The sequence below is a fragment of the Neoarius graeffei genome, chromosome 4 (genome assembly GCF_027579695.1).
Source record: "Neoarius graeffei isolate fNeoGra1 chromosome 4, fNeoGra1.pri, whole genome shotgun sequence".
Lineage (NCBI taxonomy): Eukaryota > Metazoa > Chordata > Actinopteri > Siluriformes > Ariidae > Neoarius > Neoarius graeffei.
Window position 1 is genome coordinate 116,434 of NC_083572.1, and position 115,963 is coordinate 232,396.

General features: G+C 45.0%; 3 protein-coding genes across 13 annotated transcripts; all 3 read right to left on the reverse strand.

The window, feature by feature from the left end:
* Window positions 1-33,662: 33,662 nt before the first annotated feature.
* Window positions 33,663-53,519, reverse strand: acp5a (acid phosphatase 5a, tartrate resistant). Of its 3 annotated transcripts, none has more exons than XM_060918051.1 (6): window positions 53,418-53,516; window positions 53,055-53,133; window positions 37,387-37,586; window positions 36,880-37,004; window positions 35,613-35,958; window positions 33,663-34,226 (listed from the first exon to the last, which is right to left on the reverse strand). In XM_060918051.1, exons 1-6 carry the CDS (start codon window positions 53,418-53,420, stop codon window positions 33,990-33,992), a joined length of 990 nt encoding a protein of 329 aa, XP_060774034.1. In that variant the 5' UTR covers window positions 53,421-53,516; the 3' UTR covers window positions 33,663-33,989. The 3 variants fall into 3 exon arrangements, with proteins under 3 accessions (XP_060774034.1, XP_060774033.1, XP_060774032.1); XM_060918050.1 differs by lacking the exon at window positions 53,418-53,516 and adding an exon at window positions 53,326-53,390 and having other exon boundaries at window positions 33,664-34,226; window positions 53,055-53,145; XM_060918049.1 differs by having other exon boundaries at window positions 33,666-34,226; window positions 53,055-53,145; window positions 53,418-53,519.
* A 1,282-nt stretch (window positions 53,520-54,801) lies between these two features.
* ilf3a (interleukin enhancer binding factor 3a) lies at window positions 54,802-88,084 on the reverse strand. 3 transcript variants are annotated; one of them, XM_060918511.1, is made up of 19 exons: window positions 88,018-88,084; window positions 87,379-87,496; window positions 87,148-87,265; window positions 86,811-86,983; window positions 86,462-86,621; window positions 86,140-86,287; window positions 82,921-82,997; window positions 81,729-81,824; window positions 81,009-81,120; window positions 77,853-77,950; window positions 76,055-76,154; window positions 75,762-75,851; window positions 70,351-70,541; window positions 69,287-69,415; window positions 57,787-57,924; window positions 56,545-56,685; window positions 56,340-56,436; window positions 55,799-56,068; window positions 54,802-55,597 (listed from the first exon to the last, which is right to left on the reverse strand). In XM_060918511.1, exons 2-19 carry the CDS (start codon window positions 87,477-87,479, stop codon window positions 55,503-55,505), a joined length of 2,334 nt encoding a protein of 777 aa, XP_060774494.1. In that variant the 5' UTR covers window positions 87,480-87,496; window positions 88,018-88,084; the 3' UTR covers window positions 54,802-55,502. The 3 variants fall into 3 exon arrangements, with proteins under 3 accessions (XP_060774494.1, XP_060774495.1, XP_060774493.1); XM_060918512.1 differs by having other exon boundaries at window positions 55,799-56,065; window positions 87,379-87,506; window positions 88,018-88,077; XM_060918510.1 differs by having other exon boundaries at window positions 87,379-87,506; window positions 88,018-88,077.
* A 3,326-nt stretch (window positions 88,085-91,410) lies between these two features.
* Window positions 91,411-112,937, reverse strand: wiza (WIZ zinc finger a). 7 transcript variants are annotated; one of them, XM_060918518.1, is made up of 11 exons: window positions 112,837-112,937; window positions 108,625-108,905; window positions 107,975-108,442; window positions 107,284-107,589; window positions 106,637-107,206; window positions 106,222-106,479; window positions 97,962-98,057; window positions 92,960-93,174; window positions 92,707-92,881; window positions 92,033-92,180; window positions 91,411-91,941 (listed from the first exon to the last, which is right to left on the reverse strand). In XM_060918518.1, exons 2-11 carry the CDS (start codon window positions 108,851-108,853, stop codon window positions 91,782-91,784), a joined length of 2,625 nt encoding a protein of 874 aa, XP_060774501.1. In that variant the 5' UTR covers window positions 108,854-108,905; window positions 112,837-112,937; the 3' UTR covers window positions 91,411-91,781. The 7 variants fall into 7 exon arrangements, with proteins under 7 accessions (XP_060774501.1, XP_060774500.1, XP_060774499.1 ...); XM_060918517.1 differs by having other exon boundaries at window positions 107,975-108,445; XM_060918516.1 differs by having other exon boundaries at window positions 108,607-108,905.
* Window positions 112,938-115,963: the final 3,026 nt, after the last annotated feature.

A 115,963-nucleotide genomic window follows, 5' to 3' on the forward strand; every position in this document is an offset into this window, starting at 1 on the left:
TGGGGGCTGCCCGGGCCTTCCCGTGCTGGTTCCCTGGGTGGAGGTCCCAGGCATCAGCCTGCCAAGCCTGGGGCTCCTGGGACCTCCCCTGGCCGAGCTATGGGCCTCCAAGTTGGGGCTCGGGCCTTGTATCGAACCTCCGACTGAGTGGGGCCCCACGGGGGATAGCGTCCCCTGGCTGGGGGCTTCCCCTGCTGGTTCCCTGGGTGGAGGTCGGGGGCATCTGCCTGTAAAGTCTGGGGGTCCTGGGAGGTCCCCTGGCCGAGCTAGGGGCCTCCAAAATCGGACTGGATATCTGGAATCCTGGTGGAATCTGCAGTCTGGGGCTGCTCAGTTATACCATGGGCAGATATAATATGGGCAGTTATACCATAGACAGTTATACCATGGGATTCAGGCTAGGGCAAAAACTTAGACAGGGTGGATGGACCAGGGACTCTTCCCCCTGTCCATGCCCGATTAGGAGAGCTCTCTGCTGGGAGGAGTTAGACTGCATCCCCCCCTGGAAGTGCTGCTGCGCACCTGGTGCTGCTGAGAGGTGCCATCGGGATACAGGGAATGAGTGGGCCTGGGAACCCATTGAGACTTGATTCATGGAATCCTGGGTCTACCGTCCCCCTGGCTGGGGGCTGCCCGGGCCTTCCCGTGCTGGTTCCCTGGGTGGAGGTCAGGGGCATCTGCCTATGAGGTCTGGGGGTCCTGGGAGGTCCCCTGGCCGAGCTAGGGGCCTCCAAATCGGACTTGATATCTGGAATCCTGGGGGAACCTGCAGTCAGGGGCACCTGGGAGCTCCCCTGGCCGAGCTATGGGCCTCCGAGGGCGGGCTGCTCAGTTATACCATGGGCAGTTATACCATGGAATTCAGACATGGCCAAAATCTTAGACATGGTGGATGGACCAGGGCACTCTTCCCCCTGGCCGTGCCCGAGGAGGAGAGCTCTCTCCTGGGAGGAGGGCGACTGCATCCCCCCCCTGGAAGTGCTGTTGCGCACCTGGTGGTGCTGAGAGGTGCCATCAGGATACAGGTGATGAGTGGGCTTGGGGAACCCACTGAGGCTTAATATCTGGTATCCTGGGGCTGACGTCCCCTGGCTGGGGGCTGCCCGGGCCTTCCCATGCTGGTTCCCTGGGGAGAGGTGAGAGGCATCTGCCTGTAAAGTCTGGGGGTCCTGGGAGGTCCCCTGGCCGAGCTATGGGCCTCCAAAGTCGGACTTGATATCTGGAATCCTGGGGCTGGCATCCCCTGGCTGGGGGCTGCCCGGGCCTTCCTGTGCTGGTTCCCTGGGTGGAGGTCAGGGGCATCTGCCTGCCAAGTCTGGGGGTCCTGGGAGGTCCCCTGGCCGAGCTATGGGCCTCCAAAGTCGGACTTGATATCTGGAATCCTGGGGCTGGCATCCCCTGGCTGGGGGCTGCCCGGGCCTTCCTGTGCTGGTTCCCTGGGTGGAGGTCAGGGGCATCTGCCTGCCAAGTCTGGGGGTCCTGGGAGGTCCCCTGGCCGAGCTATGGGCCTCCAAAGTCGGACTTGATATCTGGAATCCTGGGGCTGGCGTCCCCTGGCTGGGGGCTGCCCGGGCCTTCCTGTGCTGGTTCCCTGGGTGGAGGTCAGGGGCATCTGCCTGCCAAGTCTGGGGGTCCTGGGAGGTCCCCTGGCCGAGCTATGGGCCTCCAAAGTCGGACTCGATATCTGGAATCCTGGGGCTGGCGTCCCCTGGCTGGGGGCTGCCCGGGCCTTCCCGTGCTGGTTCCCTGGGTGGAGGTCAGGGGCATCTGCCTGCCAAGTCTGGGGGTCCTGGGAGGTCCCCTGGCCGAGCTATGGGCCTCCAATGTCGGACTTGATATCTGGAATCCTGGGGCTGGCGTCCCCTGGCTGGGGGCTGCCCGGGCCTTCCTGTGCTGGTTCCCTGGGTGGAGGTCAGGGGCATCTGCCTGCCAAGTCTGGGGGTCCTGGGAGGTCCCCTGGCCGAGCTATGGGCCTCCAAAGTCGGACTCGATATCTGGAATCCTGGGGCTGACGTCCCCTGGCTGGGGGCTGCCCGGGCCTTCCCGTGCTGGTTCCCTGGGGAGAGGTGAGAGGCATCTGCCTGTAAAGTCTGGGGGTCCTGGGAGGTCCCCTGGCCGAGCTATGGGCCTCCAAAGTCGGACTTGATATCTGGAATCCTGGGGCTGGCGTCCCCTGGCTGGGGGCTGCCCGGGCCTTCCTGTGCTGGTTCCCTGGGTGGAGGTCAGGGGCATCTGCCTGCCAAGTCTGGGGGTCCTGGGAGGTCCCCTGGCCGAGCTATGGGCCTCCAATGTCGGACTTGATATCTGGAATCCTGGGGCTGGCGTCCCCTGGCTGGGGGCTGCCCGGGCCTTCCTGTGCTGGTTCCCTGGGTGGAGGTCAGGGGCATCTGCCTGCCAAGTCTGGGGGTCCTGGGAGGTCCCCTGGCCGAGCTATGGGCCTCCAAAGTCGGACTCGATATCTGGAATCCTGGGGCTGACGTCCCCTGGCTGGGGGCTGCCCGGGCCTTCCCATGCTGGTTCCCTGGGGAGAGGTGAGAGGCATCTGCCTGTAAAGTCTGGGGGTCCTGGGAGGTCCCCTGGCCGAGCTATGGGCCTCCAAAGTCGGACTCGATATCTGGAATCCTGGGGCTGACGTCCCCTGGCTGGGGGCTGCCCGGGCCTTCCCGTGCTGGTTCCCTGGGGAGAGGTGAGAGGCATCTGCCTGCCAAGTCTGGGGGTCCTGGGAGGTCCCCTGGCCGAGCTATGGGCCTCCAAAGTCGGACTTGATATCTGGAATCCTGGGGCTGGCGTCCCCTGGCTGGGGGCTGCCCGGGCCTTCCTGTGCTGGTTCCCTGGGTGGAGGTCAGGGGCATCTGCCTGCCAAGTCTGGGGGTCCTGGGAGGTCCCCTGGCCGAGCTATGGGCCTCCAAAGTCGGACTCGATATCTGGAATCCTGGGGCTGACGTCCCCTGGCTGGGGGCTGCCCGGGCCTTCCCATGCTGGTTCCCTGGGGAGAGGTGAGAGGCATCTGCCTGTAAAGTCTGGGGGTCCTGGGAGGTCCCCTGGCCGAGCTATGGGCCTCCAAAGTCGGACTTGATATCTGGAATCCTGGGGCTGGCGTCCCCTGGCTGGGGGCTGCCCGGGCCTTCCCATGCTGGTTCCCTGGGGAGAGGTGAGAGGCATCTGCCTGTAAAGTCTGGGGGTCCTGGGAGGTCCCCTGGCCGAGCTATGGGCCTCCAAAGTCGGACTCGATATCTGGAATCCTGGGGCTGACGTCCCCTGGCTGGGGGCTGCCCGGGCCTTCCCATGCTGGTTCCCTGGGGAGAGGTGAGAGGCATCTGCCTGTAAAGTCTGGGGGTCCTGGGAGGTCCCCTGGCCGAGCTATGGGCCTCCAAAGTCGGACTCGATATCTGGAATCCTGGGGCTGGCGTCCCCTGGCTGGGGGCTGCCCGGGCCTTCCCATGCTGGTTCCCTGGGGAGAGGTGAGAGGCATCTGCCTGTAAAGTCTGGGGGTCCTGGGAGGTCCCCTGGCCGAGCTATGGGCCTCCAAAGTCGGACTTGATATCTGGAATCCTGGGGCTGGCGTCCCCTGGCTGGGGGCTGCCCGGGCCTTCCCATGCTGGTTCCCTGGGGAGAGGTGAGAGGCATCTGCCTGTAAAGTCTGGGGGTCCTGGGAGGTCCCCTGGCCGAGCTATGGGCCTCCAAAGTCGGACTCGATATCTGGAATCCTGGGGCTGACGTCCCCTGGCTGGGGGCTGCCCGGGCCTTCCCATGCTGGTTCCCTGGGGAGAGGTGAGAGGCATCTGCCTGTAAAGTCTGGGGGTCCTGGGAGGTCCCCTGGCCGAGCTATGGGCCTCCAAAGTCGGACTCGATATCTGGAATCCTGGGGCTGGCGTCCCCTGGCTGGGGGCTGCCCGGGCCTTCCCGTGCTGGTTCCCTGGGGAGAGGTGAGAGGCATCTGCCTGTAAAGTCTGGGGGTCCTGGGAGGTCCCCTGGCCGAGCTATGGGCCTCCAAAGTCGGACTTGATATCTGGAATCCTGGGGCTGGCGTCCCCTGGCTGGGGGCTGCCCGGGCCTTCCTGTGCTGGTTCCCTGGGTGGAGGTCCCAGGCATCAGCCTGCCAAGCCTGGGGCTCCTCGGACCTACCCTGGCCGAGCTATGGGCCTCCAGGGGCGGGCTGCTCGGTTATACCATGGGCCAGTGCTACTGCTGAGGTTTACCATGGGCCAGCTCGACTGGCCAGCGGGGCTGAAGGTCCTTAATGCAGGATGAGGAGGGCTTAAGTGTGGGTGCCCAGGACCGCCTGGTGCACTAGGCGTGGTGGACGGACCAGGGCGCCTCCAAAGTCGGGCTGCTCGGTTATACCATGGGCCAGTGCTACTGCTGAGGTTTACCATGGGCCAGCTCGACTGGCCAGCGGGGCTGAAGGACCTTAATGCAGGGTGAGGAGGGCTTAAGTGTGGGTGCCCAGGACCGCCTGGTGCACTAGGCATGGTGGACGGACCAGGGCGCCTCCAAAGTCGGGCTGCTCGGTTATACCATGGGCCAGTGCTACTGCTGAGGTTTACCATGGGCCAGCTCGACTGGCCAGCGGGGCTGAAGGTCCTTAATGCACGGTGAGGAGGGCTTAAGAGTGGGTGCCCAGGACCGCCTGGTGCGCCAGGTTAGGGTTAGCTGCCCGGGACTTCCAGGGGAGCCTGCCCCAGCCCTAAGTGGAGCTCCCCCGCCCTGGGAGTAGGGTTAGCTGCCCGGGACTTCCAGGGGAGCCTGCCCCAGCCCTAAGTGGAGCTCCCCAGCCCTGGGAGTAGGGTTAGCTGCCCGGGACTTCCAGGGGAGCCTGCCCCAGCCCTAAGTGGAGCTCCCCAGCCCTGGGAGTAGGGTTAGCTGCCCGGGACTTCCAGGGGAGCCTGCCCCAGCCCTAAGTGGAGCTCCCCCGCCCTGGGAGTAGGGTTAGCTGCCCGGGACTTCCAGGGGAGCCTGCCCCAGCCCTAAGTGGAGCTCCCCAGCCCTGGGAGTAGGGTTAGCTGCCCGGGACTTCCAGGGGAGCCTGCCCCAGCCCTAAGTGGAGCTCCCCAGCCCTGGGAGTAGGGTTAGCTGCCCGGGACTTCCAGGGGAGCCTGCCCCAGCCCTAAGTGGAGCTCCCCAGCCCTGGGAGTAGGGTTAGCTGCCCGGGACTTCCAGGGGAGCCTGCCCCAGCCCTAAGTGGAGCTCCCCAGCCCTGGGAGTAGGGTTAGCTGCCCGGGACTTCCAGGGGAGCCTGCCCCAGCCCTAAGTGGAGCTCCCCAGCCCTGGGAGTAGGGTTAGCTGCCCGGGACTTCCAGGGGAGCCTGCCCCAGCCCTAAGTGGAGCTCCCCCGCCCTGGGAGTAGGGTTACCTGCCCGGGACTTCCAGGGGAGGCTGCCCCAGCCCCGAGTGGAGCTCCCCCAGCCTGGGACTTCCAGGGAGGCTGCCCCAGCCCCGAGTGGAGCTCCCCCAGCCTGGGACTTCCAGGGGAGGCTGCCCCAGCCCCGAGTGGAGCTCCCCCAGCCTGGGACTTCCAGGGAGGCTGCCCCAGCCCCGAGTGGAGCTCCCCCAGCCTGGGACTTCCAGGGGAGGCTGCCCCAGCCCTAAGTGGAGCTCCCCAGCCCTGGGAGTAGGGTTAGCTGCCCGGGACTTCCATGGGAGGCTGCCCCAGCCCCGAGTGCTGCTCCCCCAGCCTGGGACTTCCAGGGGAGGCTGCCCCAGCCCCGAGTGGAGCTCCCCCAGCCTGGGACTTCCAGGGGAGGCTGCCCCAGCCCCGAGTGGAGCTCCCCCAGCCTGGGGCTTCCAGGGGAGGCTGGCCCAGGGCTCCAGCGGTCTTCCCCAGCCCATCAGAGTCACTTTTGGGGCAATTTCCCAAAAAGTGGTCCCAGTCCAAAAACCAAGTCCCTGGGGCCTGGCCCAGGGCTCCAGGGGCCTTCCCCAGCCCATCAGGGTCACTTTCTGGGCAAGTTCCAAAAATCAAGTCTGGGTTCCAAAAATCAAGTCCCTGGGGCCTGGCCCAGGGCTCCAGGGGCCTTCCCCAGCCCATCAGAGTCACTTTCTGGGCAAGTTCCAAGAATCAAGTCTGGGTTCCAAAAATCAAGTCCCTGGGGCTCCAGGGGCCTTCCCCAGCCCCTCAGAGTCACTTTTGGGGCAAGTTCCAAAAATCAAGTCTGGGTTCCAAAAGTCAAGTCCCTGGGGCCTGGCCCAGGGCTCCAGGGGCCTTCCCCGGCCCATCAGAGTCACTTTCTGGGCAAATTCCAAAAATCGAGTCTGGATTCCAAGAATCGAGTCCCTGGGGAAAAAGGCAATTCTGGGTTCCAGAAGTCATGTCTCCTGTCCCAGCCTACCCCCTAGAGTCCAACAGACCCAGATCCTAGCCGATTATGCTAAGCTAGCCAAATTCCCAGGACTAGATTCTTGGATTCCAACTTGCCATTACGGATGAACGGTTGCAATCCGTTGTGACCGCTCACATCGGTTTGCGTCCAAATCTGCAGTCCCGTCAATGGGGAGCGTTCCACAAATCGAGTCCATTCGCCTAACCCTAACCCTAACCCTAACCCCTAACCCTAACCCTAACCCTAACCCCTAACCCTAACCCTAACCCTAACCCTAACCTAACCCTAACCCTAACCCTAACCCTGGGTGGAGGTCAGGGGCATCTGCCTGCCAAGTCTGGGGGTCCTGGGAGGTCCCCTGGCCGAGCTATGGGCCTCCAAAGTCGGACTCGATATCTGGAATCCTGGGGCTGACGTCCCCTGGCTGGGGGCTGCCCGGGCCTTCCCGTGCTGGTTCCCTGGGGAGAGGTGAGAGGCATCTGCCTGTAAAGTCTGGGGGTCCTGGGAGGTCCCCTGGCCGAGCTATGGGCCTCCAAAGTCGGACTTGATATCTGGAATCCTGGGGCTGGCGTCCCCTGGCTGGGGGCTGCCCGGGCCTTCCTGTGCTGGTTCCCTGGGTGGAGGTCAGGGGCATCTGCCTGCCAAGTCTGGGGGTCCTGGGAGGTCCCCTGGCCGAGCTATGGGCCTCCAATGTCGGACTTGATATCTGGAATCCTGGGGCTGGCGTCCCCTGGCTGGGGGCTGCCCGGGCCTTCCTGTGCTGGTTCCCTGGGTGGAGGTCAGGGGCATCTGCCTGCCAAGTCTGGGGGTCCTGGGAGGTCCCCTGGCCGAGCTATGGGCCTCCAAAGTCGGACTCGATATCTGGAATCCTGGGGCTGACGTCCCCTGGCTGGGGGCTGCCCGGGCCTTCCCGTGCTGGTTCCCTGGGGAGAGGTGAGAGGCATCTGCCTGTAAAGTCTGGGGGTCCTGGGAGGTCCCCTGGCCGAGCTATGGGCCTCCAAAGTCGGACTTGATATCTGGAATCCTGGGGCTGGCGTCCCCTGGCTGGGGGCTGCCCGGGCCTTCCTGTGCTGGTTCCCTGGGTGGAGGTCAGGGGCATCTGCCTGCCAAGTCTGGGGGTCCTGGGAGGTCCCCTGGCCGAGCTATGGGCCTCCAATGTCGGACTTGATATCTGGAATCCTGGGGCTGGCGTCCCCTGGCTGGGGGCTGCCCGGGCCTTCCTGTGCTGGTTCCCTGGGTGGAGGTCAGGGGCATCTGCCTGCCAAGTCTGGGGGTCCTGGGAGGTCCCCTGGCCGAGCTATGGGCCTCCAAAGTCGGACTCGATATCTGGAATCCTGGGGCTGACGTCCCCTGGCTGGGGACTGCCCGGGCCTTCCCGTGCTGGTTCCCTGGGGAGAGGTGAGAGGCATCTGCCTGTAAAGTCTGGGGGTCCTGGGAGGTCCCCTGGCCGAGCTATGGGCCTCCAAAGTCGGACTTGATATCTGGAATCCTGGGGCTGGCGTCCCCTGGCTGGGGGCTGCCCGGGCCTTCCTGTGCTGGTTCCCTGGGTGGAGGTCAGGGGCATCTGCCTGCCAAGTCTGGGGGTCCTGGGAGGTCCCCTGGCCGAGCTATGGGCCTCCAAAGTCGGACTCGATATCTGGAATCCTGGGGCTGACGTCCCCTGGCTGGGGGCTGCCCGGGCCTTCCCATGCTGGTTCCCTGGGGAGAGGTGAGAGGCATCTGCCTGTAAAGTCTGGGGGTCCTGGGAGGTCCCCTGGCCGAGCTATGGGCCTCCAAAGTCGGACTTGATATCTGGAATCCTGGGGCTGGCGTCCCCTGGCTGGGGGCTGCCCGGGCCTTCCTGTGCTGGTTCCCTGGGTGGAGGTCAGGGGCATCTGCCTGCCAAGTCTGGGGGTCCTGGGAGGTCCCCTGGCCGAGCTATGGGCCTCCAAAGTCGGACTCGATATCTGGAATCCTGGGGCTGACGTCCCCTGGCTGGGGGCTGCCCGGGCCTTCCCATGCTGGTTCCCTGGGGAGAGGTGAGAGGCATCTGCCTGTAAAGTCTGGGGGTCCTGGGAGGTCCCCTGGCCGAGCTATGGACCTCCAAAGTCGGACTTGATATCTGGAATCCTGGGGCTGGCGTCCCCTGGCTGGGGGCTGCCCGGGCCTTCCCATGCTGGTTCCCTGGGGAGAGGTGAGAGGCATCTGCCTGTCAAGTCTGGGGGTCCTGGGAGGTCCCCTGGCCGAGCTATGGGCCTCCAAAGTCGGACTTGATATCTGGAATCCTGGGGCTGGCGTCCCCTGGCTGGGGGCTGCCCGGGCCTTCCCGTGCTGGTTCCCTGGGTGGAGGTCAGGGGCATCTGCCTGCCAAGTCTGGGGGTCCTGGGAGGTCCCCTGGCCGAGCTAGGGGCCTCCAAAGTCGGACTCGATATCTGGAATCCTGGGGCTGGCGTCCCCTGGCTGGGGGCTGCCCGGGCCTTCGTGTGCTGGTTCCCTGGGGAGAGGTGAGAGGCATCTGCCTGCCATGTCTGGGGCTCCTGGGAGCTCCCCTGGCCGAGCTATGGGCCTCCAAATTCGGGCTCGATATCTGGAATCCTGGGGCTAACGTCCCCTGGCTGGGGGCTGCCCCCCGTGCTGGTTCCCTGGGTGGAGGTCCCAGGCATCAGCCTGCCAAGCCTGGGGCTCCTCGGACCTTCCCTGGCCGAGCTATGGGCCTCCAGGGGCGGGCTGCTCGGTTATACCATGGGCCAGTGCTACTGCTGAGGTTTACCATGGGCCAGCTCGACTGGCCAGCGGGGCTGAAGGTCCTTAATGCAGGGTGAGGAGGGCTTAAGTGTGGGTGCCCAGGACCGCCTGGTGCACTAGGCGTGGTGGACGGACCAGGGCGCCTCCAAAGTCGGGCTGCTCGGTTATACCATGGGCCAGTGCTACTGCTGAGGTTTACCATGGGCCAGCTCGACTGGCCAGCGGGGCTGAAGGTCCTTAATGCAGGGTGAGGAGGGCTTAAGTGTGGGTGCCCAGGACCGCCTGGTGCACTAGGCGTGGTGGACGGACCAGGGCGCCTCCAAAGTCGGGCTGCTCGGTTATACCATGGGCCAGTGCTACTGCTGAGGTTTACCATGGGCCAGCTCGACTGGCCAGCGGGGCTGAAGGTCCTTAATGCACGGTGAGGAGGGCTTAAGAGTGGGTGCCCAGGACCGCCTGGTGCGCCAGGTTAGGGTTAGCTGCCCGGGACTTCCAGGGGAGCCTGCCCCAGCCCTAAGTGGAGCTCCCCCGCCCTGGGAGTAGGGTTAGCTGCCCGGGACTTCCAGGGGAGCCTGCCCCAGCCCTAAGTGGAGCTCCCCAGCCCTGGGAGTAGGGTTAGCTGCCCGGGACTTCCAGGGGAGCCTGCCCCAGCCCTAAGTGGAGCTCCCCAGCCCTGGGAGTAGGGTTAGCTGCCCGGGACTTCCAGGGGAGCCTGCCCCAGCCCTAAGTGGAGCTCCCCAGCCCTGGGAGTAGGGTTAGCTGCCCGGGACTTCCAGGGGAGCCTGCCCCAGCCCTAAGTGGAGCTCCCCAGCCCTGGGAGTAGGGTTAGCTGCCCGGGACTTCCAGGGGAGCCTGCCCCAGCCCTAAGTGGAGCTCCCCAGCCCTGGGAGTAGGGTTAGCTGCCCGGGACTTCCAGGGGAGCCTGCCCCAGCCCTAAGTGGAGCTCCCCCGCCCTGGGAGTAGGGTTAGCTGCCCGGGACTTCCAGGGGAGCCTGCCCCAGCCCTAAGTGGAGCTCCCCAGCCCTGGGAGTAGGGTTAGCTGCCCGGGACTTCCAGGGGAGCCTGCCCCAGCCCTAAGTGGAGCTCCCCAGCCCTGGGAGTAGGGTTAGCTGCCCGGGACTTCCAGGGGAGCCTGCCCCAGCCCTAAGTGGAGCTCCCCAGCCCTGGGAGTAGGGTTAGCTGCCCGGGACTTCCAGGGGAGCCTGCCCCAGCCCTAAGTGGAGCTCCCCAGCCCTGGGAGTAGGGTTAGCTGCCCGGGACTTCCAGGGGAGCCTGCCCCAGCCCTAAGTGGAGCTCCCCAGCCCTGGGAGTAGGGTTAGCTGCCCGGGACTTCCAGGGGAGCCTGCCCCAGCCCTAAGTGGAGCTCCCCAGCCCTGGGAGTAGGGTTAGCTGCCCGGGACTTCCAGGGGAGCCTGCCCCAGCCCTAAGTGGAGCTCCCCAGCCCTGGGAGTAGGGTTAGCTGCCCGGGACTTCCAGGGGAGCCTGCCCCAGCCCTAAGTGGAGCTCCCCCGCCCTGGGAGTAGGATTACCTGCCCGGGACTTCCAGGGGAGGCTGCCCCAGCCCCGAGTGGAGCTCCCCCAGCCTGGGACTTCCAGGGAGGCTGCCCCAGCCCCGAGTGGAGCTCCCCCAGCCTGGGACTTCCAGGGGAGGCTGCCCCAGCCCCGAGTGGAGCTCCCCCAGCCTGGGACTTCCAGGGAGGCTGCCCCAGCCCCGAGTGGAGCTCCCCCAGCCTGGGACTTCCAGGGGAGGCTGCCCCAGCCCTAAGTGGAGCTCCCCAGCCCTGGGAGTAGGGTTAGCTGCCCGGGACTTCCAGGGGAGGCTGCCCCAGCCCCGAGTGCTGCTCCCCCAGCCTGGGACTTCCAGGGGAGGCTGCCCCAGCCCCGAGTGGAGCTCCCCCAGCCTGGGACTTCCAGGGGAGGCTGCCCCAGCCCCAAGTGGAGCTCCCCCAGCCTGGGACTTCCAGGGGAGGCTGGCCCAGGGCTCCAGCGGTCTTCCCCAGCCCATCAGAGTCACTTTTGGGGCAATTTCCCAAAAAGTGGTCCCAGTCCAAAAACCAAGTCCCTGGGGCCTGGCCCAGGGCTCCAGGGGCCTTCCCCAGCCCTTCAGGGTCACTTTCTGGGCAAGTTCCAAAAATCAAGTCTGGGTTCCAAAAATCAAGTCCCTGGGGCCTGGCCCAGGGCTCCAGGGGCCTTCCCCAGCCCATCAGAGTCACTTTCTGGGCAAGTTCCAAGAATCAAGTCTGGGTTCCAAAAATCAAGTCCCTGGGGCTCCAGGGGCCTTCCCCAGCCCATCAGAGTCACTTTTGGGGCAAGTTCCAAAAATCAAGTCTGGGTTCCAAAAGTCAAGTCCCTGGGGCCTGGCCCAGGGCTCCAGGGGCCTTCCCCGGCCCATCAGAGTCACTTTCTGGGCAAATTCCAAAAATCGAGTCTGGATTCCAAGAATCGAGTCCCTGGGGAAAAAGGCAATTCTGGGTTCCAGAAGTCATGTCTCCTGTCCCAGCCTACCCCCTAGAGTCCAACAGACCCAGATCCTAGCCGATTATGCTAAGCTAGCCAAATTCCCAGGACTAGATTCTTGGATTCCAACTTGCCATTACGGATGAACGGTTGCAATCCGTTGTGACCGCTCACATCGGTTTGCGTCCAAATCTGCAGTCCCGTCAATGGGGAGCGTTCCACAAATCGAGTCCATTCGCCTAACCCTAACCCTAACCCTAACCCTAACCTAACCCTAACCCCAAATCCTAACCCTAACCCCAACCATAACCCTAACCTTAACCCTAACCCCAACCACAAGGAACCCCAACGGGGTCTCGCAATAATAATTCAAATACACATGGTGGTACTTACCTGGCATCTGTGGGACATCGGGGATGGGACTCGGGAAGGACAGTGCACAACACGTCCCTGGCCTAGGCTAGGACGTGGATCTTTGTGGAAACCCTAACCCTAACCCTAACCCTAACCTAACCCTAACCCTAACCCTAACCCTAATCCCAACCCCAAATCCTAACCCCAACCATAACCCTAACCTTAACCCTAACCCCAACCACAAGGAACCCCAACGGGGTCTCACAATAATAATTCAAATACACATGGTGGTACTTACCTGGCATCTGTGGGACATCGGGGATGGGACTCGGGAAGGACAGTGCACAACACGTCCCTGGCCTAGGCTAGGACGTGGATCTTTGTGGAAATCCTAACCCTAACCCTAACCCCAATAAACCCCAACTGGGGCTCGGGATAATAACCCAAATACACATGGGGGTACTTACCTGGCATCTGTGAGGCATCGGGGATGGGACTCGGGAAGGACAGTGCACAACATGGCCTTGGCCTAGGCTAGGACGTGGATCTTTGTGAAAATCCTAACCAGCCAGTGCCTCCCGGGTCCTGTCTGGATGTTAAGCGGTGCCAGCACGTATCCCCTGTCCATGTTTCTCCTGATGGGCATGTGAAATTGGCCGAGAAAATCACTGGTATGCCTAAAAGGTGAAAGAAAATTTAAAAGGAAAACAATAAACACTCAAAAAAGGAAAATAAAGGGAAAATGGTTATTACCTATGCATAAGAAAGTTCTGATTGGGGTTAAAAACCATAAATGTCCAGTGGAATTATTTAAATATTTGGTACAATTCTAAAGATTAACTGCAACCCATTCACTCCAATACAAAAAGAAAAAGGAAAAAACTGTAAGGGTACATATGGAAAATTGAAAATAGATTCGATAGAAAATTCCTAATGGCATTTAAGAAACATGTAAAAGTATTCAAATGTTTAAATTTAATAATTTTAGTTAGTTTTTATAACCAATTTTAGCCCATTCAAACTCAATGGAAAATGGAATTTACTTAGTCATTCTCTAACAAGGAAGGGGAGGGGCCTTCCTCAGAGTATAAATAGAACACAGGCTCAAACACAGGCACACATGCATCGATTCTCCTGCTATCCAGCGTTTATCTCCCAAAAGTCTATTTCTAGACTGAAGAAAGCTCTGTCCAGCGTTTATCTCCCAAAAGTCTATTTCTAGACTGAAGGAAGCTCTAATTTTTTTTGGTTTTGTTTTAAGCAAAATCCAGCATTTATCTTCCAAAAGTCTATTTCTAGACTGAAGAAGGCTCTGATTTTTTGTTTTCAACACAAATCCAGCATTTATCTTCCAAAAGTCTATTTCTAGACTGAAGGAAGCTATGGTTTTGTTTTGTTTTTGATTAAACAAAATCCAGCATTTATCTTCCAAAAGTCTATTTCTAGACTAAACAGAACACTACCTATTCAAAAGTTTTTTGTGGTCTTTCACTGACATCTTGTGGCCAAACCGTATAATTGCATCGAAATATTATCATGAAGATCTGTAAATTGATGTAAGTTTTTGCTGGTAATAATTTACAGACCCTTTCTTTAAAAACGGAATATTGGCCACCCAAATACATTTAAAACATACTGTTTGTTTATTTATTTATTTATTTCTATTTTTGTCTCTAGCAAGCCAACGCCTGAAGAAGGTACATACTGTACCGAAATGTCAATCATGACCCTAACCTTAACCCTAATCCCAACCCCAAATCCTAACCCTATTCGACGTTTTGACATCAAAATGGTAAGTTAACTCATACTTTTTTGGATAATGTGTTAAGGATGTTAGGCTAGGCTAGGCTGAGCTAGGATAGGCTAAGCTAGGCTAGGCTAAACTAAGCCAGGCTAGGCTAGGATAGGCTAGGCTATGCTAAACTAGGCTAGGCTAAGCTAGGCTAGGCATGAAATATATGTTCAGATTTAAAAATTCAAAAAAACATGTCTGTAATATAGGTACCAATAGACTCCAAATAACCTGACACGTGCTCCTAACAATGTCCACCAGGAAGTTTTTTGGCTGTGGGACTTAGTGAAATTTTCGTCCCATTCATTCCTATGGCAAAACGGTTTGTCGCGAATAACTCCGGAATGGAAGGTCGTAGAGACTCGGGAGTGGGTGGCGTCCCACATAACTCGAGGTCTCTGAACACGCCAAAAGTGGTCCCGTGTCTCTACGACCTTCCGTTCCGGAGATATCGTCAAAATAAAATAAAATAAACCATTTTTTCGGCTCTGGCTCCGCCCCCGATGTCGCAGCGTAACGGGTTTGGTATCAGCGGATAGCCCTGGGCCAACTGAATCCAGGGAGGGGTCGCACATCATTCTAGGACCTTCCGGACGGACGCTAGAGCCAAAAAACCAAATGGTCTGATATCGTCTGGGCAGACATTTACCTTATTTACCCTAACCCTAACCCTAACCCTAACCCTAATCCCAACCCCAAATCCTAACCCCAACCATAACCCTAACCTTAACCCTAACCCCAACCACAAGGAACCCCAACGGGGTCTCACAATAATAATTCAAATACACATGGTGGTACTTACCTGGCATCTGTGGGACATCGGGGATGGGACTCGGGAAGGACAGTGCACAACACGTCCCTGGCCTAGGCTAGGACGTGGATCTTTGTGGAAATCCTAACCCTAACCCTAACCCCAATAAACCCCAACTGGGGCTCGGGATAATAACCCAAATACACATGGGGGTACTTACCTGGCATCTGTGAGGCATCGGGGATGGGACTCGGGAAGGACAGTGCACAACATGGCCTTGGCCTAGGCTAGGACGTGGATCTTTGTGAAAATCCTAACCAGCCAGTGCCTCCCGGGTCCTGTCTGGATGTTAAGCGGTGCCAGCACGTATCCCCTGTCCATGTTTCTCCTGATGGGCATGTGAAATTGGCCGAGAAAATCACTGGTATGCCTAAAAGGTGAAAGAAAATTTAAAAGGAAAACAATAAACACTCAAAAAAGGAAAATAAAGGGAAAATGGTTATTACCTATGCATAAGAAAGTTCTGATTGGGGTTAAAAACCATAAATGTCCAGTGGAATTATTTAAATATTTGGTACAATTCTAAAGATTAACTGCAACCCATTCACTCCAATACAAAAAGAAAAAGGAAAAAACTGTAAGGGTACATATGGAAAATTGAAAATAGATTCGATAGAAAATTCCTAATGGCATTTAAGAAACATGTAAAAGTATTCAAATGTTTAAATTTAATAATTTTAGTTAGTTTTTATAACCAATTTTAGCCCATTCAAACTCAATGGAAAATGGAATTTACTTAGTCATTCTCTAACAAGGAAGGGGAGGGGCCTTCCTCAGAGTATAAATAGAACACAGGCTCAAACACAGGCACACATGCATCGATTCTCCTGCTATCCAGCGTTTATCTCCCAAAAGTCTATTTCTAGACTGAAGAAAGCTCTGTCCAGCGTTTATCTCCCAAAAGTCTATTTCTAGACTGAAGGAAGCTCTAATTTTTTTTGGTTTTGTTTTAAGCAAAATCCAGCATTTATCTTCCAAAAGTCTATTTCTAGACTGAAGAAGGCTCTGATTTTTTGTTTTCAACACAAATCCAGCATTTATCTTCCAAAAGTCTATTTCTAGACTGAAGGAAGCTATGGTTTTGTTTTGTTTTTGATTAAACAAAATCCAGCATTTATCTTCCAAAAGTCTATTTCTAGACTAAACAGAACACTACCTATTCAAAAGTTTTTTGTGGTCTTTCACTGACATCTTGTGGCCAAACCGTATAATTGCATCGAAATATTATCATGAAGATCTGTAAATTGATGTAAGTTTTTGCTGGTAATAATTTACAGACCCTTTCTTTAAAAACGGAATATTGGCCACCCAAATACATTTAAAACATACTGTTTGTTTATTTATTTATTTATTTCTATTTTTGTCTCTAGCAAGCCAACGCCTGAAGAAGGTACATACTGTACCGAAATGTCAATCATGACCCTAACCTTAACCCTAATCCCAACCCCAAATCCTAACCCTATTCGACGTTTTGACATCAAAATGGTAAGTTAACTCATACTTTTTTGGATAATGTGTTAAGGATGTTAGGCTAGGCTAGGCTGAGCTAGGATAGGCTAAGCTAGGCTAGGCTAAACTAAGCCAGGCTAGGCTAGGATAGGCTAGGCTATGCTAAACTAGGCTAGGCTAAGCTAGGCTAGGCATGAAATATATGTTCAGATTTAAAAATTCAAAAAAACATGTCTGTAATATAGGTACCAATAGACTCCAAATAACCTGACACGTGCTCCTAACAATGTCCACCAGGAAGTTTTTTGGCTGTGGGACTTAGTGAAATTTTCGTCCCATTCATTCCTATGGCAAAACGGTTTGTCGCGAATAACTCCGGAATGGAAGGTCGTAGAGACTCGGGAGTGGGTGGCGTCCCACATAACTCGAGGTCTCTGAACACGCCAAAAGTGGTCCCGTGTCTCTACGACCTTCCGTTCCGGAGATATCGTCAAAATAAAATAAAATAAACCATTTTTTCGGCTCTGGCTCCGCCCCCGATGTCGCAGCGTAACGGGTTTGGTATCAGCGGATAGCCCTGGGCCAACTGAATCCAGGGAGGGGTCGCACATCATTCTAGGACCTTCCGGACGGACGCTAGAGCCAAAAAACCAAATGGTCTGATATCGTCTGGGCAGACATTTACCTTATTTACCCTATAACCTAACCCTAACCCTAACCCTAACCCTAACCTAACCCTAACCCCTAACCCCAATAAACCCCAACTGGGGCTCGGAATAATAATCCAAATACACATGGGAGTACTTACCTGGCATCTGTGGGGCATCGGGGATGGGGCTCGGGAAGGACAGTGCACAACACGGCCTTGGCCTAGGCTAGGATGTGGATCTTTGTGGAAATCCTAACCAGCCAGTGCCTCCCGGGTCCTGTCTGGATGTTAAGCAGTGCCAGCACGTATCCCCTGTCCATGTTTCTCCTGATGGGCATGTGAAATTGGCCAAGAAAATCACTGGTATGCCTAAACGGTGAAAGAAAATTTAAAAGGAAAACAATAAACACTCAAAAAAGGAAAATAAAGGGAAAATGGTTATTACCTATTCATAAGAAAGTCCTAATTGGGGTTAAAAACCATAAATATCCAATGGAATTATTTAAATATTTGGTACAATTCTAAAGATTAACTGCAACCCATTCACTCCAATACAAAAAGGAAAAAAACTGTAAGGTTACATATGGAAAACTGAAAATAGATTCGATAGGAAATTCCCAATGGCATTTAAGAAACATGTAAAAGTATTCAAATGATTAAATTTAATAATTTTAGTTTTTATAACCAATTTTAGCCCATTCAAACTCAATGGAAAATGGAATTTGCTTAGTCATTCTCTAACAAGGAAGGGGAGGGACCTTCCTAATAGTATAAATAGAACACAGGCTCAAACACAGGCACACATGCATTGATTCTCCTGCTATCCAGCGTTTATCTCCCAAAAGTCTATTTCTAGACTGAAGAAAGCTCTGTCCAGCGTTTATCTCCCAAAAGTCTATTTCTAGACTGAAGGAAGCTCTATTTTTTTTTGGTTTTGTTTCAAGCAAAATCCAGCATTTATCTTCCAAAAGTCTATTTCTAGACTAAAGAAGGCTCAAATTTTTTGTGTGTTCAACAAAATCCAGCATTTATCCTCCAAAAGTCTATTTCTAGACTAAACAGAACACTACCTATTCAAAAGTTTTTTGTGGTCTTTCACTGACATCTTGTGACCAAACCATATAATTGCATCTAAATATTATCATCAAGATCTGTAAATTGATGCAAGTTTTTGCTGGTAATAATTTACAGACCCTTTCTTTAAAAACGGAATATTGGCCACCCAAATACATTTAAAACATACTGTTTGTTTATTTATTTATTTACATTTTTGTCTCTAGCAAGCCAATGCCTGAAGAAGGTACATACTGCACCGAAACGTCGCGACTGGCTTGCCCCCCCCCCCTTTTTTCCCCCTTGTTTTAAACAAAGTTTATTTTCTTCTATTTCCTCCTTCTTCTGTCTTTTCCATAATATGAGTGAGTGGACGGTGGTACAACGGGGCAGGTCCCGTCGAGGCCTTATGCATATAGCACAATGGTACCATAACCCATGTTATATTGAATATAGACCCCCATTCAACAAAAAGGAACAGAAAAAGAGTCGTAACCCTTATTATTCAGATAATAGGTTTGCGGTCTTAGCTGATAAAGGGAACCACTCACGGAGTGTCTTTAGGGGCAGAACTCAAACTTGAGACACCTCTAATCAAAGGACTAAGGTGAGATGGGCAGCAACAACTCCTACTAAAAACAACACACAAAACAATACATCAATCACTGACCGGGACAGGCAGAACATCAAATCGATGTATAGCCTCATCAGTTCGATTCATCACTTAAGCAAGGTTTCAACCGCTTTGAGCCCCACACGCCAACCGCCATCTTTACAACGGCTCACTGAAACCTTGTGCACGATCATAAAGCTGGCCTCTCCTTCAGAGTGCACTCAATTACTGTTAGAGGGTAATGCGAGGAACTGGCTCTATAACACCAATTTGATTTTGGAAGAACATTATAAACAAAATATAGACTCTCTCTTGGAGAAATTAAAGAGTGAGATCAGGGGCAATTGGCACCCTCTGTTTGATACAGCCACTAGGTGGGCTACTCGCAATTATGGCAAAAAGCTTCAAAGAGCCACCCTTGACCAGGCCCAAGCAGAACTGGCCTCCGTGCTGGACGATCGTGCAAATGAGGGCAAGACGTCCAGTCGACCTAGAGGGGCTGAACGGGGCGCGTGCAAAACAATATCTGTCACGGAAGTGACATTGAGCCAGTTCTCTGAGGAGGACTTTCCTGGCTGTGGGACTTAATAAAATTTTCACTCCATGTAAGTCTATGGGAAAATGGTTTTTGTTGAATATCTCTGGAACGGAAGGTCATAGAGATTCGGGGGTGGGTGGCATCCCACATAACCCGAGGTCTCTGAACACGCCAGAAGTGGTCCCGTGTCTCTACGACCTTCCGTTCCGGAGATATCGTCAAAATAAAATAACCCATTTTTTCGGCTCTGGCTCCGCCCCCGATGTCGCAGCATAACGGGTTTGGTATCAGCGGATAGCCCTGGGCCAGCTGAATCCAGGGAGGGGTCGCAAATCACTCTAGGGCCTTCCAAACGGACGCTAGAGCCAAAAAACCAAATGGTCTGATATGGTCTGGGCAGACATTTACCTTATTTACCCTATAACCCTAACCCTAACCCATTTACCTTATTTACCCTATAACCTAACCCTAACTCATTTTTTCAGCTCTGGCTCCACCCCCCAATGTCGCAGCGTAATGGGTTTGGTATCAGCGGATAGCCCTGGGCCAGCTGAATCCAGGGAGGGGTCGCACATCACTCTAGGACCTTCCGAACGGACGCTAGAGCCAAAAAACCAAATGGTCTAATATGGTCTGGGCAGACATTTACCTTATTTACCTTATAACCCTAACCCTAACAGATAAGGGAAGTACTGTGGTTATATTGAATAAAAGTCAATATGTTTGGGAGGCTAAGAGACAATTGACTAATCCGGAGCACTATGTTAAACTCAGTAAACCTATTTATCTGGAGACTGTACTCATGATCAAGGACATAACTGACCGGCTCCGTGAAGGTAAATATATAAATAGGAAGCAGTACCAATATCTTTTAGGATAGGACAACCCCAGACAGAGAAGGTTCTATTTGTTACCCAAAATCCATAAGGACCCAAAAACATGGAGCATCACTTTTGAAATTCCCCCTGGACGTCCCATCGTCTCGGACTGCGGAATACATTGAATACTTTCTACATCCCGTATCAATCAAACACCCTAGCTATATTAATGTAGATTTATTAGCACTTACGATTTCTTTGATAAAATAAGAAAAGCCCTAATCCCCAAAGAAGCCTTTTTGTTTATAATGGATATTGACAGCTTATATACCAATATTGAAACTGAGTTAGGCCTCAGAGCTGTACAGCTGTTTAATCGTTACCCTGACAGCAAAAGACCAGATGATTTAATTTTACAACTATTGGAAACTAACCTCACACGTAATGATTTTGAATTTGATTTGGAATACTATTTGCAAATTAAGGGAACAGCAATGAGTAAGCAATTTGCACCATCCTATGCCAATATTTACATGGTGGCATGGGAGGAAACAGCCTTGGCTGTTAACCCTATGAAGCCCAAATACTACTTCAGATTTTTGGATGACATATGGGATCTCTTCAAAGACACAGAGGAGAGCTTTGAAATTTTCGCTCAAGGTCTCCATCACCCCTCCATTAAAATCAAACACCAACTTGATAAAGATTCAGTTAATTTCCTTGATACAATAACATTTAAGGGGCCTGATTTCTACAATACAGATATACTGGATACAAAGGTTTATTTTAAAGAAACTGACACCCATGCATTGCTACACAAAAGAAGTTTTCATCCAAAACATACATTCAGGGGTAAAGTCCAAATTACTTCAATTCCAGAGAATTTGTTCCAGGCAAGAGGATTTCTGGGAAGTCACCGAGACCTTATTCAGAGCACTAAGATTTAGGGTATTTTTCACCCTAATACGCCAGTGCCGTCTGAGTCTAGTCTGCCTTGTCTTACATGCAGTCCGGTATATCACAGATTCTGATATTCTAATCAAAATTTAAAATCCCATTTCTAGTCCATTTCATTTTTTTTTTTTTTTGGGGGGGGAAGAGACCCACAACATTGAGACACATAACTTGGTGGAATAATCATTCTCTGGACTCACAGGACGAAAAATAAAATTTAAAAAATGAACAAACATTTCCTTATCGTGACAGATCGTGGTCACGAACCCAGAATCCAAGACCTTTTTCTCTTTTTTTTTTTTAATTTATCTGGGAAAAAGTATGGTGTTATTTTTGCCTCATTAATATTTGTAAATGCACAGAAAGTGATCTACAGATAGTCAGGGGTTTGTACATGTGTTTTGATATCCACAAATGTAAATTTAATATTTGTAACTTGTATTTTGGTCTTTGCAAATAAATGTGTACTTGTAAATATACTGTTTTTCATTTGCAAATCAAAAATACATTTGTAATACTGACAATTCTGTTTGTGAAATGTGAGTCGCATTTGTGGATCAGCAATGACACGCATTCACCGCTTTTCTTCTGTGGCGTATTTTTGAGACACTCGGCAAAATCCACAAATGCAGACAAAATCCACAAATGCAGACAAGATCCACAAATAGCCTCACATGCACATTCACGTCCACTAGATGGCAATGCGGTAAGACAACGGATCTGACAAGTGCTAAGACAAAGGAAAACGTTGAAATTGCTGAAATTGAAGAGTGCTGAAATGGAAACGTCTGATGGATGGGTCAACACGATGCATTGAAGCTCTCACACGGTACCACTGCAGTCGATGACCAGCACCTTCCAGCATTCCCTTAACAGATCTATAGCCTGCATGTGGAGATATGTTTTTTATTTCACTGACAAGTCCATCAAGCTCTGCATCAGTACAAGTACTGTACTGTCCCCTGACAGAGATGTTATTTGCAGCCATTCTTCGGTAGACAGTGGCACGGGAAACCCCCAAAAAGTTGACGACTGTTGCCATTGGGATTCCAAATTCCACCAGGTGTTGCAGATATTCAATACAAATTGAAATGGTTGGTCGTCCTCTGCCATGTGTTCTTTCTAATTGAATGGGTGGAGGAGGGTTTTGTTGTTGATGTTGGCGTGTATCCTGAAGAGCACGGCTCAGCTGCAACAATATGTCAGTAACTTCCTGGGATACATGCACATGTTCAGAAACAATGCCCAGGAAAACAATTTCCTGCGCACATACAAATTCTAGGTAGTCTAGATCAAGTGGGGCTTGCTGGAGAGCATGCGAGACCCTGTCATGCAGTCTTCCCATGATGTGCTGTTTTAATGTTTCCTACAAAGGAAAAACATTAAGAAAGAGTTGAAAGTGAGGTTGATGAGTGTTGATCTCTTCAACATCAAGCAAAAAAAAAAGAACACTTCAATTCAATTGAACTGACAGGCTACAAAGTGTTGTTCTATGAAGTTATAGCGAAATGTCTGTAAAATATGTCAGGGGTGTTGGTCTACTAAATTTTGTGAGCCACTGTAGCCTAAATCTATAATTCTAGCCTAAAACTAGCTTTAAACTACACAGACAAGCAGTAAAAAAGCAAATGTTGGATATTTTATGCCAATGTAGCATTAAGCTGACGAGACTATTGTTAAGGGTAAACTTTAGCCTACCTTACATTACCTGACGTTACATTAGCAAGAGACTATGAGGTATGCTAACATAATTTCGTAACAACACATAGTAACAACACCTTATTGACAATTCATCAATGTAACATACCCATCCATCAGACGTTTCCATTTCAGCACTCTTCAATTTCAGCAATTTCAACGTTTTCCTTTGTCTTCGCACTTCTCAGATCCGTTGTCTTACCACACTGCCATCTAGTGGACGTGAATGTGCATGTGAGGCTATTTGTGGATCTTGTCTGCATTTGTGGATTTTGTCTGCATTTGTGGATTTTGCAGAGTGTCTCAAAAATACGCCACAGAGGAAAAGCGGTGAATGCGTGTCACTGCTGATCCACAAATGCGACTCACATTTCACAAACAGAATTGTCAGTTTTACAAATGTATTTGATTTGCAAATGAAAAACAGTATATTTACAAGTACACATTTATTTGCAAAGACCAAAATACAAGTTACAAATATTAAATTTACATTTGTGGATATCAAAACACATGTACAAACCCCTGACTATTTGTAGATCACTTTCTGTGCATTTACAAATATTAATGAGGCAAAAATAACACCATAAAAAAGCATCCATCACTCCAAAAGCCGTGGGATGTACGAAATAATCCCCCCCCCCCTTTATTTTCTTGGATGAATGAAGAAACTCGAGCACATTTAGGCTGCAGTTTTATTCCCAACCAGGAGAGGGAAGCAGATGCCAATGTTTCACAGCCTGAGGAAACAAAGAAGAGAGACAGTGATTCTGCATAATTTCTATTTTAATTTTTATTTTAAATGGGGACGTGTAAGTTCATCAAACCAAACGCATTCATGACGCAGGCGAGGCGATAGCAAATGACACCGATCTCGACAACGGTCAGGCAAATGCAGAGGTGAACAAAGTACCCAACTTCATTACTTAAGTCAATGTACAGATCCCACTGGTCAAATGTTCCTCCAATACAAGTCAAAGTTGTACAATCAAATTTTTACTTAAGTTAAAAGTACTGAAGTACTTGCTGAAGTACTTATTAAAAGTACATTTTCTGTCAACACATTGTTGTATTATTGCCACAGCGCTTACAAAACCTAATGCCTCTGAAGCAACCGACTGGGTTCACTGACTAGCTTGTAGAACCTGTAGAATAAACACCTGGGAGAATGTTACAAAACGAAAAACACAACTGAACTGAAAAAGAGCAATTGTTATTTTCTTTTTTTGTCACACCTTAACCGCCCAACAGCAACACTGCTTTAAGCAAGACAAAAAAAAAGTGCAAGACCATCATCTGACGTCAAAACAAAATATTCCAGCAATTTGTTGTGACTGACTAGTACAATACTGTCTGTCTCACAGGTCTCGCGTGTGCAAGTGTATGTATTCATGCACGTACGAATCTGCCTGTGGAATCATGGTAGTTTAATGCTAAGCTAGTCAGTGAAGTTACCTGACATGCAAGCAAGAATCTTTTCAAACTCGAAATCATATTGGGCAGCTAACATTACTAGAAAAGAAAGATTTCTACATTTTGTTTATTTGGCAAGATTATACTAAAACATTTCTGAAAGCACTTCAGATAAAAGTTAACGTTATTCATGTTAGTGTAACTCCGTCTTTACATGCTAACTAACGGTGTCCAAGTTAACTAGCTATGTGTTCGTTAACAAGGCAATGGCAACTTCGGGAAAATCCATAGAAAGTCATGTGACTAACCAGACTGCACAGCTATTGCAACGTTATCACGACCTCTAAAAGCACAGACAACTTCATTACAAGCTTTCTCTTGAAATAAAATGTTTACAGACCTCAATATGCTTCCGCAGGTCGGACGGTGAGTTTTTGTAGGCTGTGACGTAGTTCGTTTTAGACCAGGGTTTCCCAAAGTGTGGTGCGCGCACCCCCGGGGGTGCGCGAGCTGCCACTAGGGGGTGCGCAAGATTAAAAAAAATGTAATGGCGATTTTTAACTCTTCTTCTACGCTGTAACGGTTCTGCAGTAGTTTGTGGCTTTTAAAACTAAACATCAGCAATTAAAACTAAACATCGGCAAAGACTGGGAGATGTTGAGAAAGATTTGAGGCTGAGACTGTCTTCAATTACCCCAAACATCAGAGAGCTCTGTGCCAAGATACAGGCCCATCCGTTGCATTAATATTGGTATGTATTTGGCCAAATGGCATTGATCTTGCTAAAAATATATACTGCTACTGAGAAATAGGACCTTTATAGCCTACTGACCCACCCGCCGTCTGTCTGTCTGTCTGTCTCTCTCGCTGCAGACTGAGCCGCCAGCACTGCACTTCACAGTCAGATGGATCCTCTTCTTTATCTGTTCCTGATATGCTCCTTAATTGTTGTATCTCTTTAAAATGCATATGTTCATAATTATCATTGCTATTTTTACTGTTATTATATGTTAACTTTTTTGCAAATTAAATTCATTCTCAATTCATTTTCATAACCTTGTAATGACAGGGTTGTGTTGCTAGTGTTTTAAACACGGATGAAAATCATATATTTTCCCCATATCCGGCTGGTAGACTCCATGCCTCGATGTGATCTCCCTTTGGAATGAATTTGCGCATTTACCGTGTTGCAACGTTTTAAAACTGTTACATTTCAATCAAATTCTATCTAATTCAAATACGAGAGCGCATAATATGTTAATGTGATTCGATGTTCTCATTCGAGCACGACGTGCTGCCTTTGTAAGAAAGCTTTGGTGTTTTTTTTTTCACTTTTGTGGTTTCCTGCAGGTGTGGCAAACGATGTTTGTTATTTTAGCACGATTAAAGATGCTGCCTTTATAAGAAAGCGTGTGTTTTTTAAGCAAACAATTAAAACGAAACAACTCTTTATTCCTTTCAGAAAACTGAAACATGGATTCTAGCTATTGAGGTATTTCACTCACGTGACCAAGTCATGTGACGCTGCCATTTTGGATGGCACGGCTCGAATCGGTTTGAATGCGAGGAAGGCGACAAACGAAAAACATAAAAGAAAAAGGAGCGAGATGCAGAAAACATCTTCACTATCCAGCGACGTAGGGCATTTACAGGGCGAGCAGAGGGAGAGGTATTTGCAAAAATTGAGGTTAGCAGGCTTAGAGAACGACGTTTACCTGCTTCCACCAGGACTGTTCACTGACAGCTAAGATTTGTTCACATTTTCATTTACTTTCGGTCCTCAGGATAAACAAAATGTTATTAAATGTCATTGAAATAACTTCTTAGTCTGTTGAGACATGGCCCGTTATAAGTTTTTCCTTTACTGTATTTACTAGTTTACTGAGCGTGCTCCGGGGCGGGCTGGCTGGCTGGCTAGCTAGCGCTCCGGGGCCGGCTGGCTAGCGCTTCGGAGCCGGCTGGCTGGCTAGCTAGCGCTCCGGGGCCGGCTGGCTGGCTAGTGCTCCGGGGCCGGCTGGCTAGCTGGCTAGCTAGCTAGCGCTCCAGGGCTGGCTGGCTGGCCGGCTGGCTAGCTAGCGCTCCGGGGCCGGCTGGCTAGCTAGCGCTCCGGGGCCGGCTGGCTAGCTAGCGCTCCGGGGCCGGCTGGCTAGCTAGCGCTCCGGAGCCGGCTGGCTGGCTAGCGAGCGCTCCGGGGCCGGCTGGCTAGCTAGCGCTCCGGGGCCGGCTGGCTAGCTAGCGCTCCGGGGCCGGCTGGCTAGCGCTCCGGGGCCGGCTGGCTAGCTAGCACTCCGGAGCTGGCTGGCTGGCTAGCGAGCGCTCCGGGTCCGGCTGGCTAGCGCTCCGGGTCCGGCTGGCTGGCTAGCTAGCGCTCCGGGGCCGGCTGGCGAGCGCTCCGGGGCCGGCTGGCTGGCTAGCGCTCCGGGGCCGGCTGGCTGGCTAGCGCTCCGGGGCCGGCTGGCTGGCGAGCGCTCCGGGGCCGGCTGGTGAGCGCTCCGGGGCCGGCTGGCTGGCTAGCTAGCGCTCCGGGGCCGGCTGGCTGGCTAGCTAGCGCTCCGGGGCCGGCTGGCTGGCTAGCTAGCGCTCCGGGGCCGGCTGGCTCAGTAAACTAGTAAATCCAGTAAAGGAAAAACTTGAGACTGAAAGGTTTTAACAGTCATCCAAATGACTGAACGTAAACATTGCTACAGTAACATACCAGCTACTGTTGTTGACATTAGCTAGCTTGCCGTCCAAAATGGCGGTCACCGGGGTGTCACATGACCCTGTGACGTCAGGTGAAATACCTCAATAGAACCAAGAATACGTCCATTCCCCAGAAGAACCGCCTCCTTCCATTCTGCCATCAACTGATCATCTTTGAATACTAATGCTGTGGAGAGCTCAAGCTTCTTTTAGGGACGCTCCCCCTCGAAGTGATTTGGCGTCCTATTGAGGTATTTCACCTGACGTCACAGGGTCACGTGACGCCCCGGTGTCCGCTATTTTGAACGTCAAGCTACATACTAACGCTGCAGACAGAGAGGGAGAACCAGCTTGAAAAAAAACGTGTTACAGACACCTAGAATAGATTAATTTGTCAGTAAGCACTCTATAAATAACCATGGTGTTTGCTTGTTGTGCTGTGGGCTGCCACAACAGACAGGGACAGCGTGCAGGACGCTCCTTTTACCGGTTTCTAGTGATGGGAATTTCGGCTCTTTTTCGGGAGCCGGCTCTTTTAGCTCTTCTTACTATAAGGAGCCGGCTCTTTCGGCTCCCAAACGGCTCCTGAGATTTTATTTTTGATTTAATTGCTGCAATTAACTAGTTAATTAATTACATTATTATTTATATTTTATCAATAGGATGTTTTCCATTTTATTTTTTAGTTTTTGTAGCCATTGTAAAGCTTTGTAAAGTATAGCAGTGTAACAATGTTCTAGCTATAGAAATAAAACTTACCAATTAATAAATTATTTTCTCACAAACATAATGCAAAACTGTGTTATATTACCAATATAAAATACACAGCTGATTTTCCCCTCCTCAGGTGCCTCACAGACTCCTCTCCCCTGCGCTCCACAGCTTTAAGCATTACACCAATTTTCGTATTTTCGCAGCTGTGAATGACATCAACCCCCCCCAACCAAAAAAAGTAGGCGTACACCATGCTACTTTTTTTCCTTTGAATGGTAATAGACAACACAAAGACGCAATCGGACAGCAACTTTTTTTGTGAAAGTCTCTCTCTCTCTCTCTGAGGCACCTAAGGACAAAAAACTAATTCGGCTCCCCAACTCGGCTCCCACCGAAGAGCCGGCTCCCGTCGTTCACTTCAAAGAGCCAGCTCCCGTCGTTCACTTCAAAGAGCCGGCTCTTTGAACCGGATCGTTCGCGACCGACACATCACTACCGGTTTCCTACTGACCCAGACAAGAGGGCCAAATGGATTGCAGCTGTGAAGAGACAGGATTGGGAGCCAACAGAGTACTCCAGACTTTGCAGTGATCATTTCATTTCAGGTTAGTTTATCAGTTAACGCAATTTTGATAAAATATATAGCAAAAAGTAAATGGGTCAGTGTTTGTTAACCCATCTGAGCAGTGAAACAAGGCAGTGTTAATTTGTCTAGGGTTGCATGTAGCAGACATCAGACATAAAATGCAATAACAGAGGCTAGAAAGAAACGGGACACAGAAATAAATAAACAGGGCTCCATACCAAGGCTGGGTACAGTGTTTGTGATAAAAGACACATCCAATTTAACACAAATCACAGCTTACTTTCTTGTTAAAATGTGCAAAGGTCTCCACCATCTCATACTGCCTTGCACTGAAGGACTTAAGCGTGCCGTCCAAAATGGCTGCGTCACGTGACTTGGTCACATGGGTGAAATACCTCAATAGGGAGGGAAAGTGAAACACAGCGATCCTAGTGGTAGCGTTCCTAAGCCGAGAGCCAGACTATTGAAAATCCCATAGACCCGATTTTTTAAAAATCCCACGAAGTTATGACGTGGAACTTGTACACCCCCAAAAATATGTTGTATATGTTGGGATTATCTACTAACTGTGAAAGTATCAGGTGAAATTTCGCTGTCTTTTAAAAGATCGAAATTGCGCCTAACCTGTCAGAAATGGACTACAACCAAACTGTCTATCAGAGTCGCTCATATTCCGTCAGCAGTAGCTTGATAAGTTTTGTTCTTCACACTAGCCCTTACGAGTGCTGACAGCTCTCCCTGTGAATAGTGGCAGTTGACTGCATGCCCTGATCTGTAATGGTTATCCCCACGAGGGATGCATTTCTTATTGGTACAGAAATACTCCGCCAACCACGCGATACAAATGGGCATGTTGATGTAGGCTACTCGCTGCCGCTACCTGCTACACATTTGGAAAGGCGCTAGACTTGCGGTGACGTCACATACGCGACGTCGGGTCCGTGTAGCCTTTGATCAGCTTATTAAAAACATTCAAAACAATTCAAATCAGTGGAAAAAATAAAGTATGATCACAAGGATCGACAGAGCTGCCCAACATGCACAACATATGGAAGCCATTGTCTTAACTTTGAAGTGTAACCGGAAATGTACTTTTTTGAAAAGATATTCCCATTCATTTTGCCCTAGAGGTTGGAACGCATCCAGTAGGGGGCGATGAGATTACTTTCCCTCCCTATAAGGATTGGAACTACTAGTTCTTGTATTGTGAGCAAGCACACACACATTAAATATGAATTTCTTTTTTTTTTCATCTCATCTCATTATCTGTAGCCACTTTATCCTGTTCTACAGGGTCGCAGGCGAGCTGGAGCATAGACATATAAACATAGACGCCACATTGAGCTGGTGGCCCGTTGCTGGGATACGTCAGAGTGTCCGCCGTATTGGATGTGGCAAATCTTCCCCATAAACCAATGCAAGTAAATGGACTGAACTTCATAAAGCCCCTTTCTACAATAATATTTAACTCGGTGCCTTTTATTCACCCATTAAGACACACACGTATATATTTGGGAAACAAACAGGCATCAAAACAACATATATAACTTTTAATGTGATGGTTATAAATAGTGTGCGAAATACCCTGTACACTGCAAACTAGCGACAGATCCATGATAGATAGCTCAGGTAAGCTAATCAGTCAGCATACCGTAGCAAGCTACCAAAACCTGAGGCCACAATAACCAACCGACAAGACTGAATATGATAAATGATGGAAATTGTGGAAAAACTGGAAATAGTGAATGAAAATAAAAATGTACTGTTTTATTTATTGAGTCACCACACAGACCTGCTCTCGCTGAATAAAGTGAGCTGAATGAGCGCCAAACTGAGTTCGGCCAGGTTCTAACGTCATACCAAAACAAAATACATCACTGATTCCTTCACATTCAGAAAGGTTAAAAACATTCATCATACGTTCAAAAACGTTCATCATAGTGTGGCACTGTATTCTCTAATTCTCACTGCTTATAACTCTACACCCCCCCCGGTGGAGATGAGCTGGGAAACTGAAGACTGAAGGAACAGCTCCCTCTCTGAACCTGACTGTCTGACCTGTTCTGTCAGAATCCTCCATTCTGAAGTGTTCACTGCAGAGCATGGATGACGGAGTAGCAGAAAACCCTTCCCGTCGCACAGCTGTCTCCCACTACTTTTTCATGGCTTTATTTTTGGTAAACCTACATAGTATGTGAAAAGTTAGCTAAGCAACTAACAACAATCAGCGTAGTTACGAAGGAAATACTTCATTGTTTGGAGACAGGTTTCACCGAGCAGCTATTATGCGCGAGACTTCATATTAGCCACAAAGTCAGAGAAATCTGTTCGTAAAATTACGCTATAATGACAATGAAAAGTATTTTTCCAGTCTCACCTGTGAAAGGTAATCCCATGTGATCTCATTTGGACGGTAAACCTGTTGGTACAGTTAAATGCAGCACATGAATGAGGCATCTTTATTCTCGGCTACTGTCTAGACGCTATACCAGAGACGGTTGAAGAATCTCCACTTTGCCACATCCAATATGGCGGCGAGGATGACGTATGATTCTACGCAGAAGGCGGCGTCTATGTTTATAAGTCTATGAGCTGGAGCCTATCCCAGCTGACTACGGGTGAAAGGCGGGGTACACCCTGGACAAGTCGCCAGGTCATCACAGGGCTTAAAATTCTTTATGTAAAAGTAAATTTTTAATAATAATTTCTAATTGTTTATTTCTAATTTTTTAAATAATTTTATCATGAAAGTTTGGATATTTGATACAGTCTAAAAGCAGGTGTTTGACATTTTCTTTTACACCACAAGTTGCACATTGATTGGAAGTTTGGGTTTGTTTGTTTTTTTTAAGAAATTGTGTATCATTAAGTAGACATTTTCCAAATCTAAGTCTTATAATTATCCTTTGTTTCTGTTTTTGTCAGAATATGTGATGTGTTGTAATATTTGGTTCAAGTTGGTAGAACCTGAACCAAACTACCAGTTTGAGAATTATCCCATCTGTCTTGCCATATTGTAAAAATAACATTTTTGATACGTTTTGTAATATCAGAAATGGTAAAAGGGTAATGAATGTCATAATAGGTTTTATTTACTGATCTTTTGGCCAATTTATCAGCCATTTCATTTCCTATAATACCCACATGAGCTGGAATCCAACAATTTCTGCGGAGAAATCTGATTTTATCCAGTCTATGGACGTGACCCTAGTGATTACTGATTGGCTCTCAGTGTCACCTGCGGAAAAACTAATCACGTTTTAGAAAAAGAAAGGGGGGGGGACATCCACTTTCAAAGCCACTTCCTAGTAACGAGGACCTTGATAGAAATGTAGTGGAGTAAAAATACGGTATTTGTCTTTCAAATGTAGTGACGTTAAAGTCATAAGTTGCCAAAAAAAAATTACTCCTCAAGTAAAGTACACATACTCAAAAAGTGTACTTAAGTACAGTACTCAAGTAAATATACTTTGTTACTGTCCACCTCTGAGCAAATATGGTACCACAAAAAAGCCATCAGACCTCACATACGAATGAGGGGGAAAGCATTTCGGTACAGGATTCACAGACAGAAATCGATCCGTTACTCTCACCTCCTTTGGCCAACACCCATTCTCAACAAGCCACTCCAATCAAACGATTTTGACCAGTCAGACACGTATCGACAACACGGAAATTTGTAGACTGGGGCCTCAGTGTCAGGAAAAAAGTGGCTATTACTGGACGACTCAAACTTGTCCAGGATCCCAGAACATCGCTTTGAAAATCTCCAAACTGACAGCTACCCAGGGGCTACGTTTCAACACCCAGAGGCAATTATCTCAAAGGCCCACCTCAGTACCGAGGTGGAAAAGATCATTCTGGCTTTTAGGATAAACAACAAATTCCAAAAATTCAAGGTAACAGTGGTCAAACAATTGCAAAGGGCAATCAAGATGGCCCACGATAAATTCCCTAAGGCCAGGGCCCCATTGATCAATTTCTCCAAAGGCCAAAAATGGGAGGAACAACTAACGTTACAAGGGATCAATGATTACACACACAAACACACAATCTACATTCCTCTCTTACCCACTGAACAATTCCAAGCGTCGAGAGATCATATTCACTGGGTACCAGCTACGGCCAAAGGTTAAAACACTGGGCCCAGCACCTAAACATAGGCTTGGTAGGGTTGCTCTTATAAAAATGAACGTCCTGCCCAGACTGCTATATCCACTGCAAATGATCCCTATCTTATTATCCAACAAGGTTATTAAGGTGCTTGAAGGCTGGCTAAGCTCCTTCATTTGGAGCAAAAGGAAGCCCCGTCTCAAGATGACAAAAGTTCAAATGGCAGGTTGTGATGGAGGGTTAGATGTACCAAATCTTAGATTTTACCAACTGCCATCACACCTGCGGGTGATTGCAAGCTGGCACAACTGTGATCCAGCCTCGATTTGGCATGATATTGAATCCTCTCAGTCGAAGTGTCCCTTGTTGAATCTATTGTTTTTGAATAATCCTGAATCTGTTAAAAAACACTGCTCTAACCCTATTACTCTCAGTACCATCAGAGCATGGAGATCCATTCGCTCTATAGAAGGCTGGGCTCATTTATCATCTCTTCTCACTCCCATTCTTGATAACCCGGACTTCCTGCCAGGCTGTAAGGACCAGGGCTTTAAAGTGTGGAGCACCCAAGGGCTGAAGAAAATAGGTGATCTATTTAAAGCCCAGATTTTACTATCCTTTCAGCAGTTGCAACAGCAATTTGGTTTATTTAATCAAGGTGACTTCTACAGATATTTACAAATTAGAGATTTCATAGTTAAAGACACCACCTTAATGACTAATAACACCACTTCGTGTGTGGAGAAGGCCCTGTCTCTACAGATTAATAAGAAATGCATTACTGTTTTTTACAGAGCCCTGAACTCTAATTCTCCTCTTACCTCACAAACCATCAAGCAAGCTTGGGAGAAAGATCTAGGCATTACTATAGATGATGCTGACTGACAGGAAGTCTGGTCTCAGGCCATGAACATTTGTGTGTAACCGCACCAAGTCCATACAGTTCAGAATTGTACATTGCGCACACAACACCTTTTGAACAAAATGGACACTAATATTTCCCTGCTTTGTTGGAAATTCAATTTTGAGACTGATAATTATGCTCACTGCTTCTGGTCATGTGTGAAGTTACAAAAGGTCTACTATTGTGAATAACTGACTGCTATCTTTGGTGTCCAAATACAGATGGACCCTACGTGCCTGATGCTTGTTCTCCCAGATAGTCGGATCACTGACAGTAAACACAGGAGACTTTTCAATATATTGACTTTTGCTGCTAGAAAGAACATTCTACTCTTTTGGATCAAGAATGCTGCTCCAACAAAAAAAAAAAAAAGTCATGGCACAACATTGTTATGGACTGCATTCCTAGTGAATACATCATGTGCATGCTTCACTCAAATAGATGCTTTCTATAAAAGGTCTGGGACTCTTACTTGCAGCATATTGGGCCCATGCTGTCATCTTCCTTGCTTTGTGGATTTCCCAGATCAGCCTAGCCTGTCTTTGTTTTAAGTGTTCACCATCTAACAAGTACCTTGTAGCCTTGTGATGTTTGTATGCTCTGCATTGATTCCTATCTGGATACTGCCCTGTCTTACTGCAGGAGATTGAAAGGGAGGGGGCTGGATGGGGATTGTGCCTACTATCATTTATTTTCTATTTACTGTACCCACATTCTGCTGTTTTTTCCTTTTCTGTCACATCTGAGCAGTTTGGTGTGTTCTGCGTTTTGAGAAAATGTAATAAAAATATATATTTTTTAAAAATCCTGCTTCTAAACATGCAGCTAGTACCCAGTAAAGTTTGATTAAACAAGGAACGCAGTCATTAAAGACACTTTTAAAAGTAAATTTTAATTTACCACATGGACCAAAAGCCTGTGTGTTATACTAATTTCTAAGCATGCTTGCAAATGATGCCTATCCTAGACATTGACTGCACATCTAGTCCACACCAGCTAAATGTACCCAGATTTCCTCAGGGCTATCTTCACCAATACCCAACAGGTTAAGTCTCCAACAGGAGAGACCACTAGTTCTACAATAGCTTACTCATTTTCTCAGCTTCAAGTAAACCCAGATGAAGTCATGGGCAAGACACTCAACATTAGTCACCTTGCCAAAGCTCTAGCTTATCCTCTGGCAAGGACTGCTTGGGGGGATGGGGAGTCACAACCAGTCACACTGCCTTGAATTCAAGAGCATTTAATTGTGTGTTTAAAACATGTAATTAAACAATGTGTATAATCTAGACAGCATGCAAAAGCTCTAAAACCTGTAAAAATTACTCAATTACAAGCATGCACATTGAATTACAAGCTGCGTTTAGGCAATATGGTACGATACAGTGAAGATCCTCTGGCTTGGATGAATGTTACAGTTAACTTTTTATCAGTAACCTCCATGTGAGCAAAGCCACCAAGAGTAGAGGATTTTCCTGTGAAGAACTTCAGAGAATCTCGAGGAACAGAGTTGCGATGCCTCATGTCTGGGTCAATGAAGTTTCCGGCGCCACTCACAACGTAACCAACACCGGACTCCTTGAAGTACTGAAAGGAGAGTCGAGAAACATTATTCCTACCTACAGTGAATTACTACAACTAAAAATCAGATAGTTGGGATGGTATGGGACCACACACACACACACACACCCTTTAAGGGCATTCCAACAAAAACACAAGCACATTCTGCACACATTACAAAGGCATGGCTGTGGACGAGGGTGTGTCCTCCCTGTTCCCAATAGAGAATGTATGGAGAATTTAGAAGTGAAAAATGTGACCATGAAGACTCTGTACTGCTGCACACCTCAAGACCTGTTTGCAGGAAGAATGGAACAAGACACCCGAAATGTCACTTGGTGTCTTCAAATCATTAAACACCCAAGTTGTGAGAAGGAATGGAAACACTGAATACAATGCTTTACTGTCCCAACTTCCAAGAAAATTTTCTAAATAAAGTGTACAATATGAAACAAAACCTGCTTAAGTCAAGTGCAATACAGGTCAAAATTTACAGATTAGTTAATTTCAACAGTGTCCCACATTTCTGATTTGGTTTGTAAATCTGACATTTTTGTGAATTTGGTTGTAGAGCCAAATTTATAAAACCAGAAGATCTCAAATCTGTCCCTTACTCACTAGCCTGCTCTACAGGAAACTACTTGGGGCAGATGTCCGTTACACACAAGCTTGCATTTCCAAATTGGGTTTATCCATGAAACAATTCAATGACCACCTGAACTGCATCACAAAAAAAAGTTCATGCTCTTTACAAGATCAGGTTTTCTGCTTGGCACACTTTCCACATCAGCACCAGATAGTTGCTGAATCCTTTCTCCAGCCTTCCCAACTTTGAATTTGCAAGACACCACCAATTTCCTCACTAGAATCATCCAATTTGCTGCTGAACTCACTTCCCCAGATGTGGATAGTCTGAGGTTCATACAGATCTAGTTTCTATGTCGTCCATATTGACTTGACAACTCATCCAATTAAATCCAGGCTAACAAGCAAGTTTACATCAGCTACACTTAACTTCCATATCTGGCCATCAACAACTTGACATATCCTGGGCACCATTAGTTGCCCGTGTGCAAAATGCTTGATGTGATTTTGGACTTCAGCACTTAAAGGTATTCATAAATGGTTAAATCAGGTGGCTGCACTTGTGTACATTATAATTAGAGCTTGTACAATCAATACTGAGCACATTTAAATACTGTCCAGGTACCCTTTAACCATTATCCTAGGATTTGCAGTCCAATGAGGTAATACAAAAGGGCTGCACCACCAAAGCTGTAGTGTGCAAAGTGTCTCAAGTCCTACAACCAAATATCTAAACATTTAGGACCTTGCTTACACCAGGAAATCCACCCACCATTATTCTCCACCTTCATGCCAACTGGAAGCTTCTTGGTGAGACTAGAAACTTACCTGCAGGTTGTGATCATGTCCACACAGGTAAGCTGTGGCTTTGTATTTGACCAGCAGGGGGCGAAGCTTTCTCACCAGGCAGTCAGTAGGCCCATGTTTGGACACTGACCAGACAGGATAATGCCCAGCAACAAGCAGGAAGTCAGCTGTGGAGCGGTGCAAGTGTTCCTGTAGCCACAGCAGCTGGCGGTTGGCCAACACACTACTCATTGGTGCACTTGGCTTTTCATCATGGAAGTCATCACTGTTTCCACAAAGAAGCACTGTATCCAACATTAGCACCTGCAGAGTGGTGGTAGTGTGTGGGATGACGAAGTTCAAGTCATAGTAGTAATAAGGGAAATTCCTGTGAAATTAAAAGGAGGAGTCATAAACTAAAGATACAAAGTCTGCAGATAAACAGTTGTGGATTATAGGGGAAACTGGGGGGGGGGGGGGGGGTACAGGTTAGTGAAGCACTGAACAGCTTACATCTGCCTACATCTCCAAGCACAGACCAAATGAACACAGACAGTTGTAAACAAAAATGCCTGTCCACTCGGCTCAAAATAACCATCCAAAACACCCATAAGTTTGAAAGAAAGTGCAACTATCCAAGACAGATGATATTTGCATGTAATCCAATTAGATAAATTTGCAAGTTGAAAAATTTCAGAGCTTGCTACTGTGCAAGCTCACCTGCATCACCCTTATGGCAGGTGTCCATCTAGCTCCCCCCCCCCCCAAGAAGTAAAGCTCTGGTCAGGCACTAGGAACCACTTCATTTGAAAAGACCCAACTTACCAGCTTGTTTCCATGACAATTACCACTAACCACTGTTGTGCAAGACTAGCATTACCCTTCACTTTTCATTATCCATGTTTGGCATGGGGGGGGGGGGGGACCCACACCAAGCCCAAACAAGAGGATTCTTCCCTCCCCATACTTGTATGGGGGAGCTCCTGACCACTCAATGTGACAGCCATAGAGCAAGGACGTGGGTGCATGACACCATCATACAGCTCAGGATAGACACAGCCAAAACAAGCCTTCATGGTTATCAGGGTGATGATAGTGATAACACCAGCACCTTTCTGAAGAGCTTGATTTAACTAGAATTACCTGGAGCTTGGGGTGTTTCTATGGACACCCACCCTTAGATAAACCTCAAAATAGTTCAGATGTAAAAATTGATTTGGATGCAGTTTTGCTACACCAGACAACACAAAGGGGGGGGGGGGGGGGGGGGGAACACCAGAAGTGATGGGATAATGGAAGACAGTCTAACCATCGTTGGGACATTTTGCTGTACAGGATCTGGGCATGAACGTTCCCTGCATGGTCATGGTTGCCAGCAATAACATACCAGGGAATATTTAGAGATTTAGCAGTGTAGACATTCTCAAATGTCTCCTAAAACAGCAAGAGTAAAAAGTGAGAACCAGGGTTAGGTTTGAAAATGCTGTCAAGTACCAAAAGTAAACAGACTTTCAGGACCTACAGAAAATATCAGATCAAAGGGCACACATGCTGATGGATATGAAGGTGTCAAACTATTTACATGGTGCAACTATTCACTGTTCATACTAGCTGCTGATTCTGCAATTCTTACTGAAACTATATATTACAGTACTGTAATTGCAGCATTACATTACTTCAAGTCATCCTATTATTTGATATTTACTTACAAGTTAACCAACCTAGTCCAGAGTTTCTCTACTTCAAAAGATTGAGAGAGAGAGTACATCTAAAGTGACCAGTGGCTGAAGTTTTGTGCAACAGCATAAAAACACACCTGAAACCTGGGATCATCCACACCCCTCACACCTCTATAATAAAAGTTATCTCCAAGGGCTAAAACAAAGTCAGCTCCAAGCTGCTCAGCAGTTTGGCCCATTTCCCGTGCTGTGGCCCATTCAACAGGTGTGACAAAGGGTGCATTAGGCAAACCGCCCCAGTCTCCAACCACCAGGAACCGGATGGATGATTGATTAGCTGTAAAACAGGGTCACATCAAAAGAAAAGCTACATTTATTTTCTGCATGTACAGGGCAACATTAACTTTAAATCCAGTCAGAGAAGCAGCAAGATTCACTTGTCCTGACCAGAACCTTATTACCATGCATTTCCTAGTTCAGTGAAAGGAGCAGGATTAAGTTGATCAAAAAGTGTCATGCAGAATATGAACCACTTTGTATTCATGCATGGGTTAGAGTTGGGTCCTTCACATAGTTCCAGCAGTACAGTCAAGTGTAAATTACCCATTTTCAATAAAACTAAACAATCCAAAGCCCCATTATGGTGCATGTGTTGGTACCCATTACCTGGTCTGCAGTTTTAAGAGAGTTAGACTCCCCCAAATTCAAAGCTTCTGGAGGAAATGAAGTTAAATCTTGATTAAGCCAGTAAAACTTGAAGTTAAAGAAATAAAAGCAAAAGAAAACAAAATTGGACATAAGGGTGACAATCACGCTGAGAATGAAAAACCACAAGTTCGGCACTGTTGCAAAATTCCTGCCAAATATTTTACGACACATTAAACGTCAACCATACAAATTAAAAATACAATAAAACGGCTGAATGAGAAGATTCACCACAGATCCTTTATTGAGGCATTTGATCATTTCTCGGATCGATTAATTCAGAGTCTAAGAACCTATAATTAGATATTACGGTGGTTATTTTCACACCTCACACACCCTGCTGTACACCACTTCCCTGGAATTATGTTAAAAAAGCCAGCTCACTGAGAGGACTGAACTGGTCTTGTTGGAACTTTAACGCTTGAATAATTACTAGAAGAAAAAAAAATGGCCATTTTCAACAATCCCTAAAAAGATGTTGTCCCTAAAAGATATAAAAGCATAAAGGCATCATTACTGTTACCTGGAGCAGCTATATAATACTTTACTTTTCTCTCATCTGTAAACCAAATTAGATCGGCCTATATGTAGAAAGTGTTACCATAAAATATGTAAACTACTCGTACCATTCATCTAAACTGAATATTATGATTAACTCATTTCAGATTCTACTGCAACTTTAGCAAGTCTCCAAGGAATTTGGCCTGATCATGTAGCCTTTAGCAGCTCGCCAGCTGGTATAAATAGTCATGTGTTCATGTGCACTATTAAACTCACCTCAGCATGTCTTACATTCATTTACTCCACCATGGGCAATGCTAAAAAGTCAGTCAGTGAGTGTTAAACCGTTTAGTATGAAACAGTCATTATTTTGACCCCCATTAGGCAAGGGACACTTGTAGTCTGGAGTGAAGTGGGTTTTGTATTTAGTTTTTTGGGGCACTGCCATGACACTCCTGGATACACTGAACTGATGGAGTCTCAGTCCAGGAGAGAGACATCTTGTTCAATAGACCAAGTCAGTTTGCATGAGGCTTTGCACCATCATGTGAACCCCCCCCCCAGAATTAGAATGTCCTTTGTCATTTTACAAATCAATTGTATAATGAGATTGGAGAGCTACTCCCTTTCCAGTGCAAAAAAAAAAAAAAAAAAAAAACACCCTTAAATCCTAAAAAAAATTACAAAAATTTAAATAAGTATAAAGAGTGTCTTATATCCAAGTATGAATATGAATGAGCTATGTACAGGATAATTTGTATTGCACAGATGAGAGAGCAGCAGTGACATGTTTTGCATAATGTAGACATATTTGTAGCTGTTGTTTCCTCTCAGAGTTCAGTATGGTGATGGCTCTTGGGAAGAAGGGGTTTTTCATTCTGGTAGTCCTTGCTTTGATACATCCATAGCACCTCCCAGAAGGAAGCAGCTCAAACAGCTGGGAGGCAAGATGTGAAGTGTCCTTGATGATGCTCCAAGCTCGCGTATGTATCCATCAGGGAGGGGAGAGGGCAGGCAACAATCCTCTGTGCTGCTGTGACTGTTCTTTGAAGCCTCCCTCTGTCTGCAGCAATGCAGCTCCCATACCAGGTGGACAAGCAGTATGTCAGCAGGCTTTCAATGGAGGAGCAGTAGAAGGCCAGCAGCAGCTTCTGGTCTAGGTTGTTCTTCCTGAGGACTCTCAGGAAGTGTAGAAGCTGCTGAGCCTTCTTTATAATGGCCGAGATGTTGATTGTTCAGGAGAGGTCAGAGATCTAGACTCCCAGGAATCTGAACTTGTGGACCCTCTTCACACACTCGCTGGGGGGGGAATCACTTTTCTTCCTCCTGAAGTCCACAATGATTTGTCTTTGTGGTGTTTAGAGCCAGGTTGTTTACTGAACACCAGGTCGTGAGCCTCTGAACCTCCTCTCTGTAGGCGGTCTTGTCTCCATCTGAGATCAGCCTGACCACTGTGGTGTCATCAGCAAATTTGACGATCATGTCGCCGTGGACTGGACTGCAGTCGTAGGTGTAGAGACGGTACAGGAGGGGGCTCAGCATGCAGCCTTGTGGTGAACCGGTGCCCAGTGTATGTGTGGAGGAAAGGTGGGGGCCAAGTCTCACAGGCTGGGGCTTGTTGGTCAAAAAGTCCTTAGTCAAGGTGCATGGGGGGGGGGGGGGGGGGAGGCCTAGAATGTCCAGCTTTGTGATCAGAGTGTCCGGGATGATCGTATTAAATGCCGAGCTGTAGTCTACAAAGAGCATTCTTGCATAGCTCTGCTGCTGTTCCAGGTGGCTCAACACAGCGTGCAGGGTGAGGGCAACAGGGCAGTGGTCATTGAGGCTGGTTGTGGGTAACTGTTTTGGGATGGGAATTATTGTGGCTGATTTCAGGCAGGTAGGGATGACTGTTTGGGCCAGTGAGAGATTGAAGATCCTGCAGAGGGTGTGGGACAGCCAGTGGGCATATGCTCCGAGCACCTTGCCAGGTACTCCGTCTGGACCGGCAGCCTTCCTGGGGTTCACTGCCTGGAGCACACGCCTCACCTCCTGCTCTTCTACAATGAAGAGAGGGGTGCTGATGGGGGTGGGGGCAGGGCTAGAGCAAGGGAGTGTCGCTGTGGAGATTCGAAGTGAGCAAAGAAGCAATTGAGCTCCTCTGCCAACGACTTACTTGGGACTCCTGAGGTCACATCACCACCCCTGAAGTTGGTGATGTTCTGTATGCCCTGCCATACCTCTCATGGTCTGTTGCTGGTGAGATGGGACTATCTTCCTCTTATAGTCTGCTTTGGCTTTTTTAATCCCTTTCTTCAGGTCAGCTCAAGTCGTGCTGTAAAGAGCTGTCACCTGACCTGAAGGCAGTGTCGCAGGGCTTGAGGAGTGAGCGAACCTGGCTGGTCATCCAGGGTTTCTGATTTGGAAAGACCCAGATGATTTTGTCCACAGATACAGTTCCCATACAGAATTTGATGTCGTCCAAAACTGTCTCTGAACATTTCCAGGTACTGATGTTCAAATAGGTCCCAGTCTGTGTTGAAGGCAGTCCTGGAGTTCACGGAATGCATTCTTAGGCCAAGTTGTTACAGTCTTTGTGGTGGGCCTGGATCTGCATCTGAGGGGGGTGTATGCAGGGAAAGATGGTCTGACTGTCCGAGGTGGAGGAGGGGCATGGCTCTGTAACTGTGCTTGATGTTGGAGTACACGTGATCAAGAGTCCTTTCCCCTCTTGTTGGGCACTTCACATGCTGGTGAAACTTCGGGAGTACAGTCTTAAGACTGATCTTAAAGTCTCCAGCCATAATGTGAACACCATCAGGGTGGACCCAACTGCTGTTTATTGATGGCATTCAGCAGGAGAGAGCACTGCACTAGCGTTAGCGTCTGGCGGGATGTAAACAGCTGTGACAATCACTACGGTTATCTCTCTCTCAGGAGAAAATAAGGCAGACATGTACTCAATGTCGGGGGAGCAGTCCTTCGCTATAATACTGCTGTTGTTGCACCAGTCCTCATGCATGTAAATACAGAGCCCCCCCCCACCTCTACTTTTGCCAGAGTCCTCAGTCCTATCCCAGCAGTGCAGGGAGCAGCCAGCTAGCTGCACGCTAGCATCGGGGATCTTCGGGTTCAGCCAGGTCTCCGTAATAATGAGGGCACAGCAGTCTCGAACGTAGCAATTCCCCACAAGTTGTAGTTCCAGATCCTCCATCTTGTGGGTGAGAGATCTGGCATTGGTGAGATACAAGCTCGGCAGGGGTGGCTTGTGCGGCTGGTTTTGCTGCTTTTTTGGATGTGCAAATTGTTTCCAAAAGGAGAACACAACAGATTTTAAGTTTACCAAAAGTAAATCGGGGGGGGGGGGGGGGGGGGGCGGCTCTAAACATAGAAGGGAAAAATGGCTCAACCATGAGCCATTTTTCCCTTCCTATGTTTAGAAGTCTCTAGTTCCCCCCAATTGATTAATTACGTTTGGCAAGTTAAAAGTCTGAGGTCTGTTTCATTCTGTATGAGCCATTTTTTCCTTTTGTATTACTTTCGTGTTTTGTTGTAATTTGCCTCCGTGCCACTAGAGGGATTCTCACATATGGTAAACGGGGAAGCATTTAAATACCCATGGTGAAACATGGTTGGTAGGGGCTGATGGGAAGCAAACAGTTTTCGACTGTGCCTACTTGTGCTTGTCTGCTGTTAACGGGGGTAAATGGGACTATGGTTTGGTGAGCAGTTTATGTATTTTTTTCATTTACTTTTGTTTATTATGAGTTATTTGCCATTGTGGTAACTTGCCATGGAAAATAAACCCGCGTTATCATTTGACTCGACATCTTCGTTTTTCCATCATTTAAGTACATAGGCGCACGTCAGAACTTAATCATCTATCAGCCACCAGTAGTACATGACTATTATACAGGGTTTAGTCAGTACATTAGGTCGAAAACTGCTTCAAGTTGGATTCGTGTTCGTCGAGTGGATTATTGTGTTTGTTTCCGGATGTGAGGAGGGCAAAAGTTTGGAGTTGCTGAAGATTGCCAGAGTTGCTAATGGGAGCTACACCGAAGCAAGCTGCAGTGGCAAGCCGAGCACCAGCGTCTTCACAACGGGAAAACAACTCATCAAAGCCGGCCAACACTCGATTGGGGTATGTGGTTATCAGCGCTGATGTTTAAATGGCCATGTTAATTTGTGTGCACACAGTCGCTTAAACCAATGCATTGGTAACGTTCTCGCGTACATTTTTAAATGAGCTTGGCATGTTGAATTATTGTGGAACATTGACTGTCTGCGACTGACTTGCGTGATTCTAAAAATAACTTTAGCTCCGCGTCGAGGAACCGTCGCTTGACAAACTTTTTTTGCGCCATCGTTTACGTTCGTGGCCATTATGGCTGAAGAGGAGAAAGGCCAACCTACTAAAAAGACTGAACTTTGTGAAAGTGCAGAGGTAAAATCTGTCACTGAAAAACGTGTGGTTAAATTAACATCAAAGGCATTGTTGGAAAAAATTAGCATGTTAGAAAAGCAAAGAAAGTCTGAATTTGGTAAATTGAACAAAATAAGAGAATCTGTTAAATTGATGGGGGATAAAATGCATGTAAATGACGTTGAAACTGAATTTAACAACTTCAATGAGCTTTGCGAAAATATACTACAGGTTCATAAATCTCTGTTGGGTTTGTTGCCTGCTGATGAAGCAAGCAAACATGATATTTGGTGTCAAGCTAAAATGCTCAGTGTCAATGAATTTATTGCATATGTAAACAAATGGTTGCTCGACGTTAAAGAAGGCTCAGCCTCCAGAGTCTGTGGTGATTATGGTAAAAAAAAATGGCTTATTGGATCGAACTGAAATTCAAATTGCTGAAAAGGAAATTAATGACAGCAATGGGAATGAAGCTATGGTTGAAAAGGAAGAACATGATGACATCGAACCGCATGACAGCATCTCAAATGTGCCATCACATCACCATGGCTCAATTAGCTCTTCAAGTAGCCGCTCTTCCACTTCTTCAGCTGCTAGACGCAAGGCAGAGGCACAACGGGATGCACTCTTGGCTCGGGCTGCTGCTCTGAATGATAAACACGCATTGGAGGAGCAGGAGTTTATCTTGAAGAGAAAGAAGGAGCAACTGAAGTTGGACACACAATTGGCTGAAGTTACAGCTAAGCTGTCAGTGCTTAAGGTTGGTAGCAGTATCCACTCAAAGCGATCTGATGGAATGTCTTCTTACATGAAGAAGGGGGCTAGGCCTAAGGTCTTGTATACCTCACTCAATCCACAGGCCCCAACATTTGTGCCTCCATCACATCAGACTGCAACTCAACCATTGGACAGTAATGCCCCAGCATTTGGACCCGTCATGCCAACATTCGTGCCTCCGCCGCCACAGCAGCATACATCACACCAACTGCAACATAATGCATCACAATCAATGCCAGTTGTCAGTCAAGGCTCCCAACATCCTCTATTACAACCAAGGACCAAGTCCAGTCAAGGCTTTCAGCCTACTCTAGGCCAACAAGTGTTTCCACCCATGCAGGGCCAAAGTCAAATGTTCGATTTCTACACATTGCTGCAACAACAGAATGACATTACGGCTCTCCTTGTTCATATGCAAACCGCACAACAGCTACCATGCAGGGAAATGCCCATTTATGATGGAGATCCTCTGCAGTTTAACATCTTTATCAGAGCCTTCGAGCACTGTGTGGAAGCAAAAACAACATCTAAAGGAACATCTAAAGGAAACTGTTTATACTACCTTGAGCAATTCACTAGGGGCAGCCAAGGGAAATGGTACGTAGCTGCCTTCACATGCCTGCTGACATAGGGTTTGCAGTGGCAAAGGAGTTGCTAAAAGAGCATTTTGGAAATGAATTTAAGATTACTGCTGCATACATGGAAAAGGTCATAGGATGGCCAAGCATTAAAACTGAGGACCCTGAAGCGCTCAAAGCCTATGGACTTTTCTTACGTGAATGTTCTAATGCCATGGCTGATCTTCAGTATTTGGAGGAACTGAACATGACAGTTAACAAAGATTCTCAGTCAGAAACTGCCATATAAACTTAGAGATAAGTGGAGAACTAAGGCATGTGACATACTGGAGAAAACCAATAAAAGAGCCCAGTTCTCAGACATTGTCAATTTCATTGAACGCCAGGTGAGAATCACTTCAGATCCCGTCTTTGGTGACAAAGGATGACTCACCTGTTGTTAGAGGGGCAGTTAAACCAACCAAGTCATCAGTTAAGCCACACCTGAGACGTAACAGCTTTGCCACACAGGTGGTCATTCAGGATGGACCCATCACACCAGATGATGATGATGATAATGAGGACAAAGTCACACTCACTAAGACTAATTCCACTTCCTGTATGTATTGCAATATTAGTGGTCATACTATGGATCAATGCTTTAAGCTGGGAAGAAAACTGCATAGGGAGAAACTGGACTATTTAAAGGACAAAGGCCTGTGCTTTAGTTGCTTGTGCACAGGACACAAGCAAGAACTGCAACAGGCGCCTCATTTGTAAGAAGTGCAATGGAACACACCCCACCGTATTACACATCGGAGACAAAGAGTGGCTCAGAAGGATGATGAGCAGAAGAATTCTGAACAGTCAAAAACATCTGACAGCTGTTCTACCTCATCTGCTTGTGGTCTTACAGGGGCTGGCTACTGCAATGGAATTTTGCCCATTCTGCCTGTAAAAGTGAAGTGCTCCAAGGGTAACAAAGTCATTGAAACCTATGCTTTCTTAGACCCTGGAAGTACAGGAACTTTTTGCACCAGAAACCTTATTGAGAAGCTGAATGTGGAAGGGCGCAAACTCAAGCTTCATATCCGCACCTTGGGCAATGCTAATGTTGTAGAGAGCTCTGTTGTCGACAATCTGGAGATATCAGCCTTTTCGGATGATTGCTTCTATCCACTTCCCAAAGTGTGTACACAGGAAGAGATGCCAGTCTCTACAGCCAATATCATCAGTGAAAGGGAGCTGAGAGAATGGTCATACTTGGAAACTGAAAATTCCCCACCTAAAAGCGGGAGTTGACCTGTTGATTGGCACAAATGCCTCCAAGCTTATGGAACCATGGGAGGTAATTAATAGTTGTGAAGGCGAGAATGGACCCTACGCGATCAGGACCCTACTGGGGTGGGTGATAAATGGTCCGTTAAAGGGTAGCAGTGACTGTGAAAGTGATCATCCTCCAGTTCATGCCAACAGAATCGCCATTGATGGAATTGAAGAACTGCTAACTAGCCAGTACAATTACGATTTCAATGAGCGAGCTGCTGATGAACAAGAGGAAATGTCACAGGAAGACAAAGTTTATGGAGACAATGGAAAGCTCCGCTCAGCTGCAGGAAGGTCACTATTCATTTGAACTGCCTTTCAAAAGCAAGGACGTTTCGATGCCAAATAATCTCAGTGTTGCTGTACAACGTGTTCGTGGTCTGAAGAGGAGACTACAGAAAGATGCAAGCTTTCATGATGAGTATAAGCGCTTCCTTGCCGATGTCCTTAGTAACGGCTATGCCGAAGAGGTGCCTCAGCAACAGCTTCAAGCACCAACAGGGAAGATGTGGTATATACCACACCACGGCGTTTACCATCCAAGGAAGGGAAAGCTCCGAGTGGTGTTTGACTGTGGAGTCGAATACAAAGGGGCCTCTCTCAACAATCAGCTCTTGCAAGGTCCAAACCTCACCAGCTCGTTAGTTGGTCTACTAATGAGGTTCAGACAGGACAAAGTAGCCATAATGGCGGACATAAAGGCTATGTTCCACCAGGTTAAGGTGGCAGAGGAGCACCGAGACTTCTTAAGATTTCTGTGGTGGCCTCAAGGTGACCTGGAAAAGGATCTTGCCGAGCATCGCATGACTGTCCATTTATTTGGAGCAGTGTCCTCACCCAGTGTTGCCTGCCATGCGCTTAGAAAGACTGCTGAAGATAATCAGGCTGACTTTCCAACAGAAGTGATTGAAACGGTCAACCGTAATTTTTATATGGATGATCTGTTGCAGAGTCTGCCCTCTGAAGTGAAAGCCGTCACTATGGTCAAGCACCTTACGGACATTTGCAGCAAAGGAGGTTTCATCCTTACACAATGGATCAGTAACAGCCGGAAAGTGCTTCAAAGCATTCCAGAGGATCTTAAGTCCAAGAACCTGCATGAGCTCGATCTGGACTGAGATAAGCTGCCACTAGACCGGGCCCTGGGATTGCAGTGGTGCATCGAGATGGACACTTTCAAGTTCAAGCTAAAGGTCAAGGAGAAACCACCAACCAGGCGAGGCATGCTGTCTGTCATTAGTTCTGTCTATGATCCGCTGGGGTTCCTGGCACCTGTTGTCTTACCTGCCAAGCTGCTGCTGCAGGAGTTGTGTAGGAGAAAGTGTGGTTGGGACGATCTAATGCCTCCAACTTTCCAGCAAAAGTGGCACAAATGGCTGGCAGATCTTGAGATGGTGGCAGATTTCAAGATTCCCAGATGTTTGAAACCTGTTGGATTTGGGAAAATGGTCACCGCCCAATTACATCACTTTGCTGATGCAAGTGCAAATGGATATGGTACAGCTACCTACCTGAGGATGGAGAACATGGAGAAGAGGGTTCATGTTGCCTTCCTGTTTCGCAAAGCCAGAGTGGTTCCGTTGAAGCCTGTTACCATTCCCCGTTTAGAGCTCACTGCTGACGTTGTTGCTGTAAGAGTGGACAAGATGCTTCAGTCAGAGCTGGAGCTTCCACTGAAAAGGGCATGCTTCTGGACTGACAGCACATCAGTTCTCAAATATATAAACAATGAGGATCGCAGATTTCAAACCTTTGTCGCCAACAGGATAACCACCATCAGAGCTAACTCTGATGTTGAGCAATGGAGATACATTCCTACATCCCTGAACCCTGCTGACGATGCTTCACGTGGGTGTAAGGCAGAAGATCTTGTGAAGCAAAAATGGATGGAAGGCCCAAAATTCTTATGTGAACCCCATGACATGTGGCCAGCATTTCCCGTGGACATGTGTGTCACTGCTGATGATCCAGAAGTCAAGAAAGGTCTGACTGTCAATGCAGTACTTGTTGACACCAATGCGACATCCCAACTGATTACCCACTTCTCTAACTGGCAAAGATTGAAGGTTGCAGTTGCATGGTTCCTGAAATTGAAAAGAACCCTGTTCAAACTGAGTAAGAAAAGGAAAGAGTTGGAGATGACAACTGTCTATGCTACCAGAGTAGTAACGTCTGACATTCAAAGGGAAATGCAGGCTCTCTCAACAGCACTTGGGAATCAGAAAGTGACCCTGGAAGATCTCTTGGAGGCTGAAACCTCCATCATTGCTTTCTGCCAGAAAGAGAGATTCCCTGTTGAATTTGCCTCACTAGCTCTCGGCAAATCAGTACCAAGAAGTAGCAGCATTTTCAAACTGAATCCTGTGTTAGAAGGAGGACTTTTGCAAGTTGGAGGACGGCTGAACAAGGCAGCAATCCCCGAGAATATCAAACATCCCCTTATCTTGTCTAAAAACCAGCACATCTCAGAATTAATCCTTCGTTACCTTCATCTACAGCTTGGGCACGGCGGTAGAAACCACGTTCTTTCTGCTGCCAGGAAAAAATATTGGATCACAAGTGGACCGACTGCCGTGAGAAAGGTTCTATCCAGATGCCTCATCTGCAAGTTTCAGAGTGGGAAACCTGGTGTGCAAAAAATGGCAGACCTGCCAGAGGAGAGAGTGGTTCCTGATCTACCACCATTCACCAATGTTGGTGTAGATTACTTTGGGCCAGTTGACGTGAAAAAGGGATGTGGCCTTGTGAAAAGATATGGCGTGGTGTTCACTTGCATGACAAGCAGGGCCGTGCACTTGGAAATGGCATATTCTCTCGACACAGACTCTTGCATTAATGCATTGCGTAGGTTCATTTGTCGCAGAGGACAAGTGGCACATCTGAGATCCGACAATGGCACCAACTTTGTCGGTGCCGAAAGAGAGCTCAGAGAAGCCTTAGCCTCTTTGAACCATGAACGCATTGAAAGAGCCTTGTCTGAAAAGGGAATCAAGTGGAGCTTTAACCCTCCGGCCGGGTCCCATCATGGTGGTACCTGGGAGCGCATTATACGCATGATCAAGAGGATTCTGTGCTCTGTACTCCGTCAGCAAACACCGGATGATGAAACGTTTCATACTGTGCTCTGTGAAGCCGAAGCTATGCTGAACGATCGTCCCATCACATGGCTCTCCGGGGACCCCACTGACCTTGAGGCACTAACACCAAACCATCTGCTACTCTTAAAAGGAAAGCTAGTTCTTCCACCAGGACTATTCGACAAAGAGGATGTACTGTATATGCAAGGCGAAGATGGAAACAAACACAGAACATTTCAGACCTCTTTTGGAAGAGATGGATTCGCGAATACTTACCACTCTTACAGGAGCGTCAGAAATGGAATCATAAGAGGAGCTTTGTTCCAGGGGACATAGTCATGGTCGCTGATTCCACAGCACCACGTGGGTCATGGATGCTTGGCCGCATACTTGAAACATTCCCAGACAAGGCAGGTCTAGTACGAGTGGTTCGTTTACAAACCAAGACCAATATTATTGAACGACCCATAACCAAAATATGTTTGCTTAATGAAGCTGAGTAATTGGTTACTGCCTTTTCCTTCATTCCCCTTTTGTTTTTACTTCAGTATTCATGGCTCATTAGACTTTTGTAATTGCTCTTGCAGACTCAATTAGGGGTGGGTGTGTATGAGCCATTTTTTCCTTTTGTATTACTTTCGTGTTTTGTTGTAATTTGCCTCAGTGCCACTAGAGGGATTCTCACGTATGGTAAACGGGGAAGCATTTAAATACCCATGGTGAAACATGGTTGGTAGGGGCTGATGGGAAGCAAACAGTTTTCGACTGTGCCTACTTGTGCTTGTCTGCTGTTAACGGGGGTAAATGGGACTATGGTTTGGTGAGCAGTTTATGTATTTTTTTCGTTTACTTTTGTTTATTATGAGTTATTTGCCGTTGTGGTAACTTGCCATGGAAAATAAACCCGCGTTATCATTTGACTCGACATCTTCGTTTTTCCATCATTTAAGTACATAGGCGCACGTCAGAACTTGATCATCTATCAGCCACCAGTAGTACGTGACTATTATACAGGGTTTAGTCAGTACACATTCAAAAATTACTTGTACATTCAAAACATTCCCATACCAACCAATAACAACCAACTTGTCTGAATGAAGCATGCCTCCAGTCATGGCAGCATAGTTACCATTGCATTTATTTAATTTATTTATTTGGGGGGGGGGGTTCATGTGACTGTGCAAAGCCTCTCGTATTTAATTTGCAGGCATCAGGAAGCCACTATGTGGGAGACTCCCAGAACACCTGGGAGAGTTGGGAATAATTCAACTTGTCCTGTCAGACAGGCAGATGCAGATTTGACTTGCCCAGACCAAACATGCAGTTGTCCTCTCCAGCCAGATTAGTGTAGATGTCAAGTCCTGATGTAGGACATACATCTTTTGTTAATGGTGTTTATGAGGTAAAGGAGTAGATCTGGAGGGTCCTCAGACATAGAGTGTTTTGGTAAACTGGGATGTATGGATGCTGTCAGTCCCCAATCGCTTGCTCACTCGAGTTTGTTGATGGTGTAGTGGCTGGCTGCTTTATGTCCCGGGGCTCCCTCATGCCTGTGTTACCTTCTGGCTCTCTCCTTTTAGTTATGCTGTCATAGTTAGTTGCCGGAGTCCCTGCTTGTACTCGGTGCAATATGTATACTGTTCCTACTTATTCAGGTGACATTGGGCATACCTAACCACCTGTGTTTTCTTTCCCTCCCCCCCCACCCCAAATCTGTCCCTCTGAGTTACATGGAGTCAACAGGAAGTCTTTGGGTGGAGACGGTGGGGACCTCGACTGGCTATCGTAGCCTGCAGGGAATCGGCCGTCAGACATTCTGTCGCATGTCCCAGACCTGGTGAAATGTAACTGAATTGTCTTGGCCAGCCCTAAGGGTCCCATCTGCATCTCATCATTGCTGAGGAGTGTGCTCCCATCACCCAATCAAGCATCCAGCCAGAGCAGGTCATGATATGTTTTTTACTATATTAACATGCCATTGTGTGTTATGCCTGATGTAAAGACTCTCGTCTCTGCAAGCCTACCACACAGATTTAATACTTGTCATTTTTAGGGCATACCTAACAACGTGTTTTCTTTCTCTCTCTCTCTCCCCCCCCCCCCCCCCCATCTGTCCCTCTGAGTTACATGTTGGTCCTGGGATTGAGATGCTGGCCTCTTCTGCCCCTCGGACCTGCTTGATCCATCCTGGTGCCCTGTGTCTGGTCAGAGTTTTATTGCCCCACTCCTGTGAAGGACGGCCCCATGAGGACAGTTGAGGGTTATACCTGTTAAAACTGTTAATATTATAGTCAGGCTGTCTGTTGTTGCCCAAATGAGAATGGGTTCCCTTTTGAGTCTGGTTCCTCTCGAGGTTTCTTCTTCATGTCGTCTGAGGGAGTTTTTCCTTGCCACCGTCGCCGCAGGCTTGCTCATTGGGGATAGATTAGGGATAAAATTAGCTCATGTTTTAAGTTGTTCAAATTCTGTAAAGCTGCTTTGCAACAATGTTTATTGTTAAAAGCGCTGTACAAATAAACTTGATTTGATTTAAGTGTATTCTAAATTCCCATGGGTATCTTATGCTACAGAATTCCACGTTCCCACCAATTTCAAACAACTCAGGCTACAGCCACACGACAACGAGATTTTTTTTTTTTAAATATCACGTCCACATGGGCAACAGATCAGTAAAATATCAGGTACATATGGCAACACAACACTTGCTGAAAACGATGCAATACACATGCCACACCTCTACGTGCGCTGTAAGACAGTCCCATCAGAGACACCAGAACAAGAGAAGTATGATGCATGCACATAAACCCCTTCTTCTGTAGCATCAGCCACATAAAGTTTTGATTATTAATCAGTAGCGTAAAATAGTATCTATTGTCTAAGACACTTATTTATATTAAAACATCTATGTAAATTAATACATAGAAAGCCTGGCCAGGCGCTGAACGTTCTTCTGCCTTCACTTTAAGAGAAATTCAGGGCGAGCATGAGCCTAGGTTCTTCCCTGTCACTCACCCTGTCACGGTCACACCCACACCTCACTCCCTATCCTATGGATATAGTCCCTTTAAATCACGTGCTCGTTTTTTGAATGGAGACACGGAAAGAGGAATGAATGGGGGTAGATGGAAGCCGGTACGCCAACATTCTGATATCCTTCAGAATTCTTTAAGGCTGCTGGGCCATAGAAGGTTCACGCTGCATGCTGCACACTACACGCTACACGCGTGTAAAGAAAAGTGGACAAACGTAGCATGACTTGCTCTGGGCCATAGAACGGCGTTCACGTTGCACGCTGCACACTTCACGCGTGAAGCGTGAAATGAACATGCACACTTTTTTCTAGGCGTGAAGATGGAAATTCCAGTCAATGCATGCGGTCACCGCCGCGCCAGTCAATCAGAACGGGTCTAGGGAGATAACTCTATGCTTTCAGGGGAAAACTTCAGAAAAAATATAATTGAATGGTATAATTGAAAAATAGTTCTTCATCGGGATTGTCAAGCAGATTATAGAATGTTCGGTGAAATTCACCACGGGTTTCTCTCAGAAGGAAGTGTTCTCGGCTCCAAATTCTGTTCCTTTTTCTCTTCCTCTGTCTCAGTAAAAGCAGAATGAGGCAATCGTCGTCATCCGAAGAGTCCATATTGTTGGTTACTCGGTCAAAGTAGAACAGACGCAACACGTGAACATCCAAGCATGAAGTTTAATGGCCCAGGGTCCGGTTCTTCACGTGAACATGTAGCGTGTAGCGTGCAGCATGAACCTTCTATGGCCCAGCTGCCTAATAGTCCGGAATAAATTGAATGCTACACATTGATGGATTACTTTGTTCTTCTATGCCCTTTTTGAGGAATGTACTGTCAGACTTAAACCAACATCTGAAGAAGTGAGATCGCTCCTTTTTTTTTCCCTTTTTATTTGTTGACAACTCACATCGAGTTCGTTACACTTCTACCCGGCGTGAAGCACTCACAGTCATGTGGTTGTGACGTCATCATAAACAAATCCGTTCTACTCATCCAGATGACTTTGCCAGATTTTTCCACTTTGGAACCCGTTCTCAAAAGATTTTGTTTTGGGGCACCCAAAACACCGGTGCCGTGTGGACGCCAGGCCGAAACAAGGGTTAGATAATCAGGAACATGGAAACAGTATCTAATGGTCAGCTGAGTAAACAAAGAACTTCGTGCAAACAGAACAAAGTCTTTCCTCATGTCTCAGCCACGTTATCTTGCATGCAAACAGGTTTACAAATACTTCCCCCCCCATCACAATGATGCAAACTTCCCATTTCTACAAAGACACTGTACACGATACTAAAAGAGGATTCAGAATGGTGACATGAAATGCTGCAGAGGTCAGAAACAAGTGGTTTTAAAACTTAAGGTGCTGAAGAGTCTATAAGGAATGCAAAATGCCTACAGATTAATTTCGTATTCTAATAAACAAAAACTTACTGCGTCCAGCTGCCAGGTCACTGACTGAAGGAGGGGAAGAAAGGACAACAGGAAGCGCAATGAAGAGTATGGAGACCATCTGAAAAGCCATCTACACACATTATGGCTACCATCAGGTTAAGAAAATCAATACACAAACTAAAATAAAACTAAAATGTCAGTAAAACAGCAGGAGAAAGAATTTCTGTTACAGGACATCAAGTTTCATCTCAACATCTAAAGCTACAGTTTACATTTCAACATTACAAACACTTCACACCAAAATACTCACATTCCAAGAACCATTTTTCAGTTAAAATTAAAGTGATTTAACCAAAAACATGCAGTCATAATTAAAAATAAATAATAATAAAGCTTATTCACCATCAGCCTAGCTTTGCCCCAGCCACCCTTTTAATTCTTTCAGTATGTCTCTCTCTCACTGTACCTCAAACACACTCTAGTTTACTTCCTCTTTTAAACATTTCTGGCCCTCACACACAGCTGAATCCACTCCTCTGCTCATTTATCTCTCTCTCTCTCTCTCTCTCTCTCACACACACACACACACACACACCTGATTAACTTCTGGAAAACACTGGCAAGATCAGAATGAGTTTGAATAAAAAGTTGACTCATGATGAGGTTTAATCACAGAATAAGAATTTCATCATGGTTTCCTGTTTTTCTTGATTGACATTAAACACTAATAAAAGTAAACATTTTATAAAACTAATCATACAGCATTAACACATTTTTTCTCGAGATCAGCTGTGTGGTAATTCCAAGAAGTAAAGAAGAAAAACTGTTGGAATTTTTGTTTAAACCTAAGTTTTATTACAATTACACACTCATTGCAGTACCAACAGTCTTTATAAACACACACTCATTGTAAACACACACACACACACACACACACACACAATAATTCCAGTTTCTTCTTTATCCTTGATCATTCAGAATCATGAACACTTTATACAGTATATTGTTTCAATATTAATTATTTTCTCCCTCATTATACTGAGTTGTGTGTTCTGTGTTTTATTCAGTAGTTTATCTTAAACACAGAATCTAGACATCACACACAAGCACAAAGAATAGATTTCAAAAGGTCAATAAGTTGCTCAGGACTAATCATAACAGCTGTGAAAGGACAGTGTGACAGATCAAAGGTGAACGAGTTTTAAAAGTGGATCTCACAGACCTGCGGTATGGACTCGACCGTCTCGTCTCTCAGCTATAATGCAGTAACATTCCTCACCATCTGCTTATAGCAGCTTTATATAAAATCTGTGTGTGTGTGTGAATCAGCAGCCATGTGACCGACACGATTATTTTCCAATCTGCTGCTACTCTGACACACGTGTGTTTGGGTAATGTTTGCGACTGCTGAAGGTCAAAAATCATTAGAAAGCTTCTAAACTAATAAAATTGACCTTAAACCCTACATGATGATTACAGCAAGACATCGTCCACCGCAAACACTGAATCTGCAGTGTTGTGTTTGTCAATTTTGTGAAGTTGTGTAAATGATATAAAGGGTTATAAACATGGCATTTCAGCCATTTTGTAGTCATTCGGTTTGACGATATAACGGCTCAGCTTAAACCACAAGCCACACACATTGAACAATGTACAGTCCACACAGTGCATTGTGGGATACGGTATTTGTGTATAAGTGACGAAGAAGTGAGCAGGGATCATGCTTCAGGGCTTTACGGTGTGACTCTGCCAGACGACATGCTGAAAAGGTTAAAATGATAAAACATTTTTGGTTTAAAAATAGAAAACATTTTATTCTTCATCAGTGACAAGTTCAGATGAAAGACAGTTACTGAAACAAGCAGAAAGAGAAATTAAACTAAAATTTTTACCATCAGAATTAAAGACGTTAATATTAGTAAGTGTGGCGGATTCTCAACTTCACGCTCACACTCACTTCAGAAAGACAGAATAAGAAATATTCCTCAGAGGAAAAACAGGCTGGCTGGAGCACTTCCTCTCCTCTCACACAGTCAGCCTGAATCACTCACAATCACCTCTGAGGTTAACAGAGGACACGATCATGAAGACACGCCAACAAGGACATGCTAATTCACTGGAACACCACCACTGAACAAAACCACAAAAAGCAACAGTAGAGAAAATCTAAAGCCAAACAGCAACATGCACAAAAACTATTGACTCAACAGAATAGTGAGTCTCTACTACAAAACTACAAATTAATCAGTCGATTAGCCAAGCTGGAAGAAACTCTGCTTCCAGGACTACAGAGTGAATGGGAGCAGAGGAACCGCCATCTTTTGGAGACAAAGCATGTGGTAGGAGATGAAGCTCCTGGGAGACAAGGCAGAAGGATGATGATGATGATGATCTCCACCCTCCTGTACAGTAGTGCCAGGATGAAGCGCCACCTCCTGGGGATTATTGACCGTTTGTGAACAGAAGCTCCAGTCCTCCGCAGGGTGTTTATTTGTAGCTGTAGTTTGTGTTACTGCTGCTGTAGCCACCAAGGTTTGGGTAGGCGCTCTGCTGATACCCATAATTCTCTGCTCCAGTTGCACCTGTCTCAAATGTAGACTAATTAGAATATGCTAGAGAGAAAGACAGTCTTTTGTTTATTAAGACAGCAGTCGGTGTAAAAGTGTGATGAACACAGACCACACATTTACTGCATCAGGCACAATAGGGTTAACACTTACTTCAGTGGGTCACTACAGGAGTGTGTGTGTGTGTGTGTGTGTGTGTGTGTGTGTTTCTCTCACCCCCATAGTTGTAGTTCTGGGTATTCTGGTAGCCGTATCCATAATCAGGTCCCACAAGAGACTCCTGGTTCTGTCCAGAGTTTTGGTTCACGGTCTGTGTGTTCTTCCTGTACTGGCCGTACTCGTGGCTGTGCTGGCTGTAGTAGCCACTGGCGGGTGGAGGGACGGCCTGATACACCTGCGCGTGTGTGTCGGAGATGCTCTGTTCCTCCTGAGAACCCACAGTGTTCAACTCACCACTGACCGAGAACCCTGAGGAACTGCTTGCTGCTGTGTACACACACACACACACACACACACACACACTTTACTTCTCTTCAGATACAGAGTAAGAGGTTAGGGTTAGATTTTACACTGCCTATGTAGAAATTGCATAACTCTCATCAGACATAACGTTCTAAAAACAACTGTGCGATGCAACTGTGGTGAAAATTACTGTGACAAAAAAGGTAAAAGCAATAAAAGTCAAATGTTGAACAGACAACTCAGATCTCTCACACACACACTTTTGATCTTGGATCAACAATGTAAGCTGTCTCACCTTTAAAAGTGGAGCCCTTAATGTTAACTCCTCGGCCACGCCCTCTTCCTCTACCACGCCCAGCACTATATGAGACTCCACCCATTCCACCATAACCCTACACATACATTCATCAAATCAGACAGGCAAAAAGAGCATGAGACAGTTTGGTCATTCTCTCACTCACACACTCCGTGGTAGCTCTGTGTGTGTGTGTGTGTGTCACCATCGGAGGGAATTTCTTCTTCTTCTGGCTCTCAGGGTTGTCATTGGGGAAAAGCTTCTCTAGAGCAGCCAGAGCAGCATTCGCCTTCGCCAACTTCTTATTAGAACCTGAACCTTGAAACTTCTGTCCATCCACCTCCACCTGGAACGAGCACGCGCGCACACACACACACACACACATTCACTCTCAGTCATTGCACACTGTTCACCTTGTGTATTTAGAAGTATGCATAAAGCTGTATGCTGCCTGTGAGAGTAACGATATTCAACGAGACGAAGATTAAAGGTTCTGACTGCAAAGTTGAATTCTGGGTAAAATGTTCTATTTCTGTTGCTGTTGGAGTTTTGAGATGTTGCGCTGCTGCGCACACACACACACACACCGTGTATCCTGTGTGTAAATGTTTAGACGAGATAAAAAGCGTCCCGCATTTTATGATTTCAGAGATCGCCGGAGCAAGTGAGCAACTATATCACGTGACCACCGTGGGGCGTCTGAGCTACTTTTAACCAAAAAGAGTTGGCGTGGGTTAACATGCTTTCAGCTCTCCCTCTAGCTAAAGCCAGTGGAAAAAGAAAGTCTACTTAGTGCATGTTACTGCAAGATCGAGCGAGGTTAGAGGATGTATCATTTTTGTGGACAGATAACTAAATCATTCTAGCTAGCGCTTAGCTATCTTAGCCTTAGAGTGCATGGGCTCAACTCCACGGTAGCGAGTATGGAGTTACACACCAAATATTTTAATCTTACAGGGAAAGAAACGAGAACACAAAAGCAGGAACAGAGAAAAGATATAAATATTCATCTTTTGTTTCACGGATCTATTTGCGAACGTCAATCACAAATTACAACCCTGAGACTCAAAACTCTCCGAGGTCGATGCAGAGTCACGATGTTTTCCGCATATCACCATCTTGGTGTGATGCAGTTCCATAGTTAAGCTAATTAGTTAAAGCTCCACACATTCAGCTGTTTCCGTAGGGCCATACTGTTTACCTCAAGAGGGAGGAAAACGGTCCCAAAACGGAGAAAAGCGACCCTCAGCACATCAAACTGATCACATCCCGTCCACATGATATTGTTCTCACGGGATGGAGGAAAACGTCATACACAATAAAAAAAAAATTTCAGATGGCTTTGCAGTCAGTACCTTTAAATAAGTGAACAGAAGGAAGCACAATGTTTATGGTACAGCACTGCATTCAGTGTGATTAAAAACACGTCTCTCGCGCACACACATACCTCAATGGTGAAGATCTTGTCATTAAATCGTCCTTTCACAGAAACGACTTCATACTTCAGACTCCGCCTCTTTTCATTGAGCTCCATGACAGGGTTTTTCCCGTGTTTAGTGAGAATCGGCCCTCCCTGTAATGTAGCCTACACACACACACACACACACACTTCTGGGTATGGGTTTTGTGGAAAATTGTGTTTAAGTTTTATATTTACTCATAACTCTGTGCATGTGTGCTCGTGTGTGAGTGACAGAGACCTGACTCAAAAAAAAAAAAAAACAACCCAACAACCCACACCCAAGCGCGTACATCATAAAAATACGATTTTTATAAGAAAAAGTCTACAAGAGACTGGTTACAAAAGGGGGAAAGTTTAAAATGAATAAAAACAATTTTAAAAAACTTCAACTACATTAGAATTTTAAGACCATCCCTTCTTTCTGATTCAGAATACATAAAAAAAAGTAATCTTGTCCCAAAATATCATAAAATTGACGCATTGGGTCATTTTTAACAAATAAGTAAATAAATATATACAGTGGTGCTTGAAAGTTTGTGAACCCTTTAGAATTTTCTATATTTCTGCATAAATATGATCAAAAACATCATCAGATTTTCACACAAGTCCTAAAAGTAGATAAAGAGAACCCAGTTAAACAAATGAGACAAAAATATTATACTTGGTCATTTATTTATTGAGGAAAATGATCCAATATTACATATCTGTGAGTGGCAAAAGTATGTGACCCTTTGCTTTCAGTATCTGGTGTGACCCCCTTGTGCAGCAATAACTGCAACTAAACGTTTGCGGTAACTGTTGATCAGTCCTGCACACCGGCTTGGAGGAATTTTAGCCCGTTCCTCCGTACAGAACAGCTTCAACTCTGGGATGTTGGTGGGTTTCCTCACATGAACTGCTCGCTTCAGGTCCTTCCACAACATTTCCATTGGATTAAGGTCAGGACTTTGACTTGGCCATTCCAAAACATTAACTTTATTCTTCTTTAACCATTCTTTGGTAGAACGACTTGTGTGCTTAGGGTCGTTGTCTTGCCGCATGACCCACCTTCTCTTGAGATTCAGTTCATGGACAGATGTCCTGACATTTTCCTTTAGAATTCGCGGGTATAATTCAGAATTCATTGTTCCATCAATGATGGTAAGCCGTCCTGGCCCAGATGCAGCAAAACAGGCCCAAACCATGATACTACCACCACCATGTTTCACAGATGGGATAAGGTTCTTATGCTGGAATGCAGTGTTTTCCTTTCTCCAAATATAACGCTTCTCGTTTAAACCAAACAGTTCTATTTTGGTCTCATCTGTCCACAAAACATTTTTCCAATAGCCTTCTAGCTTGTCCACATGATCTTTAGTAAACTGCAGATGAGCAGCAATGTTCTTTTTGGAGAGCAGTGGCTTTCTCCTTGCAACCCTGCCATGCGCACCACTGTTGTTCAGTGTTCTCCTGATGGTGGACTCATGAACATTAGCCAATGTGAGAGAGGCCTTCAGTTGCTTAGAAGTTACTCTGGGGTCCTTTGTGACCTCGCCGACTATTACACGCCTTGCTCTTGGAGTGATCTTTGTTGGTCGACCACTCTGTGGGAGGGTAACAATGGTCTTTAATCTCCTCCATTTGTACACAATCTGTCTGACTGTGGATTGGTGGAGTCAAAACTCTTTAGAGATGGTTTTGTAACCTTTTCCAGCCTGATGAGCATCAACAACGCTTTTTCTGAGGTCCTCAGAAATCTCCTTTGTTCGCGCCATGATACACTTCCACGAACATGTGTTGTGAAGATCAGACTTTGATAGATCCCTGTTCTTTAAATAAAACAGGGTGCCCACTCACACCTGATTGTCATCCCATTGATTGAAAACACCTGACTCTAATTTCACCTTCAAATTAACTGCTAATCCTAGAGGTTCACATACTTTTCCCACTCACAGATATGTAATATTGGATCATTTTCCTCAATAAATAAATGACCAAGTACAATAGTTTTGTCTCATTTGTTTAACTAGGTTCTCTTTATCTACTTTTAGGACTTGTGTGAAAATCTGATGACGTTTTAGGTCATATTTATGCAGAAATATAGAAAATTCTAAAGGGTTCACAAACTTTCAAGCACCACTGTAAATCTAATTTTAAATGTGAAGCTGCCAGTGTTTTTATTATGAACTCAGGATTTGTTGATCCTTCTCCCTTTATCTTGGTCTTCCTCGTTAGCCATATACTCATTTTTGCCTGGTTTAATCTAAAAAAAAAATAAAAAATAAAAATAATAATAAATTATATATAAAATAATAATTCACAATTTATTTAACCCTGCCCTTCACCATACTTAGGACCAAAACTAAAAAGTTGCTTTATGAGGACCTCTCCAAGCTCTCCGCACCACCCTTTAATTAATCCAAAACAGCCCTTCAGGTCTTTTACATTTTAGAAATAAAATGACTTGTCATTTCCTCCTCCTGACAGGAGGACACTCCTTCCCTGTAGCAGAGTTGATGTGCGCCATGTGTTGGGTTGTGATCACGGCCCCGTGTACATCCCTCCACTGGAGATCTGCAGTTTGCTTCTCCACAGGGGGCTTGTACAGGGACCTCCAGCGCCCTCACGGGGAAGAGTCCAGACCCAGCAGACCCAACCACTTCAAGTCCTTCAGTCCTTTCAAAGAGCCGGTATGCAAGACTTTCACGCAACTGAGCAACAGAGTTTTCTTTGGTGTGCTTTCAAAGTTCAGCAGTTGTAATGCCCTGAGAGATAACAGGGCTCCTCTTTCCTCCTGTTCGTCTTCCACCCTTGGAGACGTTCTGACCAGAGGAAAGTAGCGTTAGTCACTGTGTCCCTGTGCCTCAGACTCATTGCTTGCTTCAAGCACCTCCCTGAATGTCCTGGGCATCACTGAGATGATTTCAGCCAGAGGGTTTTTTTTTTTGGTAGAAACCAGATGGATTTGATACCAGTATTTCACTCCAGTTAGCCACATTCTATCATGTCAGCTTTCAGAGACTCGACACTTGTTATTCTGGCTCTCATCAAGAGCATACACAGGACTGAAGATCTTCGAACTGGAGTTTGAATCCACGGGTTAAAATATTTGATATAAAATACGCTGTACTGTCTGTATTTGGAAGGCCTTAATCCAATTGTACAGGTCAACCAACCCTTGTCCACCTTCCTGTGCTGGTAGGTACAGGACCGAGGCTCTCATCTAGTGCACCCCAGACAAAAAAAAGTCCACTAGTTTCCTCTGCATGTCTCTTATCAGAGAGAGAGAGAGAGAGAGAGAGAGAGAGAGAGAGAGAGAGAGATTCTTTATTCTCATTGCACATTACTATGCAACAAAACACTGTTTGAGGGCTCAGATCACAGCAGCATGTCAATAAAATAAAATAAATATACATAACCTTTTAAAAATCAGCATACTGGCATATAAACAGCAGTATAAATTGCAGTATGTAATTACACAATGTAACCAAACACAGTAAGGTGCAGAGTGTGAGCCCAAGTCTGGATCAGGCCTCCAGCAGAGCTTTTACAGCCCTGGGGAAGAAGCTATTTTGGTGTCTTGCTGTTTGAGACTTTATGACCCGAAGCCTGCCAGAGGGGTGGGTGTCAAAAAGACATTGTCCGGGGTGAGTGCAGTCAGTCCTAATCTTTGTGGCTCTGTTTCTCAGCCTGGCAGAGTAAATCTGTTCCAGGGATTGAAGAGAGGTACCAATGATTTTAGATGCAGTCCTGATGATCCGCTGCAGATCTTTCCTCTCCTCTGAGGTGCAGCTGGAGAACCACACTATGCATCCACAGCTCAGAACACTTTGTATGGTGCACTGGTAGACGTTGGTGAGGAGCTTCTGTGAGAGCCCAGTTTTCCTCAGGGATCGCAGGAAGAAGAGTCTCTGCTGGGCCTTCTTCACCACCTCTCTGGTGTTCACTCTCCATGTCAGGTCCTCTAAGAGTTGAACACTGAGGTACTTGAAGCTCCCCACCTGTTCCACCTCCTCTCCAGAGATCACCAGGCTGGAGTTTGTTTTAACCGGTCATTTTCTGAAGTCAACAACAAGCTCCTTTGTTTTGTTGGTGTTGAGGAGCAAGTCATTGTTCTGACACCAAGATGTGAGGGCCTGAACTTCCTCTCTGTAGGCTGCCTCATCGCTGTTGGTTATCAACCCCACCACAGCTGTGTTATCTGCAAACTTGTATATTTGGTTTGAGTTATGAACAGGAGAACAATCCTGTGTGAAGAGTGAGTAAAGGAGTGGACTAAGAACACAGCCTTGGGGGGTGCCAGTGTTTAAGATGGTGTTGGAGGAGATGAGGTCTCCAAGTCTCACATGCTGTGGTCTGTTGGAAAGGAAGTCCTTAATCCAGCTACAGAGGTGGCGGTCCAGGCCCAGACACAGCAGCTTGTTGACCAGCTTGCTCGGATTGACAGTGGTGAAGGCTGAGCTGAAGTCAACGAACAGTATCCTCACATAGGTGTCAGGGTTCTCCAGGTGAGTTGGTACAGTGTGAAGCATGAGGGAGATGGTGTCCTCAGTGCACCTATTGGTTTTGTAGGCGAACTAGTACTGGTCCAGGTCAGCAGGGGCGGAGGCTTTGATGTAGTTCATCACCAGTCTTTCGAAGCATTTCATAATTATCGGTGTTAGCGCAACAGGCCGATAATCATTCAAGCATGTGACTGCCGAATGCTTTGGGATGGGGATGATGGTTGCAGCTTTAAAGCAGGAGGGGACTATGGCCTCCTTCAGTGACTTGTTGAATGTCAGTGAAAACAGCCACCAGTTGGTGTGCATATGCTTTTAGAGCACATCCTGGGACCCCGTCCGGACCGGTTGCTTTCCTGCCATTGATACTGAGCAGGGCCCGCTTAACCTGGTACTGGTGCAACACCACCGGATGTCTCCCTTTCTGAGGGGGGCTGGAGGTGTGTGAAGGACGTTGACTGTGGGTGAGGGATGCTGGGGATGGCTCACTCATGTTGGTGTTGCTTCTGTCAAAACGGGAGAAGGCGGCGTTCAGAGGATGGTGGTTCTGGAGCCATGAACTTGCGCCACAATCAGGTTGTTGACTGCCAGGACTCTCCCCCTATGGGACAGCTGTGGCAGGATCCAAGTCCATTTAGACAACTTGACGCACACTTTTGCCACTACTCCTTCACATTTCTTTTCCTTGATCGTCCTCTGTGCTGAAGTAGATACTCAAAGTAGATAAGTTGACCCCTAGATATTCGATTCTTTACCCCATTTTAAACCTCCTGGTCACCTTGGAGGACCCTTTCCTTGCCACTTTCCTGTAATAAAGCCTTCAGATTTCTCCTAGTTTACTTTAGCTGAGAGCGCTTTCTTGTACATCTCCAGATTTTTATTTAAAACACCCTGATGTCTTCCTCTCCTTGAATAAAAACTAACATCATCAGCATACGCTAAAAGATCTTTAGGCCTTAAACTATGCACAACCCACCCTTACATTTTGGCTCTCAGTTTACACAACAGTGGTTCTATGATCAAGTTGTAAATTTGTCCTGAGATGGGGCCATCCTTACCCAATCCCTCTACTCACCATCACCAGGTATCTCAGTCCCCCCCCCCCCCCCCAAACATCACTGAAACGTTACTGTACAGTAATTTTACCCATTTGATTAACCCACCTTCCAAGCCATATGATCCCAGAGTTTTAAAAAGATGGGTGTGATCGACCGGGTCAAAAGCCTTCTCTTAGTTTACTGATGATCATCCTAGGTCTTGTGTATTGTGAATAAGAAAGATATATTATTCATTATTGTACGGTTTGGTCCACACAATGATTGATCAATCTGCACGAGTGTGTCCATACAGTGTCTTGCAAAAGTATTCATCCCCCTTGGTGGAGGGTCATTGTCCTGCTGGAATGTGAACCGTTGTCCCAGTCTCAAACCTCTGGCTGACTCGAACAGGTTTTCCTCCAGAATTGCCTTGTATTTAGTGCCATCCATCTTTTCTTCAGTCCTGAACAGCTTTCCTGTCCTTGCAGATGAAAACTATCCCCACAGCATGATGCCACCACCACCACCACGCTTCACTGCAGGAATGGTGTTCTCAGGATGTTGGGTTTGCGCCACCCATGGCATTTCCCATGATGGCCAAAAAGATCAATTTTAGTCTCATTTGACCAGAGAATCTTCTTCCATGTGTTTGGCGAGTCTGCCATATGCTGTTGGGAAAACTCAAAACGTGTTTTCTTAAGCAATGACTTTTTTTTTCTGGTCACTCTTCCATAAAGCCCCGCTCTGTGGAGTGTACGGCTTAAAATGGTTTTATGGACAGATACTCCCATCTCCACTGTGGATCTTTGCAGCTCCTTCAGTGTTATGTTTGGTGTCTTTGTTGCATCTCTGATTAATGCCCTCCTTGCCCGGTCTGTGAGTTTTGGTGGGCAAGGCCTTTTCTTGTCAGGTTTGTAGTGGTGCCATATTCATTCCAGTTTGCTATAATGGATTTAATGGAGCTCCCTGGGATATTCAAAGTTTGGGATATTTTTTATGACCCAACCCTGATCTATACTTCTCCACAACTTAGTCTCTGACCTGTTTAGAGGCTCCTTGGTTTTCATGTTGCTTGCTCAGTAGTGTTGCAGAGTCAGGGTCTTTCCAGAACAGGTTGAGCTCTACAGACATCATGTGACAGGTCATGTGACACTGATTGCACACAGGTGGATCTTAATCAACTAATTATATGACTTATGAAGTGAATTGGTTGGACCAGCTCTTATTTAGAGGTTTCATACAAAAGGGGGTGAATACTTATGCACACTCCATATTTCTGTTTTTTTAATCTTAATTATTGTTTGTGTCACAATAAAACAACAATTTGCACCTTAAAAGTGGTCGGCATGTTGTGTAAATCAAATGGTGCTAACCCTCCAAAAATCCATTTTAATTCCAGCTTTTAATGCAACAAAACAGGACAAACACCAAGGGGGTAAATACTTTTGCAAGACACTATATTGCTTCAACCCCTCACTGGGGTGCCTCTCCTACCATCTCCCAACTATACATGAAGTGCATCACCCACTGAGCCAACAGCATAATGCAGGACAAGTCCCACCTATCACATGCACTGTTCTTCCCCCTGCCACCTAGCAGAAGGCACCGTAGCGTCTGAACCGTCACTACCAGACACTGCAACAGCTTCTTCCCCCAGGCGGTCAGAGTCCTCAACTCACTGTTACCCCAAAGAACTGACAGTTCAAACCGAAACTACAACTTCTCATCCACTTGCACCACACTGCCCATTTGCACACACTAGGGCTGAACGATCTATCGTTTTCGACCAAAAATCGCGATCTGGCAACACGATTTTGGGATCGTCAAAGCCGCGGTTTTTCTCAGTGCTCCTAAACTGACCCATGTTTTGTTTCGTCAATAAATTGTCCTCATTTTTTACACTACAGACAAAAAATTACGTTCAGGAAAGCCTTGACACTCAGTGTGAAAGAATTTTGTGAATATCTCCTTCCGTTTTCGTGTAAATCCCCGTTGTTTGGAGGGAGCGCTGTGAGGGAAAAGTGCGCTTTCTCTGTGTCTGAGCGCGCGGGTGGGGGAGGGGCTGCTCGCTCACTCTCGCGCACACAGGAGGGAGGGGCCCTGCAATAGCGACTGCTACAGCCACTGCATCACTCTTATTTCCCACAGGGGAATTGTTGGCTCTAGTTATAATTTATAATGCTTATCTACATTCTTTTACAAAAGTGCAATATTTTGATGCTGCTGAGCCATTGATCAACCTTTTTTTATGTCTGATATGTTGTAGATGGGAAAAGTAAAAGAAGCAAAAGTTTACTTAAGAAAGATGGCTCTCTTTTTATTTTAAGTTATTATAACTTGTTCCTCAGGCACTCAATGTTAATAAACAGGCCTACATTTGAAATCTGTTGACCTCAGTTTTCATTCTTGCATTAGCTTTATGGAATTCATTGTATTAATTAATTTGCACTGAAACTTGATTTAAAGAAAAAAAAATCGTGGTTGAAATCGAAATATCTGCCAGAAAAATCGCAATTCAATTTTTTTTTTAAATTGTTCAGCCCTAGCACACACACACACACAATGATCAGTTTACACTCGTCTTTTCTTGTTGCAATATCCTGGTGAAACTTGAATTCTTCAAACTCTTGGATTTTTGCACTAAAAATGAACATTTGCACACAGATGCACAATGTCACTTTGCACCCATCTTTGTCTTGTCATTTATGTTGTTTATTGTACTTAGGTAGCTATATTTTTAGATAGCTAGATACAACCCCGATTCCAAAAAAGTTGGGACAAAGTACAAATTGTAAATAAAAAAGGAATCCCTTAGCAAAAAGTAGTATACTTAAAGTTCATTTTATTAAGTATGCTTCAGTATAGCAAGTATACTACAGACCATGTACTTTTAGTGTACTAGAAAGTATACAAATTTAATACTTTTTTGGACTAAATTGGAACATTTCAAGTTTATAAAAGTATACTTTAAAGTTCATTTTAAGTTTGCAAAAGTACACTTCAAAGTATACAAGTACACTCATCTATATACTATCAATGTACTTGGTATATCCCTCTCATATGCTTAAAGTATACCACAAGTACACTTATCAATATACTGCCATTGTACTAGTTATATACTTCAAGTCCCTATTTTTAGTTTATTATTGTATACTTTAAGTACACTGTTATAAACATTGGTTATTTCACTAGTTTACTTGGCATATTACTTTTTTTTGGGGGGGGGGGGGGGGGGGGGGGCTTTTTTTCACCTTTATTGGATAGGACAGTGTAGAGACAGGAAATGAGCAGGAGAGAGAGACAGGGAGGGATCAGGAAATGACCTCAGGTCAGAATCGAACCCGGGTCCCCAGATTTATGGTATGGCGCCTTATCCATCTGAGCCACGACGCCTCTGTTTGGCATATTACTTGTAGCTTACTATTTATATACTGGAAATATACTCCTTAAAGTATTCTTAAAGTTTACTCATACTGTATGCACACAAGAGTGTGATGCATTTACAAAATCACAAGACAATGTTGAAAACAAGTTTGATATATTTTCAAACATTTCTAAAACAAAGACCTATGAAATCAAGTCCTTCCTTACTGGAGAAAACGAAAAAGTGCACATCTGCATGTAAAAATGTAAACAATCATCTCTTGATCAATAAAGTCAAGTCAAAAGTTTCTGTTTTTGTGTATGATTTTAAGGTACATAAAGATAATGCAATTGAGCACACGTACTACATACTGTAAAGTTTTAAACTCCAGCATTATATTAATATATAAATTAAATGTTGAGCATGAGTCAGTGACTTGACCCTATTATGCACTTGGAGCAAGATATACTAAGTATTAGTACTTTGTGGCAGAAAAACGTAAAAAGTATACTAAAGTATAAGTTTTAGTATTAAAGTACAAGTGCAAGTCTTAGTATTAATGTACTTAGTCTTGGACTTTTGTTTATACTTTTCAGTATAAGCCAAGTATACTTCACTATACTATTCTTAAGTATATAAAATATAGTTTATAAAAAGTCAACTTCAAGTATACTTCCTCAGTTTTAGTAAAAAATAAGTATACTCATAGTACACTTGAATAAACTTCTTTTTGCTAAGGGATGCAATGATGTGGAAGTTTCAAAACTCCATATTTTATTCAGAATAGAACATAGATGACATCAAATGTTTAAACTGAGAAAATGTATCATTTAAAAAGAAAAATTAGGTGATTTTAAATTTCATGACAACAAAACATCTCAAAAAAGTTGGGACAAGGCCATGTTTCCCACTGTGAGACATCCCCTTTTCTCTTTACAACAGTCTGTAAACGTCTGGGGACTGAGGAGACAAGTTGCTCAAGTTTAGGGAGAGGAATGTTAACCCATTCTTGTCTAATGTAGGATTCTAGTTGCTCAACTGTCTTAGGTCTTTTTTGTCGTATCTTCCGTTTTATGATGCACCAAATGTTTTCTATGGGTGAAAGATCTGGACTGCAGGCTGGCCAGTTCAGTACCCGGACCCTTCTTCTCCACAGCCATGATGCTGTAATTGATGCAGTATGTGGTTTGGCATTGTCATGTTGGAAAATGCAAGGTCTTCCCTGAAAGAGACGTCGTCTGGATGGGAGCATATGTTGCTCTAGAACCTGGATATACCTTTCAGCATTGATGGTGTCTTTCCAGATGTGTAAGCTGCCCATGCCACACGCACTAATGCAACCCCATACCATCAGAGATGCAGGCTTCTGAACTGGGCACTGATAACAACTCGGGTCGTCCTTCTCCTCTTTAGTCCGAATGACACGGCGTCCCTGATTTCCATAAAGAACTTCACATTTTGATTCGTCTGACCACAGAACAGTTTTCCACTTTGCCACAGTCCATTTTAAATGAGCCTTGGCCCAGAGAAGACGTCTGCGCTTCTGGATCATGTTTAGATACGGCTTCTTCTTTGAACTATAGAGTTTTAGCTGGCAACGGTGGATGGCACGGTGAATTGTGTTCACAGATAATGTTCTCTGGAAATATTCCTGAGCCCATTTTGTGATTTCCAATACAGAAGCATGCCTGTATGTGATGCAGTGCCGTCTAAGGGCCCGAAGATCACGGGCACCCAGTATGGTTTTCCAGCCTTGACCCTTACGCACAGAGATTCTTCCAGATTCTCTGAATCTTTTGATGATATTATGCACTGTAGATGATGATATGTTCAAACTCTTTGCAATTTTACACTGTCGAACTCCTTTCTGATATTGCTCCACTATTTGTCGGCGCAGAATTAGGGGGATTGGTGATCCTCTTCCCATCTTTACTTCTGAGAGCCGCTGCCACTCCAAGATGCTCTTTTTATACCCAGTCATGTTAATGACCTATTGCCAATTGACCTAATGAGTTGCAATTTGGTCCTCCAGCTGTTCCTTTTTTGTACCTTTAACTTTTCCAGCCTCTTATTGCCCCTGTCCCAACTTTTTTGAGATGTGTTGCTGTCATGAAATTTCAAATAAGCCAATATTTGGCATGAAATTTCAAAATGTCTCACTTTCGACATTTGATATGTTGTCTATGTTCTATTGTGAATACAATATCAGTTTCTGAGATTTGTAAATTATTGCATTCCGTTTTTATTTACAATTTGGACTTTGTCCCAACTTTTTTGGAATCGGGGTTGTAGTTAGATAGCTAAATGCTTAGCTTGATAGCTAGAGTTCTTTATACACCTTGTTTTGTAATCTTCCATTTCTCTATAAATGCACCTTGGGGAGCCTGAGAGAAACACTATTTCAATGCACTGTATACTTGCATATGGATATACCGACAATTAAGCCCTCTTGAATTTTCTTTAGTCTGTTTCAGCAAAAACACCTCGAGAAAAATAGGTCCACAAAATTGCCCTCTCACTGCACACACGCGCTCACACTCCAAACACTGCTCACACACTCAGCATGCACCAGACAGACAGACAGACAGACAGAGAAAAAGAACCTCAGCTCCGTCTCCTCCAGCAGCCGCAGTTCTGTTGGTTCCTGTGGTAACAGTCTCCTGATCGCTCTTCTGATCAGTTGCAGGTGAAGGCTCTGTGGCTGTGATCATTATACCCAGAGCCTGTAGGGCCTACACACACACACACACACACACACACACACACACACACACACACACACACACCCCTGAAGGATCGTCATGACCGTTACATTTGTGTTCCACTATTTTGTTTTCAATACAAATGCCGTGACCACAGTATGATACACTGAAGGCCAATTTACGCTTCTGTGTCAAATCTACGCTGTAGGGTACAACGTGGCCTCATGTGCACCTCTCCAGAAATGTAACGTCATGGCGACCACAACAACTGTGATTGATCCTCTTGGTAGCATCACATTTCCTCCTATGGAATTCTGGCTGCTCCTTCCTTCTCCGTGAAAATGGGAACTCTACCAGGATATCACGTTCATATAAATATATACAGTGTGAGGCTCTACAGTGGCTGTAGATAACTATAACAGCTAATTTAATCCTGCATCGAATACTGTGGATTTAAACACGACGGCATTGTTTTTACTGCACTCTGAGTCAGTCGTACAGCTGAATACAGACGAGTTAAAACACTTCAGAAATGCTTTCAGAGACAATTCACTTGATTTATAATTAATCATGTTAGGGTTCTTTGCCCCAAGTAAATTTGTTTCAAAATAACATTTTGTCTGCATTATTTTCTGTTTATTATTCCTACAGTGAAACACGGGGCTCGCATTCCACACCACTTCTGTGTGAAAAAGCAGTAAATTCTGGTGTTTTTCATGTGATAGTGCCTCCTAGAGAAAATCATCTTGCATGCAGCTATAAATACTTCACCCTGCGCGAGTGTCGATGCCGTACCTATAGTGCAGATTCTACACATACATATAAGTCAGCCTTAAAGTGTGTGTGTGTGTGTGTGTGTGTGAGAGAGACTGTGTGTATAGTGTAGATTCTACACATATGTATAAAATCAGCCTTAAGGAATGTGCGCGTGTGTAAGAGAGAGTCCGTGTGTGCGCAAAACACACTTTTTGGGCGACAAGCAGTTTGGCGTTGCGTTTCGAGGGTCCTGTAGCCTCATACGTTTTGCCCTTCACTTCAATGGCCATGGTGAAGTGGGGACTGTGTTCAGGGCCCGTCTGAGACAAGAGCCGATACAGCAAACCTGGTTGCAGCTGATTCAGCATCATCACAGCATTACTGGGCTCAACGACAATCTCTGTATGCACACACACACACACACACACACAGTCAAAATCCATCATAATGGTGTGACAGTAAATTCTAGAGCAAAAGCACATGATGCAGTGGTGAACAATACAGGCATGGGGTGGGGAGGGGAGGGGTGCACGCTCACCACTCGCACAGTAATGGTTTGGGTAAAGAGAGTTGATTTTGGACCGTCACCCTTTCTAGTAGAAGAATGTATTTGTGAGTGCCCTGTTGTAGAGGTTGCGCTGCAGTGTGTGGATTAAACAAGAGTTCCAACATAAAAATAGAATTTACTCTGTTATGTCATGGTATGTTGTATTCTGTTGCACACGACTGTCATTTACTTTGAGTTTTAACAGAATTTATTAATTTTATGTAAATTTTCCTGTTTTCACTCATCAAAGTCGTGAAAGCCACAAAAACTAGCATCCAACACACCAACACACATTAAGCCAAATGGGAGTCTCAACAAATCAACCAATCCAGATCTCGGCGTGAGACACGTCACTCTGACCTCTCTCTCTGAAGGGGATTCCCTGAAACAAAAACACAGCAGTGTTGTGATAATGTTTTGATTTCCTGGAAAAACATTGCGGGACTTCCAATCGTTTTTAAATGATGAAACACAGACTTGCATCAGCTGCAGGCCTTCTACATCTGTCCCGCTCCACCCTCTCTCAATCCATACACATCCTAAAGCTGTGGATGAATGCTAACTTTTTAAAACTTATTGCTGATAAAACGGATCTTCTACTGACCGGTTCCAAATCAACTCACTCTTCCAATAGTAGTTTCAATCCGGTCATTAAACCTTCACCCACTGTACACAACCCCTGTGTTATCCCTGATTCTGCTCTCTCTTTTGAAAATCACAAACTCCCTGTCTAAAACCATCTTTTTCACCTCCACAACACTGCACATCTCCATCCTGCACTCAGCACCAAGGACGCTGAAAACAGTCCTCCATGCTTTTATTACATCATGATTAGATTATTGTAATGCTCAGTTCATTGGTCTTCCAGTCAAGTTCATTACTTGGCTTCAGTATGTTCAAAACCCTGCAGCCAGAGTCCTCACCCACACTAAACACTCTGCACACATCACCCCATCCTCCAGAACCTCCACTGGCTCCCCAGGCCTTTCAATTACATGAAACCTGTGACGGATAACGTCGTAGGCACCCAAATTAAGGTCAAGTACCCAAAATATGATACCAAAAGTAAAAAAACTAAATGTTGATTAAATAAACTTGGCTGCATAGAACCCAATGTCTTGACTTTCTTCTTTAAAAACACCCAAATTAGCACGTATTTCTCGTAATTGATGCGAAATCCGCACCATTCCCATGTTGTTCGGAGTTTGTCGAACTAGCCGTAAGCCTCGCGCAGAGCACGAATTCTCCATCAATGGCGATCGGCACACCATGATTTCGTGGAGGAGCGAGACTCGCGTACCAATGACCAGAGCGGGATTTCCACATTAGGTAAATCAGGTAAAAGACTGAATAAAAGAGCTATTCAGGACACAACTGTGTGTATTTAAGATACAGCTTGCAGCTTAAATACACACAGTTGTATAAATGTGGGTGGAATCAGTGACTTGGAGCTTGGTCCTCTATTACCCCTTTTCCACCAAATCAGTTCCAGGGCTGGTTCGGGGCCAGTGCTGGTTCACAACTCGTTCAACTTGCGAGCCAGCTGAGAACCAGTTTGCTGTTCCATAGCTCAGGGTGCTAAGGGGAGCCACATCATTATGTCACTGTATACGCCAGTTACGTCGCTACGTTTGCATAAACCTTGGTGCGAACATCGAAGCAACAACAACACGGAGAAGAAGCAGCAGCAACTACAACGGAGGACTTCGCGTTTGTACAGCTGCTGATTCTCGTCGCTTAAAAATGGCAACCTTTCGCAGTCTTGCTATTGTTGTCGGTCTTAACAACTCCACCCCCCGACGTAAGCGGTTCTTTCCTCTGGCCCAGCAGAGAGTTGGTGCTAGTCTGGAACCGGTTTTTCTGGCCCCAGAGCCAGTTCTTTGTCAGTGGAAACAGAAAACCCAGTTCCAAACTAAGCACTGGCCCCGAACCAGCCCTGGAACTGCTTTGGTGGAAAAGGGGCATCGTTGATGATAGTCTTAGACACTGGCCTTTCATTTAAACTAAGATCTTTTACCTGACTATATACTGTGAATTGCGCTGCCAATTCTTGTGATGTGACTGAAAAACCTTTTGTGTCGCAGGTCTGCAACAGGTTTGTCTCTTTGATGGCAACAGTGCAGAACTTGCGTTTTCATTCCCAGGCTCTTTTCCTCCAGGCTCTTCTCAGGCCCCAACACATCTTTTAAATACTAACTAACTGTATTATAATTATTTTTGTCATGGGCATCAAGAGGGATTAATGCTGTAGACATTTTGCAATAAAGGTAAAAATAACATTCATAGATTTCGTTATTTATTCATAACTTTGTAGCTAAAAAAGCAGCAGCAGGTTTAAACACAGAGCGCTGAGAAAACAGCAGTTTGCGTGTGCAGAAAAGCCCAAATTACCCTGCATCACGACGGAAAAAGCCCAAATTCAGAAATATAAGGTGTAGCCCAAATTATGTAATTGAAAGGCCTGCTCCCTGTTCTGTACCACATTCAGTATAAAATTATTCTGTTTACATTTAATACACTCCATGACCACACTCCTCAGTAGCTAATGGAACTACTTCAGTCCTACTCTCCCATTCAGTCTCAGATCTTCAGCTTCTGGTCTGCTATCTGTTCACAAATTTAAATTGTCCACCATGGGTTCCAGGGCATTTACAGTGCCTTGCAAAAGTATTCATAACCCTTGAACCTTTTTCACATTTTTCCACCTTACAACCACGAACTTAAGTTTTTATTGAGATTTTATGTGATAGACCAACACAGTAGCACAGAATTGTGAAGTGAAACGAAAATGATAACTGGTCTTCAAAATTTTAAACAAATAAAAATCTGAAAAATGTGGTGTGCATTAGTATTCAGCCCCCTGTACTCTGATACCTCTAAATACAATCCAGTGCAATCAATTGCCTTCAGAAGTCGTCTAATTAGTTAATAGAGTCCTACTGTGTGTAATTTACTCTCAGCATAAATACACTTGTTCTGTGAAGGCCTCAGTGGTTTGTTAGAGAACACTGAAGAACAAACAGCATCATGAAGACCAAAGAACTCACCAGACAGGTCAGGGATAAAGTTCTGGAGAAGTTTAAAGCAGGGTTAGGTTATAAAAAAATATCCCAAGCTCTGAACATCTCAAGAAGCACTGTTCAATCCATCATTCAAAAATGGAAAAAGTGTGGCACAACTGCAAACCTACCAAGACATGGCCGTCCACCTAAACTGACAGAGCGAGCAAGGAGAGCACTGGTCAGAGAAGCAGCCAAGAGGCCCATGATCACTCTGGAGGAGCTGCAGAAATCCACAGCTCAGGTGGGAGAATCTGTGCACAGGACAACTATAAGTCGTACACTCCACAAATCTGGCCTTTTTGGAAGAGTGGCAAGAAGAAAGCCATTGTTGAAAGACAGGCATAAGAAGCCATGTAGGGGACACAGCAAACATGTGGAAGAAGGTGCTTTGGTCAGATGAGACCACAGTTGAACTTTTTGGCCTAAATGCAAAGCGCTATGTGTGGCGGAAAACTAACACTGCTCATCACCCTGCACACACCATCCCCACTGTGAAACATGGTGGTGGCAGCATCATGCTATGGGGATGCTTTTCTTCAGCAGGGACAGGGAAGCTGGTCAGAGTTGATGGGAAGATGGATGGAGCCAAATACAGGGCAATCCTGGAAGAAAACCTGTTGGAGGCTGCAAAAGACTTGAGACTGGGAAGGAGATTCACCTTCCAGCAAGACAATGACCCTAAACATACAGCCAGAGCTACAATGGAATGGTTTAGATCAAAGAATATTCATGTGTTAGAATGGCCCAGTCAAAGTCCAGACCTAAATCCCATTGAGCATCTGTGGCAAGACTTGAAAATTGCTGTTCACAGACGCTCTCCATCCAATCTGGCTGAGCTTGAGCTATTTTGCAAAGAAGAATGGGCAAAAACTTCAGTGTCTAGATGTGCAAAGCTGGTAGAGACATACCACAAAAGACTCGCAGCTGTAATTGCAGCAAAAGGTGGCTCTACAAAGTGTTGACGCAGGGGGCTGAATACTAATGCACACCACATTTTTCAGATCTTTATTTGTTTAAAATTTTGAAGACCATTTATCATTTTCGTTTCACTTCACAATTCTGTGCTACTCTGTGTTGGTCTATCACATAAAATCTCAATAAAAAACTTTTAAGTTCGTGGTTGTAAGGTGGAAAAATGTGAAAAAGTTCAAGGGGTATGAATACTTTTGCAAGGCACTGTAGGGTCGCAGCCCCCAAGCTGTGGAATTCTCTCCCTCAGGGTCTTTGTAACAGTACATCGCTTCCCAAATTCAAAACTCAAGTCTTATCTGCTCGCTCTCTCTCTCATTGCTCTCCCTCCTCTCCTGATTGCAGACCGTTCATTCTTTTTCTGTGCTCTGAGCTTGTCTGCTGTCTTCATGCCCATTTTACTTGTGATTTTGTTGTGTTCCTTTTCTGTTGTGTCTTTACTTTGTTGATTTGTTCGTCATTCTGTTTGTGTTTGGTAGTGCCTTTATTCTGTAAAGCGTCCTCGGGTTGGCGAAAGGCACAAAATAATTTAAATTTCTTGTTATTAGCAGTAGGCAGCTAGCTCTCTTGCTTCCTTGAAAATATCATCCTGATGCTGCGTCACTCCTCATTCTGCACCAACAGAGTGAACGACTGAGCTAATGCTAGCTCGCAACCTAAAATTAGCTCTAGTTAAAGTGAAATGCTTCCGCTGTCATCTCTCAGGAACATGGGCCAAACGTAAAGCACTTCTTTCAGATGTGATGGTGCACGGTGTGTCTGAGCTGGCGTGTTACATGCACAAATTTCCATGAGAAAATGTCACAAACAAGGAGACAGGGATGCCTCCACTGCCAACATTTTAGTCCTTCTTGCTACTAGTTTATTATTTGCCAAAATATATTTTTTTTAAAAATGCACTTCAAAATGAAAGGAAGCTATTGAAGAAAAACAAGAATCTTGTACAGATGCATGGAAGACAGACAACCAGAAAATGAGACACAGGGAAAAGAGAGACGGCAGGGAGGAAGTGGGAGAGAGAAAGACAGACAGACACACATGCCTTTACGAGGGACTTTACTGCTGCTTGACTCATCAGTGGGAGACTCCAGCGGCCGCTTCGTCACATACAGTCCTGGCACTGTGGTTTGGGCTGCATAAAAACACACACACACACACACACACACACACACACGGAGGCTAATTGCATAGGGAACACTGCTTTTTAAGCAGAAAGAGAACAAAAAATAAATTAATTTAAAAATTAAATATACAGAAGCATCACAACAGAGGATACTTTTGTGTGCGTGCGCGCGTGTGTGTACGTGCGTCTGTGTGTGTCTGTGTGTGTCTTACAAGTGAGTGGGTCACTGTACATGTGCCCCACTTTGGGTGACAGGCGGTTCATCCCCAACACTTTGTGGATCTGTCCAAATGCCATGAGCCGCAAAGCAAACTGGGAAATAGAGAGAGAACACTTACAGCTGTGCAGGACATCACTACTCACCTGTCTCTGATCAGACAGCAGAACATTCACCCATCACACAACACAGGACACATCAAGCACATGCCAATGTAGCTCTGTTATACACTGTAGAACTGCTATTGGGGACATTTTTAAGCATCTTGGCACTCCGCCCTTCACAAACAGGCTCCACCCTTTAAAGCTCAGAGGCAAAGCTTTTCAATTTATGCACATTTGAAACTTTATATGTTAAAAAAACCCTCTGTAATTTTCTTCTGGTCCCAAGAAGTATTGTTAATAAGTAATAATTAAAATACATTAGCGCGGATCGTGGTGACTTTCTGCTTGGTGATTTTCGTGACCACTCGGCACGTGACGTCATTCAAGACAAACAAATCGCTTGAGTTGAGTCCACTTCCGTTTACTTGCATTGCCGTTCGGCTTGAGTGCAGACGTGGGTTCGGGAATTTCCAAAGAAAAACCATGCCTTACTGTTGTGCAGTGAACTGTAACGGGACCGGTTCAGGAAGAAGTTTTTACCGTTTTCCGAGAGAGGAGAAGAGGCGGAGAGAGTGGATTGTGCGTGTGAAGCGAGAGGGTTGGCAGCCGGGTAAATACGCCGCTCTGTGCTCCAATCACTTCGACGACGATTCATTTTTGAAGAATCCCCATCCGTTAGAGAGTTTAGGTGTCGGACAGAGAAGCTCAAACCTGACGCTGTTCCGACAAAATTCAAGCACAAAATCAAGCAGTCAAAAAAGAAACAGACCAGCAACGCTCAAGCAAAAAGGAGAAGATTGGAGGTAAACATTTTTACCTTTTTCATTTAAATGCTCAGTAGTTGGAAAAAAAATAAATAAATAAAAATATCATTGATAGACTAGATGTCAGGCCCAATATATTGACACCGGCAAATGCCGCGGATGGCAGGCTAATGTGGCCTGCCGGCGCACTGTCGAGTAATCCTTCCCTATATCCACTAGGGAGGGATGTTTAATTATTCTTCAAAAGGGCTCTTATTTAGTATTACAACGAAAGCAGGAATTTATCATAACTACCAGGATAAATCGTTTGGGCGCGAGTCTTGTTGAGGTCCGGGGTCACCGCGATCAGAGTCGGCCGAGTCGCTGTCCGATTCCGAGGCCGCGCGGTCAAACCAGTGAGCCACATTCACCGATTGCTTCGCAACGGCCATAAGTCCACACGTATGCGGTTTCACCTCTCGATATTCAATTTGGAGAGTTCCTACTTCAAAATCGCTATCAGACATTTTACACAACCTCTCACGACCAAAGTCCGTACACGTGTGCTCGGTTCGCAAGTAAACACAGAACTGCTCCCGGTCCGTTTGCCTTGAATGATGTCACGATGACGGTCCCCTGGCGGTGAAAGTGCGCGTAAGTGAGATGCAAACAAACCTTCGGAAATTGCGCAAACCAGTATATTTTAACCGTTTTATTCAATTTTAGGCTGCAAATTAAACACCAGGAAGGTTGAATTCGCTTTTTGGGTCGTTCTGCTAGAAAATAAAGTTGATATTCTATGTTCCACCTCCGACCTTGCCTGTGACCTTTAACATTTCTGAGCTGCATTTGTGCTCCTCAATTCAAGTCTTTCTTTCTGAGTCAGAACAACCCCAGTGCACTCTGGGTAAGAGTTGTACCTGTGCACTCTGGGTAAGAGTTGTACCTGTGCACTCTGGGTAATGTCCTCCCTCTGCTGGGGGGCAAGATGGCAGCTCGCATCCACACCTGCCCTCTCACATGGGTCAGAAATCCCAGGACCATCTGTATGTGCATGCCCACAGACAGACAGACAGACACCATCAGTTAAAAGTTTGGACACACCTTCAAATTCAATGTTTTTTCGTCATTTTCTACATTGTAGAATGATACTGAAGGCATCAAAACTATGAAAAAAATACACATGGAATTATGCTGTAAACAAAAATGTGCAAACAAAGCAATATGTTTTATATTTTAGATTCGTCAAAAGTAGGACAGCATGGTGGTGTAGTGGTTAGCGCTGTCGCCTCACAGCAAGAAGGTCCGGGTTCGAGCCCCGTGGCCGGCGAGGGCCTTTCTGTGTGGAGTTTGCATGTTCTCCCCGTGTCCGCGTGGGTTTCCTCCGGGTGCTCCGGTTTCCCCCACAGTCCAAAGACATGCAGGTTAGGTTAACTGGTGACTCTAAATTGAGCGTAGGTGTGAATGTGAGTGTGAATGGTTGTCTGTGTCTATGTGTCAGCCCTGTGATGACCTGGCGACTTGTCCAGGGTGAACCCCGCCTTTCGCCCGTAGTCAGCTGCAACAGGATCCAGCCCACGACCCTGCACAGGGTAAGCGGCTACAGATAATGGATGGATTCTTCAAAGTAGCCACCTTTTGCTTTGATGACACTTAGCATTCTCTAAACCAGCTTCATGAGGTAGTCACTTGGAATGGTTTTCCACTAGTCTTGATAGAGTTCTCATATATTTTGAGCACTTTTTTGGCCACTTCCCATAGATTTACAACCCCGATTCCAAAAAAGTTGGGACAAAACACAAATTGTAAATAAAAACGGAATGCAATGATGTGGAAGTTTCAAAATTCCATATTTTATTCAGAATAGAACATAGATGACATATCAAATGTTTAAACTGAGAAAATGTATCATTTAAAGAGAAAAATTAGGTGATTTTAAATTTCATGACAACAACACATCTCAAAAAAGTTGGGACAAGGCCATGTTTCCCACTGTGAGACATCCCCTTTTCTCTTTACAACAGTCTGTAAACATCTGGGGACTGAGGAGACAAGTTGCTCAAGTTTAGGGAGAGGAATGTTAACCCATTCTTGTCTAATGTAGGATTCTAGTTGCTCAACTGTCTCAGGTCTCTTTTGTCGTATCTTCCGTTTTATGATGCGCCAAATGTTTTCTATGGGTGAAAGATCTGGACTGCAGGCTGGCCAGTTCAGTACCCGGACCCTTCTTCTACGCAGCCATGATGCTGTAATTGATGCAGTATGTGGTTTGGCATTGTCATGTTGGAAAATGCAAGGTCTTCCCTGAAAGAGACGTCGTCTGGATGGGAGCATATGTTGCTCTAGAACCTGGATATACCTTTCAGCATTGATGGTGTCTTTCCAGATGTGTAAGCTGCCCATGCCACACGCACTAATGCAACCCCATACCATCAGAGATGCAGGCTTCTGAACTGAGCGCTGATAACAACTCGGGTCGTCCTTCTCCTCTTTAGTCCGAATGACACGGCGTCCCTGATTTCCATAAAGAACTTCACATTTTGATTCGTCTGACCACAGAACAGTTTTCCACTTTGCCACAGTCCATTTTAAATGAGCCTTGGCCCAGAGAAGACGTCTGCGCTTCTGGATCGTGTTTAGATACGGCTTCTTCTTTGAACTATAGAGTTTTAGCTGGCAACGGCGGATGGCACGGTGAATTGTGTTCACAGATAATGTTCTCTGGAAATATTCCTGAGCCCATTTTGTGATTTCCAGTACAGAAGCATGCCTGTATGTGATGCAGTGCCATCTAAGGGCCCGAAGATCACGGGCACCCAGTATGGCTTTCCGGCCTTGACCCTTACGCACAGAGATTCTTCCAGATTCTCTGAATCTTTTGATGATATTATGCACTGTAGATGATGATATGTTCAAACTCTTTGCAATTTTACACTGTCGAACTCCTTTCTGATATTGCTCCACTATTTGTCGGCGCAGAATTAGGGGGATTGGTGATCCTCTTCCCATCTTTACTTCTGAGAGCCGCTGCCACTCCAAGACGCTCTTTTTATACCCAGTCATGTTAATGACCTATTGCCAATTGACCTAATGAGTTGCAATTTGGTCCTCCAGCTGCTCCTTTTTTGTACCTTTAACTTTTCCAGCCTCTTATTTCCCCTGTCCCAACTTTTTTGAGATGTGTTGCTGTCATGAAATTTCAAATGAGCCAATATTTGGCATGAAATTTCAAAATGTCTCACTTTTGACATTTGATATGTTGTCTATGTTCTATTGTGAATACAATATCAGTTTTTGAGATTTGTAAATTATTGCATTCCATTTTTATTTACAATTTGTACTTTGTCCCAACTTTTTTGGAATTGGGGTTGTATTTATAAATAAACTTTGTCCTGTACTGCACTCCAAACTATACAACAGCATATTATTTGATGTTTTACCTCATGAATTTTATTGTTTTGTTTTTCTCCAAAATAAATGCTTATTTCTATATTGATTCTTGCAACTCATTTAAAAAAACGGACACAGTTACCATAAGGCTTCCTTTTTACACAGTAAAGTTTTAACTGGTGCTCGTGGCTGTAACTCCGTATTGTAGCTTGATAAAGGTTTTCCACAGTAATCCCAAGCCCATGTGGTTCTACCAGCTGTAGATGAATTACTGTTCTTGAAGCCATCTGAGGGATCGGAGATCACGGGGGTTCAGCTTAGGCTTGAGCACTTTACACACTGGAATTCCTCCAGATTCCTTGAATGATTTAATGATATTATGCACCGTAGAGGATGAAATATTCAAATCTCTTATCTTTGAGGAACACTGTTTTTAAACATTTCAATAATTTTCTCATGCATTTGTTGCCAATCTGGAGATCCTTGACCCAGCTTTACTCCTCAAAGACTCGGCCTTTCCTGGATACTGATTTTGTAACAAATTATGATTACAGTCACCTGTTGACATCACCTGCTTCACATCACATCATTATTTGTTTTACCTCATTACCCACTCACATTTATACACCACTGATACAAAAAAAAAAAAAAATCACTCCTTATTAGCCACTGGGTGGCTTTTCCCACTGCACCGTATGCGCGTGTTTTTCACCTTCTAATAGTATTCCAGATGCGACACACTCCAGCACTCTCCTCAGAGCCTCTCCTGGTCCCATTGGTCGATCGCTTGTTGATATCGCTTTCTCACACAACAGCTCCAACACCTACAAACACAGAATATACAACTGCATAATGATAACACTGTTGTCACAACAGATTCAACACTGAGGCCCTCACCAAGGCCCTGTTCACACCTGGTATCAACAAGTTTCCTGCGTGATCAGGTCACAAGTGGACAGCTGTAAGTACATCACTTCACATCTGGCTTTAGAATGCGTCTCCACATGCATATTAAGTTAGAACCTGTGATTGGATCTCACTTTCCTGCTCTATATGCAAATCAAAATGTGCATCATTTCCATTTACAAAAGACCAAATGTATTACTGTAGTTTTTAACAGGACGCAGCAATGCACTTCCTGTGTCTAGTGTGCCAAAAATTTAAAGAAAAAGAAATCAAAACTTAAATAACACACTTTAATATGACAGTGCTGGTGCGTGAAGGAGTACGTACTTCTGCTTCCTTCAGTGTGGCCCAGGACACATTCGTGTACACACTACTAAAAGGACATGGCCATATGCCGCCCAGACCTCCTCCAAACGTGAGCTGAGTGATCAGATCCCAATGCATCTTTGGGACATATCTGACCCCATTCACACCTGTACAAAGAACCGAACACTTACCAGGGCCTTACACACACCCACACACTCACCCATCCTTTCAGGGGGGCCCAGGTGGGGACACGAGTGCACAGATCTCTCAGGATACGGATGACGACCACACCCGAGTGCAGGTTGTTAACTTTAGCCTGTGAGACAGACAGACAGACACACCACACACACACCCTGCATTACACTGCTGACACACTCTGTACATTACACACACACAATTCTAAATCATACACAAGTCTATATTCATCACACTGTGAGACCAACAGAGATCTGTTAAACTGTCAGTCTGTCCGTCCATCAATCTGTCTGCCAGCTGCGTTTATCTTTTTGTCCATCTGCCGGTCCATCTGTCTGTCTATCGCATGTCTTATTTTATCAATACAGCAATCTAAAGGATCTTTCTCTCGCTCTCTCTCTAACCGTCCACATAAACGGTCACCATTTGGCAAGAGAGACCTTTCACACGGTGTTTAAACAGTATCGAGAGCATGAGGGCAGCCAATGGGAGCGTGTGACACTTATTAACAGAGAGCATGAGGTGCAGTGATTTGAGAGCATACAAAACTATTTGTAAGCATGGATCACTGAATTGAGTTCCTGTGTACATACATGTACACAGGAACTCAGTCTGCGAGTTAGGCGTTTGTCAGGAATGTTACTCAAACACGAATTTAGTTTACAGTTGTCACGTCCTTATACAAAGATAAAATCTCTGTTTGATTCACTGCTCCATTTGCATTCAAAACAATACCAACAACAATTTAGGGATAAATTTATAAATGTAAAATTGACTTCTGTAAAGTTATTTTGTGACGATGTCCATTATTAACGATGTCTTTGTTAATAAGCATACACTGTTCCACACACTTCCATCAGCCACTCTCACAATCTCTATTAAAAGATACTGCTTCAACATCCGACTTTTAACCGTCTCTCCATGTAGGTCAACTTGGAACAAACCATTCCTGAAGGGGGAGAATAAAAATAATTAAATTTAAAAAAAAAAAAACTAAATCTACTTTGTCTTTGTCCATCTTTCAACCATGTCTTTCTGTCCATCTTTCCATCAACAGACTCATTCAGTGTAAACAGCTGTATTTGAGTTGAACGTCCACATTTTTCGGTTTTCAAAAAACAACAACACTTTGAACGTTTCAACAGTCAAATACATTGTTAATTATCGTCATGTTACTTTCCGTTAGAGGTCGATAGATTATAAAGCGAGGTGCAAACCTGGAACCACTTGGCGTGGCGCAGAGACGCGAGAGACTCCAGGCATTTGTTTGTGTCCAGAGCGCCGGGCGGAGCTTCTATCAGACCACAACACAAGGCACAGTTTGACCAAGGGGCACTCAGACTTCTTCTAGGGGGCGGAGCCAACATACTTGAAGCTCACGGGGGGTGTGGGCAGTTTTATGAACTGTTATTAGGCAGGATTAGAATGCAGACGCATGCTCTCTCTCTCTCACAGCACTCTCCACACATACACGGTTTAAAATCAAGGGACACTAGGACCTTTTTGGTGGTGAGGTTGAGTCAAGGGTGTGGCCTAGAAGTCAGCCACACCCTCAATCAGCACTGCAAAATATGATCACCGATTTTCAGAATTCTTTTGAATTTTTTTCTTGGGGAGGGGGTGGATACAATCAACAAGGCCAGAACCTCTTTGACAAGCTCCGCCTATCATCCGGCCCCCTCTGGCTGCGTGTACAATGAGTTACCTACTGTGCGAGAGCTATTTTTACTCAGCGTGTATATATTCGGATAAAGGCTGCATATATCTTCAGCATTATGAAACCTGCCCCTAAAGCTTAGTTGCTCCGCCCCTCTGAGAGTCCAAGAGCTTCCGGTTGGTCAAAACTCCACCGCCCCTAAAAACTCACACACTTTCAAAATCACAAGTGACAACAGGAAAATATTTGATTTAAAGTCCACAATTTTTCGCAGAAACAGGGTGAACGCTGCAGCAAAACCTGATGAATGGAACAAACCAATTAATCATCAATCAATAACCAATAAATCTATCATTATAGGAATGTGAATAAATCCTGGCGTGTCAGATTAACATGTATTCTTTACAGCTTAAACGATATTAACCCTGTGTTCACATCAGAAGGGCAATGACATCAAAATGAATTTATTACTTGGGGGTGTGGCCTAATTTTTTGATAATAAATGACAATCGCAGCATCATTATTCCTCACAACACTGGTCCGGCTTTCCGGCTGACACACGCTGCTGGAACATCAAGGAATTTTACTCAGCCAGGACCAAGCACAGATGCTCTTCCAGTCTCTGTGAGCCCTTAAGCATGATTCTAGATCCTGAGAGTTCCCAGCTCCTGCGCCCCTCTTCAATACATCAACAAAACTTGCTCTTGGTCTTCCCCATCTCTTTTGCCCATGCACCAGGTCCCGTGCCATAAGCTGACCAGCTGCCAGCTCTGGAAGTCTAAAGCAGTGTCCAGACAGCCGCATCCTCCTCGCCATTACCTTGTCACTGAGCTTCGGTAGCTCTCCACATAGGACTTCGTGTGAGGTGCTGCCTCCAGCTAACGTTAAGGACTGCATGCAGCATGCATGTGTAACCACCGTCAAGAGATTTTTCGAGTCCTGGTGTTATGGTCCAAGCCTCACCTCCATACAGGAGAACAGACTCTACTGTGGTCAAGAAGTAGCTCAACTTGACACCCCTTGACATTCTTCCATATCCTCTTCATGCTCTTTAGAGCTCTCCAGGCGAGAGCTTTCTGAGATTTAATGTCCACTTCAGTAGACTCCACCCATTACCCCAGGTACTTGAAATCTAACACCTCTTCAAGTGTACGACCTGATAGTGTTGTTTTTGGGTCATGGTCCCCAATGTTGTAAGCAATCACCTCGATCTTTTTGGCATTCAGACCAAGTCCCACCTTGTTACACATTCGGCTTTGACTTGGTTCAGCAGCTCCTGGGCTTGCTGGATCTGGCTGCAGAGTAGACAGATATCGTCAGCAAAGTCCAGGTCTGTGCAGGATCCTGCAAGTGTTCTTTTGGATCTCCCTGGTGTTCTGGTGAACCCACGTTCAGTTTCTTTCCCCTCTACTGCCTGCTTCAATGCATAATCTAATACAATTATAAAGAGAAAGGGTGCTAGGGTGCCCCCTTGTAGCACCTCCGCAAGTATGCTGAATTCCTCCGTTTTCCTCATCAGGTGTTACTACCTTTGCTCTGGGTGTTAGTACATGTGCTATCAATGGCACGGAATAGGTTTGGGGGAATGCTGTATGCTTTCAGGATCTTCATTTTACTGTGATGTATCGAGTCAAAGGCTTTCCTAAAGTCCATAAATGTCAGTACTGCTGACAGATGGTTCTTCTTAACTTCAATGATGCAAGCGAGTGCTAAGATTTGGGCAACAGTGGCTTTCTTTTTTAGAGAACCACTGTTCATTAATCAGATAATATAAGTTGCAAGATGGGTTTGATGTAGTTTAAAACAGAATTTATCTACAAACCGTAAACTAATGGGCAGACGGCCGCTGCAATCCTGATTAATGTGCGCTCCAATAATCATCTGCACAATGTACCGCTATTCATATAGAGGCTCCTACAGATTCTAAATACATGGATAATGTTTTGTGCTCCGGAGTTAAATCTGTACCGTACAGCTGTCCTTCACTGGCACACATCTGAAGGAGCACGTGTCGCATCTCTACAGGATTCATGGCTAATTTATATACAGTGGGAGGAGCATGTCATTTGTGTGGCGCCCCCAAGTGTGAACAAAGGGCATTTACTAGGCTTGTGCAATAAGTTTTTCCCATGACTTTCCATTTAATCATCTAGAACCAAACAGAAGCAGACATTTTCACTGCTGACCTGCGGCTCAAAGTGTTCGAATTTGTAGGAACGCTGACTGCCGCAGGTGTAAAAAGTGCATTTAATTACTTTCTAATGATCATTAACATTATTTGTAAAGGTGTTAGAGACGTCACTGTAGGCCCTTTAATCTTTTAAAATCAAAATATTTTTCTTTCAGATGAAACCAGAAGCACTGTTTTTGACAAGTATCAGTTGAAATGTTTTGATGGCATCCTGAATATAAATATTACATATAAATATAATACCTATGATAAATATAAACCTATCTAATGTGAGCTAAATCAAACTGCTCAATTACAGAGCTCCTACACAGAATGTGTAATGATGAGCAGGTCTGTTAAAATATTTTGAATTTTGTGATATACAGTGTAATATCTTGTAAAGAAGATTAAACAGTTATATCACACAAGCCAAAGTCTAACCACAAACTAAAATACTCCCTTCATAACTCCCTTCATTGTTTTTTGCTGCAAAGCAACCCCTTTATTTTACGCCTGCAAGAATCGCACGCCTGCAAGAGAGTCATTAAACTGCGGAAGGTGGGGTGTGTCTTTATCTGTACGTGTGCATGTGCGTGCGCGCGCGTGTACCTCTGGCCGGCCCGCGCTCAACCCGCTCCCTTACAACAGGGGATGAGAGATGAATCTTCATGTTTAGCACTGGTTCTGTTACAGTCTGCACTGTTAAAGCAGCATCCTCAGCCGTTGGAGTGATCACGTACTCACCCTCCACCTGACCCTAAAAACACACACGCGTACGTGGAGACAAAAAAAATTCACATGCATATATACAGAATGTACAAAAAACTCTGTTAAACCAACTTGTAAACAAGGCACTTCGATGCTGTGCAGGAAAGTGGGGAGACGCCAGTAAAAATGTGCCGGGGGGGGCAGGGATTATGGGTCTGTTCACCTTCATCACTTCCTGCAGTTTGTTGGTAATGGTGTTCAGTAGTGTGTGTGTTGGTGTGTCACTGCAGAGCATCACAAGCTCCAGGTCCATATCCTGCTTCAGCAACAAGCCCTTCGCCACCAAACCCACTCTCCGGACCCCCTGCAACTTATTTCCCCCACTGTAACACACACACACACACACACACACACACACACGAGTAACAACAGCCCCGCTCTCTGTACCTCTCCAGCAGCTTATTACCCCACTGTTGGCGTTCTGTTTAATGCGTAAAGAATGACATCACAGAATAAAACACTACTTCTTGCTCATTTCCCATTTCTCAGATATTAGTTCACCTCCAGCTCACCTCGTAGCATCTTGTCGATTCAGCCAGTTGGCAACAGTCTTCAGTCCGTTCTCCACGTTGGTCACCAGGTTCTGCACAGCCTGCAGCTCCTCTGCACATGGATACACACTTGCATGTTTGGCCTTAACGTGGCGGTCCTCAATGACGAACAGGCGCTGAGGGAGCAGCTTATCCTAGAAACACACATTCATTAACACACACACACAGAATAAAGTCTTAACATGTAGAGAGAAAGTCTCACTCCCTCACAGTCAGAACTCTCAAAAAAGCCAGTGGTGTGTGTAACAACAACAACAACAACAAACAGTGTTGGACGCGGAGGTGGTGGTGAACTCACAGGGTCAGGAGAAGGAACTTCAGCTTCTCTCTGCTTCATCTCAGCCACACAGGCATGGTAGTGTCTCAATTTATCTTCATAACACACACACTCATACCAGTACCGCAGCTCCTCATACCTCACACACACACAATAGAATTTCACACAATACAATCACGAACAAATGTTAAAAATGTCAGCATTCGATAGATATGGAGATAAAAACTGTCTCAGCAAAACTGGGCGAGCTACCTGTTGTAGTCACGTGGGTGCAGCACGTGTCCCTCCTGGACGAGCGAGTCCCAGTAGAGCAGCTCGTCGTAAGCTTCCTGTTCGTCCCACACGCACTGCATGGCGCTCCGCACTCTCACTGTACACACCTCACACACACACACACACGGTTAATCCGTAGGTCAATCAGCTGTTGCTATAGCAACAATAACGTATTAGAATGAATGCACTATTATAAACCTGCACTACAGTCAGAGCGGCTGTTACAGACAATTAATCAACGCGTTCTGACCAATCAGAGTCCAGAACTCAGGAAATATCGCTTAAATATTTAACGCTGCACGTTAATTAGCTTAGCTACCTAGCATCCTAGTCAGTGCTGCATTAAGTGCAACAAAGTGACTGAAATAGCTGAACTAAATTAAGTTGAACTAAATTACTGTAATTATTATTATTATTCCTGATATCTGACCAGTAATATCACCAGTTTGTGGTGAAACGCTCAAGAAGCGCAACTCATCAATTTTAATAGTGTGATAAATCAGAATTTATTTTTCAAATACGTAATAATCGGAATAATGTGTTTAACAAACCAAAACAAGTCCGTAAAAATATCCCAAACTAAAACCCTATTTTATAGAATTTCCATAACAAACTCACCTCACTGGGGGGAAAAGGAACACTGCGTTTGCGGTAAAAGACACGATTATGTGCTTCCGGGGCAACCTCATAAACAACCAATAGAAAAGCGAGGAAGCCTTTATTTCGCCCACAGAACCGGAATTAAATTCGGAACTAGCAAAACCTCCTCTTCCCCCGACAGCGCCGCAGGAGCGCCTTCATCAGCCCTCCGAGCATGCTGTAATAAACACTTTACAGTAAAATAACCCTCCGAGCATGCTGTAATAAACACTTTACAGTAAAATAACCCTCCGAGCATGCTGTAATAAACACTTTACAGTAAAATAACCCTCCGAGCATGCTGTAATAAACACTTTACAGTAAAATAACCCTCCGAGCATGCTGTAATAAACACTTTACAGTAAAATAACCCTCCGAGCATGCTGTAATAAACACTTTACAGTACAATAGCCCTCCGAGCATGCTGTAATATACACTTTACAGTAAAATAACCCTCCGAGCATGCTGTAATAAACACTTTACAGTAAAATAACCCTCCGAGCATGCTGTAATAAACACTTTACAGTACAATAGCCCTCCGAGCATGCTGTAATATACACTTTACAGTAAAATAACCCTCCGAGCATGCTGTAATAAACGCTTTACAGTAAAATAACCCTCCGAGCATGCTGTAATATACACTTTACAGTAAAATAACCCTCCGAGCATGCTGTAATATACACTTTACAGTAAAATAACCCTCCGAGCATGCTGTAATAAACACTTTACAGTAAAATAACCCTCCGAGCATGCTGTAATAAACACTTTACAGTAAAATAACCCTCCGAGCATGCTGTAATAAACACTTTACAGTAAAATAACCCTCCGAGCATGCTGTAATAAACACTTTACAGTAAAATAACCCTCCGAGCATGCTGTAATAAACACTTTACAGTAAAATAACCCTCCGAGCATGCTGTAATATACACTTTACAGTAAAATAACCCTCCGAGCATGCTGTAATAAACGCTTTACAGTAAAAATAACCCTCCGAGCATGCTGTAATAAACACTTTACAGTAAAATAACCCTCCGAGCATGCTGTAATAAACGCTTTACAGTAAAATAACCCTCCGAGCATGCTGTAATAAACACTTTACAGTAAAATAACCCTCCGAGCATGCTGTAATATACACTTTACAGTAAAGTAACCCTCCGAGCATGCTGTAATAAACACTTTACAGTAAAGTAACCCTCCGAGCATGCTGTAATAAACACTTTACAGTACAATAGCCCTCCAAGCATGCTGTAATATACACTTTACAGTAAAATAACCCTCCGAGCATGCTGTAATATACACTTTACAGTAAAGTAACCCTCCGAGCATGCTGTAATAAACACTTTACAGTAAAATAACCCTCCGAGCATGCTGTAATAAACACTTTACAGTAAAATAGCCCTCCGAGCATGCTGTAATATACACTTTACAGTAAAATAACCCTCCGAGCATGCTGTAATAAACACTTTACAGTAAAATAACCCTCCGAGCATGCTGTAATAAACGCTTTACAGTAAAATAACCCTCCGAGCATGCTGTAATATACACTTTACAGTAAAGTAACCCTCCGAGCATGCTGTAATAAACACTTTACAGTAAAGTAACCCTCCGAGCATGCTGTAATAAACACTTTACAGTACAATAGCCCTCCGAGCATGCTGTAATATACACTTTACAGTAAAATAACCCTCCGAGCATGCTGTAATATACACTTTACAGTAAAGTAACCCTCCGAGCATGCTGTAATAAACACTTTACAGTAAAATAACCCTCCGAGCATGCTGTAATAAACACTTTACAGTAAAATAGCCCTCCGAGCATGCTGTAATATACACTTTACAGTAAAATAGCCCTCCGAGCATGCTGTAATATACACTTTACAGTAAAATAACCCTCCGAGCATGCTGTAATAAACGCTTTACAGTAAAATAACCCTCCGAGCATGCTGTAATAAACACTTTACAGTAAAGTAACCCTCCGAGCATGCTGTAATAAACACTTTACAGTAAAATAACCCTCCGAGCATGCTGTAATATACACTTTACAGTAAAATAACCCTCCGAGCATGCTGTAATAAACACTTTACAGTAAAGTAACCCTCCGAGCATGCTGTAATATACACTTTACAGTAAAATAACCCTCCGAGCATGCTGTAATATACACTTTACAGTAAAATAACCCTCCGAGCATGCTGTAATATACACTTTACAGTAAAATAACCCTCCGAGCATGCTGTAATAAACACTTTACAGTAAAATAGCCCTCCGAGCATGCTGTAATATACACTTTACAGTAAAATAACCCTCCGAGCATGCTGTAATATACACTTTACAGTAAAATAACCCTCCGAGCATGCTGTAATAAACGCTTTACAGTAAAATAACCCTCCGAGCATGCTGTAATATACACTTTACAGTAAAGTAACCCTCCGAGCATGCTGTAATATACACTTTACAGTAAAATAACCCTCCGAGCATGCTGTAATATACACTTTACAGTAAAATAACCCTCCGAGCATGCTGTAATATACACTTTACAGTAAAGTAACCCTCCGAGCATGCTGTAATATACACTTTACAGTAAAGTAACCCTCCGAGCATGCTGTAATAAACACTTTACAGTAAAATAACCCTCCGAGCATGCTGTAATAAACACTTTACAGTAAAATAACCCTCCGAGCATGCTGTAATATACACTTTACAGTAAAGTAACCCTCCGAGCATGCTGTAATATACACTTTACAGTAAAGTAACCCTCCGAGCATGCTGTAATAAACACTTTACAGTAAAATAACCCTCCGAGCATGCTGTAATAAACGCTTTACAGTAAAATAACCCTCCGAGCATGCTGTAATAAACGCTTTACAGTAAAATAACCCTCCGAGCATGCTGTAATATACACTTTACAGTAAAATAACCCTCCGAGCATGCTGTAATAAACACTTTACAGTAAAGTAACCCTCCGAGCATGCTGTAATATACACTTTACAGTAAAATAACCCTCCGAGCATGCTGTAATATACACTTTACAGTAAAATAACCCTCCGAGCATGCTGTAATAAACACTTTACAGTAAAATAACCCTCCGAGCATGCTGTAATAAACACTTTACAGTAAAATAACCCTCCGAGCATGCTGTAATAAACGCTTTACAGTACAATAACGCGCTTTTCTCAGTCCGGGAGCAGCAGAGCTCAGCGCACGCGCGCCGCTAACGGGCATTCTGACTAAAGAAGAACAGGCGATTTTAAACAAAAGCAGTCCTAAATTATTTAAATTCCACTCATAAACACTCACAGAAACAATGCTTTAGTTATGTCTCTCACTATTTACTTTTAATGTCTGCTGTGACCACACACACACACACACACACGTGTGTAGAAATGGAGATTTTATTGTGTAGATGTACAAATGACATTTCACTGCATTAAACACTTCAAATAACAGAAAAATCAGTATTTTGGTCCTGGACATCTGAGTATAGATCAACACACACACACACAGCATGTCGGTGTAACAGAGGAGTCATTTCACACTGTTTAAAACACTTTTTTAAGAATCATGAAAAAAGGTAATGAAAGGGTTAGGGTACATTCAGCTGGTGCGCCTTTCATAGGCTTCATCAGTAGTGTCCATCGCATCACTACCCCAACCCCTGTACACTACTCTTCTTTATTTAAAAAAGTTGTAAAAACACATTATAAGACAGTAAATTAAAACCACCGAGTGTGGAGCTGCCCCACCTCATTACACAGCCTGACCAATCAGCTGAGCAGATTCTGAATGGGGCAAGATAGGGGCAGAGCTACGGGCATGGTCTGGTTTGAGATTAAGGATGTGTTGTCGCAGATGGATGAGCCAGTCTTCCTGCACAGACAGGGGTCCACTGAACACCTGCTCACAGAACCTACACACACAAAATCAGACAGGCCTGTGAGACACATATGTGATGTGCACAGGTGTACAGGTGTGTGTGTGCACGCGCGCATTCACCTCACCTGCACTTCAGTGAATAAATCTTTCCCACCAGTTTAACAAGACTGGTTTCAGGTGGGCGGGGCACCAGAGAAGGAGCATTACCCACACGCTTCATAGACATTCCCTCCATTCTGAGAGGGAATAGTTTAGGAGGCCGACGTTCAGAGCCTACAGGGAGCACGCACACACACAATAATATACTCTTAAAATATAATTCAATTAGAAAGGAAGGTATGGAAGAAAAACTCTGAAACATTTGACCTTTCTATGACCTTGACCCTGTTTGGATTAATTCCAAAATCAGTTAATCTGCTCATCCGTATAAATCCTAGAAACATTCATCTACTTGTTCTTAAGAGATCACACTAACAAGAATCTTACAAGAGGACGGACACACAGGCAGCCTGAAAAAAAAACAACACCACCACCACCAGCTTCACCTAGTCACAGACACATAATAATACAGGTATAAAATAATGACACCCACACCCTATATAGTTCACATCTGACTCAGGTGTGCCGACACTAACAGTCAGGGCACTATGTAGGGTGTAGAAGCCACCATTCCCTACCATATATAGTGCACTACAGAGCAGGGAAATATACAGGACAATACATGCCTTCTTAATAATACATGCTGTAACTAATGGGTAATTAAAGGTGAACAGGAAGTGAGTTCACCATTTTTCATTACCATGTTCAACAGCTGAGTGGGGGGTGGGACGATGGGATGACAATTTCCTATAGGAGGAGGAAGAGCAAGAGAGGCCCGGCCCAGTTTTACCCTGACGAGCCGCAGGGGAGGGTCGGCTCACACCAGAGCGGGCGGAGTTCGCACCATAGGCTCGAACTGGAGAGCAGACACGCCTCTGTCTCACACACACAGTCAATTATTATTGTATTTCTACACAACAGGAGTGTCCAGTATATTTTGTCTATGTCTGTACCTTGCGAATGTGCGGTAACGTCCCCTGCATGTAGAGCTGATGAAGGGCAGCGACTTTCTCAGGCTCTCTACTCATCCACTGACTGAGGGCAACAATTGGCGATTGGCTGGAGCTCCACTGCTCCCCCTGCTGGCGGAGGTGAGCACGTGCGTGACTGGCTAATGCCTTCCTGTTCTCAAAGTCAAATCCACACAGCTCACACGTAGCTTCACATACTGCGTGCGCGCACACACACACACACACACACACACACGCGCACACACACACACACACACACACTTTTTTTAAAAAACTGATTTTAAATGACTTTTCTTAGTTACTAACAAATCTTGAATTTTGACAATTAATTTTACTTTTCTGGTTTAGCTTTGTTTGTAATTTTAGGCGTGGTAGCATCATTACTCCCACAGTGTTTTTCCTGGTGGGGGTCACAGAGTCAACAGGCTGAGAAGGTCATTACAGACATCTCTAGCTTCAGCTCCTCCTGGGGGATTCCCCCAACATTCCTGAGCTGACTGAGATATAATCTGTCCAGCAGGTCCTGGTGTGCTCCAGGGTCTCCACCCAGTGGGACATGCCTGATACAGCTCGACCATGTAAGGTGCCAAAACCACCCTTGATTCAGTGGAGCAGCATATACATTCGTGCGCACACACACACACACTCGCGGGCACACACAAGGCCTCAACGTTAACTTTTCACACCTTTTGCCCTGCAGGGCAAATGGCCTCAAAAATTTTTTGCCCCCCCCCTTCAGTTTCCTTTTGCCCTAAAATTTTGCAATATTTCGATAAAATTTAAGTACACGGTTCAATGAAATACTGATGTGTTTTCTAGGGTTATAACTGAGTTTAGGCAAAAGTACATTTTAAAAAAAATATTTTTAAAAACAACATTCATTTCTGCAACAGAAGAACAAGACAAGTACTGAAAACATGAAACAAATCAAATAATCACATATGTAAGACTTACGTATGGTACAAGTACATAATACATCTTTTTATATAGGGTTTAGGACACAAAACGCACTTTGTTTTGCCTAACAATATTCCAAAGATGAATTATAAAACTAAAAACATTATAAAGCAGGAGTCTGTACTGCAGTACTGTCATCATTCAGTTTGCCATTGCATTTAGGAGGAAATTAAACAACCTGTTCTCCTCATCTACATCAGCTTCCTGTGCAGCCTCTGCAAATTGTGGGCACTGTTTATGCTGTTCCTCCGTCCACCATAGGTGGACCGCCCTCTCAGCATTATATGCATCAAGATCCGGGGCCTGTAGCCCAGGGGTTCTCAACCTTTTCTGCTTTAAGCCCCACCTATTCATACTTGTACCGAGTCAGGGCCCATTAAAAAAGATCCCCAATTATTTTGGCTCATCTATTCTATTAGAATCTAATATATCTATTGTAAAAAGTGTTTTAATGGGATGCAACATCACTCCCTGTTACAGATGGGAATTTAAATAAATGCAATAAAAACAAATTTTTAGATTGTAGGTATTGTATTTAAAACTGTATGGATGCGCCAGAAGCCAAACCCCTGCATGCAGGTCATTCTCAGTCAAAAGGGATTAATGATCCAAAAGTGGAGTCTGGTCCATTAACACAAGAACTTACTGCCATGTTTATGTTCAGCACACAAGCAAGTTATTAAAACCAAGAAGGACCCTCAAAAGAAGTGGATATAGAAACCACTCAGTGGGATTACAGTGGTGCTTGAAAGTTTGTGAACCCTTTAGAATTTTCTATATTTCTGCATAAATATGACCTAAAACATCATCAGATTTTCACACAAGTCCTAAAAGTAGATAAAGAGAACCCAGTTAAACAAATGAGACAAATATTATACTTGATCATTTATTTATTGAGGAAAATGATCCAGTATGACATATCTGTGAGTGGCAAAAGTATGTAACCCTTTGCTTTCAGTATCTGGTGTGACCCCCTTGTGCAGCAATAACTGCAACTAAACGTTTGCGGTAACTGTTGATCAGTCCTGCACACCGCCTTGGAGGAATTTTAGCCCATTCCTCCATACAGAACAGCTTCAACTCTAGGATGTTGGTGGGTTTCCTCACATGAACTGCTCGCTTCAGGTCCTTCCACAACATTTCCATTGGATTAAGGTCAGGACTTTGACTTGGCCATTCCAAAACATTAACTTTATTCTTCTTTAACCATTCTTTGGTAGAACGACTTGTGTGCTTAGGGTCGTTGTCTTGCTGCATGACCCACCTTCTCTTGAGATTCAGTTCAGGGACAGATGTCCTGACATTTTCCTTTAGAATTCGCTGGTATAATTCAGAATTCATTGTTCCATCAATGATGGCAAGCCGTCCTGGCCCAGATGCAGCAAAACAGGCCCAAACCATGATACTACCACCACCATGTTTCACAGATGGGATAAGGTTCTTATGCTGGAATGCAGTGTTTTCCTTTCTCCAAACATAACGTTTTGCATTTAAACCAAAAAGTTTTATTTTGGTCTCATCTGTCCACAAAACATTTTTCCAATAGCCTTCTGTCTTGTCCATGTGATCTTTAGCAAACTGCAGATGAGCAGCAATGTTCTTTTTGGAGAGCAGTGGCTTTCTCCTTGCAACCCTGCCATGCACACCATTGTTGTTCAGTGTTCTCCTGATGGTGGACTCATGAACATTAACCAACGTAAGAGAGGCCTTCAGTTGCTTAGAAGTTACTCTGGGGTCCTTTGTGACCTCGCTGACTATTACACGCCTTCTCTTGGAGTGATCTTTGTTGGTCGACCACTCCGGGGGAGGGTAACAATGGTTTTGAATTTCCTCCATTTGTACACAATCTGTCTGACTGTGGATTGGTGGAGTCCAAACTCTTTAGAGACGGTTTTGTAACCTTTTCCAGCCTGATGAGCATCAATAACATTTTCTCTGAGGTCCTCAGAAATCTCCTTCATTCGTGCCATGATACACTTCCACAAACATGTGTTGCGAAGATCAGACTTTGATAGATCCCTGTTCTTTAAATAAAACAGGGTGCCCACTCACACCTGATTGTCATCCCATTGATTGAAAACACCTGACTCTAATTTCACCTTCAAATTAACTGCTAATCCTAGAGGTTCACATACTTTTGCCACTCACAGATATGTAATATCGGATAATTTTCCTCAATAAATAAATGACCAAGTATAATATTTTTGTCTCATTTGTTTAACTGGGTTCTCTTTATCTACTTTTAGGACTTGTGTGAAAATCTGATGATGTTTTAGGTCATATTTATGCAGAAATGTAGAAAATTCTAAAAGGTTCACAAACTTTCAAGCACCACTGTAGATCTTTACACACTAACAAAGAAGGATTTTTCTTATGAGTTGGAAAATTATCCATCTGTTGAGTTCCCCGACATCTCAGACTACCTGGTGCTACAGACATCGTTCTACACGGACACGCAGATGGAAACCTGGAAGAGCATGGAGGAGAACAACTTTTTGTGTGTGTCTGGGTTAAAGATCTGAGGATCAGGACACTACAAGATAAATCCTTAAGTGTTTTTGCCTGGGTAAGGAGGAGTTTCTGAGCTTTTTGTCCACGTCTTTGCGATGGTTGCTAGGATGCTACAAGTTTTGGTATAAGGTGTAAACAAACCATAGCTGCTCGATTCCCAATCCTGCTGCTCTTCTCTTCCAGCAGGCATCACGGATCCATATAATTACCCGCAAACATCTCTCTCTCTCTCTCTCTGTACGTGCACGCTCTGTGTGTGTGTGTGTGTGTGTGTGTGTGTGTGTGTGTGTGCGCGCGCAAGATCTCCAGTTACTTTTGACTGCTGAGAATCCCCGGTCACAGATGCTACTTGATAGGGGGATGGTAAACACTATAGACCCTTTTCAGTCACGTGACCTTCGTAAACACGACCACCATTTTGGACATGTAGCGGACTTCGGCTCGAATTGGTTTGAATGCGAGGAAGGCGACAAACGGAGAACATACAAGAAAAAGGAGCGAGATGCAGAAAACACCTTCGCTATCCAGCGACGTAGGGCATTTACAGGGCGAGCAGAGGGAGAAATAACAACAGTAACGACACATTAGCAACGCCGTACAGAAATAACGGTTTATGGCACAGACCCTTTCGGTTCTCGCTCATCTAGCTGCTACAATGACTGTTTAGACTGCAACAATAATACCGAACACACATTTAAGTATCCGTCGTAAAGACGTGAAACTCGTCGAGTGACGAGTGTGTTCATTGATAAGCTAACACAATCTAAAAGTAGACATACCATCACACTGCCCTGGCGCTGTGTACAGTTTACCTTCTACGGTTTGTGCACTCGCTATTTGCCATTACTTTCTCCAACCCAGTGTTACAGATTACAGGGAACGGCCTGGATTTAAGAGACAAATACATGCTCCTCTTGTTTTGAACACTTATTTGTAGGCAGTGCTTAATTTGTAAAGTGGGAGGTCCCGGAGCGCAGAGGATGAGCGGCTCCGGTGCGGGAAAAAAAAAGGGGGGGGGGGGGGGGGCGGCGCTGCGCTTCTGGGCATGTTTTGTAATAACACTGCAAATTAAGTTCATCTGCAGATATTTTGTGGATGTTGTTTCATGAGAGAAATCACCAACAAGACAGATATCAAAATCAGACATTAACACTAAATAAACTTGCATTTTTTATTTAATTATTTGGGTTTTTTTTTTTGTTACATAGTCAAAAGAGGTGTCGGATCACTGGATCCAGTGTAAATAGCTGCCGGAGCCAACGCCCGAGGTTCCGGAGCGCGCTCCGGCTTGCTCCCCCTCAAATTAAGCGCTGTTTGTAGGACACTGCCTCTGATCTGTCCTACAGTCTACCAACAGCAAAGGAACACAACGCTAGCTAATGTCGTTAGCTAATAGCTACTACAGAAGAACAAAGAGGTTACAATGGGTTATTTTAGCCTATTTGGTTACACACTCGCCGCCACAGAATGTTAACAGCAATGTAATGCCTTTTCTGGCTAATTTTATTCGTCTTACCTCCAACAAAGTGGTCACTGCACAAGCGCTGGTATGCCGAGGGCTGCCAATCTTTCCTGTTTATGGCCGCTATCCATCTTCTCCGTCGGTCAGCATCTACCGGGATCCGATAAAATGATAAACCTTGCCTTGTGTGTTGATGGTTACTACATCCAGGTGCACAACAATATAGTGGCATGATGGAAGTCTTGCTGAAAATAAACACTTTCTTTGCTGCGGTAAACTACTGGTAGTACATGTCCAAAATGGCGGCTGCGTTTGTCGTGACGTCATGTGAAAAGGGTCCATATGCACCACTTTAACACCACACACACACACACACGCACGCACACCTGAAGAGAGCCAATCAGAATCATCGTTACAAATCGGGAAGAAAAAAACAAAATGATGATCAGAGGGGAGGCAAGGATGCTGGTTAATACATCTTGTTTGTTTTTTGTAATGTACTCGCTCGAAAATCATTTTTGTGCTTAAAGAAGCTGACCATAGGTTTGCCTGAGCGGGCCTAACACGCTAAAATATTTCTGCCCGAGCATCTTGGTCGGGCCAATCGGGCAATGCCCGACATTGAGGCTAGACAGACACACACACACACACACACACACACACACACACACACACACAACCCTGAGGAAAACCTAATTTCTGTATCCTGTACATGGGACCTTATAATTTCAGTCACTTCCCACTGTTTGTGACCAGAGGTAAGGATATAGATGAAGACCAACAGGTAAACAGAACTTCATCTGCAGACTGAGCTCCTGCTTCGTCACCACAGAAAGGTACAGCTACTGTAACACTGCTAACGCTGACCTGGTCCATTTGTCACTCACACACACTTCTCATGGCTCATAAATAAGATCAGTGAATGGCAGTGCAGTGGGAGCTCAAATGGTTAAGACATTGGACTTCTGATCGGAAAGTCATTTGCTCGAAATCCCACACCACCAAGCGGCTACAGCTTAACCCTGAGATATACAGTGTCTTGCAAAAGTATTCATCCCCCTTGGTGTTTGTCCTGTTTTGTTGCATTACAAGCTGGAATTAAAATGGATTTTTGGGGGTTAGCACCATTTGATTTACACAACATGCCTAAAACTTTAAAGGTGCACACTTTTTTTTTTTAATTATTGTGACAAACAATAATTAAGATGAAAAAACAGAAATCTGAAGTGTGCATAAGTATCCCCCCCCCCCAAAAAAGTCAATACTTTGTAGAGCTACCTTTTGCTGCAATTACAGTACCTTGCAAAAATATTCACCCCCTTGGCTTTTTACCTCTTTTGCTACATTACAACCTGTAATTAAAATTTTTTTAATCTGAATTTTATGTAATGGATCTGCACAAAATAGTCTAAGTTGAAGTGAAATGAGGAAAAAAAAAAATATATATATATATATATATATATATATATATATATATATATATATATATAATAAAATTTTAAAAATAGAAAACTGAAAATTGCCATGTGCATATGTATTCACCCCCTTTGCTATGAAGCCCCTAAAAAGTTCTGGTGCAACCAATTACCTTCAGAAAAAGTCACATAATTATGCCGCTTTTCCACTACCAACGCGGCTGAGTCGGGCTGAGCCGTGCCGTGCTGAGTCGAGCTGAGTGGGGCTGTTGGAGTTGCATTTCGACTACAACCGCGCTGAACCGTGCTGGCTGGAAGTGGGTGGACACATTGGGTGGAGTTAGCGAAAGTGGGTGGACGTCACGTGATGTCGTTAAGCAGCGCAAACAGTGACATCAGTGACCTTTTAAGCGGTAGTCTCACGACCCGAATAGTAAACAATAAACATGGAGGACATGGAGTCGTTAGTGTTGCTGGTCTTGGTCACCACAAACCCGGAAGGAGAAGAATTACGAATTACGAGAATTTCTGAAGCCTTATGCGCCTCGCCTCATCTATACGCTCTTGCCAGTATCTGTCCGCGTTGTCGGTGACAACAAGCCACAGCACCAAGACCAGCAACACTAACGACTCCATGTCCTCCATGTTTATTGTTTACTATTCGGGTCGTGAGACTACCGCTTAAAAGCTCACTGATGTCACTGTTTGCGCTGCTTAACGACATCACGTGACGTCCACCCACTTTCGCTAACTCCACCCAATGTGTCCACCCACTTCCAGCCAGCACGGTTCAGCGCGGTTGTAGTCGAAATGCAACTCCAACAGCCCCGCTCAGCTCGACTCAGCACGGCACGGCTCAGCCCGACTCAGCCGCGTTGGTAGTGGAAAAGCGGCAATAGTGAAATAAAGTCCACCTGTGTGCAATCTAAGTGTCACATGACCTGTCAGTATATATACACACACATTTTCTGAAAGGCCCCAGAGGCTGCAACACCACTAAGCAAAAGGCACCACTAACCAAACACCACCATGAAGACTAAGAAGCTCTCCAAACAAATCAGGGACAAAAGTTGTTGAGAAGTACAAGTCAGGGTTGGGATATATTTTATATTATATATATATATATATACATACACACACACACACACAGTTAGGTCCATAAATATTTGGACAGAGACAACATTTTTCTAATTTTGGTTCTGTACATTACCACAATGAATTTTGAACAAAACAATTCAGATGCAGTTGAAGTTCAGACTTTCAGCTTTAATTCAGTGGGTTGAACAAAATGATTGCATAAAAATGTGAGGAACTAAAAGCATTTTTTAAAACACAATCCCTTTATTTCAGGGGCTCAAAAGTAATTGGACAAATTAAATAATTGTAAATAAAATGTTCATTTCTAATACTTGGTTGAAAACCCTTTGTTGGCAATGACTGCCTGAAGTCTTGAACTCATGGACATCACCAGACGCTGTGTTTCCTCCTTTTTAATGCTCTGCCAGGCCTTTACTGCAGCGGTTTTCAGTTGCTGTTTGTTTGTGGGCCTTTCTGTCTGAAGTTTAGTCTTTAACAAGTGAAATGCTGCTCAATTGGGTTGAGATCAGGTGACTGACTTGGCCATTCAAGAATATTCTACTTCTTTGCTTTAATAAACTCCTGGGTTGCTTTGGCTTTATGTTTTGGGTCATTGTCCATCTGTATTATGAAACGCCGACCAATCAGTTTGGCTGCATTTGGCTGGATTTGAGCACACAGTATGTCTCTGAATACCTCAGAATTCATCCGGCTGCTTCTGTCCTGTGTCACATCAATAAACACTAGTGACCCAGTGCCACTGGCAGCCATGCATGCCCAAGCCATCACACTGCCTCCGCCGTGTTTTACAGATGATGTGGTATGCTTTGGATCATGAGCTGGACCACGCCTTCGCCATACTTTTTTCTTGCCATCATTCTGGTAGAGGTTGATCTTGGTTTCATCTGTCCAAAGAATGTTCTTCCAGAACTGTGCTGGCTTTTTTAGATGTTTTTTAGCAAAGTCCAATCTAGCCTTTTTATTCTTGAGGCTTATGAGTGGCTTGCACCGTGCAGTGAACCCTCTGTATTTACTATCATGTAGTCTTCTCTTTATGGTAGATTTGGATATTGATACGCCTACCTCCTGGAGAGTGTTGTTCACTTGGTTGGCTGTTGTGAAGGGGTTTCTCTTCACCATGGAAATTATTCTGCGATCATCCACCACTGTTGTCTTCTGTGGGCATCCAGGTCTTTTTGCATTGATGAGTTCACCAGTGCTTTCTTTCTTTCTCAGGATGTACCAAACTGTAGATTTTGCCACTCCTAATATTGTAGCAATTTCTCGGATGTTTTTTTTTCTGTTTTCGCAGCTTAAGGATGGCTTGTTTCACCTGCATGGAGAGCTCCTTTGACCGCATGTTTTCTTCACAGCAAAATCTTCCAAATGCAAGCACCACACCTCAAATCAATTCCAGGCCTTTTATCTGCTTAATTGTGAATGACATAACAAAGGAATTGCCCACATCTGCCCATGAACTAGCCTTTGAGTCAATTGTCCAATTACTTTTGGTCCCTTTAAAAACAGGGTGGCACATGTTAAGGAGCTGAAACTCCTAAACCCTTCATCCAATTTTAATGTGGATACCCTCAAATGAAAGCTGAAAGTCTGGACTTTATGTCCATTATATAACTATAACTTGAATATGCTTCAGTAAACAGGTAAAAAAAAACAAAATTTGTGTCAGTGTCCAAATATATATGGACCTAACTGTCTGTGTGTAATATATATATATATATATATAAAATCCAATTCTTTGATGATCCCCCGGAGCACCATCAAATCCATCATCATCAAATGGAAAGAACATGGTACCACAACAAATCTGCCAAGAGAGGACCGCCCACCACAGCTCTCGGACCGGGCAAAGAGGGCATTAATCAGAGAGGCAGCACAGGGACCAACGGTAACACTGAAGGAGCTGCAGAGACTCGAGTATCTGTCCATAGAAACGCAATAAGCCGTACACTCCACAGAGTGGGCGGGGTTTTATGGAAGAGTGGCCAGAAAAAAAAAGTTGCTTAAGAAAATACATTTGGAGTTTGCCCAACAGTATGTGGCAGACTCCCCAAACACATGGAAGAAGATTCTCTGGCCAAATAAGACTAAAACTGAAGTTTTTGGCCATCATGGGAAATGTCATGTGTGGCACAAACCCAACATCCTGAGAACACCATTCCTACAGTGAAGCATGGTGGTGGCAGCATCATGCTGTGGGGATATTTTTCATCTGCAGGGACAGGAAAGCTGGAGGACATTAAATACAGGGCAATTCTGGAGGAAAACCAGTTTGAGTCGGCCAGAGGTCTGAGACTGGGACAGATCTCTTTTATGACGTAAGCGGTTCTTTCCTCTGGCCCAGCAGAGACTTGGTGCTAGCCTGGAACCGGTTTTTCTAGCCCCAGAGCCAGTTCTTTGTCAGTGGAAACAGAAAACCCGGTTCCAAACTAAGCACTGGCCCCGAACCAGCCCTGGAACTGTTTTGGTGGAAAAGGGGCAAGAGTGGGGCTTTATGGAACAGTGGCCAGGGGGAAAAAAAGTCATTGCTTCAGAAAACGTTTGGCGTTTTCCCAACAGCATATGGCAGACTCCCCAAACACATGGAAGAAGATTCTCTGGTCAAATTAGACTAAAATTTATCTTTTTGGCCATCATTGGAAACACCATGTGTGGCGCAAACCACGAGAACACCATTCCTACAATGAAGCATGGTGGTGGCAGCATCATGCTGTGGAGATATTTTTCATCTGCAGGGACAGGAAAGCTGGTCAGGACTGAAGGAAAGATAGATGGCACTAAATACAGGGCAATTCTCAGGGATGAGAGTGGCTTGTGATGAAAAAATCTGAAAAATTAGCCGGGGGTCTGGGGGCCATAGGCCCCCAGTGGGGTCCAGGGGCGAAGCCCCAGTGGGGGCCCAGGGGGCGAAGCCCCCAGGAGCTCATGGATTTTAGAGATTTTTTACCCTAAAAACCATTTATTTCATCATCAAAATTTTACAAATGTTGTTGAAATACCATACCCTGTTTGCTTACAAAATTGACACTTATACAAAAGTAGAACTCTCTTTCAAGTACATACATTACTTAAACTTTCATTTGATAAAGATCAACTACACCTATGTAAAGGAAACATTGACATAGGCCTTTTGTGATAAATTTTGCATATACATTCCAGGTGAGCACCAACATGATGCTTCAAATTTGCTGCTCTAAATCCAAACTAAGGTAACACATTCACTGCTATATTAAATAACGGTTTATATGATTTATGAATACATTTTCCCTTTTGTTCTATAAAGTGTCTATTTACAATATATACAACTATTTCAGTTTCATGGTGCAGAACATTTATTTCTTCTTTATTTTGAGCTTTTTAGCAACAGCTAAAAGCTTGTTGGTCCTCTCCGTCTTTTGAGCCAACTCCTCTTGATTTTTCACATGCTCCAGCCTTGCTTTCTTTTGCTCCCTGTCTAACTCCTCCTTCTGCATGCTCAAAGGAAAGCAATCGGATCTGCGCGATTCAGCCGTGAAAAAGTCGGCATCTGCGCCTTTAGTTTGTGTGGAGAGATATGATCTGCAATAACATGCATTGTTGGCTACAGACCGAAACATACTTTCAGAATGCACGATGTAACCCCCAGTTCAAATAGGACTAGAAATAATCCTAGTGAAATAAATAAGAAATATTTTTATGAATAAATAGCAATAAACACATAAATAAGGCACAGTCATTAATAAATACACTTATTAGAATCCACTTAGTACAAGTTTCTATGCTTTTAATGGTGTTTGAACCATCCCTTTAATTTAATGACACTGCCCCCTTTAAGACACTGTCCCAGTTACGCACGCGCTAGTTCTAAACACTAACGGCAGACGCTAACGGAAATCAGCACGCGGTACAGACCTCCTGAATAACACCCAAATACATCGCATTTAACATCTCGAATATAGTTCAACAGTCAACCCGACAACATCTTAGCGGTGATCTTGATGAGTGTTTTGAAGAGTGTTTTGGCAGGACTAAACTCGACGTGCCTTCTAATAATAATTAAAAAAAAAAAAAAAACAATAGTAATTTGTAAGCTAAAAAGCCTGTGTCTACACTCTTTCGCCGAGTGGCAGCTGTGTTCAACTGGGGCGGGACATGACTGAATGGGTGTTTCTGATTTGTTAGCTGTCTTTAACTGGGGCGGGAGGGCGGGACATGACTGAATGGGTGTTTCTGATTTGTTAGCTGTCTTTAACTGGGGCGGGAGGGCGGGACATGACTGAATGGGTGTTTCTGATTCGTCAGCTGTCGTCCTTACACCGCATGGCATGCCCCAAGCGTTTACAAACACAGAATTCCAAGTCCTCCGCTCCAAAACCGGCAGCTTCAAAATGATTGATTTTTTTTTTTAACCGACAACCAAAAAAAAAAAAAATTTAACCGGTTGATGTTGATTCGGTCAACCACCGGTCAAACGGTCATCGGTTAACATCCCTATACCCTACCCCCCTAAAATTTTCTCAACGGATTTGCAACAATATAAAAAAGGTCCATTTTGACTGAAAAAAGCGGAATTCCACCAAAAAGCGGAAAACTCTCATCCCTGAATTCTGGAGGAAAACCTGTTTGAGTCGGCCAGAGGTTTGAGACTGGGACGAAAGTTCATGTTCCAGCAGGACAATGACCCTAAACATACTGCTAAAGCCGCACCGGAGTGGTTTAAAGGGAAACATTTAAATGTCTTGGAATGGCCGAGTCAAAGCCCAGACCTCAATCCATTTGAGAATCTGTGGCATAACTTGAAGATTGCTGCACACCAACACAACTCATCTAACCTGAAGGAGTTGGAGCAGTTTTGCCTTGAGGAATGGGCAAAAATCCCAGTGGCTAGATGTGCTAAGCTAATAGAGACATACCCCAAGAGACTTGCAACTGCTACTACAGCAAAAGGTGGCTCTACAAAGTATTGACTTGGGGGGGGTGAATACCTATGCACACTCCAGCTTTCTAGGTGGGTTTTTTTCATCTTAATTATTGTTTGTGTCACAATAAAACAACAATTTGAACCTTTCAAGTGGTAGACATGTTGTGTAAATCAAATGGTGTTAACCCCCAAAAATCCATTTTAACTCCAGCTTGTAATGTGACAAAACAGGACAAACACCAAGGGGGATGAATACTTTTGCAAGACACTCTAGGTAAGTCATTCTGATAAGGGTGTAAATGTAAAGACCCCAAGCTACTTAAACTCTTCCACCAAGGACACAATGCCCCATCTCCTCTCATCTCATATCCCCAGTAGGGGTCAACACTGTCCACACTTGCTTAGCAGAGCTGGTGTATCTGAAAGTCTTCTTCAAAGGCCTCCCCAAACTCCAGCTGAATCAGGAGAGCTCTCCATGAACATTACTCGGAAGATCTGCTTCACCTTGACAGTTTCCCTTATCACTGGTGTTAGGGTTGCCTCCAAGACCGGCCCAGACAGCCTTCTCCGAGTTCCGTGGGTGGCCAAGTCACCATGCTCGCTCACAGACACGACCTCCAGGCCTGCATTCAGCGGAGGGTCCCAGTAAACTAATCTGGAGTGCACTTGGTGTTTTTGTACCTTTCACAGGAGTCTGTAGAAACACTCTTTGGCTGACCTCTGCAACAAGCTTCCGGGGACACACAGCACTGACATTCACAGATGTACACAAACCCCTTCATCACCATGAGATCTCAGTGGTTCTTAACAGCTTTCATAAACTTATCGAACTGCTTTCAAAATCGACTTTCCCTAAACACTACAAGAGTTAAACCCTACTGAAGTGATGTAGTGACAGGTGTACCTGAACTGGCACCGTCTGTCTCCGTTTTCTCTCTGCAGAAGTCCACAGGTGACGGTGTCGCCTCTGACCCCTGCCATCTGCCCTCTCGGACCATCAGCTCATACAATGTGTCGATGGGTGAAGCGAACGGTGCCCACTTCACTCCCAGTTGGCGCAGATGAGCACGGGCGTGGCACGACAGAGCTTTGCGGCTATCAAACAGATCACCACAGTAATCACACCTCACAGGTTCGGTCACACTCACCTCCACCTGGGGGCCTGATATATACACACACACACACACACACACACACACACTTCCTTCATAAAAATCTGGTATGGTACTAGTCATGGTATCAGGTGTCTGTTGATGTTATTCATATCACAGAAAGTCCACAGAGAACAATAAAACGGTGGAAAGAAGCTCAACACTTACCTGTCATTAGATTCCGATTGGCTGGAACTGTGGTCTGATCAGCAGCTGATTGGACAGTAGTTAAATTCAGCTGAATTGGAGGTGTAATTTTTGTTTTGGTAGATTTTCCAGTGGAGATGTCCAACTCCACCAGCTCATCCTTCAGTCTGGACACAACCAGCCTCGAGCCCTTTCTGGCTTTGGGCACTCGGACAGGGGAGGGGCCCAGTGCAGGAAGAGGTGGAGCTTCAGACTGAGGCTTGGGCAATTGGGAAGGGGAAGGGCCTGGTGCAGGAAGAGGCGGAGCTTCAGATGGAAGCTTGGGCAATTGGGAAGGGCCTGATGCAGGAAGAGGTGGAGCTTCAGATGGAGGCTCGGCTTGAGTCAAGGGTGTGGTCTGTGTGGGTTGAGGTATACTACTACAGCTACGACGAGCCATCAGCTCTCTGAGTGTCGCCATCGGTGAGCCGTGAGCGGTCCAATTAGTGACACCGAGTTGGCGCAGGTGAGAGCGGGCATGGCTCGCCAAACTCTGAGTCTTCTTAAAATTTTCTCCGCAGAACTCACAGTTTGCAGTCTTTGATGAACCACCTGACAGGAAATAACATGTTATCACTTAAGCAGTACTGAGGTTTTGGCTGAACAGAAACAAAAACAAACACACTCACTGTCTCTGTGTGTTTTCTCTCTTGGTAGTGAGACCTTCTTCTTCTTTTTAACAGGAGGCGGGGTTAACAGACCCATGGGGAGGTCTTGACCTATGGGCTCCTCAGGGTCCTGACCCATTGGTCCCACCTCCTTTTGGAGCAGATCATGCAGCACCTGTATGGGTGGGGCTTTAGGGTCCAACTCCACTCCAAAATGGCGCAGGTGAGCTCGAGCATGACTGGTGAGGCCCTTCTTTGTCTCATACCACACCCCACATAATTCACACACATGTACACAATCACGATGGGACACACCTGAAATATCCACTGTGTCCCCCCCCACACACACACATACACACGTCAGATCAGTGCTGATGATTCACAGTTCATGATATTTTCAAACTGTGTTCACCTGCAGGCTGTCCTACTTCACACACCTCACTCCTGCAGCATGTGCAATATAATGTGCAATACCTCTCCTGCTGCCCCCCCCAAATATCTTATTTTTTTTATATTTGTATATGTAAATACTTAATTTATCTAGAAGTTCTCTATTTTCTATTCTTTGTTTATCCTGCAATGATGCTGATGGAATTTTAATTTCCCTGAGGGAATCCTCCCAAAGGGATCAATAAAGTTCAATCCAATCCAATCCAATCCAATCTAATCTAATCTAATCTAATGGGATCTGTGCGTGTGTGTATACACTCACTCAGGTCGAGGCATGTGTCCGTTTCCTGTGGAGCTCCCAGTGGTTTGGACAGAGCTGGGAGAATGGGTGGAGTCTTGGGTGGTTTGTGGTGATGGAGTGGAGATGATGAGGGTGAGGAGGAAGAGGAGGAGTCGTCTTTCAGTGATGCAGGGACAGGAACACACTGTCTCTTCACCAATTCACCAATTTTGATCTTCAGTTTGGTTCCTGAACCATGTTTGGCTCCATGTTTACTGCCGTGTTTGGTTTGGAGTTTGGTGTGTGTTGCGGTGGTGCTGTGTGAGTGTTTGGGTGTAAAGGGCAAAGCCCCATCCCTCTCAGTGATCAGTTCATACAGCAGGCTGATGGGGGCACCGCTGCTCTCTGACACACACACACCCAACTGACGCAGGTGAGACCGGGCATGGCTTGATAACCCTCGCCTCGTCTCAAAACACGTACCACACACTTCACACAAATGCATGGCCACTGCTGAGGCAAACACACACACACATATACACAGTCAGTGTGACGTTTGCACCACGTGGTTGATATGAAATCATCAGAGTTCTGAGAACACACAGTTAATAAAGTCAGCCCTTTAGTTAAACGTGTACGTGTCTAGTTGTGCATGCGTGTGTGTGTGCACTTACACTCAGCCTCATCATCACCTGTTTGCTGCTCACTAACTGGAAACTCAGTATCGCTCTTTCGCACCATCTCGCCACCCTTCTCCACAACTCCACCTTTCTCCATGACTCCTCCCTTCTCCACAACTCCACCTTTCTCCATGACTCCTCCCTTCTCCACAACTCCACCTTTCTCCATGACTCCTCCCTTCTCCACAACTCCACCTTTCTCCATGACTCCTCCCTTCTCCACAACTCCACCTTTCTCCATGACTCCTCCCAATAGAGAGAAAATCAGAGGGTCGAGTGAAGGTGACAGCAAACTGACAAAAAAAAAAAAAGTGTTCAGTGTGAGAAAGTGTAACGTCACCAGCGCTGTGAGACAGTTTTACACAGTGAGAAAGTTAGAGGAGCTTCTTTTTTTTTCAGCCAACTGTCTTAAAGTGGTTCGTTTCCCAACACACCCGACAAGCGCTGAAAAACAGACAGGACAGAGCTGAATGCGAAACAAAATCATATCACAGAAATAAAGGTCTAATAACCTCCATGAGGGTGTGGATCAGTTCCCTGTGAGGATGGAGTTTATCAGCTGGACAGGAGCGGTGTCGCTTTTAAAGGTCATTAATTTAATAACGTGTCTAAAATTCGAATGTACAAACCAACACTCATTTCTTACTCATTATTTAAAATACATGCTGTAGTGATGAGTTCTTACAAAGAATAATAAAATAACTGTTAGTCTCGATAGATTACAGCAGCACTGACTCTTAATAAAGAACCGGAGAGTTTAAACTTCGATCATTTCACAAAACTCGTTTTTATTACATTAAAATTTCCATTTTTTATGTTTAAAGTCAGAACACCACATAGTTCAGTATACAGATTTTAATTAAAAATAAACCTGGTGAAGATTTCAACTCTGCTATAATATCAAATCAAGTTTATTTGTACAGCGCTTTTAACAATAAACATTGTCGCAAAGCAGCTTTACAGAATTTGAACGACTTAAAACATGAGCTAATTTTATCCCTAATCTATCCCCAATGAGCAAGCCTGTGGCGACGGTGGCAAGGAAAAACTCCCTCAGACGACATGAGGAAGAAACCTCGAGAGGAACCAGACTCAAAAGGGAACCCATCCTCATTTGGGCAACAACAGACAGCCTGACTATAATATTAACAGTTTTAACAGGTATAACCCTCAACTGTCCTCATGGGGCCGTCCTTCACAGGAGTGGGGCGATAAAACTCCGACCAGACACAGGGCACCAGGATGGATCAAGCAGGTCCGAGGGGCAGAAGAGGCCAGCATCTCAATCCCAGGATCAACATGTAACTCAGAGGGACAGATGGGGGGGGAGGGGGGAGAGAGAGAGAGAGAGAGAGAGAGAGAGAGAGAGAAAGAAAACACGTTGTTAGGTATGCCCTAAAAATGACAAGTATTAAATCTGTGTGGTAGGCTCGCAGAGACGAGAGTCTTTACATCAGGCATGACGCACAATGGCATGTTAATATGGTAAAAAATATATCATGACCTGCTCTGGCTGGATGCTTGATTGGGTGATGGGAGCACACTCCTCAGCAATGATGAGATGCAGATGGGACCCTTAGGCCTGGCCAAGACAATTCAGTTACATTTCACCGGGTCTGGGACATGCGACAGAATGTCTGACGGCCGATTCCCTGCAGGCTACGATAGCCAGTCGAGGTCCCCACCGTCTCCACCAAAAGATTTCCTGTTGACTCCATGTAACTCAGAGGGACAGATTTGGGGTGGGGGGGGGAGAGAAAGAAAACACAGGTGGTTAGGTATGCCCAATGTCACCTGAATAAGTAGGAACAGTATACATATTGCACCGAGTACAAGCAGGGACTCCGGCAACTAACTATGACAGCATAACTAAAAGGAGAGAGCCAGAAGGTAACACAGGCATGAGGGAGCCCCGGGACATAAAGCAGCCAGCCACTGCACCGTCAACAAACTCGAGTGAGCAAGCGAGTGGGGACTGACAGCATCCATACATCCCAGTTTACCAAAACACTCTATGTCTGAGGACCCTCCAGATCTACTCCTTTACCTCATAAACACCATTAACAAAAGGCTTGACTAAACAGATATGTTTTCAGCCTAGACTTAAATGCTGAGACTGTGTCTGATTCCCGAACATTACTTGGAAGGCTGTTCCATAACAGTGGGGCTTTGTAAGAAAAGGCTCCGCCCCCTGATGTAGCCTTCACTATACGAGGTACCAGCAGATAGCCTGCACCTTTTGATCTAAGTAGGCGTGGCGGGTCATAGAGGACCAGAAGTTCACTCAGGTACTGTGGTGCGAGACCATTTAGTGCTTTAAAGGTCAATAGTAGTATTTTATAATCAATACGAAATTTGATTGGGAGCCAATGCAGTGTGGATAAGACAGGCGTGATGTGGTCATATTTTCTAGTTCTAGTAAGGACTCTTGCTGCGGCATTTTGAACTAACTGGAGCTTGTTTATGCACTTATTGGAACATCCAGACAGTAAGGCATTACAATAATCCAACCTGGAGGGAACGAAAGCATGGACTAGTTTTTCTGCATCATGCAATGACATTAAATTTCTGATCTTTGCAATATTTCTGAGATGAAAGAAAGCTATCCGGGTGATGTTATCAATGTGAGTTTCGAATGAAAGACTGGGGTCAATAATCACTCCAAGGTCTTTTACTGCTGCACGTGAAGAAACAGAAAGGCCATCCAGAGTTACTGTGTAATCAGAAAACTTACTTCTAGCTGTATGTGGTCCTAGCACAAGTACTTCAGTCTTGTCAGAGTTAAGCAGAAGGAAATTTATAAGCATCCAGTGTCTAATGTCCTTAACACATTCCTCAATTTTATTAAGCTGGTGTCTCTCATCAGGTTTTGCAGAGACATACAACTGTGTGTCATCAGCATAACAGTGGAAACTAATACAATGTTTATGAATAATATCACCCAGAGGTAACATATATAGAGAAAAAAGCAGTGGACCCAAGACAGAACCTTGTGGAACACCAAACTTTACCTCGGTACGTCTAGAAATATCACCATTTATATCGACATACTGATAACGATCAGTTAGATAAGACCTGAGCCAGGAGAGGGCCATTCCCTTAACTCCCACAACATTTTCTAGTCTATCCAGAAGAATGGAATGATCAATGGTATCAAATGCTGCACTAAGGTCAAGCAACACAAGTAGCGAGACACAGCCCTGATCAGACGCCAACAGTAGGTCATTTACTACTTTAACCAGTGCTGTCTCTGTGCTATGATGAGGTCTAAATCCTGACTGATACATTTCATGGATGTTATTCCTATGTAAATATGAGCATAACTGCTGTGCCACAGCTTTTTCAAGGATCTTGGAGATAAAGGGGAGGTTTGATATTGGCCGATAATTGGACAGCTGACAGGGATCAAGGTCAGGTTTTTTAATCAGGGGTTTGATAACTGCTAGTTTAAAGGATTTGGGTACATAGCCAATCATAAGAGAAGAATTTATTATTTTTAGAAGCGGTTCAATTACTCCAGGCATTATCTGTTTGAATAGATGTGTCGGTAAGGGATCTAGTACGCAAGTTGAGGCTTTTGATGTAGAGATTAATGAAAGTAATTCAGTTTCTTTTAGGGGAGTAAAACATTCTAACTGATGATCTGATACAGTTATATTGTTAACTACAAGGTCACTTTCATTGTCTAACCTTAAATTAGTAGTTTGAATTTTTTGTCGGATATTCTCAATTTTGTCATTAAAAAAATTCATGAAGTCGTTGCTACTCCATACTGCAGGTGTGCATGTGTCTATAGTGGACTTATTCCTGGTTAATTTTGCTACAGTATTAAATAGGAATCTAGGATTATTTTTGTTATCTTCTATTAGGGAGGAGAGATATGTTGATCTCGCAGCACTAAGAGCTTTTCTATACTTCAGGAAGCTCTCCTTCCACGCCAATTTGAACACTACCAATTTTGTTTGACGCCATTAATAAACACGATGTAACCGTAATAAGCTTTTTTTTAATTCACGCTAATAAAATGAACTTTTCCTGTAATAATAAACCATGCTTTAGCTACTTCACTACACTTTAGCTCGCTAATAAGGATTTAAAGTGCTCGATAGCAGGACTGAATGATCTCCAGCTTACCAACACATCACACGATCAAAGCCGTTTTCATGCTCGCAGTGTTTTTTCTGCATGAAATGAAAATGTTTAAGTGTTTAAAGGTTTGTTTACCTGTTTGCGTGTGTTAGCAATGCAGCGCTATTGTCTGGGAGCAGGAAGTCCTGACTAACCGATTCAGCACAATCGATCTACAGCCAGCAAGCAGAAATAATCGATCAATCCAGAAAATGATCAGTAAAGAAATTGCTGTGAATTGAATGGGATCTTGGATATTTCAAAAACAAAATACAGGTGAAAAATTAATAACAGTGCAATCAAGGGGCAAAGAAATAGAAAAGAAAGAAAAAACAAATCCAATATGTATTTAATGATTTAGGACTGATTGTAAAGATGTTCATATTGGGTGTGTAAAATCTGTTTCTAAGAATCATTGGTTGATTTGAACTTAAAAAGAGATATTGACACCACATGGTTTTAAAACATTCTTAGTATCACTATAACAGGAGACACAAGCATACAGTACAAAACCCCTTCACATTATGTACGCTGGAAGTGAAGCGAGATTTGAAATACAACAGTGGGTGTGATGGATGTTTGGCTGGGAGGGGAATATGGAGTGAAGGGGAATGGGGTGGTGCTGGATGATTACTGCTGGTGCAGTGGTTAGTGCTCACAGCAAGAAGGTTCCAGGTTCCAACCTCACGGCTGACGAGAGACCTTTCTTCTTCTTGGATTTTTATGGCGGTTGGCAACTTAACGTATGAGGTGCATTACCGCCACCTGCTGGACTGGGGTATGGTTCAAGAGCCTATTCTACAACTAACCTGGGTGATAAAAAAAAAAAAAAAAAGATTGGTGACACTAGATCCTCTGAATAAGCCCTGTATCCCTCAGAAACTTAAAAACATAATTATAGCAGACATGGCCTGAGCTTACTTTCAAAAGTTCCTGTATACTCAAACTTAGTTTTTCTTTTCTCAGCTGTTCCATTAAAACATTCCTTTCTGCTTGATATTCAGGACATTCACACATGACATGTTGTACAGATTCTGGGCTACCACAAAACTCACATCTTCCATCTACATGCTTTCCCATAAGTGCTAGAGTGACGTTCAGCCTAGTGTGCCCAAATCTCATCCTTGAAAGAATGTCTTCTTCTCCCTTACTCCTGTTTGAGGATCTACATCGACCTATACTATTTTGTATGCTGTATAAATGCCTTCCAGTACGTCCACTGTCCCATAGAGACTGCCATGATTACGAGAGACCTTTCTGTGTGGAGTTTACATGTTCTCCCAGTGTCTGCGTGGGTTTCCTTAGGGTGCTCCAGTTTCCCCCCCAGCTCAAAGACATGCAGTTAGGCTAGCCAGTTCCTCTAAATTGTCCATTGATCGAGCTTGGAGAGGGATGGGTTCCGCCAAGTTTAAATGCCCTAGACACACCAATGACGGACTGTTAAAATGCCATCAGTGGTGCCCTTATGGCCCTTGCTGGCTATAGAGAAGAAGAAGAAGAAGTAAGCAATCCCCATCATTTATATCTGCCATTATTAATATTGATCATATAAATGAAATATTAATCTTTAAAAATTCTGATTTACAACTCCATACATTTTAAATTCCATTGAACTAATAATGATCTCTTTTGAGTTTATTAAAAAATGTTATTATTTGGCAGATATAAGCCTTTGATTTACTTGCATTTCTAGATGTTGTGCAATTGGAAGGAAGATAGTGTTTGGCCCACTTAGCTCCAAAGTTTTTATTGCACCTAATGTCCAAAAATGGAAATTACAACACGTACTAATAGATATTCATAATGGAAGAATTTTTCCTGCCCCACGCTCACTCTATGAACATTTTTAGTGGACGAGGAGCAGAGAGGACAGGTAATGACTGGGTTGACAGATTGGGGTAGTTTAAAATACTCCATGGCTGCCCAGATCTTGTCTTATGATCTTAGCCATGGCCTAATGGTTACAGAAGCAGCTTTGGGACCAAAAGGTCACTGGTTTGATTCCATGCACCAGCAGGAATGGCTGAAGTGCCTTTGAGCAAGGCACCGAACCCCCAACTGCTCCCCAGGCTGCTCAGGGTCTGTTGTTTGCCACTCTGGATAAGAGTATCCATTAAATATCATTAACGTAATGTAACAGTAAATAATCTGAGTTTAAAAAGAGTGTAACTGCAGGCAGTGTGTATGCTGTACAGAACCATTTCTATTGTAAGATATATTGTAAAGATGGAGAGAAGTGAAAGGGGGATTATGGAGTGGATGATGTCTGTATATCAGAAATACTTATGAAATGGAAAGGAAAAAAAATCTTAATTTTTCAATGCTCAAGTTTTGGGACTAGTTTCAGGACTTGTGTGGATTTTGAGATGCAGTCGGGCTGGACAGTTTGCTGAAGCCTGAAAATCCTGCTCAGTTATATTACTTTAAACACAGTTGAAGGAATGTCTAAAACTGCTCAGAATGAGCTGCTTTACTATACACCGGATGTCTGTATGCTGTCGACTCTCAAGTCCCTGTTACAGGGTTACTCTAAAAATTCATTCATTGAGTTTGAGACTATGTTGTTTTTAATGTCGGCCTGCATTAACTGCCGCTGGTGATGGATCACTCAAGCAACACAAATGACTCGGTAGATAAGGATTCTTTTTGAGTTGCACAGTGACAACCAACTGTAGATGTTTGAGCCAAAATATTGAAAAGAAGCACTGTACCAGTGAGAAGAGCAACAAGGAGCAATCAGAGAGCGGTGATCATGAGGCTGCAAATGCATCGGCAGCTGTCTTCCTTTATGGACAGAAGATGAAAGCATATGAAAGTAAAGTATACACCATCAATGGGATGTGCACAGTTTCTGCTGGACCAAATAACGCCATCAGCTCTGAATCAAATTAATGGTCATGCAACATAGAAGCTTTGATGCATACATGAACAGTGTGGTCCTGGAAACTTATTTCTGAATTCCAAAAATGAAATGAAAATTATTTTCACCAAGTATAGAGCTACAGAGATGCTGTTTAGGCTGCTGTTGGTAACACTCCTAGCATTTACTGCTGGACATTAACTAGATGAGTTACTGTACCTCAGTTCAGCCATTTTGTCAGGTTGATCAGCCATAGAACTGTCCTCTGGTCTCTGAGTTGTACTAAATACAGACAGATTCAACATTTTTTTAGCATCTATGTCGGGGGAAGGCTCAGTAACTTGATGTTTAAAGCTCTTTAAT

What these genes read in the sequence shown, in the direction of transcription:
- acp5a (XM_060918049.1), bottom strand. An exon ending in TGACCTGGCAGCTGGACGCA is followed by an intron (nt 37,587 to 53,054) that starts GTAAGTTTTTGT and finishes CCTGTTTTACAG; the next exon opens with CTAATCAATCATCCATCCGG. An exon ending in AGCAAAATGTCCCAACGATG is followed by an intron (nt 35,959 to 36,879) that starts GTTAGACTGTCT and finishes TTAATTTCACAG; the next exon opens with GAATTTCCCTTATTACTACT.
- ilf3a (XM_060918511.1), bottom strand. Translation starts at nt 87,479, where the DNA reads ATGCAGTGCGTGTGGGACGAACAGGAAGCTTACGACGAGCTGCTCTAC. An exon ending in AATCGACAAGATGCTACGAG is followed by an intron (nt 86,622 to 86,810) that starts GTGAGCTGGAGG and finishes TGTGTGTTACAG; the next exon opens with TGGGGGAAATAAGTTGCAGG. An exon ending in ATCTGGAATACTATTAGAAG is followed by an intron (nt 77,951 to 81,008) that starts GTGAAAAACACG and finishes ATGCACATACAG; the next exon opens with ATGGTCCTGGGATTTCTGAC.
- wiza (XM_060918513.1), bottom strand. Translation starts at nt 108,853, where the DNA reads ATGGAGAAAGGTGGAGTTGTGGAGAAGGGAGGAGTCATGGAGAAAGGT. An exon ending in AGGTGATGATGAGGCTGAGT is followed by an intron (nt 108,446 to 108,606) that starts GTAAGTGCACAC and finishes TGTTTGCCTCAG; the next exon opens with CAGTGGCCATGCATTTGTGT. An exon ending in CAATCGGAATCTAATGACAG is followed by an intron (nt 106,480 to 106,636) that starts GTAAGTGTTGAG and finishes TGTATATATCAG; the next exon opens with GCCCCCAGGTGGAGGTGAGT.